This window comes from Spermophilus citellus, assembly GCF_964194105.1.
Source record: "Spermophilus citellus genome assembly, chromosome: 4".
NCBI lineage: Eukaryota > Metazoa > Chordata > Mammalia > Rodentia > Sciuridae > Spermophilus > Spermophilus citellus.
The window spans coordinates 65,128,908-65,273,086 of NC_138185.1; positions in this window are offsets into that span (position 1 = coordinate 65,128,908).

Genomic DNA, 144,179 nt, shown 5'->3' on the forward strand with positions numbered 1-144,179 from the left:
TGTGATGAAAAATCCATTGGTAACCTTATTGGTTTACCCCTGAATGTAATCTGCCTCTTTTCTCTTGTAGCTTTTAATATTTTCTCTTTGTTCTGTATATTGGATATCTTCATAACAATGTGTCTTGGCGTTGGTCTACTGTGATTTTGTATGCTCGGTGTCCTCTATGCATCTACAATTTGTATATCCGTTTCCTTTTTTATTTCTGGGAAGTTTTCTGTAATTATTTCATTTAGCAGGTTACTCATTCCCTTGGTTTGAATCTCTATCCCTTCCTCTATCCTGATGACTCTTAAATTTGTTTTTTTTTTTATGTTATCACATATCTCTTGGATGTTTCTCTCGTAATTTTTAACCAGCCTATCTGAGTTGGCTAGACTCTTTTCAAGATGATATATTTTGTCTTCATTATCTGACGTTCTGGCTTCTACTTCCTCCACTCTATTAGTGATACTCTCATTTGAGTTTTTAATTTGGTTTATAATTTCCTTCATTTCTAAGATTATTGTTTGATTCTTTTTTATAATCTCTATCTCCTGATAAAGATGCTTAACTTCTTCTTTTATCTGTTTATGTAATTCATTCTCAGTGTGTTCTTTCGCTGCTTGAATTTGCTGTCTCGTATCCTCTTTAAGGTTCCGTTCCATCTGTCTAAGGTGTTCCTTGAGTTCTTTATATGACCATTTTTCAGATGACTCTATATTCTCCTGAATATTTAGGCTGCCCTGCATTATTTGCACTCCTTTTCTTCCTTGCTTTTTCATGCTGCTCATGTTGCTTCTTGTTCTGTTTGACTGCTGAGTTACTGTTTACTCCTATAAATTTATTTGATGCTTGGGAGGAAAGGTATTAGAAGGGAAGAGAGGAAGTCACTAAAGAGAATGAGAGTAAGCAGGTAGAATTCAAGGAAGGGGGAATTAGAAAATTTAAAAGAAATGTAAAGACAGAAGAAAAGAAGGAATGAGAAAAAAATAGGAAATTAAAAAGAATCTAAGAAAAATAATAATAATAGAACTGAAAAATGAAATTAAAAATAGAATAGAATAAAAGAAAATAAAATGGATTAAAAAACATTTAAAAAGACAGCAAAAAAAAAGAAAAAAAAGAAAAAAAAATTTATAAATGCAGTCCTAGAGTTCGATTAACTGTTCTTCCAGTAGATGGAGCTATGCCCACCGGGCCAAGTTTCTCCTCTCATTAGGCGGGAGTCAATCACTGTGCAGCAGTTCTTCCTCCCGGACTGGGCGGGTCTCCACTCCTGCTGTTCGCCGTGTGGGTGGGGCCTTTCCCAGAGCCTGTCGGGGCTCGTTTGCAGCGCCGGGATGGCAGGTGGGGGGTGGTCGTTTGCAGCTCCGAACCGCCAGAGGCGGTTCACAGAGCCGGACCGGCGGGTCGCTCCCACACTTACTGCAATGCGTGGGCAGTGGTCGCTTGGCGGCGGCTGGTGGCGGTTCAGAGAGCCGAGCCGGCGGGGGCCCAGGCAGGCAGCGCCTGCTCCTGAGCTCGCTGCAACGTGTGGGCCGCGGCCGTCTGGTGGCGGCCAGCAGCGGTTCACAGATCCTGGCCGGCATGGGCCCAGGCTGGCAGCGCCCGTTCCTAAGGTTGCTGCTACGTGTGTGCAGCGGCCGGCGGCGGCTTACAGCACCGGGCCGGCGGGGGCCCAGGCAGGCAGCGCCTGCTCCCATGTTCACTGCAACATGTGGGCAGTGGCTGACCGGCAGCTGCCGGCGGCGGTTCACAGGGCCAGGCCGGCGTGGGCCCAGGCAGGCGGCACCCGTTCCTAAGTTCACTGCAACGTGTGGGCAGCAGCCATTTGGCGGCGGCCGGCGGGACTGTGCCCCTGCTCTGCGTTGCCGAGATTCAGTCATCTGGGACAAGCTGACACCTCCAATTAAACTTACTAGTTCCCGGCAGGTCTCCTTTCAGCTGAATTTTGCTAGAAGTTTCTCAGCAGGACACATGTAGGTGTATTGATGAGTCTCTCTGATCCCGTTACCGCGGAGGCATTGAAAGTTCTGCCTCCTCGCCGGCCGCCATGTTGGGTCCCCCCCATATATGTAATTTTGTATATCGATGAGGGTCTTCTTTCATCTTCCTTGCAATTCCCCTTCTCCTTCAATTCCCTCCCACCTCTCTTCCCTGTTCTGTTTTGAGTCACCCCCCCTTGTATCAAAGAAAACATTTGGCATTTGTTTTTTAGGGATTGGCTAACTTCACTTAGCATAATCTTGCTCTAATGCCATCCATTTCCCTGCAAATGCCATGATTTTGTTATTTTTTTAGTTCTCAGTAATATTCCATTGTATATAAATGCCACATTTTTTTTATCCATTCATCTATTGAAGGGCATCTAGGTTGGTTCCACAGTCTAGCTATTGTGAATTGTGCTGCTATGAACATTGATGTAGCTGTGTCTCTGTAGTGTGCTCTTTTTAGGTCTTTTGGGTATAATCCAAGAAGGGGAAGAGCTGGGTTAAATGGTGGTTCCATTCTCAGCTTTCCAAAGAATCTCCATACTGCTTTCCAAATTGGCTGCACCAGTTTGCAGTCCCACCAGCAATGTATAATTGTACCTTTTTCCCAACATCCTCTCCAGCACTTGTTATTGTTTGACTTCCTAATGGCTGCCATAGAAATAATTAAAATCAGAGCTGAAATCAATGAAATCGAAATAAAAGAAACAATTGAAAAAATTGATAAAACTAAAAGTTGGTTCTTTGAAAAAATAAATAAAATCGACAGACCCTTAGCCATGCTAACAAAGAGAAGAAGAGAGAGAACTCAAATTACTAGCATATGGGATGAAAAAGGCAATATCACAACAGACACTACAGAAATACAGGAGATGATTAGAAATTATTTTGAAACCTTATACTCCAATAAAATAGAAGATAGTGAAGGCATCCATGAATTTATTAAGTCATATGATCTGCCCAGATTGAGTCAGGAGGATATACACAACCTAAACAGACCAATATCAATTGAGGAAATAGAAGAAGCCATCAAATGACTACCAACCAAGAAAAGCTCAGGACCAGATGAGTATATATCAGAGTTTTATAAAAACCTTTATTTTTTTTCTGTTACATAAAGTCTTTTTTTTTTATTGGTTGTTCAAAACATTACAAAGCTCTTGACATATCATATTTCATACATTAGATTCAAGTGGGTTATGAACTCCCATTTTTACCCCAAATACAGATTGCAGAATCACATCGGTTACACATCCACATTTTTACATAATGCCATATTAGTAACTGTTGTATTCTACAAAACCTTTAAAGAAGAACTAATACCAATAATTTTCAAGCTATTTCAGGAAATAGAAAAAGAGGGAGTACTTCCAAATTCATTCTACGAGGCCAACATCACCCTGATTCCTAAACCAGACAAAGACACTTCAAAGAAAGAAAACTACAGACCAATATCCCTAATTCCCTAATGAATATAGATGCAAAAATCCTCAATAAAATTCTGGCAAATCGGATACAAAAACTTAATCCCATTATTTTACCTGTGAACATTCCTGCGTCAACATAGGAGTTTTTGGGAGTTACATCATATCCAAACCATAACAGCATCTTATTAATAAGAGGCTGAGGAGTATGAGTAAACCCATTTTGCATATGTGGGTTGTAAAATCAGGTCCAATAACTTAATTCAATATTATAACACAAAGACTTTTTTAAAAAAATGATAGGTAAATTTCTATAATGCCATGACATTGAAGAATATTCATTGAACCTGGAAAATATATCTACAAAAATCCTACAGAATCTGTAACTTCTTAGAGACAAGGTACCATTTCTATAATTATCACACTGTGGCAGAGTCATGGCCAGAAGAAATATAAAGACCATGCATAATGTTTGGAGAAAAGTTAGATATATCTCATATCATTCTAAAATGATAAAAACTCATGTAAAAATATCCATATAAACTAATCACATTCCTACATAACAATAACAAACAATAAAATATGTAATTGAGATTACCTCTGAAATAGCAAAACTAATCAGGCATCATCCTGTCATATATCACACAGAAATATAAATTATCTTTCACAGAAAATGTATAAAATTTAAAGCACCTTTAAAGTAGAACCAAGTAAATGTAGATCCATACCGTAATAAAGAGGAAGAATCAATATAATAAACTGTTAATTCTTGCACATTTATCCACAAGTTAAATGCAAATTCAATAAAAATGTTAAAGGAGATTTTCTAAGAATTTAAGGGCCTAATTTTAATTCATATGAAGAAATTAAAAACAAATAATTCCAATAAATTCTGGGAAAACTAGAGGAATGGGACTCTCCAATGCTATTTAGCAGCATTTCTGGCCTCTACATCTACACAAGTGAGGACCTAAATTTCCACTGTCTCCTGGGTGTAAAGTCAATCCCTATCAAAAAACACTCTGTTGAAGTAATTAAATGTTTTGATATAGGTCCAGACACCTAGACTCAGTAGAAGAGGAAGAAAGGAATGGACCTAATTTCACAGAACTGGCTATATGTAGAAGTGCAAGTATAAATTAATGGAGAAAAGTTCAATACAGGGACCTGCGACAATGAACTATTTCTAGAAAATGATAATGTAGGTCTCTATACACAAAAATAAATCTCTGATTAAGAAAGCAAACATGAAAACCTTATTGCAAAGCTCAAGCAAGCATTTTCATTTCTATGACTCCATCCTGAAAATCTTCACACATTCATTCAAAGAGATATTTAAGATAACATGAATTTGGTATAGGAGACATCTCAAGAATATAAAACCAAAGAAAGAAGCAAATGGCAAAGTATACTTACAGTAAGATATCATATATTTAGAATGTTAAAACATTCAAAACAGTAATATATATTGCTTATAGTTGCCAACATATGTATTAAATATTGGGAACACTGTGAAAGAAAATTTTTACATTTCTCGGAAGGGAGAGAAGGAACAGAGATGATGTGAGATTTTAATTACAGATGTGCCTATTTTTGCAATTAAAAAAAAGAATTCTGAAGCCAATTTGGCAAAAATTTTACATTTCTGAGACATTTCATCATCAGTTAAGAAAACATGTTCCTTTTCCTCTGTATTTTTATATTTGGAAATGTTCTCTTAATAAAAATGATAGACATTGTCTGTTGGTTACGCCTGTTCCATTGATTAAAGATTATTTTAATGCAAGGTCTCTCCTTGCTCCTAATCCCAATGCCTGCTTTACATCTGTATTTGCATTCTTTCCCTACAGAGGTTTCCCTGCAGAGGAGATGGCGCATTGCTGGTTTTACCAGCAGTGTTTCCACATTATCCAGCATGGAATGAAGAAAACTATAGATTTTCTCTTTCTTGCTTTGAATCACTTTTGCCCATGAGATTGTTATTACAACACAAATTCTCCAATTCTTTTCCTTTTTTTTTTTTTCTGGGATTGAACCCAGAGCCTTGCCCCTTCTCAGTGAGAGCTCCCCCCCACCTTGAGCCACATCCTCAGTCCTGTCTCTTTAGTTTTGCTTTGTAACTTTTAAGCAAAGATAAGGATGAATTAAAATTTAAGTTCCATATTTTAGATTACTAATAAATGTAACCCTATTTTTTCCTGTTTATTCATAAGTTTCTCTCTTCTTTTTTCCCTCAATCTTTTTCTTTTTCTCACCTCAATGCATTCATCTCTGCTCTCATTTACTTCAGTGTCCTTTCACCAGTGTGTTATCTTTTTCTTTCTAAGCCCAAATAATGTGCATTATTCTTATCTGAGTCTCTTCATACTTCTCTATTTTGAGAATGGATTTAGTTTAGCCAGTAGATCAATGATTGAATGTTCATAAAGCCACACTGGATCTTTATTTCTCCGTTCCAGGGGGATGAAATTAGCTCTTCTTTAATTGTGTCATCTATAAAGATACTTAAGAACTCTGTTTCATATTTTAGGAAATACAGAGTGAATATTTCAAAAACTATTTTTAAATAATTCAACTGAAAGCCTCCTACTTTTTTACTTTTTACTTTCTTGTGTTGAATTGAAAACAAGAGAAAACAAAATAAAAAATGCAGGGTGCTATTTATCTTTCTTTCTACACAGTCTGACTCAATACATTCTTAGTCATTAAGCAGATGCAGATCCAAGACTGGAGCTATGTCTCATTTTTTTTGTTGTTGTTGGTTATAATGGAACAACTTCTATATCTTATATCCTTTCAAGTCCTTGTCACTCCACTTCATAGCTTCTATTTCTTTATATTACTTACTCACTCAAATCTATACATTATAGATAATTCTGTATTATTTAAAAGCATGATTTATCTTGCTTTATCTCCACAGGATCAAGGTCAAGTTTCAGTTGGAATTCAAATAAAAGAAAGTCATGGTCAAAAAGCCAAAACACAACAGCACTTGTTGAGAATGTAGAGAAAACATAATACTTAAGATACTTATTGAGAATATGAATTAGTGTAGCTATTATGGAAAACAGAAAGGAAATTCCTTGAAATATTAAACAGGAAGCTATGCTTTGATCCTCATTGCTCCTGCTGACCATATGTCCAAAGGAAATAAAATTCCCACCTTGAAGAGATGTCTTCATTTTTACTCATAGCATTATTCACACTGTCCATTATAGATGGTGGGAGAAAGAAAATGTACAAACACACACACACATACAGATATGCACACACACTCACACACATGGAATATTATTCAGTCATAATGCTAATGAAGAAGAAAATCCTGACATTTGTAACAACATGGATGAAACTGAAGGATATTTTGCTAAAAAAAATACTGCATTTTCTCACTTTATATGAGGAATCTGAAGAAGTCCAACTCACAGAAAGGTAGAGTAGAATGATAAAAGCCATAAGTTAGGGAGTGTGGGAAATAGGAAGGTGGTCCAAGGAGACAGACATTCAGTGTCAAGAGAAGTAAATTCTAGAGACAAAATGCATGGTAACTCTAGTTAATACTATGGTATTTTGTGTTGGAAATAAAGAGTAGCTTTCAAGTGTTATCAGCATATACACACATACACAAATGGTAACTATGAGAGTTGATTGGAATTTTACCTAGCTTGATTGTGGTAATTATTGCACAATGCACACATCTATCAAATCATGTTGTATATCTTAAATATATATGCATTTCTAATTTGTCAGTCATATCTTACTAAAGCTAGGGGGCAGGGGGAGAAAGACAGTCATTGCCAAGGTCTCTGTTATAAGTACTTACAAATTCCCCAGGGCCTGAGTGCCTTCTTTCGCTGCAGCCGAAAAAAGCCATCAGGGCCCACACTGCAGCTCTAGAATGGGATTCTTGAAAAACTGAGCAGTATAATGGTGAACTTATTTATCACCATTACAGTCTCAATTCAGAATACCTGGAGAGGGCAGTAAAGGCAGTAGAATAGCCATGACTGTTTAGGAGAACCCACAGCCAACATTATAGTGTAAGGTCTGAAACGTTTGGGTGTGAGGATAAATCATCATTTGCTTTATTTCTCACCATGAAACACTAAACACATCTCTTGTGATGTGTTGGCGAGTCCTTATTTGTAGTCATATGATGTTACCATTTTCTATTACAAATTGCAAATTCAATTCTCAAATTCAATTATCCTGGAGACAGCCAACCAATAAACTTAGCAGTATTTGAAAAGAAAGACTAGTTGCACCCAGGTTTAAAAACCCACATGTAGATGCAAAACTATTAAATGTAAGTCTCAGCAAATAAAAATGGACAGTTTCCTGTTCTACACAGGGGTAGGGGTGGAGGAGAGGATTAGGGGTGGTGAGATACAGGAATGAACACATAGATTGATGTGGTCTCTGGAACAGCATCTCAAAATGATGTTTTATGAGGCACAAGCTTTGTATTTATTCAAAAGCTTATGAAAACCTTGGAAATTCCAAAAATATTTAAAGATTTTTTTTTATCTTTTTTTAACCTGGCATTTTCTATAACTTTCACAACAGAACACTTTTCTTCGGAATCCTTATTAATAGTTCAGTTCTCAATAGAGCTCACTTTGGAAAACAAGGATGCAGAGTACACAATTTTCAAGTTGTGTGAGATACACTATTGAAAGTAAGAACTGCATTTCATGATATCCTCTTCCTAAGGAAAGCTTCAGGTACTCACAAAAGATGTTTTGAGGCAGACCTATTTAGGATCTTGCTATGCAATGTGTGGTTCTTGAAACAGCACTGCTGAATCCCCCTGAAGCTTTTTAGGACATTGGTCCTAAATTTTCCTGTCCTGTCCCAGAGCTATTGAGAAATAATACTGCATCATTGACAAGATCTTCAAAATATATGGACTTTATGCATTTCTGCATGCAAATTGTAAAATGCAAACTAAACCTATTACATTTAGAGTTAGTAGTATTTATCTTTTAGAATTTGAGCATCATTTAACTGCAAAATGTAAAACATTATATTAAATATATCAGTGTTGAATAAATGACCAGTTTGTATATATTTGAGCTTTTTTATTATTTCTTTTTAGTTATATATAACATTAGGATTCATTTTGACATAATTATAAAAGCACAAAATACAATTTGCTCTAATTAATTCCCTAGTACTTCTGCTTTTTCTCTCCTCCTCTCCTAAACCTGTTATCTCCCCTCTACCAATCTTTCTGCTATTTATTTATATATTTTTTTTAAATTAGTGATTTGTGGATATATATGAAGGTGAGATTCGCTGTGATGTATTTATATACGTACCTAAGAAATTTAAGTCAGATTTATTCCACCTTTCTTCCCTTATTCTATCCCCCTCAATCTCTTTCCTCTACTCCACTAAACTTTCTTCTATTTGATGAAATCCCAGTTCTTTTCTTTTATTTTTTTCTCCCTTATTTTTGACAGGCTTCTACATATCAAAGAATATTTCAACTTTGACTATCTGGGTATGGTTTATTTCACTTATTGTGATGATATCCAGTTCCATCCATACACTGGTAAATGCCATAATTTTATTCTTCTTTATGACTGAGTAATACTATATTGTGTGTGTGTGTGTGTGTGTAATTTTCTTCATTCATTTATCAGTTGATGGGCACCTAGGTTGGTTTCAAATCTTGGCTACTGTGAATTGTGCCAGTATAAATACTTATGTGGCTACAGATAATCAACTTTAATTAGCATATACTAGCATCAGATATGGATTCAAATAGCTGAGTCAGCATATATTAGGGAAGTGACAAAAGACATGAATAAAACTGCAGTGAAGCCACAGCTCTCACAATGTTAGGACTTACAGAGGAGAAAGGCGTTTACTAGTATACACATGTACAATTGCTATAAAAGCATAAAATACTTTGCTCTACTGACACTATATACCAAATCCTTATGCCATTCACACTCTTAGCTAAGACAACTAAATGTCAAGTTTAGAAATATTGTAATAGTTTGAACGTATCTACGTTAACATTAATTCATTCATTGCTCAACTAAATCACTTTACAAATGCTTTCTTTTTATTAGCACTGTCTTCACATGAATAAATTATAAAGTTTTCAATTGAAGGGTACATAATCTAGTATATTAGATGACTATGGACAATTACCATGTTGAACATTTGCATGCTTCAAAGTTCTAATTAGAAATTATATAAATATGGAATATTCCATACACATGACAAATATTAGGTGTCAGAATATGTTAAGGATCTGAAAAAAATCCTTAACGTATCTGTATATTTTCACACCATTCAGAGTTACTGGGAATTATTATGGTGTGCAGTTTAGAGGGTAGGGTAGGACAGTTTTTTTTTTCCCAAAGTTGTTGTGTTAGTCCTTTTGAGTAACTGACTTTCTCATTGAGCCATTGTTCAATGTTTTTTCTGAACACTGGTTCTCTGAAGACAGTGGCTTATTAGTGGACGAGTATCTGACTATTTTCCCCAGCAGTACTTATCTACTGAGCTGATTCGTTCATACTTATAAGGTTGAGAACAAGAGACCTTGGAAAAAGGTTTATGAGTGATTCAAAGGTAAATCATTTGCATAATTTAAGAATAGAAAGATGTGCAAGCATTCAGACTAATGGAAGGTCTGAACCAAGAACTGTGTGTGTGTGTGTGTGTGTGTGTGTGTTGTTTCAAATCATTTGAAAGACTTGGTGTTTCAGGGAAGTTGTACATAGAGAGGTTAGGTTCATAGTTAGCCAGTGTCAGGACTAGGAATCAAACCTGGCTGTGACTGTAAAACTAGCACTCAGTCACTCTACTTCAGGACTTTTTAACTTCAGCACTGTTGGCATTTGGGGCTAGATAATTCTCTTGTGTGGGTCCTGCTATTCATTATAGGATATTTGGAAGTATTCGCAACATCTTCCTAATAACACATATGCCCTATACCTAGTTGTAATAACCCAAAATGGGTTCAGACGTGGTCAATTGTCCCCTGGGGTGGGAGATTATAATGGGGAACTACTGCTTTGACTGTAGTAGGTACCTCAGAATTTCAAAGTGGGCTATTATAGTAAGCCATTTCCTGACATGAACCATTGATAGAACCTCACTAATGTAGATGGCTAACAGATGGGTTTGTCTGTAGTCACTTCAACTTTTATGAGAAATAAAGTCCTTATTTTAGGAAACTGCTTTGCCCTACTTTTCAATCTAGTAAAGATAAATGATTCTTTTCTCCTGTCATCTCTTTGTCTCATGTGTAGAAAGGAATATGATCTAAGACAGGAGAAGATAGGTCTTCCTCCTCTGAGGTGAAGATAGAGGAGAATGAGATAAGCAGTCCATGGAAAGTTTACTGAAGGATCCCTTCAATGTATAGGAAACAAAAGTCAATGGCTTCCATAACCTAGGTTTCCAGAAACATCTCTTATTATCCTGAGACCTCTTAATTTATCTCCACTTTGATTCTGTAGGCTAATTCAAGTATTTTTGAAATAACTGATTTTCTACCTAAGCTGGTTAAGTTTTCTTTCTCTCATTCACAACCAAAGAATTCCAGGTAACAAAACTTAAGAAACAAGTATAAAAGCCATGAACATCGGAGGCACATTCTTTCCCATTCTCAAATGCCATTCCCAACCCCCACCCCCAAACACCTAGGTGCAAAAAATCTGTAGTCAGCCCTTAACTATTTTGAAAATAATCCTGAGTTACCAAGAATGTCTTACAGAAGTGCCCAGATTTTGATTAAAGAGTGACTCCACAGACTAGTGGTAACTAAAATCTGAGGACAGGGTTATTTAGTAAAATTCAATGTGCGATATCCATGTTAATTAAAAATATTTATAAGAAGAAAAAACAAGATAATATTTATTAAGTCTTTAAAGAACTGAGTGATAGCTGTAGCAAAATATACACATAATGTGATCTTAAACTTAAAGAAGAGAAAGTAGGCAATAATCCCAGTGAGAGATGAAAATGTAAACCAAGGTACTTGCTGTCGGGATAAAGCAGTAGGATGTAAATAAAGCATGATATTTAAGTATACTGGAAATAAATGGCACCGTGGGACACGGTGGATAACCTCTGCTGAAGATGATGTACAAGGAAGTGTTTATAAATAGAAGATGGCTATAATAGTCCATAGGGGGAATTTCACAAGGTTTGGGGGCTTGAAGATATATTATCACATTTATTTGAGGATTTGTTTTTCATAACTTCTGCATTGGAAAAATCTTTGATTCCAGAAAAACCAAAAAAGGACTCAGGACTCCAAGGAAAGGAGACAGGAAACACGTTGCATTTTCTTCTTGAATTAGAAATATGGAGAGTCTCAGTTTTCCTTTTAGGAGTTCCAGTTTAGTTGGTTAGAAATCAGAACAGTCAATGTGAGTAGGAATACAGATTAAATCTTGGGTGGGAGAAATGTCAGTATTATGTTTTCTTAGAATCAGACCATGACTTGAGAGGAGACAGAGGGAAAAAAAGGAAAAAGGAAGAGAAAAAGAAAGAAAACAGAAGGAGAAAAATGAGGAAAAAAGGAGAAGAAAGAATAGTAAGAAAAGGAAGCCCCTCTAATCTGTAATCCCAGTCCACAAAACTATACTGGAGCTTTCTCTTCTCAGAGCAAACATAATTCTCTTTGTCTCTAAACTCCACTTCTTTCTCCTTCATGCTCCACACTTTGACATTCTTTAGTTCATTCAATAATGAAGCCCTTTTATGGTACCTTTTTGCAAGACACCAAAAGTCAACTTAAACTTGAAGTCCAAAAGCAGGACCCTATGTTGGATATAAATGGTGATTTGAGTTGACTGGAGAGTTTTGAAAGAGAAGACAAGACATTCATTCCCCATCTAATAAAATCCATCCTGATTACCTGATTGCCTTTTGACCTCATTTTTTATGGATCTGGCTTTTTCCACCATTATGAGTCTCTGAGTAACAACATGAAGAGATATCTGGTCTTCCACACAGGTGGCACTAGGAAGAATTCAAAAGGATATTTTAGCAAATTATTTTCAAGGTCACCTGTAATAAGTGTAAACCTTCTATTTTTGCCCATTGAAACCTTTATTCCCAATTACAAAAAAGTAAAATAAAATAAAAAAGAAAGAAAGGGAAAAAAAGAAAGGAAATGTCATTTGCATAGGATAGCAATAAAGGATTATGATATCCGTGGCTCTGTATTATTTTATAATTCAAAACAAAAACAAAGCATATAAGAGTAGTTTCAAGGGAGCACAAAACGAAGTCTGAATTTAGGTGAAAGATTGAAGCATTTGTAGCAAAATGTTTAATTCTCTTTATCCTGAGCTAGGCCTGGTGATACCACTCTATTTCAAAAGTGAGAAGGGTTCTTCCCTCTACACGTAGGAAATGGACCACCTGAAGTAGTTGAGGGTAGTGGCAATGACATTCAGTGTGGAGTCAGAAGGAAGGAAAAACAGTCTATAATCTCAGTCTCCTTAAATGACTATTGTTTTGGTGATTCTAGGGGCCATTAATCTCCGAACTTCATATTTGAGCCTCAGATTTGTATAAGATTAATCATAGCTGTATATATCTCATTGAGTTAATATAAAGTTCAGGTGGAATTTTCAATTAAAGAAAAAAAAAAACACAAAAAATCCCAAGCAAAATGTGATTGCTTCAAACATCAGCTTGATTGCTCCACAGCAACATACAATTGCTTACCTAGTACTTTACCTTGGATAGAAATGACTCAAGGTGATTATTGCATAGGAACATAGCACAATGTTCTTTTATAATTTTCCTTTGAATCAAGAGTCTTAGAAGCAAAGTTTCAAGCAAACTTAACTCTACATCTTCACTAGGTCACAATATTTAGTCCAATTTCCCTGTAAGCCTTGGCATAGAAATAAAGAAGAAAAGCACACCCAATCAAATCTCCAGCCACACTATGCCAGTGATGTAAATATTTCTCTAGTTTAGGATATGCAGGATGCTATAAACAAAATTGAGTAATTTATAAGTACAAAATTTATTATTCACAGTTCTGGATATCAGGTGGTCTATGATTGAGGAGCCAGCTGATTTGGTATCTGGTGAGGACTCATTCCTCATATATGAAGATTCTTGCAGCTTATATGCTCTGTTAGGAGTCTTTCATAAGGGCCCTAATCCCATTTATGATGTTAGAGTCCTCATGGCCAAATGACCCCCAAAGGCCCTACCTCCTAATTTCATCTTGGGGACTGATTTTCAATGTATTTAATTACAGGGGACATAACCATTCTGACCTTAGCACTCTTCCCAGGTCCCTTGAAATTCATGTGTTTCTCAAATGCAAAATATAGTCTTTCTATCCCAGTAGCCCCAAAGTCTTGAATCATACTAGCACTACAAAATGTAAAGCCAAAAGGCTCATCGAAATCAGATGTGGGTGAGGCTGAATCACCTGTACTTTTAAAATGATTGCTGACATTTCTTTAAGCTATTTTTTTAGTTTCAGATAAGGTCAGAGAAAAACACAAAGAACCAAACAAAATCACAAATCACTCTGACAATTTTAGGCGATCTAGAGTAAACTTTGCTTATTATAATCTCATTATAATGCTAAATTCTCCACCCAGGACACACTCTGCTCTGTCATTTGTGAGCATGTGAAGCATGATTTCCAATGAGGCATACTCAGGAACATGCCTGCCTCTATGTCCAATGATGAGTCTTTCCATATGAATATGCATGTTTTCCTAATAAAAATCTTTTGATTTCTTTGTTTAGGGGAGACCCTACTTGGGGGTCATCTCCTATGCTAGTCTCCCTTGCTATAATCCATAAACCTCTCTTTACTTCTTTGTCTTCCAGTTGTATTTGCTGGTTGCATATTCACCAATGGGCAAATCAATTGTGTACAGTTATAGGATCATTTTGCCTCCAGTGTCCAAAAGTACATTCCTCATTTCTGTCTGACACCTTATTATAATATCCTTTTCCATCCATATTTATACCTACATTTGGCCCACAACCTCTTCAATAATCTTCAGCAAAGAAGACAGAGGCTTTCTCTACAGCTCTCCTCTTCTGAGCCCTCCCCAGAACTCCTCTGTTCACAGCATTGTGGGCTTTTTTCCAGCCTGTGCCTCCAAGCCTCTTCTCATGAAACATTTCCAAAGCTGTTTCCACATTTTTAGCTATTTGTTACAGAAGCATCACATGTGTCAGTACCAATTTCTTCTTTAATCCATTCAGCTGCTGTAACAAAAATACTTTAGAATGAGTAATTTATAAACATCAGAAATTTATCGCTCGCAGTTTTAGAGGCTGACCAAGTCAAACATCCAAGTGCTACCAGATTATGTGTCTTGTGATGGTTTGGTGTCTGCCGTAAAGGTGATTTCTTGTTGCCGAGTCCTTGTATGGGGGAAAGGTCAAAGATGCTCCCTCAAGTTACTGGTACTGGGCACTAATCCAAGTCACAATGGTAGAGCCTTCCAAAGAGCATCACCACGGGGCTGAGGCTTCAACATATAAAATTTGAGAGACATTTTCAGACTATTGCACTACCCAAGTTAACTCAAAACATAAACATGTTTTCCTTCCAAACTGAATTGTTGCAAGATACCACCTCCTCTCTCTTTGGAACTACTAATCATGGGATAAAATGAAATGACATGCAAGAAGCCAAAAGCCTTGGGTTTATATCATGTGCCAGATAAGAGTCAAAAGGAATAGAAGCATTTGTATATGGATATTCATCTTTAACTGTGCTCATACACAAATAACTTTTTTCAGTCTATGTGTGGGTATTTCTGCAAAAGCATATGCATGTATGTGACCATTTCTATGAAAGTGTGTTTATGGTATATGTTTGTTTTATTTTGTGTATGTATGCATTGGTTTATGTAGGTATAGATATGTGTATAGATTTTCATGTGTGTCTGTGGGTATTTGTTAAGGATGGAAGAGTGAAAGAGGAGAAAGTAGAAATAGAATAAAAATGTCTTTTATGGAAATTGCAACTGAAATTAATTGAAGAATAATACTATTTCCCAAAGAAGAAGCTGGCCTATAGTTGCCTCTCTAAGGAATGTAGGAAAAAATGTCACAGAAATTAACTTTAAAAACCAGTCAAGGGCTGGGGATGTGGCTCAAGCAGTAGCGCGCTCGCCTCGCATGCGTGCGGCCTGGGTTCTATCCTCAGCACCACATACCAACAAAGATGTTGTGTCCGCCGAGAACTAAAAAATAAATATTAAAAATTCTCTCTCTCACTCTCTCTCCTCTCTCACTCTCTCTTTAAAAAAAAAAAAACCAGTCAAATATAAAGGTTATTCAAACGCTGGATTTCATGTTGAATTTTTTTCCCAGATATGTTAGTATTATTAGTTGAGTTATGAGTCACAGTTGATTTACTGGGGAGTACTTATATCCCACAGAAAAGGAATAAGATACAAAGGTGAAGCCACAGAGACCCCAAAGGTCTTCTCAAGATGTTTGGTAGTTCATTCTTTCAGCTGTGATGTGCATGGAGTCATGGCCAAGGCAACATTCAAAATATTGAACAAAGCTTTCCATAACTATAATGAAATACCTGAGGCAATTAACTTATATAAAGAAAAAAAATTCATTTACCTCATGGTTCTGATATCCCAGTTCAAGACTATGTGGCCCCATTGCTTTATGCCTCTGGTAAAGTGACAGATGGCAATGGCAGATATGGCATGTCAGACTGAGCAAACTATTCACATCATGAGGGAAGAAGCATAAAGAGAAGACAAGAATAGGGTCCCAAATGCCCTTTAAGGGGACATTTTTGAAGCCCTAAAGACCTCCCACGAGGCTTCACTTATAAATATGCATAGTATCTCCCAATAGCATCAACCTAGGGAACAGGATTAATACCTGGCTTTTGGGTGGCATTCAGCATCCCAAATAGCACACAATCTTTCTTTCCAGTCTTCAGACCACCTCAGAATGAGATCTTAAGCTATTAGGAGGCAGGAAAAAGGAAGAAAGTCCAATCCTGAACCATTACTATTAATAATAGTAGCAAACCTCGATAAGGCACTTACTGTTGGCCAGTGCCATTTAAATAGAGTTTTAGAATCCCTGTTGTTTATTGTTGTTATTCATGAACATCCAATTCTATTTACGGCACTTTGCCATGTTAATTAAAGGTATGATCCCATTTAAACCAAATGTTGTAACAACCAAATGAGGTCCATAGAAATAGGTTCATTTTACTGGGGCAGGAACTCAAGTTTAAGCTCTATGCCAAGTCACAGAGGTGGAGCAATGGTTTGAACTCAAGTCCAATAGATTTCAAATTTCATTTATCTTGAGGGATTATCCTCCAATCTACTCTACCCCTACCTTGGTTTGATTTGGTAACTGAAAACTGTGTTAAACTTCTAAGCCCATTAAGAGGGAAACAAATTTAAAAAATTATTCACAAAATTCAGCATGTTTCTAACTATTTTAGTCTCCACATCCATATTGGATGGAGGTTTCCTAAATTTTCTCCCTAGATACCTTAACTACAGAACAATATCCTTCAGAACAGTTCCAACCAAATTAGGAAGCACATGCTCCCAAAATGAGGATGGTTCACTTTATCCCCTGGTTTCGTCTCCATGTCCATGGAATGGGACAACTATGCCATTCTCTTTTGATATAGCTAGAACCCAGAGATGCCTTGCATTTTTGAGCCTGAAAGTATGTTTTTTATGCCCTTTTCTGAGTATATTTACATCTATAACTGTGTTCCATGATGTGGTGAGACAGTGTAGCACTATGCTCTAAGGAGCATACTGTAACAGGGAAAGGCATGTTCTGAAGTTTCCAGTTTATATAAATGCTAACCTCCCTTTAACTTACCTTGTTCCTCCCAGCCCAGGTGTGTGGCTGTGGAGAAAGGAGATGTACCTTTCAATTGAAGGGTAAGAATTGCTCTGTCCCAGCATCCAGGGGGTAGCTAAGAAAGAAAATACATGGTCTCTCCTCTTATTTTCCTAACTGAAATTGCTTAGGGCATAGGGCTTGCGTCTTGGTTCAGAGATAACAACTATCTGGAGCCAGGTAAGCCTTCTTTCCTCTCACTGGCTGGACAATTGCATTGATAGTAATAGTTTTTCATCACCCTGGGTAAGATCTCAGAATCCTTCTTAACACAGTGTGTCAGAAAGCCACTGCTAATAGATGATTATCACTCTAAGAACCCTACCGGCCAACTGTGCCATAGATCATTGATCTGAGGAAAGAAGGTGAAAGAAATTTCACAGATACTTGGCATTCTTGAAATAAATTGATTTGGCCAACACATGACAAAAAAGCTGGAATTCTGGCAGCTCTAATGAAGTGGGGGGTAACTTTTAGTGTAGTCCAGACCAAGGCATAGATCTTGTGCAGCCTTATAGGATGAATTTCCTATTGAAGAAAAAGGTATTTATTTTAACTAAAATGAGATTATTACATTTATAAACTCTGAATTGAAAAGAGGAATCTTGTCCTTTGTCCCTTTACCATATAGGTACTATTATCAAGGCTATCTTTATTGTATATATGGATGCACCAAGCTTTGGGCCAGATGCCCTTAAATATTTGAACTATGACATTTGCATTTCTCTGACTCAATGATCATTTGTATATTCATTTGATTCCCTTTTCTCTACAAGGAGAGAATGAACTGGTTGTGTTAATTTGCACATTCTGTTTTACAAAACTAGGTTTTTTCACTTGTACACTGTAATAATCCATTGCTATTCTTATCCTCTTAATCTTAAAACTTAGTTTTGTGCAATCCTCGAAATGATTTCCCTAAAGTTTTTTTTTGTTTGTTTGTTTGTTTTGTTTTCTGACAATGGTAATCCAGTGTCTTCATAAACTTTCTGGAACAAGCTTTCTGGAGTAGCCTCCTGTCCCTTTTATTATAGTCTACGCTTAAATAGAATAGCTGAGTATTTAAGAGCAAATACTTTTGATCAGATATTCTTTTTTTATCAGATGAGTTTAATTGTTACACCTTCTTGGTTTTATGACCTTTGATGATCCTCAAAACTTCGCTCAGACTCAGTTTTGATGCTTGTGAAGTAGTGGTAGTAGTATGTATTAATAATGCCATAAGCTTGAAAAGATTTTATGAAATGATGAACAGATGTGCTTAGCAGTCCCATTAGTTAGCACTTAGTATATATTAGCTATTGTCATTATTCCTTCTTTTATAACTTCAATGACATTAAATTATTACATAGAGAACATAGTGACATGTGAATAGCATCATGTCCCTAATGATTTTATGCCCATGAGAACTAAACTCACTTTTGTGACTTAATCAACTATTGTTAGTTGCTATACCATCAACAGTTGAAGCTTCTTGATGGTGAGGAATCTATTTTACATATAATTACTTAAAAGGACATTTTAACTATGGTAACAATTTCAACTGACTTCATGTCATTTCAAAGTCACTCAGTGTCAGAAAGCCCACCTGATCTTGAAGAAAGTAGTTCCTCTAAAGACTTCTTGTGTCAGGTTGGTCTGGCACAATTAGGAACAATCATAGTTGGCTATCAATCATCCAAAGGCATTTATTAGGAACCTAAAGGGGAGTAATGCTATGCTAACTACTGTGCAAAGTGAAATACAGACACAGCCCAGCAGTACTTCGTTTCCTCCAGGGAAAAGAAGAAAGGATCCTTGCACTTCCTGAGAAATGGAATATTGTGGAAAGAACATCTCAAGCGTTCAGAGAACTATTTTCCCAGGTTTATCCTTCAGCAATTTTATTTTACATCTCTGAATATGTTTCCTCACTGTACAGTGGAATTATAAAATCTGCCTACCCCCCAGCATTCTTAATGCTTTGAAAAATTGTGCAGTGGGCCATGAATATTTATACATCACTTCTCAGCAAAATTTTATTTTAATTAAAAAGTGATCAGAACAGAGAGGACATGAGAAATAATAGCTAATCATAAGAATCAATTTGGGGGCTAGGGATTTAGCTTGGTGGTAAAGTGATTGCCTAGTATACTGTAGGCTCTGGGCTTGATACTCACATATATATATATATATATATATATATATATATATATATATATATATATATTTGTGTGTGTGTGTGTGTGTGTGTGTGTGTAATCTATTTTTTAATTTCTACCCTGTGCTAGATCAAAAACAGAATCTCAAGCAAGTTAGTAGGACACGGCAGAAATTATTCTATGTTGGTTAGTGATAAAAATGTAGTGAGTTAAGAACATAGAAATCATACTCCCAGGCAATTATTTCATAGTACCTTGGGGGGAACATAGGAGGTTTTCATGATGTTGGAGAGGTTTGTCAAGGGAATAAGAGGTCTCTAGAAGAGGTGCTACTTGGAGTACTCTGGCTATTCATTTTTCGTCATCTCTGAAGCTCTGGAGACTGGGCCAAGTGTACACTCCTCACCCAGGAAGCATCTGATGGGAGCAATAAGACAAAAATCACCCAATGTCATCCCATGACTCTTAGGATACAAGTTCTTATCTTATTTTAGAACTGGAAATTTAATCTAATGAACTAATTGCTCCCTGTGTCCCAACTTCATGAGCAAATATTTTCAATTTCCTAATGTGTTACGCTTCCTCCCAACACTAAGGTCTTCTTCAAATAAGGTTATTTCTGTCAGAGACTCTCTTTTTTACTGTTTTGTTAAATTTACCTACACTCCTCCTGTGACTTCACTTCTTCAGGAAAACATCCTCTGATAAATCATATCCCAGTTGTCAATTCTCAGGATCTCCTCATCAGTTCTTTTCCTATCCTTTATAATCAAAGTGTTTAAAATCATGAGATTTCTACATGATTGTTTAGACTGGCCACTCCATTGGTCTGCAAGCCCCTTGGCAACAGAAGCAATTTTACTTGATACCTAATAAAATGTCTGCAACTACTCAATAATAATTACTGAGTGCATAAATGAATAACTGAGTATATGAATTAAAAAGCTGCATGCTTTCAAATAAAGAAATTATAGATTTTATTATATTATTATACAGATTCAATGTAGAAAATTTAAAAACTACATTGATATGGCTGAGTCCCTGTAGTATGCTGTTTTTAAGTCCTTTATGAATAGACCTATGAGTGGGATAGCTGGGTCAAATGGTGGTTTCATTCCAAGGTTTCCAAGGAATCTCCATACTGCTTTCCAGATTGGCTGCACCACTTTGCTGTCCCACCACTGGTATATGAGTGTACCTTTTTCCCACATCCCTGCCAACGCTTATTGTTGTTTGTCTTCATAATAGCTGCCATTCTGACTGGAGTGAGATGACATCTTAGAGTAGTTTTGATTTGCATTTCTCTAATTGCTAGAGATGTTGAACATTTTTTCATGTTTGTTGATGGATTGTATATCCTCTTCTGAGAAGTATCTGTTCAGGTCCTTGGCCCATTTATTGATTGGGTTATTTGTTTTTTTTTTTTTTTGGTGTTAATGGTTTTGAGTGCTTTATATATCCTAGAGATTAGTGCTCTATCTGATGTCCTTGTGGTAAAGATTTGCTCTCATTTTGTAGGCTCTCTGTTCACCTCACTGATTGTTTCTTCTGCTGAGAAGAAGCTTTTTAGTTTGAATCTATCCCATTTATTGATTCTTGGTTTTAATTCTTGCATTATAGCAATCTTATTAAGAGAGTTGGAGCCTAATCTAACATGGTGGAGATTTGGGCCTACTTTTCCTTCCATTAGGCACAAGGTCTCTTGTTTAATTCCTAGGTTCTTGATACACTTTGAGTTGAGTTTTGTGCATGGTGAGAGATAGAAATTTAATTTCATTTTGTTACATGTGGATTTCCAGTTTTCCCAGCATCATTTGTTGAAGAGGCTATCTCTACTCCAATGTACATTCTTGGTGTTTTTGTCTAATATAAGATAACTGTAATTATGGGGGTTAGACTCTGTGTTCTCTATTCTGTATCATTGGTCTATAGGTCTATTTTGGTGCCAATACAATACTGTTTTTATTACTATTGCTCTGTAATATGGTTTAAGATTTGGAATAGTAATGCCACCACCTTCACTCTTCTTGCTAAGGATTGCTTTAGCTATTCTGGGTCTCTTATTTTTTCAGATGAATTTCAAGATTGCTTTTTCTATTTCTATAAGAAATGTCATTGAGATTGTAATTGTGATTGGATTGAATCTGTATAGTGCCTTTGGTAGAATGGTCATTTTGACAATATTAATTCTACCTATCCAAGAACAAGGTAGATATTTCCATCTTCTAAGGTCTTATTTACTTTCTTTCTTTAGAGTGTTGTGATTTTCATTGTAGCGGTCTTTCACCTTTTTCATTAAGTTTATTTCCAAGTATTTAATTTTTTTTCAGTCTATTGTAAATGGGACAGTTTTCCTAGTTTCTCTTTCTGAGGATTTGTCACTGATGTACAGAAATGCCTTTTATGGGTGTTTATTTTGTATCTAGCTACTTTGCTGAATTCATTTATTTGTTCTAGGAGATTTTTGGTGGAATGTTTTGGGTGTTCTAGGTATAGAGTAATATCTGCAAATATTGATAATTTGAGTTCTTCTTTTCTTATCCATACCCCTTTAATTTCTTTCATCTGTCTGATTGCTCTGGCTAGAGTTTCAAGAAATACGTCAAATAGAAGTGCCATATCAATGTTTATAGCCACACAATTCACAATAGCTATACTATGGAACCAACCCAGAAGCCCTTTAGTAGATGAATGGATAGGGAAACTTTGATATATATACACAATGGAACATTACTCAGCATTAAGAGAGTATAAAATCATGGCATTTGCAGGTAAATGGATGAAGTTGGAGAATATAATGCTAAGTGAAACAAGCCAATCCCCAAAAACCAAAGGTCAAATGTATTCTTTGATATGAGGATGCTGACTCATAAATGGTGATGAGGGGGGAGCATGGGAGGAATGGAGGAACTTTAGATAGGGCAAAGGGGAGGGAGAGGTAGGGAAGGGCTAAGGGAGTAGGAATGATGGTGGAATGAGTTAGACATCATTAGCCTAAGTACATGTATAAGACATGAATGGTGTGAAAATACTTTGTGTACAATCTTGAAAAAATGTGCTCTATATGTGTAATATGAAATGAATAGCATTCTGCCATCATGAATAACAAATTAGAATAAACAAATAATTTAATAAAAAAGAAAATTTAAGAACTACAGAAGAATAAATAGGGTAAGGTATTTTATTTGTATCACATAACAATCATTAACTATATTTTATTTACTTATCATTTATAAATGTATTAGTAAGTATATTATTTAAGATATTGTTATATTCTCCAGTAAAACATATGCTTTCATAACTAATGTATATGGATCTATATAAAAATGTATATGTTTAATTTTGGATTACTGAACATGTATTGTTTATAGGCCTACTTCTTTAACAAAAAAATGCATCATAAGCTGGGCATGATGGCACATGCCTATAATTCCAGTGACTTGGGAGGCTGAGGCAGGATGATTGAGTCCACCCTCAGAAACTTAGTGAGGTCCTATTTGTAAAGTCATTAAATGTTATTCACCAAAATTATTTTTAATAGCAAAGAGTAGTGTTGTGCTTTTTGTCAAGTATCCCAATTTATTTATTCAATAGTATATTGTTGACATTTAGATTATTTTACACATTTTATTATAAACATGCTGGAATAAACAACTGTGGGCTAAACATTGCATGCATTTTTCTTAGATAAGTTTCTAAATGTAGAATTACTAAGTCTAGTATTTTGATGCATATTGCCAAATTGTCCTTAAAAGGAGAGTGATTCCCAAGCTCTCTCTCACTCAAGATGTTTGTATTTTTCTTAGTGATTTATAAATAACTTTATATATTTTGTAAGATGCTGATTCTATTTGCAGCATATTACATTCTCTTAATTTGTTAATGCCTTTAATTTTGATTTATTATTTGTTGCATAGACACACTTTAACATATTGATATGTAATATACAATTCAATATTTAATATTAAAAGTTATATATTTTATTGTTCTCAAGGTATGTCATGTGTGTGTGTTTTACATCTTAATAAATATTTTACATTTGTGTTACTATAGTTTATGAAGTAAATTAGCTTTCAATTTCTCACAAAATGGATTTCCAATTGTTCCATCAAATATCACTTACAAAAAAATCCATTCTATTCTTGATATGCTACTCTTAACACTGTGCTTATCACACGCACTTGATTTTGATGATCTGCTATTCTAATGTCAGAAAACTACCTCTATTAATGTAATTTTGTAATGTGTTATAATATGTGGCTTGCACCTCATTATTATTCTTTGTAATTAAAGCTATTCTTTTCTTTTGCTATTGTGATAACATTTATTTTTATACATAAAAAGAATTCATCATTCTTGTCCATAGGGCTTGTCATTGCATTTTAGAGATTAAATATATTCCTTTATTCAAATCTTCCTTTATACATCTCCAAAAAGCTTTTCAATTTCCTTCTTAACCCTACACATTATTTGTCATGTTTCTTCCGAGGCATTCAATCCCTGTTCCTGCCTGCAATTATGAATGATATTTTTTCTAGTTATTGCACTTTGGTTATAAAAATAGAAACATTTTGGGTTTTATGAGTTTAATTAATTACTTAAATTAACTTCTAGATTTTATTTTATTTTAAATAAATTATTAATTTGGTTATTTTACTCATTTTTGATACAGGTCTTTAAATCCTATTTTTTTCTGATGTTATTTTCTTATTGTTTACTTATGAACTTTCAGGTCCATATTGCTTAAAAAGGGAGCAAATATGTTTCAATTTTCAAATGTAAAGGAAATGATTCATGCTTGACTATTAAATTTGATTCAGATCTTCTGATACATATTCTTTATTATGATTTCAATGAAGAATCTATTCTTGATTTAGTAACAATATTTAAAATAATAAATTATTATTAAAATTATTCACTAAATTATCAAGATTCTAAGATTCCCATCGGAGATCATAAGGTAGTATAATTGTAAGTTTAATGTTAACTTTTCTGATCACCTAGGCATGTTTACGAGTAACTCTATTTGTCAAATTTATAGTTTCTTACTAAACCTCTGTTTTGTTTGCCTTACATGTAGGTTAACACTTAGTAGAAATTTGCAAAGTCGGTCCTGAGCTGACTTTCAGGAAAACTAAGACAATACACTGAGACTCTGAGGATGGAGGTTGAACTTTTTCCTAGTGCAGGGATTAGTATTAACGGAATTAACTATACACAGAGAGAAAAAGGGACTTAAGTTTCAATGATGGCACGTGAGTTATTCAAGCACTAAAGTTACCTATTATTGTTAATCATAAATATCCAGAAGTCTTAAATGTCAGAGACAAGCACCATGCAGCAATGAGGAATTGAGACAATTAGACAACTTCTGGGACATGTCTATGAGCTACAGAGCCTGATCTTCTAGGATGAAAGTTTTAGAAACAAGTTCCGTCCCTAGATCAAGGTAATTCACACAGGACTCCTTAAAGGAAGAAGGTACTAAAGAAAAATTCCAACAAATCTTGTTTTACAGATCATAGGATCTCACTATGTTGCCCAAGCTGGTCTCAATCTCCTGGGCTCCAGTAATCCTCCCATTTCAGTTGAGTACTGGGACAATGGGCATGTGTCACTGGGCCTGGATCAAGTTTTACAGATCTTAATTGACTTTATTTACAACTCTTAAATAAGGCAGTAGACCAGACTAAAAATTGATTGCTTTTTCTTAATAAGAAAAATCTGTTACAGCAATATGGGAATTTCAGAGCAATGAACACAATGCAAACATAAACAGAGTGTACCTTATTTTTACATGAGTATCTATAATTATAAAGCACAGGTGTTTCCCCAAATTTCCTCAAATTGCAGTTTTCTTGCTATATTTAATATATGGTACAATTTTAGAACGTTGACTTGCTATTATCTGAAAATACACAGGTAAGTAAGCCAATCATTTAAAGCAATATTTTGGTCCCTTATTGAAAACTGAAAAGATATTAAAGTACCATTCTGTCTCTATCCTACACACACCTTATAACTAAACATGGGTTCACACTTTGGGGATTGCAAAGCCAATAAGCACAACCAGGATTTAAAAGAGTGAAAATATGTTTATTATTTGTAACTAGCAAGGAGATCACAGGGGATCAACAGCAATGTCTCCTGTAACAAAGAAGCAAGAGAAATTCACTGGAGAGACTTATTACAGGAGAGGCCCATTATCACTGGTACACATGTTTCTGCACAGATGCAGTTTGAGATCATGCTTCTTCATACATTGCATTTTAAAATATGGCAGGCAGGACCACCTCCTCTCCAGTGGAGAATTTAGCATCATAATGAGATTAGGAGGAACAAAATTCACTCTAGGTCACTCAGGACAAGGGCTGGGTGGCTTGAGGTAGTTTAAACCAGTTCCTTGTGGTCTTCTCCAGGGTGCCATACCTGAAACAAAAAGGTACTCAGAAGTGGTGTTTGCAGTCAGTGAGTAAAGCAGCAGCTGCTGCCCCACAAGCACAGGTGCTTGACCCTAAAATATCCTGCCTAGTTGCTAGCAATCTCTCTCTTCCCCTCTATCATCACCTACCAACAGAGAAAAATTCACTGAGGGATTTTTTTTTCTTCAGATTCATTAAAAAAAAAAAAAACTTCTTAACAGTGGAAAGCAATTTCTAACTTCCTTTTCCTGTGCTCTTCTCTACTGCACATATTCTCAAATATGGCTTGAGGAATAGCTGGAATTGAAATCTAGGAAGAGGCTTCTTTAAAGAAAGAGAACTTTTAGCATCTTACCTCCTTTACCCTCTAACCCAAATCCTATATTCTCCTAGAGTGACTCAATTCCATAATCAGATCCTAGTACGAAAACAGAAGTGGAGTTGAAGATACTGATTTTAGTAAATATTTTTTGAGGAAATGGTTGGTATAAGAAAGTAACCACTTATTTTATAGGGGGTGGCCAGAAGTGAGAGCTGCATGCTGATTGTTTTTTTCCCTGTGTATGATAGTTATTTTAAACAGTATTTAAAGGGCTATTTAAATCAGAGATTGTGTGTCACCTGGGGAGCATTCTAGAGAATGTATTCTGTGTACAGGAATGTCTTGAGTCAGTTTTCTACTGAAAAGGGGCTGCAAAAATTGTGAAGAGGAAATAACCCAGAAAATCCTACTAAAGCAGCTTTCCTCTGAAGTCTAATTCTCTCAGGATGATTATTTAAGAAGCAACTTCTATTTCTCTCAGGTTATAAACTTCTAAGTTGCAGGATTGAAATGGAAATGTGATTCGTTTAGAAAATATGCCTTCTTCCTGTGTTTCATAAATGGACATTAACATGCATTTCACCAGTCAGGCATAATATAACATTGACAGACACCATTATAAATATATTGAATCTTGCATCTCACACTTTTTCATTGAATATTATAAATTCTTAGTCATTCTCTGTGCTATTGATATCATTTAAAAACTAAGAATTATATAGTACTTTAATCAACTTGATTATAAAATATACCATTTATCTGATTCTTACTTAAGCTTTATCTATTTATTTAATATTATAAATTATCTTTCCAATACACCCTTGTAGATAAAACTTTCTTCACATCTCTTACTGTGTCCTTAGTATTACTTACCTGAGAACAAGCATCATTTTTCCGGAACACTTATTTATTTATGTGCTTATTTACTGTGTTTAGTTACTGAAATATCATATTTCAGTAATGTGCTTTCCAGAAAGATTTTATCAGTTTTCATTTTCATTAGCTTCAATGGAGAATGCTATTTTTTCTGTATTCCATACAATGCCATGGTCATTATTTTTCCAACTTTGCCCTTTGATGGACAGGAAGCTGCTTTTTTATTTAATTGATGTTTCATTAGAAATGCCTTTAAATGTTTCTCAGCTTTTGATGCCTATTTTATTAATACTGTGGTCATGATCTTTGTTTCTCTCCTGGACTTCTAACCTGCATAAACTGTTCTTTATGCAGTTGTGTTATTCTAAGTGTTCTTTATGCAGTTGTGTTATTCTAAGTGTTCTTTATGCAGTTGTGTTATTCTAAGTGTTCTTTATGCAGTTTGCCACTGATTTTGATTCCTTGTAAATAATGTGAGAATTGGAAAGACTAGAAGTCCATTTTCAGAATATAGTATTTAGCCTTAAATGTAAAGTTGAAATATAAAAAAGGCAGACAGACCAGAAACCGAGCAGAATGGAAAATTACACAATAGCACCACAGCCTATGGATGTGGCAGATTCAAAGTCCATGCACCTGAACTTCCCCTTGACAAACAAGATGGGGGAAGGAATCAGCCTCATCAACAAAGCTAGAAATTTCTCTGTTAAGAAATAATAACTTAGCCAGGAGGGGTGGCACAGGAGGCAGAGATGGGAGGATCCTTACAGCATCAGCAAAAGCTAGGCACTAAGCAACTCAGTGAGGCCCTGTCTCTAAATAAAATACAAAATAGGGCTGGGGATGTGGCTCAGTGGTTAAGTACCCCTGAGTTCAATCCCTGGCACCATCACCCCTCAAAGAGAAAAGAAACAGTAACTTAGATAAAAAAATAAGGTCTGTGTACATGTCAGAACACATGCATCACAAGAAGGCTTCCCTGCTATAGGACAAAAATGGGAGGTGAGAATAACTAAGGGTGTGTTTCTTTAAATAACCCAATAGGAGACAATAAAACCTAGGGAACATTGGGGAAGATTTTACACCTCATAGTACTGAGGCAATGAGGAACCAGGGAGTGACCTTGTACACTAGGGAATAAAATGCTAATTTGAGTAGATCTGGTGTGCTTGTGTGCCAGAATTTGTTAGGGAGAACACCCTTCTGCAGAAGAAAATTTTGCCTTGCCGAGGAACTTTTGAGTATGTGCCTGATTTCTTGTGGCCACCCGCTATTTCTAATAACCTGTGCAGAAATGTAGAAAATTTTGAAACTTTCAGAATTGTGCCACTTTTTTTGTGGGTTTGAAATGATTGTTCTTGCCTGATTTAACATTTTTCTTCTTAAATCTCTAAGACTGTAACAACTTCTATAGAACAAGTTTCTAGGTCCAGGAAAATGGAAATTGTCTTGAACAGAAAGAAGATCCATCTCCAATCCAAATCTTCAGACTTTTAAAGCCACTTGAGCTGAGTTATGTCAGGAGAAGCACAGAGTGCAAACAGGTCATCCATAAAGCTGTTTCCTGGAAACAGACAATTCCCCCATCTGCCACTTCCTCCTTTTTCTTTATATATTTTTTTCTTACAATTATGTTTTAAATTATAAAGTGAAATATTCTAGACAGACCAAATATATAAGGGTCCAATGAACACTCTTGTAACAAACAGGCAGCTTAAGAAATCATTATCACCAAAGATTGAAAGCCCTGTATACCTCATGTGGATCTCATTATTTTTAAATTTTATTTTATTTTTTTTAGTGTTTTTATTTGTGCACTATAATTATACAGAATAGTGCAATTCATTGTGACATACTCATATACGCACATTATATAATTTACTCCACAGTAGGTCCCTTTCCTCTCCCAACCTCCCTCTTCCTGTTTCCTCTCCTTACTCTTCTGGTCTTCCTTTTATTTATTTACACGAATGCTCTCCCCAACTAGAAAAAGTAGCAACCCTCAAAAAGGATTTATCATCACTAAGAATTTTGTTATAATAGATTACAGACAGATGCGAATGGAAGGAAGGAGGTTAAGGGGATAGTTTTATAAACCAGACCTATAGTGCCGACCCCCACATTCTTTTAAAAAAACAACTTACCCATGGCCCTGTATGGCTTAAGTCAGTAGGATATGCTACATTCCTCTGTCAACACTGTTATCTGCAGAGAAGTGTAGGTCCCAAAATGTTACTCCTGGCTGGTAAGAAGAACACAAGTTACCCTGAAAAGGGGAATTTTGTGACCATTACACAGATCAGATTCCAGAACTCAAGGAGACAAGGTAATTACAAAGAAAGTCACACAACAATAAAATCTATAATACTCAGTTGGCATAGGCCTAAGTGACCCAAAGTACCTTGGATTTTTAGCCTACCATTATAATAGTAAAAACTCACCTCCACCTCCATAGGCCCTGGGGTAAGATGGTACACAGGAGGATCTTGGGAGCCCAAAGCAATCCTGCTGTCCATCAAAAGTCAAGAGGTAGAGCCAAGTGGGACACTTGAAATTTCCCTCAGATCCCCAATAAAACTGGAGAGAAGGAGGGGACATTGTTCCTTCTGTTTCTGAGAAGGCCCACTCTGTCACTAGACAGTGTCCTCTCTTTTCCTTTTCCTAGTCTTTCTAATAAAAGCTGTCCTGCTACTCTGAGCAACATGATTGAAATATTTGGGGCATGATCACAAGAACCAAGGACCAAAGACATCTGCTGCTGCTTCTACTCTGTGGATGGCCTTGCTCTTCAGCACTTTCATTAGGTAGTTATATAATCCTATACAGTATGTTTGGTGATCTTTAACTTTTCAAATGTATTTCAAATTTCATTAAGAATTAAGCATGCATAGTAATAGACATTTAGCTTTTTTCCTTTACCTTTATTTTTCTAACTTAAAAAATGCTCTTATAATCATTGCTTTATATATATAAAGCAATGATTATATATATATTTTCCCTTCTGTACCTATGAGAGATTTTGTCTACCTCTGAATATGTCCATTTTTCAGTTAGTTGAAATCTGCTTTTCAAAGTGGTTCACAAATTTAAATTCCTATCCCTCATAAAAATTTGTTATTATCACACTTTTCATTAGTGACAGGTGATATTCTGATTGTGACAATTTGCACATTTTTATGGCTTAAAAAATTTTGCATTAATCATTGAGTTATTTTGTATGTATATTGAACTTCATATTTCCTTCTCCTTAAAATGCTTAATAATTTATCTCATCCAATTTTTACTGTGGTATTTATCTTTTCTTATTGATTTACAGGATTGTAAAATACAATCAGTATATTAATCTATGTATATGGATATCTATCATCTCTCAGAGCATGGCTGATCTATTTTTTTTAGCTACACAAAAATAGATATGATATATACAAAAGGTATAAAAAGTAACAAAACAAAAGCACTTATGCCAAATACCTATCATATCACTTGGTAACAAAATGTCATCAAATGCTTTTGTAACCCTTTAAGTACCCTTTTACATTTCTTGACATGGTTAATCTTGAATTTCTAAAAGTCAACTCTATTTATGTTTAAGTATAGGCATCAAAATGCACACATTTTAAGCCTCTCTTTTGACAAGTACATATAAATGGTCTCTAAATTTTATTGCTTGTCTAAAGACTTTTTAACTTTACAATGTTGCAAAAATGTACCTAAAAAGCCACTCTGTTTTTCACCCTCATTACAGTATTCATAAATTACATGAGATATTCTCTTTGCTATAAATTGATTTTGTGTTACATGACTTTTCCCAGTATTGTCAGGACAAGTGTTCTGAGCGTATAATGTATGCTATGATGTTTGGTAGGTTTAGTATGTTACTTGCATTTTCAACTTACGATATTCTCAACATATGATGGGTTTTCAAGATGTGACCCCATCATAAGTCAAGTAACTTCAGTGTAACCACAATCAAAATACAGGACACCTCCATACCCCTAAAATTTTTCTGTATGCTCTTTTGCAATTAGTTGTTTCTTTTCCCGCTGTCAACCACTAAGAAACATGTTCTAGAATTTCATATAAACTTACATTATATGTAATTCCTTGGTGTCTCCGTTTTTTTGTTTGCTTTGTTTTGTTTGTTTGTTTGTTTTTGAGCATCACAGTGGTTTTGAGATGTCTATAGTTAGATGCTTCTTAGTATTGTATATGAAAGTCATCATACTTGATCTACTGTTGATGGACAACTGATTTTTTATGTTAAAACTATTATTTATATGGATACTCTTAAGTTTTTAAGTACAAGTATGGATGTATATTTTGTGTGAGTATATATTTTTATTATATTTTTATTTTAGTCAGGACCTAGGAAAGAAAAGTATGGAAGTCTTAAATAATTCATACTCAGTAGGCAGGATTAGCATTTTGTTTGGTTTTAGCTATTGCAATTTTAATTTGCATTTCTTAAGGCTACTGATACTGAACATATGTCTTTGTGCCTATTGATATGTTTCTTTATTTTTCAAATTAGGTTATTTTCTAATAGTGCCATTTTTCCAAATGTATTGAGATACTGTTGTGGTTTGGGTATGAGGTGTCCCCCAACCAAAAATAACCAATAAATAAAAAACTTGTATGTAAGATAATGCAGGAGGTTCAGAGGTAAAACAGTAAGATTATGAGAGCTACCCTACCAGTGGATTAAATCATTTGATGGTTAATATTGTGAATGGATTAATGGGTGGTAACTATAGGAAGGTAGGCCATGGCTGGAGGAAATAGATCACTGGGGGCATGCACTTGAGAATTATATCATCCCTGGCTTCTTGTACTCAAACTCTCCCTGCTTTCTGGGTATTATAAACTGAGCAGCTATCCCTGCCACAGCCTTCAGAGACATGGAGTTAGCAGACCATGGACTGAATCTTTGAAACCTTGAGTTACATTTTTCATTTTATAAGAAGTTCTTTTTGTTGTTGTTCTAATTAGTTAGATATGACTGTAGAATGCATTTTGACACATCATACATAAATGGAATATAAATTCATATTCCTCTGGTTGTACCTGATGTGGAATTATACTGGTATGTACATAGGTTAATAATATCTGATTAATTCTACTATCCTTTCTACCCACATACCCCCTCCTATACCTTCACTACCTTTGCCTAATCCAAAGTACCTCTATTCTTTCCTAGCGCCACTCCCCTTATTGCCTTTTTTTTTGGGGGGGGGGAGTTGGTATTGGCTTATTTCACTTAGCATGGTATTCTCCAGCTCCATCCATTTACTGGTAAATGCCATAATTTCATTCTTCTTTAAAGCTTAGTAATATCCCATTGTGTATGTATAACACATTTTCTTTTTCCATTCATCTGTTGAAGGGCATCTACATTGGTTCCATAGTTTGGCTATTGTGAATTGAGCTGCTATAAATATTGATGTGGATGTGTCACTGTAGTATTCTGATTTTAAGTCCTTTGGGTATAACCAAGGAGTGGGATAGCTGGGTCAAATGGTGGTTCCATTCCAGGGTTTCTGAGGAATCTCCATACTGCGTTGCAGCAATTTTCTGTCCCACTAGCAATGTAAGAGTGTAGATTTTCCCCCATATCCTTTCCAAAACCAGTGTGGTTTTAGAACTAAAACAGACACATAGACCAATGGTACAAAATAGAAGACAGACAAACCCACATAAATATTGTTACCTCACACTAGACAAAGGTGCCAAAAACATCCATCAGAGAAAAGATAACCTCTTCAACAAATGGTGCTGGGAAAACTGGAAATCCATATGCAACAAAATGAAATTAAAATCCTATCTCTCACTCTGCACATAAGTCAACTCAAAGTGGATCAAAGACTTAGGCACTAGAACAGAGACCCTGCACCTAATAAAAGAAAAAGTGGCCCAAATCTGCACCATGTCAGCTTAGGAACTGACTTCCTTAACAAGACTCCTAAAGCACAAGAAGTAAAATCAACAATCAATAAGTGGGATGAATTCAAACTAAAAAGTTTATTCTCAGCAAAGGAAACATTCAATAATGTAACAAGAGAGCTTACAGAATGGGAGAAAATCTTTACCACATGCACCTCAGATACAGCATTAATCTCCAGGACATATAAAGAACTCAAAAAACTTAACAGCAGAAACAAATAACCTGATCAATAAATAGGCTAAGGAACTGAACAGACACTTCACAGAAGAAGAAATACAATTGATCAACAAATATATGAAAAAATGTTCAACATGTCTAGCAATTAGAGAAATGCAAATCAAAATTACTCTAATATTTACTCTTACTGCAGTCAGAATGGCAATTATCTGAGAGATTCTTAATGGTAATGTTAGTCATGGTGACTCAATGTTAATATAATTTACATGTAATAAACAACATTGATTAAAATGAATAATTTGGTGAGTTTTAACAGGTGAATACACTGACTAAAGTACAACCAAACAAATGTATAGAATACTACCAACTACCTCCTCTCCTGGCTGGTCATAGGCAACTGATGATCTATTTTCTCTCAAAATAAATTCATTTGCAATTTCTAGATTTTAAGGAAATGAAAATATCCAGTTTTTTATATCTGATTTCTTTAATAGAACATAACAATTCATCCATGTTGCATGTTTTAGTAGTAAACTAATTTTTTTTACCTTTATTAAAAATGGGTTCCTATTAGTTAAACATTATAGTAGGGTATATTTTGATATGTTTTTACAAACATGGAATATATCTTATTCTAATTAGGATCCCAGCCTTGAGGTTGTGCATGATGTGGAGATTCACTGTGGTGTATTTATATATGTACATAGGAACGTTAAGTCAGATTTATTCCACTTTTAAGCATAAAATATTATTCCATTGCTTCAATAGGCTGCATTTATATATTTTCTTATTGATAGGCATTTGGATCACATCTGGGTTTTGCTTATAGTGAAAAAACTGCTGTGAACATTCATGCACAAGTCTCTATGTGTGGGCATCTATTTTAATTCCTCTTGGATAAATATCTAGTAATAGAATGGCTCATTCATATGGTAGGTTAAGTTAAACATAACCAGAAACTGCCTAATGATTTCCTTATACTTGTATCATTTTGAACTCCTATCAGCAATATATGAGAATTTCAGTTGCTCTCTGTTTCACTAACATTTAGCATCATCAGCCTTTTTAATTTTAGCATGCTAATGTGAATGCAATGACATCGTATTATGGTTTTAATTTGCTTTCCCCTGATGACTAAGACTGCAAAGCAGATTTTCAGATGCTTATTTGCCATCTCTAAAACTTCTTTGGCAACATGTCTATTCAAGATTTTGCCCATTCATCTTCAGTTGCTTGTGTTCTCATTTTGCATTTGTGAGTTTTTTATTACAACTTTTTATCAGTTTTATACAGTTTGCCAATATTTTCTACCATTATATGATTTGTCTTTTCATTATTGAAATGGTTTCTTTCAAAGGGAAAAAACAATTTTAATGAAGTCCAATTTATCAACTTTTTATTTTACTATTCAAGTCATTGTTGTATATTAGTTGTAAATATTTCCCCCTGTTTATTACTAGAAGTTTTATAGTTTCAGCTTATACCTGTAGTCTCTTGAGTTCATTTTTGTGTATAATATGAGGAAGTACTGAGGTTCATTTTTTTTCCCATATGGATATCAATTTTTCTACCACCACTTGTTAAAAGTAATAATGTTTTTAAAACCCCATTTTTTCTATTGCCCAGGTACATTTTATGAAAAATCCATTGACCATACAAATATGTGTGTTATGATTTATATGTAGTAACCCCCATAAGAGGTCATAAGAAAAAACAGGAATGCTGAGAAGTGAATGATTATATTAGGCTGTGAACTGCAACTTCATCAAAGGACAAATCCATTTGATGGATTAATAATACGAATGGATTACTGGGTGTAACTATAGGCAGGTTTGGGTAGCTGGAAGAAGTAGGTCACTGGGGGTGCACTGTTGAGCATTATATCTTCTCCTTGGTTCCTCTCTCTTTATCTGCTTCCCAGCTTTCTTGAACTGGGCAGCTTTACTCTAATATACCCTTCTGCCCTGATGTTCTGCCTGACCTCAAGCCCAGAGCAATAGAGTTGATGAAGCATGAACTGAACCTTTAAAACTATGAGCTCAAAATAAACTTTTTCTCTTCTAATTGTTCTTGTCAGTTATTGTGGTCACAGTAATGAAAAGATAACACAATGTGGATCTGCATATGGACTCCCAGATTGTTTCACTGGGTACACACACACACACACACACACACACACACACACACACTTATCCTTTTGTCAATACCATAATTTCTTGATTACTTTATAATGTTTTGAAACCTTAAGTCCTCCAACTTTGCTCAATTTCAAAAATTGATTTTGCTGTTGTACGGCCTTTGTACATCCATAGATACTTTAGTATCAATTTGTCCATTTCTAAAGAAGAAGAAGGATGGGGAGGAGGAAGAGGAGAAGTGGGGGAGAGGAGGATGAAGAGAAAGAAGGAACCTGTTGCAATTCATAATGGGATTGCATTTATTGTATAGATTAATTTTGTAAAATATTTGATGATAATGAGTTTTGTAATAAATGAATACTGTAATTTCTCCATTTGTTTGCATTTTGTTTAATGTGTTCTAGAAATAATCGGTAATTTTCACTGTTCAAGACTTAAATCTCTTTTATTAAACTTATGTGTCTTATGTTTTGTTGATGACTTTATCAAGAATATTACTTATATTACAATTCCACTTATCATTACTTATATGAAAAATAACAATTGATTTTATACTTTGGCTTCATATCTTACCACCTTGATAAATACATGTGTTCATTCTAGTGATTTGTTTTATAGATGTTAGATTTTCTATAGTTATGATTTTATCTATGAAAGCAAGATAGTTTAACTTCTTTCCAATATGTATGCCTTTGATTTTTTTGGTTGACTTATTTCTTTAAATCTTCTTTGTACATTATTAAGCAGCAGTGGTAGGATTAGTTGGTTTTTCATTGAAAGCTTCTATCAGGCTAAGGAAGATTCCCTTTTATTTTTAGCTTATTAACAATTTTTGTCACTAATAAGTGTTGAGATTTGTCAAATGCTTTTCTGCATCTATTAATGTGATCACATGTCTTCTCCTTTATTCTGTGAGTATAGTGAAACACATTCCTCCTTTAATCTTTAACTTTGATCATATTTTGTACCATTATATGCTTTAGCATATGCTATGTATATTTCCGTGAGAATACTGTGAACCGTTACAGATTTATTGCTTTATACCAGTATTGTATCATATGTATGCTATTGAAATTTGTTTTTCCCAATCAATAATATGCTTATAAAATCTATACCATTCATTTATGTGATCATTATAGATTAAAATGAGCCAGTCTCCTTTCAGAGCACATTTGGTTTCTCACTACTCTTTGCTATTGCAAATTTCTTCACTACAAACATTCTTATGCATATTTCCTATGCATGTGTGAAAGCTTTCTGATTTTATATTCCAAGATTGGAATAGCTACATAAAATACTGTGCATGTGACAAAATTGGGGCCAAAGAGACAGAAAATAAATGTAAGGCCCCACAACAACAAGGAACCCAAAGATGCTTCTTCACCTTTAGAAAACAATGCCAACTTATTATCTAAAGTGGTTACACCAATTTATATTCACACAATTGAATAAAATCACTGGTTGTTCCTGTGCATACAGCTCTTTGATCTCTCCATCTGCATTCTCATTGTCAGTTTGGTGCATGTAAACTAGTATCCCTTTACCATTTTATTTATTGGTAAATGTGTTTGTCAGCTTTTTGTTGCTATGATGAGAGGACCTGATCTAAACAACTTAAAGGAGGAAGGATTTATTTTAAGTGAGAATTTCAGCCCATGGTCAGCTGGTTCCATTGCTTTGGACCTGAGATGAGGCAGAACATCATGGTAAAAGGATGTGATGCAGGAAAACGGTCATAGAGAAAGAGGGAAAGAGAGGGAGAGAGCCAAGCACACAACAAACATTTTTTCTAGGGCATTTCCTAGTGACTGGTCCTTCCCATCATGCCAAACACTTGCAGTTTTCACTGCCTCACACTCTGCTCTCAGTGAATTAATTCACTGATGAGGTCAGAGCCCTTAGGATCAGATCATTTTCCAAATCCCCCATCTCTGAACATTGCTGTACTGGGAACCAAGACTTCAACACATGATACTTAGTCTTTAAAACATGATAGTTTGGAGACCCTTCCATATCCAAAGCAAATTAGCAAACAAACATGCCATTTCCTTTATAATATTTGTTCCTGTTCTGGATTTTTTTTCTCTTCTTTGAAATAACTAATTGCATCCATTTGATGTAGACTTCAATAACATCAAATTTCATAGATTAATTTGGGGAGTATTATAATTTTATAATAATGAGTAAATCTATTAAAAAACCATTTACTTTTGCTTTCCTTAATGTTATTAAGTAAAGATTTATCAATTTCTCCATGTATCATTGTTGTTGGATTTATCTCAAGGTTATTCAGTTTTTAGTGTTTTGGCAATGCAAATATGTTAAAATTGTACTTGAAACTGTGCATCAAATGTATAACAATGCACTGTATTTTATATGATGGTTTTATGACCAAAACCTACTAGTACTTTTTTGATTAATTTTTGTAACTGTACCTATGGAATTCCATGCTTCTTTTACATAGATACTAGTGTTATCCTCAAATTGCCAGGTGTTTTGTCTCAATTTATGAAGGGTATTTATTTGTTTTGATTTTTTTCTTACTTTATTAGTTACAACTTCCAACAAAATATTAAGCAGAAACAAGTACACTTTCATTCCTGATTTGATTTTTAAAGCAGTGCTTTTCAGTTTTTATGTCAAAGTCTGAGGTTTGGGGAAGATAATCATTATTAGGTTAAGGGAGTTTCCTTTTATTTCATATATTACAGGTGTTACAATATTGTTAGTATAAATAGATACTAAATTTTAAACAAGTGTTTTCTTTCCCCCTTCTACTGATGAAATCATAAAGAATTTCTCTTTCAAGCTGTGAACATGGAAAACTATTAAAACAGTTTATAATTAAAACAACAATGAATTTGTTTCTGTACTCAACAATTATTTTTTAAGCAACTACTTAGAGTTAGGTATTTTTCTATTATCTGGAGATAAGCATATATTGATGAACAAAGTATGAATAGCGACTAAGCCTTTGTTTTATATGTATGAATATATGTACATATACACACACAGAAAACAAGTATAACTTGTTTATGTATATGTGTATATATATATATATATATATATATATATATATATATATATAAAAGCACATGACAATAAATGTTTTGAATACAAATAAAGAAATAAAGCAAGATAGAGGAGATTGTTTGGTGCTATTTTAAGACAATGCTTAAGAATATGTGTCAATGCCAACAGAAGAACAGGGGGATTGGTCAGGATTACTGGGAAGCAGTGAGCAACAGTGTAAATGATAGTACATAAAGTCAGACAGACAGCCGCATGCCTGATGATACAATTTCAGATAATGGGATGCTCTGTTACAGGATCAGAATTTTGGCTCTTTTTTTTTTTCTGGAGGAGATAAAACCCTGGGGACTTATGTATGTCTCAGGAGGAGAGAGGATAGTCAGTAGCACAAGAAAGAAAGGTTTGGATTCTGCACATGCACTTGACATTTGATAATAAATACTATTATGATGATTAATAATATTTGCTATTTGCCAGACACTTTTCAAAGAGTTCTAAACTAATTTAGTTCTTAAACTAATTAGTTCTAAACTAATTCACTAATTCAGAAAAGTCTCAAAGGTAGATAATATTACTGCCTTTATTTTATGTAGAGAAATTGAGATACAGTGGGAAAATAACCTGCACATGTTTAAAAAGGCCCATGGGTGGATTGAAAACTTGAAAATAGGAAGCAGACATGCCCCCATGTGCATTCCCACCTTCATGAAACACAAACAGGATTCATATTCAAGTAGAAATTCTGGTTGCTTCTCAAAGCCCTTGTGGGTCCCTCAGTCAAATCACTTTCTCCTTGTTATTGCCTGAATCATCTTTATGGTATTTGTCTTATATTGCATTAGTGTCCTCATTGTGTCAAGGTCTCTCTTCATGTTAGCCTTAATGTAAACTGCAGAATGGAAACACATTTCTTATAGCAAAGGGCGCCAAAGGTGGCTTCAAGGAAGTTTCCAAGTCTCACAGGTGTAATGGCAGAAAAGATTCTTTGGCAAATGGGAAATACACAGGAGAGGTTTACAGGCTGACCAAGGTCTCACAAGAGAGTGAACAAGAAATTTTAGCTGTCTAGAATTCTGGGGTATTTCTTAATCTCCACCCCTGGAGAGGATTTCCTTATCTACACCAGTGGAGAAGCAAGAGGACTGCATAATTTATTATTTTGTTACTGTTGTTGTTACATTTAAAAGGGGTGCCTAGCTAGGCATGGTGGTATATGTCTTTAATCCCAGCAATTCTGGAGGCTGAGGCAAGAGCATGACAAGTTCAAGGTCAGGCTCAAGAACACAGTGAGAACATCTCAAAATAAAAAATACACAGGGCTGGGGATTTGGCTTAGTGGTAAAACACCTAGTACCAAAATGAACAAATGAAAGGAAGGAAGGAAGGAAGGAAGGAAGGAAGGAAGGAAGGGAGTGAGGGAGGGAGGGAGGGAAGGAAAGAAATTAGTTATCTAGTTACTTTGACTTTGACAGTCACAGATTAAATACAAAAAGAAAAAAAATTAGAGTATCTGAATTCTTCTGTTTTCCCACCTTGTTTATAATGATCAGTCTCGATCCTTAAAAGATGGATTTAAATTTTTAGTGGTTGAATGGTATAAAAAGTTCATTTTGTCTTGTGTTTTTGGATATTGTTATTTTAATAAACCTCTGTGCATTGCTAATGTGATGGCACAGGAGACCATGCTATTATTCCTTACAGGCCTCTGTCAATCATGTGCTTCTGAAATTCCCTCAGTTTCAGAGCTGCTTACACATGCTTGGTCATTTCCATCTTTTCCTCAAGAGTGAAATCCTCCAGGTCCCTTAAGCATCTTTTGTTCATTTCAGATTTATACATGGTTATTTCTTTAAAAATTAGTTTTCAAAATGCTTAGTAAACCAGATTTTATATTCATGTGTATAAACACTTACATATTAACTTTACATGCTTATATTTATATTATAATATATTTATACTTTTACTCCATGATTATATACCATATCAAATATTTATGTGATTTTATGCATTGTAATATATGATGCAATCCTCAAAGTTTGAGGATTTTTTAAAATTATAACGAGCATACAATAGAGGCACATCCTTGAATCCTGGTGTATAATTATTGTTTGTGGTACTTGAAAAGATATGATTGGTGGCTGAAAAATCAAATCTAAATGGTCTGAAAAGACTAGGTCATTCAGAAGGTGGATCATGTAAAGCCAGGCATTATTGTTTCCGATAAACAACCTGCATATTTATGGAATGTGTTTTATGGGTAGAGAACTATGTTGGGTGTTGTGCCATAAGGCTGGTAGTGTGATGATAAATGTCCCTGCTCTGAAGGAGTTTACATTGAAGCTAGCAGGAAAAGGGATGTATACATGATGACAAACCAATGCGTTGTAGGACAAATTCCATAAAGATGATCTAGGCAATAATTAGGCAACTTTAGAGGAAGGAAAAATGACTGTTGACTGAGGGACCAACAAGGAATTTAAAAGGAAACTAGAATTCCTGCTTGAATATAAATGCTGTATATATGTTTTTCATAGGTAGAGATGGACAGAGGTGCATGCCTGTTTGGATCTGCCTTAATTCTTTGCTCTTATCCCATAATTCTACTTATGGTTTCCCCATATGTAATGGTGACTAACCATTCTCTGCATAATCATCAAGAATCTCAACCAAAATTTCAACCTCAGATTTACTTGTTCTAGGGACTTGGAATCAAGTCTTTACTGGAAAGTTCCTATGATCTGGGAATAAATCTAAAACTATCAACTTTGTTTTTTTTTCTCTATATTTTCCTTACACCAACTACACATTAGGTATTCATAAAATACTTGGTAAATACCAGAACAGATTTACACTGAACTAGAAATATTTAACATTCCACTCCTCAGCCTCCCCATAGAGTAGGTCTTGATCCTTAAAAGATAGAGTTTGACTTATTGTACTGAACACAGAACTGGATGTATTATCAGATTTATTTCCTACTGATCAGCCACTTTCTAGAACTAGAAACCCTTTCTAGTGACCAGCTCTAGTAGACAGATCCTGGCACTGGACTTCGCTTAGCTCTCATCTCCCTCATCTAGGGTATACTGTCATGCATGACTAGGTGACCATAACCGCATGACTAGTTGACCATAGCCACATGGCTATGGCTATGAGTATGATCGCTCCTTGAATATGATTGCCACAAAGAGAGAATAGAGGAGAAAAATACTTGAAGATACAAGAGAAGAAAATTACTCTGAACTGATAGACATCATTATGCCATTAATGTCTCTGAATATAATAATTACACTTTGCTACAATAAAGTTTTCCTGTTTCAGTTTTAATAGTTTTCCCCTGGATTTGAAATGGGTATGCTTTTTCTCACAAGGGTGCATTGACTCCCTTGTTTGGGGATTAGTTATCACCTAAGATTGTCTTGATCTGTCTTGGTAGCAGGCAATGGACTGACTTTATGATACTATCATCTACCATTTTGAAATTACTTTGAATTCTACTGAGAAATGAATGATGTTTAGAGATCCTCTTCTTCACCTGGACGAGTTGGCCAATTTTCTCAACTTCATTGTATTTTATTGTCTTTGAAGCTGTTTCTATCTGCTTCAATAAACTTCATAATGATCATGTGGGCTGATACCATTCCTTCCAGCTTTCCAATCCCACTGTACAACTTTTATTTTTTTATGTACTTATTCACATATCTCTTTTTACTGAAGTGTATATATGCAGAATATACTTGGATTATCTCTGCAAAGGATACAGTTGTGTAACCAGTTTTCCTACTGAAAAGCAGATACTTATGAGGTATTCCAGAAACTCATCTTCTACATCTCCTAAACACTACTCTCAAGGACCTGTGCTGTCCCAACATCTAGTACTGTTAATTTTGCCTGTTTTTTAATTTACCTAAGTAGGATCCCACAGCAATACACTTTTCCACCTGGCTTCTTTCATTCAACCTTGTGTTTGGAGATTCACTCATGTTGTACCATGTAGTCCTACTTTATTTTTTCTCATTGCTGCACAAAATTGCATCATGTGACTGTTACCTAATTTCTCTCTACTTTCTAGTGTTGTTAGCCATTTGGATAATGTGCAATCTGGGGTCATTATATATAGGGTTGTGAATATGAACATTCTATGACATGTTTTACTGTAAATATCTGCATGTGTTTACATTAGGCATATAACTAGAAGTAGAATTATTGGATTTAAGTTAATTTATTTTAAAATATCTGCTGTCCTTACAATGGGTTTTGGGATAGACATAATAAGAATACTTTGGAACAGTCTGCCATCTTTACTTGAGAGCATAATGCATGGTTTTGCCTGATAAGAACATTTTACTTTCAATACAAATGTTATTGTTTACACTTTTTAAACATTTACTTGAGAAAAATCTGAGCATATCATTATTAACAACATCACAATTTGTGAACACTGAAGATATCTTTTTATTCCCTTTTAAGACTCCAATGTATATTTTGCTTTAAGCACTAAGAAGTCTACATAGAGAAAATTTCCATTATTAAATTTATTTTTCTAGAATCTTGAACGTAACCATTTCTCTAAAGCTGTAATTGAAAGAAAAAAAAATGAAAAGAAAGAAAAAAATTCTATGGCCATTTTTTTTCATTCTTGGTGTTTGGATTCATATTTGCTCAATTATGCATCTCTGAATAAACCTAGTCCCTCATCCACTAACCTTCTGAACTTAAATGATTTGTGTGTGATCTAATCATATTTCCTGGTCCCAAGGCACTCAGCAGTCTTAACTGTGCATGCCTGTCTCTTATTTCCATACATTGTATCTCAGAGATAACCAAATGCATGGCCAACTTCCCTAATTAAAGTCACTGGGTCCCAGTGGCCTCCTGGCCATCTTCTCTCTTCCCAGCATCCTTTCAGTTTTGTGGAGCTTTTTCTTTTCCCCCATCTCTCTCCCTGAAGTATCCTTTCCTTCAATTGCCCCTGCCCCTTAGGAACCTGCTTCAACATTTGTTTATATATCAAAATAATTGAAGACTAAATTAATTCTCAGCTTCAATTTATCAAGCTTCTTTTCAATTCTTGTAGCTTTTTTCCTCCTTCGGACTCGGGACTTGGACAACTAGCAAGGGCTTTGAAAACAGAAAGAGCAGAATAGATATCGATTGATCAGTTGATAGACTGTGTCCTCTAGGCCTTGTCTGTGTTTTTTATGATTAACGGATTTGTTCAGTTATTTTTTCCTTCTCATGGGTTCCTAGTATCTGATTATTACATTACATAGAGAGAGCCATTAAGCTTGTTTCTAAAGCCCACACTCTTAAAACCTCTGCTTCTTTTATATAAGAGATTTAATGGAAAAACCAATATAAACTCCTGAACTGTGTGTTCCTTAATGACTGGAAAACATAATGCATATCTTTTTATATACTAAAAAAACTCAATATATTAGCCAAAACATAATAGAAGTTCCTCCCCCTCTATAATTTTATATGAAATATGTTTTCTTGTGTATAAAATGCTGCCAGCTTTGTATTTTACATAGCATTTCATATATATGTGTGTGTATATATATATATATGTGTGTGTGTGTGTGCGTGTATATATATATATATATATATATATATATATATATAATATGAAGTATAAAATGTATTATGTATTGTACTTGTACAAAATCAGACTAGATATTTATGTTAGGAATATATGCATGTAAATAATGTATAATCCTTAATGTATATATATATATATAGTATAAATATAATGTATATACACATAGATATACATATATAAATATATACAGAGCTGTATAGATGTATATATCTCCAGAGAAAGACAGGGAATTTCTACAATAGTTTAGGAACATATGGTTGAGAATTGTGGTACAAAGTTTCTTATAGCCCTTAATGATCCCCAGCTTCTTCTAATCATATTCTCTGTAATCCCTGCCCATAGCGTATGCCTTAACTTAGTGATTTACCTTTTCAGTAATAAAATATAGCAAAGGTGAAGGAATATCACTTTGGTGATTGGTTAGGAGAGATTGTAATTTCCATATTTTTTGTACATTCCATTTATTTTCTCCATTGCTGGTTGTGATAAAATGAGCTGTCACCTTGAGAGATCCCCAGGAGCAAGGAACTGAGGTTAGCCAATGGACATCAGCCAATTAATAATTGAGACCATCAATCCAAACAGCCCTGGAAGAACTGACTTCTGCCAGTAACCACGCTGAGTTCAAAATGGATCCTTCTGCAGTTGAAAGTTCAGATGAGACTGCATTCCTAGCCCACACCTTAATTGTAGCCACTTAAAGACCCTGAAATATAGGACCTAGGTAAGTTATGTCCAGAACCTGAAGTCACGGAAACCTCAAGATAATAAAAAAGAGAAGAAAACAGAATTTGTATATCAGATGTTCCATGATGGAGTACTAAGTCTAGTCACCACAAATTTGACCACCCTGTATAATCTGCGACTATGTAACAAAATAAAACAAGCAGAGTGGCTTAGAACCATACATAATTATATATGACAGTACAATGATCTTGACATATCATACATATGAATCAAATGGGGTATAATTTCTCATTATTCTGAGTGCACACGTTGCAGAATCACATTGGTCATACAGTCACGTATATATAGAGAGAGAGCAATACTAGTGTCTATTTTATTCTGTGGACCTTCCAATCTCCCCTTCCCTTCCCCTCCCCTCCCATCACTTCTCTGTACTCAATCTAATGTGACAACACATTTTCCCCCTCACATCATCATACCTGTATCCTGTATAACACTGAGGGTCTCCTTCCTTCTTCCGTGCAATTCCCCTTCTCCATCCTTTTCCCTCCCATCTCTCTTCTCTATTTAGTGGTAGTCTTCTTCTCATGCTCTTCCTCCCTACCCCATTTTGAGTTACCCCCCTTATATCAGAGAAGACATTCGGCCTTTGTTTTTTAGGGATTGGCTAACTTCACTTAGCATAATCTGCTCTAATGCCATCCATATCCCTGCAAATGCCATGATCTTGTTATTTTTTAGTGCTGAATAATATTCCATTGTGTATAAATTCATTTTTAATCCATTCACCCATTGAAGGGCATCTAGGTTGGTCCATAGTCTAGCTATTGTGAATTGTGCTGCTATAAACATTGATGTGGCTGTGTCCCTCTAGTATGCTGTTTTTAGGTCTTTGGGGTATAGTCCAAGAAGGGGAATAGCTGGGTCAAATGGTGGTTCCATTCCCAGCTTTCCAAGGAATCTCCATACTGCTTTCCAAATTGGCTGCACCAATTTGCAGCCCCACCAGCAATGTATGAGTGTACCTTTTTCCCTGCATCCTCGCCAGCACTTGTTGTTGTTTGACTTCATAATGGCTGCCATTCTTACTGGAGTGATGGTATCTTAGAGTAGTTTTAATTTGCATTTCACTGATTGCTAGAGATGGTGAGCATTTTTTCGTGTACTTGTTGATTGATTGTATATACCCTTCTGAGAAGTGTCTCTTCAGGTCCTTGGCCCATTTGTTGATTGGGTTATTTGTTTTTTGTTATTTAACTTTTTGAGTTCTTTGTATACCCTAGAGATTAGAGCTCTATCTGATGTGTGAGAGGTAAAAATTTGTTCCCAGTATGTAGGCTCCCTATTCACCTCACATATTATTTCTCTTGCTGAGAAAAAAACTTTTTAGTTTAAATTCATCCCATTTGTTGACACTTGGTTTTAACTCTTGTGCTATAGGTGTCTTATTAAGGAAATTGGGGCCTGCCCCCACGTAATGGAGATCAGGGCCAACTTTTTCTTCTATTAGACACAGAGTCTGTGGTTTGATTCCTAGCTCCTTAATCCATTTTGAGTTAACTTTTGTGCATGGTGAGACAAAGGGATTCAATTTCATTCTGTTTTATTCTTAACAATCATTCTGCAAGATAAGGTTTTAGTTGGTGCATAGGATATGGGATATATATGATATATATGACATAAATCTTAAATTTAGGGGAAAAATCTGTTCAGAGTCACACAAAGTGAATATTTCTTTTAAGTTTGGACTACAGCCAATGATGAATAGAATGAGAGGAAAAGAAATGGTTTCAGGGGTAAGAAATGAGAAAGGGAATTGAGCTTATAATGGGGCAGTTTTAGTGATCCTCTCGTATACTGGGAAATGAAACAATGCAAGAAAGAACTAAGACATGATCTATCTAAATGATACTGCAGCAAATGTAAATATTGGTCTAAACTAACTATTGTGTTGAGCAAAAATCAGTCAACATATAAGGTGCAAAAAGGATTAAAAAATAACTGCAAAAACTGACATTCTTTTTTTTTAAGCCACTTCAGGAAGTTTTTGGCAGGCATTTGAAACACATAGCACATTTTTTCCAGGAAAGCAATGTTTTACATTGGTACCACGTTTCTAGGCTAGCTAGAAATACATCTAATGATAATGCAGCTGTAATGCCATACATCTGTAATGAAAATAACAGAGAACCAGACTCCTAAAATGACACACATTAGATATAATGGCAAAATGAAACCACAATGAGATAGAAAAAATAAGTCGCTTAACTAAAGTATTTCCTCAAGAAATTCACTTTTAATGGGAAATTTGTAGGAATTCTGTACTTTGGTAAGCCCTTTAAAATTGATATCACCAGTTCTATAGTGTTATTTCTATTTTTGTTGCAAAACAACCTGTTTTTCCTTGATAGGAATATATCGCTAGCATGGGGCTTGCTCATAATAAGACGTGAAAGAGGAACACAGAGATGGAAGGGAAGTTCTATTTAGAGATAACAAGACCAGAAGTTGGAAGAAAAAAAAATACAAAGAAGGACATAAGTAAGAAAATAACTGAGCATGAAAAAGACATAAAATTTCCTTGCTGGTGGAAGAATCAGTTCAGTGAGATGCACAAGTAAATCCATCACGTGAGCAAACAGGAATGCTGACTCTACAAATCACCCCCGTGTATGTATGCTTAGTCACTTCCTGGGCTCAGAATGATCTTCTTAAAATTGAGATTATGATGCATGTTTCTATTTTAAATAACCCAATGTATACGGCAATTCCTTACAGCCCGACTGCTATGATAGTAGACTCTTAATGATGTTTGTTGAATCTGAAACTGAATCTATGTAGACTTTCAAAGGGGAAAAATGGAAATCATACACAGGAAAATCTTCCTAAGACAGATATCTTGGGCAAGGGAAGGAGGTAAAGTTTGATAATTTTAGTTGTCAACTTGACTGGGTTAAGGGGTACACAGCTAGCTGAAAAAGAACTTCTGAGAGAGAAATTGGCATTTGAAACAGTGGACTGGATCAGGAAGATGTGCCTTCAATATGGGTGGGCACATTCATTTGGACAAAGGTCCAGAGAGAACAAAAAGGAAATGAGAAGGTTAACTCACTCTCTGTCTCGCTCTGTAGCTTGCACACTTTCTCCTTCCCATGGTTATTATACTTTGGTTCTCCAGCCTTGGGCTGTGGAGCTTGACTCAGTCCTCCCTTCCACCCTGGGTTCTCAGGCCTCTGCCCTTGGCCTGAGAGTTATTCCTTTGGTTTCTCTGATTCTCCAGCTTGTAAATGGTTTATCAAAGGACTTCTTAGACTCTACAGTCACATGAGCCATTCTTAGACTCCATGATCATATGAGCCCATGCTCCTAATAATTTCCCCCTCATCTATCTATTGATCTATCAATCTATCATCTAACTTATGTATTCTTTTGCTTTTATCTTTGTGGAGAGCCCTATTATACCTAAGAAGGGAGAAAAAAAAAAGTTCAAACAGTTCAAACTAGAAAACAGCAGAGTCTGGCAAGATGCTGACCAAACCCATTTTTGTCTTCCTGTAAGTATGGATAAACTGTTTTATGAACACTTTGCATGCACAAGATACCATGTGAACACCTCTTTACAGTGGATACTGAATAGAAATTATTTGTCAATTGCATTTAAGTGACAGAAATTCCACAAAAACATGCCTTCTCAGCACAGCCCTAAACTATATATTGAAGGAAAGCCATCAAGTGATAGGATCTTGAGTCCCTGAATCATTCCATGGAGCAGAGGCCCACCTCCACATCATCTGCATTGAACTGGGGAATGAATGAAAGAGAAACCTCAACTGTGATAATCCACTAAGAATAAGCAATTGTCATAGCAAGTAGCATTATTTACATGTAGAGCATAAATGGGAGAAGAAAGACATTCTATTCATCCAATGGTTGAAAATATATATATATGAAATAAATGCCCATATTCAGATTATTACTTTGTAGTACTTTATGTCTCAAAATATTCCCCTTGGATTTCTCTCAGTGGTCAGTGTCTCCTGTTCAATTAAAAGAATTCTATTACAGCATAATTTTGTGAGCACAGTCATTGTTATATAAAAGGAGTTCCAAGTTTACTGTATAAACTTGAATTTATTGAGATAGATTCCCAAAGGAAGAAAGACCTCTCCACTGGAGAGAAGTTTATTTTGTAATCACATTTCAAAGAGTGTATTTTCTGAGATATTTACTTGGGAGCTCAAAATTCAAACTTGCAGTATTGGCTTAGCCACTTGTTTAAGGTAATAAAAGTGGCTTCCGTTGGAGATATAATATTCAGCATGCCCATTGTGTATATTTTTTCCAATTAATTGGACTTTAATTACTTTGCAGAGAATCTATAAAAGAGTCATCAAACTTTTCAGGATGAGCACAAGCTGGTACATATTCCATTTACTTTCCATAGAGCTATCTCCCCGTGAAACTTTAAAAAAAAAAAAATAGCCAATTTAATTTTCTTCTGTTGAGGTTTATAAAAGACACAACATAGGCTACTATCTCTAATTTTTAATAGAGATAGTTCTATTTAGAAGTATAAATGCTGAGAAAAAAATGGGCTCAGAAGTGCCCTTTTAAATCAAGGTAACCCTCCATATTAGACACTTACAGTGACATTGAGGGTGTTTGTACACAGATTTGTACACACACACACACACACACACATACTTACAACACTGCATCTCAATTCAGCCCAAGCAAGGTTAAAAATTCAAGAAGCCATAATAACAGAAAGCTAATTTCTTGTTCTTTTTTAATTTCATTTCCATATCAACTGTTTTTTTTTTCTGGGGCACTTTCTCATATTGGAGGGAGAAAGAAAAAGGATTGTGAATGTAAAAATGCTTAAGAAAATGTACTTGACCTCAATTACTGAATATGTGATTCAATGGGGTAAGGGTGGAGAGACAACATTAAATCATTAACTTGATGGACATTGTTTACAGGCAGCTGTTAAGAGGAACTTTTGTACCAATGATTCAAGAGCTAATGATGGGCATTTAGAAGTGAGGGAAGAAATGTTGAGCATGAGCCAGGGGTGTATCCTTTCATTTCCTCCATTACAATATTGGTGTTAAATAGGGAGGAGATACTTGCAAATCCCATCTTAAACATGTCCAATGTGGTCAATGGAAAAAAATTATTCTTGGCATTTGGAGCAGTAGAGCAAACCAGATGGGGAGCTAGAAGCTAAATAAAAAGTGAAACCTGAAATTAAAAACCTGTCAAAATCCATCAGTTCAGTATGGCTGATGTATATTCTTACCTAGAGGGAGCCGATTGCCCTGGAGGGCATCTCAAATCTCTTTCCAACCCTGCACTTTGATGCTATAAGATTCGGAGCTGGGAGATAATTGGCTGAATATTGCGCCTTTGATTTGGAATTTCTAATCTTCAACCCTGTCCTGGATGCTGTTGCTACACTGCTTATTTTCTAACCAGGACTACTTACACCTACTTCATAATACTGCTGGGTACTTTCCTGTAGCCTGAATTAGTTTAATGTTTCTGACAATGAATTTCCAAGTAATTGAAATGGCTTCACTCCATGATATGTCTCTCAGGGCACTCTGGGAAATTAAATGTTAATTTCTCAGCAGTTATTTGCTTACTTCATCCTCATTTTATTAAATAATCATAAAAAAAACCTTTCACATTTAAATATGCATGTTTTGTTATCTGAAAAGCCTGGCAAGTTGGAGAGACAGGATGAAACTAAGCCAGCTCCATGGTCTTTTTGCTCTAGCTCAGTGGATTTACCACTGGCATTTGACTGCACCCCAAGTATTGAGCTTGATGGAGATTACTTCTCTGTGCCCACTGAGGTCTTAGTTTATTTGCAACAGATATAACAGAAATTGCTTCTATCTAGAGGTATCTTAGATCTATTAGACATTAAAAATACTTAACCTATTTATAGCAAAGAAGTGAATTGATTTTTCTTTCTTTTTGGAATTTTCCACAAGATTTCTGAGGTCTTATTTTGGTAACAAACAAACAAACAAAAACCTGATAGGCAAGATCCCAAAGCCCACAGAGGTGATCTTGTGATAATGATTAGATATTTTATCTGGGTCCAGTTCATAAAACTGACATGGGGTGCTTCTCTTCTGAAATTGTTGTATGAGTTACTCACCTGCAGAATTTGGAATGAACAGCATCCTCTTCATTTGAAGAAGTTCACTCAATGAGGCACTACTTGATTTTTGAGAAACAATAAAAACTAGAGTTCTGCTGAATTCCCAGGTAAACAATCACAGAGCAGCTTGGGACAGCAGAGAGGTCATGGACTTTGGATATTTGACTATTTGAATTCAGGAAGCCATATCTTATTAGCCTTCTTCTGTATAATAATAGCCTCTGAACTTCAGAATCTACAAAGTAAAAAAAAATGTTTATAAGGTTGTTATGAACATGAAAATTATCTTTAATATACTCAAAATATAATATATAGTAAACAATAATAATGTTATTTTTGCTATTGATTTTATTTATTTATTTATTTATTTTGCAGCAAGGCGCTTGATTTGAGGCTGGCACCTATGATAGGAGCCATGATATAGGCCAGGGACATTGTTCAGAAAAACTTACATTTGATTACCTTTATTTAACCACACATGATAATTTCTTCTTTATCAAAAGCATAATGCATAGTTCTCATAATTTCATTATAAAGTCTGTGTTTATTATTAGCTAATGGAAAAGAGACAATTTGCATTCTTTTCCCAATTTTCCCTCTTTATTTCTATTGTGTGATCCTAGACAAGCAAGAACATATTTCCATTTCTTTGGAGAGGAAGGGCAAAGGGCTTTATCTGCAATATCTGAGCTGTATTTGTGTAATTATTTCCAAGAGATGAATAAGAGTGACTACAATATTGTCCCTTAAGTACTTGGCATTCCTTGGAAGAAAACATGATGTAATTGGACTTTAATAACTTGGATGAAAATGTATCCTAGGGCCATAAAATGTTTCTTTACAACATTAGGTCTAGGCAAGTTATTATGATTACCTCTTAAGAAGTGTTCAGATTAGTGGATGTGTGATTATAAAGTCCACTACAAAGATACAATAAGAAAAAGGATACAGAAAAGGTATAAAAAGTACAGAAAAGTACCTTAAAATTTCAATCATCTTCATTCCTGAACGTGCTAGACAGAGAAGTTCTTTTATCACTTATATGTCCAGGCTCAGTAGGGAAATTGCTGCAGAAAGAGGCCTGGCCTAAATGATTTCCAGGTCCCTACTTCCCCTAGAATGGGTTAGAAGCCTTTCTAAAGGAACTTGAATCTCTCATGGTATATTAAGAGCAATACGGGAGTCAGTCCACTGGGTCTAGAAGCTCAGCTCCCAGTGAGCTGTGAATCACACAGCATCCATTCAGCAAACACCAAGAACAGCCTGTGGTAGGTGTTATGGATGGAAAAATAAATGTAACAAGATCTTGAACTCAAGGCTGGGGTTGTGGCTCAGTGGTGGAGCAATTGCCTAGCATGTGCAAGGCCCTGCGTTCAATCCTCAGCACCACATAAAAATAAATAAAATAAAGATATTGTGTCCAATTGCCACTAAAAAAAAAAAATATTTTAAAAAAGGATTCTTGAACTCAGTTGAAAATAACCTGGTGGAGGAGACCAGATGATGTACCCAAATGTATTTATTATCTCTTAAATATTTTGGGACCAGTTTCCCACAGTTGATTATTCCTAGCCAATTGTATTAATCTCAGTCCCCAACTCTTCCCTTATTCTTATTGGTGGGTTCGGAAAGGAGTTATGGGGAGTTATTCTAAATTCTAAGCCAATTTAGAATACTAAAATGTTAGAAATGATTTTATAGAGGCTTCTTGTTGGAGGGTGCATAGATCCTTTAGGTTTTGTTCTTTAGAAAGCATCCCCCTACCCACAGGATAACCAGCCTCAGGATGATGCTAAAACTGTAATTGTAGAATAACAAGGGAGGAATACTCGGTCCTGAATAACATAAATAAGCAACTAATTGAGTTAAATTAAAGCCTTTTGCTCTGCCTCTGGACCTCATGTGATGTGAGAACCAATAAACGACTTATGGCTTAACCTAGCCTTAACTAAAATTTACTTACTTGTAACCAAAACTACCCTATCTAATCACTGGTTTAATTTCATGCTTTCCAAACTTTGAGATCAGGGGAGTAGCCTCAGAGTCTTATTTAAAACACAGACTCTCAGGTAATGCTTGTAGATACTGGTCCCGTGATGGGGCCTGTAGATGAGGGTTTTCGGTAAGTGCCCTGGGTAATTCTTAGGTTTGGGAAACTTTCAGGCCATTGTTTTGGTTGTTATTATATAGACAATAATTAAGTGCAGGCTTAGCAACTGACTCCATTAGAGGGACAGGGATGTGTCTCAGACAAGGGAGGGATGGAATGGTACATTCCAGGAGCACTTATCAAGTTAAACATAGACCAAAACTAGGAAATAAGAATTAGGTGACTCTAAGCCGCCAAAAGAGATGCTGCTGCTTTGCCTATGTTCTGTTATGCTAAAACTTTTTCTTTTTGCTCTGTTCTTAGATCAACCCTGAGATGATCAGCATTTTATGATAATTTTGGCAAAAACAAGAACAAGCAGGGTGAGGATAGCTATCCCTTTGTGACTCCTTGAACACAATACTTTATTTCGTCCTCCTGCAGACCTTATGAGGGTCATGTAATTATGATTCCCACCTTATAAAGAGGATATTGAAATTTAGAGAGTTTAATTTATTTTTTAGTGTCAAGAAGGCAATCAGTGGAAGAGATGTAATTTTAAAAGCACTGTCTTTGTCTAGGGTATAAACTTTGCTCCCAAATATCTTATTTCCTAACACATTATAACCAATACATACACATATGCATGTACACACACATATGCGAACATGCACACTTGTACAACACAAAATACCCTAAAACAAAAATGCATAGTAGCCCTGGCATTTTATTGCAGGTGCAAACACCCCTCCATATCTCAATGGCTCCTAGGATGGCACAGTGATTATGATATAAAGATAATTCTGAATAATTAAACAAAGTAGATTTCCATTGATTCCATTTTCATAAGGCTAAATGGAAGTGATACCTGTAATTTTCAAATGAATCTAAGCAAAATGATTAAAATTAAAAGAGTGAACAATGAACACAAATGAAACTATGGGTGTATGAAAAACTTGCTTATAATGAATTATAGCTAAATTTTTGCTAGAATTGATAACACTATTGCCACCATAAGTTTATGCATCTGTTTTATATTCCTGACATTTTTAGCATAATATACAAAGATTTGGAAATATTATGTTATATGTATGTATGTTTACAAGGTTAACCAACTGAATGAAAAGAAATAATGACCAGAACCTAACTTCATTCTTACAACTGAACCAAACTCAACTTTGGATGTCTAATTATTTAATGGTTTTAAGAACCAGGTTCCTGGATATTACTTTTATCTCCACAGTGATAATTTAAACTTATAAGCATTTTTATTGAACATTAATAATAAAAGTAGGTTATCTTCCTTCATCCTATTTGCAGCTTTGTACAAGCATATAGACTGCACTGCTAACAAAATCACCGATGTTCAACACATAAGTATAATGAAAGTCAGTTTTTCTATCATTGCAAATAACTAACAAAAGTATATATAGAGAAAAATGCTGTCACAGCAAAATGATTATTCCCGGTGATTTAGGGATATGAACTAAGTTGCATTGAGCACCTTTCTTTCTTTTATTTCTAAATAAATTTACATACGACATTACCTTGCTAACCCTATTAGCTAGGTTTACCAATTTACAATCTGCTCATGAATAAAAGCCACTTGTTCCCTGGGCAAGCCCTCTCAGTTCCTTCACTGGACAGTTTTTCTTGGCAATCAGTGTATTTGACTTTAGTCACTCTGCTTGCCCTCAGTCATGGCTCCTCATCCCCAAAACACACAGCCAGTAGTGAGAGTCATCCTCTGATTTGCTGCAGGATTGAGGAGTGACAGAGGATGCCATCCCAGGGTCTCATTTTTGAGACAACCAGCAAAACTTCAGAGGAGAGTGACATCGATTTGCTCTCAACTAAAGGCAAATATTTGCTGTTATAAAAAAAAAAAAGGATTTTTCATTTTCAGGCAAACATATTTGCCTACTTCTCCAGTTCCTTCTACAATACCTTGAGCTTTCTATAAGCCAAACAAACTCAACCTTCCTTATCTTCTTATGTGTCAGCTTTGAATATGGAAGGAAGCAACTTTCCAGATATTTTCTGATATTCCTGATATTTTGTCTCATTTATTTCTCAGGTCTTTTTAAACCAACATCTGTTGTGTCCTGATGTAACTGCCATTACAAAGTGGGACATCAGTCAGTGACAAGATGGGAGAAAGGAGATATAGTTATAGGAAAAAGGAGATATTTTTCTTACAGGAAATATACCTTTACATCAACTATACATTTACATAAATGTCTCCCCTACTGCTCTGAGATAATGTAGAACAGTCTCAAGTGCAAATAAATAGATTTTTATTATTTATTAAGATCTTTCCCCTTCAGGTTCTTTGCTAAAGTTCTACTTTTTTAATAGCTTACATTTTTATTGTGCTTACTTTAGCATGGTTTATGACATTGTTTTGATTTCCTTTGTGGTTGTTGTTGTTTTGATTTTTTTTTGTTTTGTTTTTGTCAGAGTTGAAGATGGAGATTGTCCCATATTTAATAATACAGATAGTCCCGCTAAGTCCAGGACAGTTCACTGATTAGTCAAATATGGACCAGTTGCATGGGCTGTTAGTGTAAGTCAGCTTTTCATTGCTGTGACAGAAAAAAAAGTGTAGGAATAACTTTGAGAAGGAAAAGTTTATTTTGGCTCACAGTTTCAGTGGTTCCGTTCATGCTCTGTTGACTCCATAGTTCTGGGCCCATGGATGGCAAGGCACAATGTGGTGGCAGAAGGTCATGGTGGAGGAAAGCTGATCTTCATGACTTCCAGAAAGCAGAGAGAACTTGAGTGCAGAAGCTGGGGATCATAATCCCTAAGGACAAGCCCCCAGTGACCTACATCCTCCAGCCATGCCCTACCTGCCCATGGTTACCATCCATTAATCCATGCAAATTATTAATCCATCAAGTGGATTAATCTGCTAATTAGGTTATAGCTTTCATAATCAAATTATTTCACCTCTGAATATTCTCACGTTGTCATACATATGCACTTATTTTCAAATCCTCATGGACTTTCAGGGGACACCTCATAACCAAACCATAAGGAGAGCTATGAGCCAGAGACTTTCCAGATAAAGTTGGCTTCTTCAGAAAAAAAAGTCACTTTTGTCAGTAGCTAAAGAAAGGGCTCTTCACCCATTTGACACCATCCTTTAGTTATCCCCTTAACACTTTATTCTCATTTAAAAATCCCATTGAAGAGATAATGATTAAGACTGTGCAATTGTAGAGTTCTGTGGACTCTGCATCTATCAACAATGCTTTATCCAACAAAAGAGAAAATATGGCTAATCTGGAATCTTAGCTTATTACAAAAAATGTGTCCATTTAAAGGGAATTACCATGCACCTTTGTAAGTTCTCCAGAAGCAGAACTTGAGATGAGGATTCACTAGCAAGTAATGTATTAAGGTGGTGTTCCCAAGAGATACTGGCAGAAGAGAGGAGGGAGCAAAACAAGGAAGGGAAGGGAGTTAATTTAAGGTACAATTTCAGGCAAAGTAAAATCTTCTGATCACCAGGGAACTTAAATGTACTTTGTACCTCGCACAATTTGTCAAAACTCAAAATACAGGAGCTGGGCATCCTTGATCTTATGAGTCAACCATGGAGGGAGTGCAAACTCCCAGGTATGGAGACAACGTTGGCTATCATAGCCAGAGGACATGCATCTGAAGATAATTGCAGACACAGGGCACTAGAAGGCAAGTCTGCAGAAGCTGAAGATAAACCTGTAGATATGATAAAGGAAATTGACTTTTTTATCATGTGTATGTATCAGAATGTTTGCACATATTTTCTATGTTGTTCACTGAGGGTCAAAATGTATTATGAATATATTATCCAGTAGAAATAGAATATGAGCCAAATATATAATTAAAAATTTCTAGTAGTCATCTTAAGAATAAAAATAGATGAGATCTATTTCAATCGTATTTTATTTTATACAATGTGTCCAGAAATGCAATTAATAAACAAATTTAATGAAATCTTTTGCATTCTGTTTTTGTTCTTTTTTTTTCAAGATCCAATGTATACGTTGTGCTTGTTGTACATCTCAGGCTGGATTAGTCTCATTTCAATAGTTCAATAAGCCATGTGTGGCCTGAGGCTAGTTACTGTATTGGATACCTTAGATCCAGCTGGTTTTTTGATCTTTGAAACTTTTAACAAGTTGTACATTCAAAAGAAATCATGTGTTCTGCTTAAAATAAAATATCTGTATACTATGTACTGTAAGTGGAACTGTAGAATTCTTGAACCATCTTCCCTTCGAAAAATTGTTTTCCCGTCTCCATTCCCAAGGGTTCCTACCTTTGTAAAATGTGATTATTTTCAAATTGTCATGGACTTGACCTACAATGAGCCAATCACATTTTAGGATTGAGTAATTTTTCAATGGTTTTTCAGATCCTGATTCCAGCAACCTCTAAAGCTTGGCTTAATTTCTACCTCTGGCTTTTATGAAATATGGCTGTAAAGGTAAAGCAATTTGCAATGGAAAGAATCTTTTAACTGGTAATGAAAATTGATACTCCAAGTACAAATGAACCTATGAATCTGACTGAGACAAGGCAAAGGACCATGAATCTTGCCCATGCTGGACAGGGAAGCCAACAGACCAAGAAATGACATTAATGTTCACTGTCTTGAGACCTATACTAATAGAACCCATTGATCAGAATTTAGGTAACATGGTTACAAAATGTAAGGATGTCACATCATGGACTATAATCCTACTTTGGAAACTCCAGTTTGGTGCAGCAAGGAAAGGGAACAGGATTGAAGCTATAATGAAATGAAAAAAAAATCTGTGTGTGTATTCTTTTTTGCCACACTAGAGTTCGTTCTTAACATAGCAGACAAAATGATCTTTCGGCCTTCTTTATATTGCCCAAACTGACACACTGGTTGTGAAAATGTTAGGTTCAATCAGAACTGGACATCTAAAAGGAGAAGGAGGCATTCAGGTGCAGTGAAAACATGCCCACAAATCCCTTCAGGATACCTTTAAAACTTACTACTGAGTTTGTAAAAGTTCCCATTGAGAAAGCATACATTGAAACTGCAGGGCCGCCTCTATTGTACCTCTCTTTTTTGGTGTTTCCTAGTGACATTACAAAAAATATAAAAGTAAACCATAGAGGTTATGTCAGCAAACACAGAGGAATGGGCAGTTTCATCCTCCCATCCTCCCAACATGAACATAGAAAAATTATCAGAATCAATTTCATCAAAATTCTGGAAAGAAATAAGAGAATGATGGTATCCAAGTGAATGCTGAATGAAATAGAAGACCACTTAAAAATGGAAAAAAATTCAGGTTCCATTTTCACTCCTCCTTGTTGTATCCCTCCTTAGCCTGGCCCCTCCAGCTTGGCATGCACAGCTTGGTCTTGACGACTGCAAAGCAGCCCACCTTCCTCACACCGGAGATCCTTACTCTGGAGAGACAGTAGACCTTATTTTCAAAGGACTCTGTTTGTTCTAATCTGTCTTAATGTTGCTTAAAGGGCTGACCCAAGTTGTTTGTATTTGTTTTTTTTTTTCAAATCTAGAATTTATACTGTTAAAGAAAATAAAGCAGGCAGTCCTTGAAAACATTGTAAAGCAAAAGAACATTCCAGTCATCAGAGGCAAAAGATTATGGTTCAGGCTTATAAGGGAGGACCCAGAATCTGGAAGGAAAATTAAAATAGAAAAAAATATATATATATTATATATAATTCTAATATATATATATATATATACATACATACACACATACTGAGAGCCATAGCCCAGTAGAAATGATGCATGGCATTTTTGCCAGAATGGAGTGGTTGAGAGGTGACTGGTTGAGAGGTGAAGCCAGCAAGCCATTGAGATGATAATGGTTATGTTAAGCTGTATATTCAATTGTATATTAGACCTCTGCTGTCCTCCTCTTCCTGCTACTTTGGAGTTCTCTGGGGGATTCCTGGAGAGTTCCCATTGATTGGGGAAGTTCAGGAGGAGGGATTTCCTGGTGTGGTGTGTGTGTTGGGGGGGGGAGGTCATATGCGTGGCATTCCCAGGAGTTCAGAAATAAAGTTTGTTCCTGCTTCAGTGGCTCATGATTTGTGCCCAGCCAGACTGCAGCATATATATATATATATATATATATATATATATATATGTATTTTTTAATGAAGCAAATCAAAAATACCAATGTATTCTGGGAATTTTAGAGTCACACATAAGTACAGGACATCCTTTGTGCTCATCAAAGTTCCAAGAAATGCTTAAGATTTGATTGGTGGCTAGTCTCTAGACTTAGAGCAAGCAGGAAGTGAAGATTTGAGTTGGGTTGTAAATGTTCTGGTTAAACATTGAAGGAACACCCCCAATTCATATTAAATTTGATAAGATTAGGATATTATTATTGTTTCCTTCCTTTTTTGCTCTTTTATTCATTTTTTCCCTTTTTTTGGCATTCAGCTAAGTATCTGCCTGAACACAAGCAAAAGGAATCAATACTTCAGATATCACACAAGAGAAAAAAAATGTGCACATATTGATTAAAGAGAGGCATTTGAAACCTCCAAACAAAAAGAAATGGTAAATACATAAATAAATGGAAATGTTAATTAGTCTGATTGGATAATTACACATTATATACTTTTCTTAAATTGCCATAATTTATCCTGTAAATACAAAGAATTACTATGAGTCAATTTAAAAGAAGAAATAAAACAAAAATTAGATACTTATAAAATAAATTCAGCAAAATCACTAAATGCACAGTTTCATCCTATAGAAAACAACTACAACAAACCCAGAGGAGAGGGAAGAATCTGACTTCCAGAGTTGCCACATGATAATATTTAAAATCTTCACTTCTCAACATAAAATGGAAAGGATGCAAAGAGGAAAGAAAGTGTGGAATATTAACAGATAATATTTATAGAAACTCTTCCTGAGAAATAATATATATTGTCTTACTAGACAAAGACTTTAAATAAAGTCTTAAATAGGCTCAGAGAGCAAAAGGAAAGTATAAATAAAGCAAAAGGAAACCGTAAAATTATATGTAACTGAGTTTTAAAGAAAATATTAAGATACTATCTCACTCCACTAAGAATGACAGCCATGATGAAGACAAACAACCACAAATGCTGGTGATGATGTGGAGAAAAGGTACACTCATACATTGCTGGTGGGACTGCAAATTGGTGCAGCCAATTTGGAAAGCAGTATGGAGATTCCTTGGAAAGCTGGGAATGGAGCCACCAGTTGACCCAGCTATTCCTCTTCTCAGACTATACCCAAAGGACCTAAAAATAGCATACTACAGGGACACAGCCACATCAATGTTTATAGCAGCACAACTCACAATAGCTAGACTGTGGAGCCAACCTAGATGCCCTTCAATGGATGAATGGATAAAAAAAATGTGGCATATATGCACAATAGAATATTACTCAGAACTAAAAAATAATAAGATCATGGCATTTGCAGGGATATGGATGGCATTAGAGCAGATTATGCTAAGTGAAGTTAGCCAATCCAAATAAATAAATAAATAAATAAATGCCAAATGTCTTCTCTGATATAAGGGGGGTGACTCAAAATGAGGAAGAGAGGAAGAGCATGGGAATATTACCTCTACATAGGGAAGCGGGATGGGAGGGAAAGTGAGGGAGAAAGGTAATTGTATGGATGGTGAAAGGAGACCCTCATTGTTATACAAAATACATGTATGAAGATGTGAGGGAAAAAAAGAAGAATAGCGTTACCTTAGACTAGGTAGAGAGAAGTGATGGGAGGGGAGGAGAGGGATTGGGGGGATAGGAAGGATAGTAGAAAGAAACAGACATTATTATTACTGTGTGTATATATTTGAATGCATGACAAATGTGATTCTGCAACCTGTATACTCAGGAAAATGAGATATTATACCCCATCTGATTCAAATGTATGATATGTCAAGGTCATTGTACTGTCATGTGTAACTAATTAAAACAAATTTAAAAAAAGGAAAATATTAATCAAGAGAAGAAATTACTAAAAAAGAAAGCAAAGAGAAATTTTGAGACTGAAAGTGTTATAACTGAAAATAATAACTCCCTAAAAGGTATTGAAAATAGATTTGAGCAAGCAGAAAAAAAAATTAGAAAAGATTAAGACAGGACAATTGAAATTTTGGGTCTGGGGAACAGAAGGAGAAACAGAATGAAATCAGTCTAATAGAGCTTAGGGACTTGTGGAGGAACACTAGGCTTATTATCATCCACATAATGAGAAGATGAGACTCAGAAATAGGAAAAGAAAGAATATTTAAATAATAACTCTCAATTCGAACATTTCATAAAAGAAATATGCTTACACATTCAAGGATCTCAATGAATTATAAAGATAAAAAAATCAATAAAAATTATCACCAAGTCATGTTGTAATAAAGTTCATGAAATCCAAGGGCAAAAGAGACTCTTTAAAAGCAGCAAGAGAGAAACAACTCATTGTGTACAACAGATTACAATAAGACAGATTTTTTTTCCTAGACACCAGAGAACCCAGGAGTAGGAGGAAATTTTTTTTTATGGTGATAGATCAAAAAGACACTGAAGAATTCTATATGTGGCAAAACTACGTTTAAAAAATAAAGAAAAAATTAATGCATTTCCAGAAAATAAAAGTGGAGGAAGTTCACTGATATGAGATCTGTCCTGTAAAAAATGCTACTAGAATTCCTTTAGTTAAAATTAAAGGACGTTGAACATTAACTCAAAGTCTCGAAACAAATTATAAAACCTGGTGACAATAACTACACAGGTAAATGTAAAAATTAGATTTATTGTACATTAAATGTCTAGTAGTTCTTTGCATTTCTTTTATGGCTTAAAAAGAAGTGTATAAAACAATATAAATGTATGTTAATGGACACAGCATGTACAAATATACAATTTTTCACAAAAGCAACAAAAATTGAGAGAGTAGAGTGGGATGTATAGGTGCAGAGCTTGTGTATTGCATAAAACTAAGTGTGTATGAATATAAAATAAATTATCATCAATTTGGAATACTAATTATAATCCCAATGTTAATTACTAAGACAATATCTTTAAAAATACACACAAAATGAAATGATAAGGTAATCAAAGTGGTATCTTATAAAATGAAATAAAAGTAGAGAAGATGCAAGAGGGAGAAAGAATAAGCATGTAGATATTGAGCAGCAGGTAGTATATGACTGTGATCCGAGAGAGAAAGGAAATAAAGTACGTGGTCCATATCATCACTCCAGTTTTTTGCGTAGGGTCAATCTCTTGACTACTATAACAACAGGAGGAATCCTATCAGAGCCTGGAGGTTTTATTGATAAAAGGAAGCAGAGAAAATATCTTGAAAAAATATGGTATGATTAGAATTTGTGAAGGTAGAAAACCAGAGTGAAGGAACTACCCAGAGCAAGAGCCACAGAAATCTGCAGGGTTCCTCCTGAAACTTTTGGCTCCCTACTAATCTCTGTAAGCACAGATTAATATTTCATGCAGCCAAAAAGTAATAATTGCCTGAAAGTATAAGCCAAATACTTCCCAGATTTTTCACAAGGCTAGGAGGCATTCAAGTTCTAATGGTCAAAGTGAGAGACATTGGTGATCTCTGGGAGCTTTCAAGAGTGATTCTAGCAAATTGCTGACTGTAAGTAAGCTCGGTGGTAGAGCCTAGAGCCTGTGGGTAGCATGTGATCAGCCCTAGGTGGTTCAATCAATCCTCAGAGAACACCCACACACACAGACACAAACACAAACACACACCAGACAATTGCACCATGCTTTAAAGATAGACAATGAAATCCAAACACTCAACTATGTAACAGTTATAATGTTGGCACCCAATGAAAGTTACTACATGAGTGAAGAGATCCCAAAATGGGAGCCACTACCAGAAGAACGGATCATAGAAACAGACTTAAATATAATTGATAATCAAAACAACAGTTAAGTCATTTAAAATGTTATTATAAATATGTTCAAAATTAAAAGGAAATGATGAGAAAAGAAATTTAATATATATATATATATATATATATATATATATATATATATATATATATAAATTCCAGAACTTAAAAATAGAGTGTCTGAATTGAAAACTTCACTGGATGGGATTAGCAAGAGATTAAATAATGAGGAGAAACAGGAGTCTCGGAAAAAGTATAAGGAAAATAAAAATATTTGGGAAAATTGTAGAAAAACCTCAAATTTGTGAAAACTTTGTATCCATTATTTTAAGAATCTTGACAAATCTCAAGGAAGGAAAAATCAAAGAATGCTACCCCAAAGAATAATATCATTTTAATTTATTAAATCAATGATAAAGTGAAAATTCCAAAAAGAAGATAGAGGGGAAAAAAGACATATTTTTTTTACAAGGAAACAAAAATCAAAATGAACATTTTGTCAGAAAAAAAGTGAGCCAGATAAAGGATCAGCATCTTACAAGTGTTGAAAGGAAAGAAAAAAAAATGGTGAAGACAAAATTCTAAAGACTGAAAACATTCTTCGGAAATGGAGATAAAATGATGACTTTTTTGACAAACAAAAGCTGAGAGCAGGCATTGCCAGAAGGTCTGTACTGAAGGAAATGTTTAAAGAGGCTCTTCACATGGGAGAAAAAGTTATGCTGCATAAAAACTGGATGTATAGAAAAGAGTGGAGACCTATAAATGACCTGTATGTGGGTAAATAGGAAAGTCGATTTTTTATTTTAAAATTTATTTAAATAATGTTTTAATATTTGAAGTAAATAATAGCTATGTGCTGTGAGGTTTATGCATATGTAATAATCTATGAAGTGCATAACAGCACAATGGAAAGCTGATGCACATAGGAGCCCACTGTTGTAAGTTTCATACAATATATAAGAAGAGGTATAACATTATTGGGAGGTGGAATGTAATAACATAAAGACAAATATTGTAAATGATAAAGTAGCCACAATAAAATTAAGTCTATAACTAAGTAAATCCTATAAGCTAAGAGTGGAAATTAGTTAGAATATCAAACTACACTCAGTTAATCCAAAATGTTCAGTAAAAGAAGAGAAAAGGAATAAATTATAAACAGGACAATGAGAAAGGCAGAGCTGGATAATAAATTTAATTCTTGCTATATCATATTTACATTAAATAGAAATAGTTTAAATACTTCAATCAAAATGCTAAGATTGTCAGACTGAATAAAAATGACATAATTACAGTGCTAACTACAAGAAACCAACTATTACTGTGTAGAATGGGTTAAGAAATAGATACATAGATAAAAGTATACACACACACACACATGCACACACAGAGCTAGGGCTAGAGTACATTGGGGAACAGTAATTCTTTTTTTTTTAATTGGTACATAATAATTGTACAGAACAGTGAACGACATAATATAATTTCATAAATTTCACTCTCTAGTAGCTCAAGTTTTCTCCCCTCCTTCTTCTGTTTTTGACCTACTTCTTTTACCCTAATGGTATTCTTTCTGTTTTTGTGAAGTCCTTTTTATCTTTTGTTTGTTTCATTTTATCTCTAGCTTCTAAAAATGAGGGAAAATACACAATACTGGTCTTTCTGAGTCTGGCTTATCTCTCTTTACATGATATTCTCCATAATAATTCATTTTCCTGCAAATGACATAATTTCATTCTTTATGGTTTTATAAACTTCATTGAGCATACTTACCATATTTCCTTTAACCAATCATTAGTTGATGGACACCCAGTCTGATTCTACAACATGGCTACTGTAAATTATACTGCGATAAACATGGGTATGTATGTATCACTAAAGTATGCTGACTTTTACGGTAAATACTGAGCAGTAGGATAACTGGGTCATTTGGCATTTCAATTTTTAGTTTATTGAGAAAAATTCATACTGATGTTCATAATGGCTGTACTAATCTACTTTTTTTTTATCAAGAGTATATATAGAGAGAGCTTCTTTTCGCCTTTATCCTCCCCGTTATTTATTGTTATTTGTATTCTTGATGATTGCTGTTCTGACTAGAGTTAGATAGAATCTCAGTGTAATTTTGATTTGCATTTCCCTAATGGCTAAAAAGGTTGAACACTTTTTAATATAATTGCAGGCTATTTGTACTTCTGCTTCCTTGCATCTTATCTGATCATAATGGAATGAAATTAGAAATCAACAGTAAAAAATCAAAAAAGTACAGAAGTTATGCAAACATGGAAATTAGCAATACATGATTTAATGATGAGTGGGACTTCAAAGAAGCTGTCCATCATGGCACACACCCAGGGGCTCAGGAGGTTGAGGCAGGATCACAAGTTTGAGGCTGGATCACAAGTTTGAGGCTAGTCTCAGCAACTTATCAAGACCCTAAGCAATTTAGTGAGAACTTGCCTCAAAAAAAAAAAAATTAAAAGTAGCTGGTGATGTAACTCAGTTGTTAAGCACCCTTAGGTTTAACCCCCAGTAATTACCCCACAAAAATAAGAAAAAGACTTTTAAAAATTCATAGAATCAAAAGAAAATAAAAACACATCTGTTGTGAATGAAACAGTGGTTAAGTGACTTAACCACTAAGCCACATGGCCAACCACTTTTATTCAAATCTTTGGAATATGTCAAAGGCAGCTCTAAGGGGGAAATTTTTTGCTATGAGTGTCTGCTTTAAAAAATCAAAAAGAATTTATCGAACCAACATTATCAAAATGGCAATATTACCAAAGGTTCTCTATAGGTTCAACGCAAAGCCAATCAAAATACCAATGGCATTTCTTGTAGAAATAGATAAAGCAATCATGAAATTCATATGGAAAAATAAAAGACCCAGAATAGCAAAAGCAATTCTAAGCAGGAAGTGTGAATCAGGCGGTATAGCAATACCAGATTTCAAACTGTACTACAGAGCAATAGTAACGAAACAGCATGGTACCAAAACAGGCGGGTGGACCAATGGTACAGAATAGAAGACACAGAAACCAATCCACAAAATTAGAACTATCTTATACTCGATAAAGGGGCTAAAAGCATGCAATGGAGGAAGGATAGCATCTTCAACAAATGGTGCTGGGAAAACTGGAAATCCATATGCAAAAAAATGAAACTGAATCACTTTCTCTCATCATGCACAAAAGTTAACTCAAAATGGATCAAGGAGCTTGATATCAAATCAGAGACTCTGCGTCTGATAGAAGAAAAAGTTGGCTCCGATCTACATATTGTGGGATTGGGCTCCAAATTCCTTAATAGGACACACATAGCACAAGAATTAAAAACAAGAATCAACAAATGGGACTTACTCAAACTAAAAAGTTTTTTCTCAGCAAGAGAAACAATAAGAGAGGTAAATAGGGATCCTACATCCTGGGAACAAATCTTTACTCCTCACACTTCAGATAGAGCCCTAATATCCAGAGTATACAAAGAACTCAAAAAATTAAGCAATAAGAAAACAAATAACCCAATCAACAAATGGGCCAAGGACCTGAACAGACACTTCTCAGAGGAGGACATACAATCAATCAACAAGTACATGAAAAAATGCTCACCATCTCTAGCAGTCAGAGAAATGCAAATCAAAACCACCCTAAGATACCATCTCACTCCAGTAAGATTGGCAGCCACTATGAAGTCAAACAACAACAAGTGCTGGCGAGGATGTGGGGAAAAGGGTACACTTGTACATTGCTGGTGGGACTGCAAATTGGTGCGGCCAATTTGGAAAGCAGTATGGAGATTCCTGGGAAAGCTGGGAATGGAACCACCAGTTGACCCTGCTATTGCCCTTCTCGGACTATTCCCTGAAGTCCTTAAAAGAGCCTACTATAGGTATACTGCTACATCGATGTTCATAGCAGCACAATTCATAATAGCTAGACTGTGGAACCAACTTAGATGCCCTTTAATAGATGAATGGATTAAAAAACGTGGCATTTATACACAATGGAGTATTACTCAGCACTAAAAAATGACAGAATCATGGAATTTGCAGGGAAATGGATAGCATTAGAGCAGATTAAGCTAAGTGAAGCTAGCCAATCCCTAAAAAACAAATGCCAAATGTCTTCTTTGATATAAGGAGAGAAACTATAAACGGAGCAGGGAGGAAGAGCATGAGAAAAAGACTAACATTAAACAGGGACAAGAGCTGGGAGGGAACGGGAGAGAGAAGGGAAATTGCATGGAAACAGAAGGTGACCCTCATTGTTATACAAAATTACATATAAGAGGATGTGAGGGGAAAGGGAAAAAAATCAAGGGAGAGAAATGATGGGGTAGAGAGAGAAGATGGGAGGGGAGGGGAGGGGGGATAGTAGAGGATAGGAAAGATAGCAGAATACAACAGTCACTATATGGCAATATGTAAAAACGTGGATGTGTAATCGATGTGATTCTGCAATCTGTATACGGGGTAAAAATGGGAGTTCACAACCCACTTGAATCAAATGTATGAAATATGATATGTCAAGAGCTTTGTCATGTTTTGAACAACCAATTAAAAAAACCCCAAAAACAAACAAAAAAATCAAAAAGATCTCAAATAAACAACCTATTAATGCACCCCCAAGATCTTAGAAAAACAGGAACAAACCAATCTCAAAATTAGTAAAAGGAAACAAAAGAGTTCAGAGCTGAAATTAATAAAATGTAGAATAAATGAGCAGTACAAAGAATTAATGCAACAAAGAGTTGGTTCTTTGGAAAGGTAAGCAAGATTAACAAACCTAAACTAACAAAAACAAAGAAAGATGACTTGCAATTTAATAAAATGAGAGGTTAAAAAGGGAAATAGGACTCTTCAAAAGTGAAGTTGAAAAAATTTTCCGTGCAAATGAACAACAAAAACATTGAATTCTTACTATAAACATAGAAACACATGTGCACACACAAAATGAATTAAAGAGCTAATGGAAAATATTAATTTTAAAATTCGAAAAAAAAATATAAAATGACATCCTTGTAAGCCTGTGATAGTCCCAAGATTTCTTAGGTATCAATATAAAAGAATTTAAATAAAATTGATAAATTGGACCATATCAAAATTAAAACATTTTATTTTTAAAAGATGCCAATTAGAGGATCCAAGATAAGGGCCAGAAGGAGGCAGCATTCTGTGTCGCTCTGTGACCTGGGTCTCAACTAGTGAGAATATTGCTTCTCTGAGTGATAGCTGCTCACATAGAAATCACCAGCGCCATGCCCCTGGGCAGGCTCCAGGCCTCAGCGTTAGAGCGGGACTCCTGGCTTCCGACACCCAACCCAGTTTCCAACTCCCCTCATCCCTAGCAGCCAATAACCCAGAACAGTAACTGCCCAACACAAAACAGCTCTCAGTGGGACGAGTGTGTACTGCCACCAGGGAGTAGCTCACAGGAGCCCCAGTCAGAGAAGTCCCTAGAAGGAGACGGTGCAATAATTTGGAGACTAACAGAGATCAGAAACTGGGAATCTTCAGGCAAGATAGAGAGATAGAACTAGGTGCTCAAGTCACAAGAGAGACCCAAAAAGAGACCCTTGAGGTGCAGTCTCCCTTCAGGGACTGGCGGGTACCACACCTGACTTCCAAGGGCCCTACACCAGGACCAGCCTTCTTACCCTGGTTACCTTCACCAACCTGAGGGCAGAGATAACAGCTAACAACAGACAACCCCACCTATTGAATGAGAAGGGAAGCAGGAAAAATACTGATCTCCAACCAAAACAGTTAACAATCCTGGTTTCTTCCTTTGAGATTATTTTTTTTATCTTTTTCTTCTTCCCCTCTATTCTCCTGCCCTCACATCCCCAACATACATGAAACCAAGTACTTTGCATGAATTAGGATTTTGAGGACTGGGACATCTGAATAGTATATTATACTTCTGTTGTATATGACTTTTTCCCCCTTCTTTTTCCTTTCAATTTTTAACATTTTATCATCCTTTATTTTTCTTAATACACATGTGTGTTTGTTTTATGTACTCTACTGTCTTCCCACATACTTGTCTACTCAAAATTACTTCCTGTTTATTCTCCTGCTACTAACCCTCTTCATTAGATTTCTCTTTCACACTTCCTACTAACACTATATCCTCACATCCTACTTCCTCAGCATATCATCCTACGCCTCACCCCTAGTTCATTTTCCACCATTGGAAACTATAAACCCTCTACAAACCTACTGGTTATATTATACATAATAATCGAATCCAATATTTATGTATATTATGACCAAACTGTAAACATTTTAATAGCAATGAATGGTTTGTAGGTGGTATATTGATTATATTGGGGTCTGTTAACACTGTCCTTCTCCAAGGAGAGGTATTGGAACCCTAGAGGAGCACTATAAGCCTATAGGTAAAAATGTTAATGCCTCAGACTCACAGCACGAGAAGGGAAGACGCACAAGTAATATGAAAAGACAAGGGAAGAAAGTTCCCCAAATAAATCAAGATATCACATTATTAGAATTCATGGCCAGCACAGTAAAACAAATGACAGATAAGGAGTTCAGGATATACATGACTAAAATGTTCTGTGAATTAAAGAATGATATATGAGAGCAAATACAGGCAGAAAAAGATTATTTTGACAAAGAGATACATAAACAAATACAGGAAGCAAAAGATTACTTCAATATGGAAATAGGGATTCTAAAAAAAAAAAAACAGATAGAAATTCTTGAAATGAAAGAAACAATAAACCAAATTAAAAGTTCAATTGGGAGCATAACCAACAGAGTAGACCACTTGGAAGACAAGACTTCAGACAATGAAGACAAAATATATAATCTTAAAAAGAATATAGACCACACAATGAAAATGGTAAGAAACCATGAGCAGAACATTCAAGAAATATGGGATAGCATGAAAAGACCAAATTTAAGAGTTATTGGGACCGAGGAAGGCATAGAGCTCCAAACCATAGGAATGAACAATCTATTCAATGAAATAATATCAGAAAACTTTCCAAACATAAAAAATGAATTGGAAAAGCAAATTCAAGAAGCCTACAGGACACCAAATGTACAAAATCACAACAGATCCACACCAAGGCACATTATAATGAAAATGACCAACATACACAATAAGGAGAGAATATTAAAAGCCACAATAGAAGGGAATCAAATTACATATAGGGGGAAACCAATTAGGATAACTGCAGATTTTTCAACCCAGATCCTGAAAGCTAGAAGACTCTGGAACAACATATATCAAGCTCTGAAAGAAAATGGATGTCAACCAAGAATCTTGTATCCAGCAACATAAAGCTTTAGATTTGATGATGAAATAAAAACCTTCCATGATATACAAAAGTTAAAAGAATTTATAGCTAGAAAACCGGCACTACAAAACATCCTTGGAAAAATATTCCATGAAGAAGAAACAAAAAAACAGCAATGAAAATCAGCAGATTTTCACAAAAATGGCAGGGAATATAAATCATACTTCAATTATAACCCTGAATGTTAATGGGATCAACTCACCAATCAAAAGACATAGACTAGCAGATTGTATTTTAAAAAAAGACCCAACAATATGCTGCCTCCAGGAGACTCATCTGATAGGAAAAGATAGCCACAGATGGAAGGTAAAGGGTTGGGAAAAATCATTCCACTCACATGGACTGCATAAGCAAGCAGGGGTTTCTATCCTTGTATCAAATAAAGCAAACTTCAAGCTAAAGTTAATCTAAATAGATAAAGAAGAACATTTCATACTGATCAAGGGAAACATATACCAATAGGACATAATGATTATAAATACATATGCCCCAAACAATGAAGCATCTATGTTCATCAAACAACTTTTTCTCAAATTGAAGAGTTAAATTGACCACAACACAATAATCTTGGGTGACTTTAACACACCTCTCTCACCACTGGATAGATCTTCCAAACAAAATCTGAAAAAAAGAAACTATAGAACTCAATGATACAATCAATAACGTAGACTTAACTGACATATATAGAATATTTCATCCTTCAAGGAGTGAATACACTTTCTTCTCAGCAGCACATGGATCCTTTTCTAAAATAGACCATATAGTATGCCACAAAACAACTCTTAGCAAATACAAAAATGTAGATATACTACCTGCATTTTATCAGGTAATAATGGAATAAAATTAGAAATCAATGAAAAAATAAAAAATAAAAATTACTTCAACACCTGGAGAGTTAAAAATATGCTACTGAACACTGAATGGACAATGGTTGCAAAAGACATCAATAAGGAGATTAAAAAAATTCTTAGAGGTAAATTAAAACACTGACACAATATATTGAAATCTGTAGGACACTATGAAGGCAGTACTAAGAGGAAAGTTCATTGAATGGATTTCATTCCTTCAAAGAAGAAAAAGTCAACAAATAAATGACCTAACATTACATCTCAAAGCCCTAGAAAAAGAAGAACAAATCAACACCAAAAGCAGTAGAAGTCAGGAAATAATTAAATTTAGAGCTGAAATCAATGAAATTGTAACAAAAGAAACAATTGAAAAAAATTGACAAAACAAAAAGTTGGTTCTTTGGAAAAATAAAGAAAATTGACAGACCGTTATGTATGCTAATGAAGAGTAAAAGAGAGAAAACTCAAATTACTAAACATATATGATGAAAAAAGGTAATATCACAACAGACACTGCAGAAATACAGAGAAATTATTTTGAAAACTTGTATCCAACAAAGTAGAAAATATTGAAGGCATCAAAAAATGTCTTAAGTCATATGATTTGCCCAGATTGAATCAGGATGATAAACACAATTTAAACAGAACAATATCAAGCAATAAAATAAACGACACCATTGGAAGCTTACCAACCAAGGAAAGCCCAGGACTGGGTGGATACACAGCCAAGTTCTACAAGACATTTAAAGAAGAACTAATACCAATACTCTTCTGTGTATTTCAGAAAATAGAAAAATATGGAGCACTTCCAAACTCATTCTATGAGGACAATATCACCCTGATGCCCAAACCAGGCAAAGACACATCAAAGAAAGAAAACTTCAGACCAATATCTCTAATGAACATAAATGCAAAAACTCTCAATAAAATTCTGGCAAATTGAATACAACAACATATGAAAAAGATAATGCACCACAATCATCTGGGATTCATCCTAGGGATGCAAGGTTTGTTCAACTATATGGAAGTCAATAAATATAATTCATCACATCAGTAGATGAGATAAGAATCATATGATCAACTCAATAGATGCAGAAAAAGCATTTGTCAAAATAGAGTACTCCTTCATGTTCAAAACACAAGAAAAGTTAGGTATAACTGGAACATCATAAAGGCTATCTATGCTAAGCCTCAGGCCAACATAATTCTAAATGGAGAAGAATTGAAGGCATTCTCTCTAAAAACTGGAACAAGACAGGGATGTCCTCTTTAACCACTTCTATTTAATATAGTTCTTGAAACACTGGCCAGAGCAATTAGAGAGACAAAAAAAAAATTAAGGGATACACATAGGGAAAGAAAAACTCAAATTAGCACTATTTGCTGACAATATGATTCTGTACCTAGAAGACCCAAAAATTTCCACCAGAAAACTTCTAGAACTAGTAATGAATTAGCAAAGTAGCGGGATATGAAATCAACACTCACAAATCAAAGGAATGTCTGTATATCAGTAACAAATCCTCTGAATGGTAAATGAGGAAAATTTACCCATTTACAATAGCCTCAACAAAGATAAAATACTTGGGAATCAACTGAAAGAAGGAAGTGAAAGATTTATACATTGAAAACTACAGAACTCTAAAGAAAGAAATCAAAGAAGACCTTAGAAGATGGGAAGATCTACCTTGCTCTTGGATAGACAGAATTAATATTATCAAAATGACCATACTACCAAAAGTACTATACAGATTTAATGAAATTCCGATCAAAATCCCAATGGCATTACTCATATAAATAGAAAAGGCTGTCATTAAATTCATCTGGAAAAATAAGAGACCCAGAATAGCTAATGCAAGAAGAGCGGAGCAGGTGCCATCACTCCACCAGACCTTAATCTATCCTACAGAGCAATAGTAACAAAAACTGCATGGTATTGGCACGAAAATAAACTTGTAGACCAATGGTATAGAATATAGGACACAGAGGCAAACACACAAAATTACAATTATCTTGTATTAGACAAAGGTGCAGAAAACATGCATTAGAGAAAAGATAGCCTCTTCAAAAAACGGTGCTGGGAAAACTGGAAATACATATGCAACAAAATGAAATTAAACCCCTATCTCTCACCATGCACAAAAATCAATTCAAAGTGGATCAAGGACCTAGGAATTAAATAAAAAACCCTGCACTTAATTGAAGAAGAAGTAGGCCCTAACCTTCATCATGTCGGATTAGACCCCAACTTCCTTAATAAGATGCCTATAGCATAAGAATTAAAATCAAGAATCAGTGAGGTGATAGAAAGCCTACATCTTGGGGAACAAATTTTTACCCCTCACACATCAGATAGATCACTAATTTCTAGGATATATAAAGCACTCAAAAAACAAACAAACAAAACAAAACAAATAACACAATCAATAAATGGGCCAAGGACCTGAAAAGATACTCCTCAGAAGAGGATATACAATCAGTCAACAAATATATGAAAAAAATGCTCAGCATCTCTAGCAATTAGAGAAATGCAAATCAAAATTACTTTAAGATTTCATCTCACTCCAGTCAGAATAGCAGCTAATAAGAATACAATCAACACTAAGTGTTGGCGAGGATGTGGTGGAAAAGGCACACTCATTTATTGCTGGTGGGACTGCAAATTGGTGCAGCCAATTTGGAAAGCAGTATGGAGAATCCTTGGAAAACTTGGAATGGAACCACCATTTGACCCAGCTATCCCTCTCCTCGGTCTATACCCAAAGGACTTAAAAACAGCATATTAAAGTGACATAGCTACATCAATGTTTATAGCAGCACAATTCACAATAGCTAAATTGCGGAACCAACCTAGATGCCCGTCAGTAGATGAAAATGAAAATGTAGTATATATACACAATGGAATATTACTCAGCAATAAAAAAACTAAAATAATGGCATTTGCAGGTAAATGGATGGAGTTGAAGAAGATAATGCTAAGTGAAGTTAGCCAATTCCAATAAAAACAAGTGCCAAATGTTTTCTCTGATATGAGGAGGCTGATTCATAGTGAGGTTGGGAGGGGGAACAGGAAAGATTAGAATAACTCTAGATAGGGCAAAGGGGTGGGAAGGGAAGAGAGGGAACATGGGTGTAGAAATGAGGGTGGAATGAAATGGACATCATTATCCTAAGCACATGTATGAAGACACAATTGGTGTGAATATACTTCATGTACAACTAGAGATATGAAAAATTGTGCTTTATATTTGTAATATGAATTGTAGTGGATTCTGCTGTCCACTGCGAATATAATAAATAGAATATAAATAATATAACAAGTTATAATAAAAAATTTAACATAACAAATCAGAATAAAAACTTTAATAAAAAGATTCCAATTAGAGAAATAAAACCTTAAAATAGAAAAATATGTGTAATGTCTATATTTAGTAAAAGATTTGTATTTAGAACATGTATAATGTGCACACACACAAACAGGCAAACTGACCATTCAATGTCCTGAAAATTTTTAAAGGATAAAAATATAACATATACTTTATTAAAGAATAATCTAAAATATAAAAGTGTATATGTAAATATACGTACATATATACAAATATATTAATTATAGTTTTAATCTTGAAGGGCTTCCAAAGATACATTTGTTAAAGGCATGGTCATCAGCCTGTGGCACTATTGGGAGGTTTTGGAACCTTTGGGAACTGGAGCCTAATGGGAGGAAGCTAGGTTGTTGGGGGTTGTGCCCTTAAAGAGGTATTATGCCCCTGGTCCTTCCTGTTTCTCTTTTTGCCTCAAAACTGCCATGAATTGAACAGCCTCCTCTACCATATTTTTGAAAACAACAATGCCATGCAACCATGAACTGAAAACAATGAATCCATAGCCAAAATAAAACTTTCCTCCTTTTAAGTTGATTATCTCAACTATTTTGTCACAGAAATCTGACTAACACAAATGTGGTCAGCATCATTAATTATTATAGACTTGCAAAATAACACTTCAATGGTTAACCACAGCACACTCATTAGAATGGCTAGAATTAAAATAACTTACTGTAACAATTATTGACAAAGATCTGGAGCAACTGTAACTCTCAAACATTGCTGGTGGGAATGTTAAGTGGTGCAACACTCAACATGCAACTGAGCAATTCTTCCACTTCTAGATATTTACCCAAGAGAAATGAAAACATAAGATAACAGGCTTTTACATGAATATTCATAGCAACTGTATTCATAATAGGCAAAAAATGGAAACAACTCAACAAATGTACATCAACAGGTGCATAATTAAACAAGCTGTGGCATATTTGTATAATCAGAAGCTGCTTGACAATAAAAAAGAATTAACTATCAAATACATGGAACAACATGGATGAATCTCAAATGATTAGGCTTTCAAAGAAGTCAAATAGCACAATGCTCATTCTGTATAGTACAATTTATTGCAAAGTTCTGTGACAGGCAATGCTAATGTGTGAAGGTATTATCAAAGTCTACCTGTGTTTATGAATTGTTGTCAGGGGAGGGCACTAGAAGATGGCATGAGGGAGGTTTTTGGGAAAGAGTAATGAGGGTTATTCTTCATATTAATTGTGTTGGTATTTAGCTCTGTGTATACATTTACCAACATCATCAAATTGTATACGTAAAATTTTATTGTTATGTAAAATATATTTTAGTGAAGTTGATTTAAAAATATGAGATTATATTTCACTAAATTTGGAAAAGAACTAGTTTTCCTTTTCTCCAGTTAAATAAGACCAGCTTACATGGACTCCTAAGATCTGAGGTTAAGAAGGCAAAATTTTAAGCTGCAATTAAAAAAAAATTGAAGACTGATTCATTAACATATCTATAGAACCTCCAAATTATAGTGTGGATTTTGTAGCCCATGTGACAGAAGGTTGCCTAAGGCAAGATAATTATTTGTCTCTGAATGAGTCATTAGAACATATTGGATCATGCTACAAGTCATAATGGACCTAGGAAACTGATCAGAGAGAAAATAGGCCATTTTTTTTTCTTTTACAGAGAAGAAATAAGATCTGGAAGAGAACTTTAGCAATCCACAGATACACTGCTACACTGGTGGCCCTGGGGCATCCCCTGTGTTTTAGTCAGCTTTTTCATCACTGTGAGAAGAACAACATAGAGGAACTAACGATTACTTTATTTGGGTCTCACATTTCTTTTTTTTTATTGTTGGTTGTTCTAAACATTACATAGTTCTTGACATATCATATTACACACTTTGATTCAAGTGGGTTATGAACTCCCATTTTTACCCCGTATACAGATTGCAGAATCACATCGGTTACACATCCATTGATTTACATATTGCCATACTAGTGTCTGTTGTATTCTGCTGCCTTTCCTATCCTCTACTATCCCCCCTCCCCTCCCCTCCCCTCCCCTCTTCTCTCTCTACCCCCTCCACTATAATTCATTTCTCCCCCTTGTATTATTTTTCCCTTTCCCCTCACCTCCTCTTGTATGTAATTTTGTATAACCCTGAGGGTCTCCTTCCATTTCCATGCAATTTCCCTTCTCTCTCCCTTTCCCTCCCACCTCTCATCTCTGTTTAATGTTAATCTTCTTCCCATGCTCTTCATCCCTACTCTGTTATTAGTTATTCTCCTTATATCAAAGAAGACATTTGGCAATTGTTTTTTAGGGATTGGCTGACTTCACTTAGCATAATCTGCTCTAATGCCATCCATTTCCCTTCAAATTCTATGATTTTGTCATTTTTTAATGCAGAGTAATACTCCATTGTGTATAAATGCCACATTTTTTTTTTATCCATTCGTCTATTGAAGGACATCTAGGTTGGTTCCGCAGTCTTGCTATTGTGAATTGTGCTGCAATGAAACTGAATCCCTTTCTCTCGCCGTGGGTCTCACATTTCAAAGCTCTTAGTCCACAGATTGGCCAACTCCATTGCTCTGGGCCTGAGGTGAGGCTGAACATCATGGAGGAGGAAAGCAACTCAGGACATGGCAACAAGGAATCTGAGAGAGCTCTGATCACCAGGGACAGGATATAAACCGTAAAGGCACACCCCCAGTGATCTACCTCCCCCAGCAATACCCACCTTCCTGACAGCTTTCACCCAGTTCATCCATTCAAGTGGATTAATGCACTTACTAGGATGAGGCTCTGATAACCCTACCATTTCCCCCTCTAAACTTTTTCACATTGTCTCATACATGAGCTTTTGGGGGACTCCTCATATCTGAAACATAACACTCTCTGTATGCTCCTATTCACTAACTGTAGCATAGCAGAAGTAATTCTAACCACTTTCTATAGAGTTAATGGCTCTTGACCTTATTTTCAGTTATCTCCTATCAGAAGACAGATATAATACAACAGACATGAGTATGTCAATAAGTAAATCAATGGAAGTGTAACTGATGTGACTCTGCAATCTGTATACGGGGTAAAAATGGGAGTTCATAACCCACTTGAATCAAAGTGTGAAATATGATATATCAAGAACTATGTAATGTTTTGAACAACCAATAAAAAAAAAAGAATAGAAAAAAAAGAAGACAGATATAAATGTATGGCCATTCTGAAATGGCCATTCTGTGAGGAAGCTCAACTTATTTATGATTAAAGATAGGGGATGTAGAGAGTGGCATGAGGGCATGAGAGCTGGACATGTCAGTGAAACCATTTCATAAGCCCGGACACTAGCTAAACAGCTGAGCAAATGATCCAGACTAAAGCTGTGTTTAAACAGAACAACTAAGCCATGCAAATTCCTGACACACATGGTTATGAGAAGATAAAAATGTTGTAAATTGTGGTGTTCTGGAGTTCTTTGTCATGTAGTAATCTAAAACAGAAATTGTTAACTGTTAACCACCATAACAGATATCTGATATATGTGACATTGACATTGGGCTTTAATGAAGAATAGTTGCCTGAGTGTTAATGAGCAATAAGTCAATAACCAGATAGTAGAAAGGCATAAAGAAATTGTAAACAGAGATGGAGGAAAAGGTGATCTGTGTTCTGTAGCAGCAGAATATATGGCAACATTGTCACTTTTTTTTCTCTTATTTCCTTAGGGTAGAAAATAAACTCAATCAATTGGTGCAATTGCCTTTTTCTAACTGTGTTGGACATGGTTGAAGGAGAGAGATGAATGAAATGCTTAGTTTTCATATATAATCTGAAGAAAAAATAATTTAAATATGAACTTGCTAGTTTGGAAGACTTAAACACTTTATCATGGTCAGCTTCTCCACCAAACAATATTGACAAAGTAAGAAAAGACCCGAGGGTGGGGATCATATCCAAGTCCTTGGAGGCAAAAGATGCTCAAGAGGAAAAAAAGAGCACAACTAAGGTTTCAGAAGAATTTAATGTGGTCCCTTGAAGACCCAGGTAGGCAAAAGGATTTCTAAGATTCTTAAATTCATCCTATCAATCACAGCATCTTAAAATTGACAATTATTTGTCTTGAAGAGATTGGAGGGTTCAGTTTTTTCTGATGAAGTAAAATCCTCACAAAGATTTTAGATATAATTACATGGATGGAAGCACTAGCATTTTGGACCAAAAGAGACAGGGACAGTTCAAAATGATAAGAGGCTTCAGGCGTCTGGTGTGTGAAAAAGACTGAGAAGATCACATGGGTACAAACATAGACCATCTCATATTTAAAAGAAAGAATGAGGCAGGGAGCTGAATCAGCAGCCTGGAGGGCAGAGAAAACACACACACACACACACACACACACACACACACACACATATACACTTTCCATGAAGTAGAAATGAGTCCAATTCAGAAATACAGCAGCTACATTGACCTATATTTTCTACTTTTTAGATAGGGGAAATGATGATATGTGCCTAGGTAGATTTCAGAATTTTTACAAACTAATGGCTAACACATACCTTTTTTTTCTTATTTTACTTCACTTTTGTATGTTTATGTCCACTGCAGTAATTGTATTTCTATGTCTATTTTTGTGTCATACCCATGGATTTGTGGGATATGTTTAAAAAATCTTCAGATAAAGAATATATATCTTCACTAAGTTGATCCCAAAGAAAAACACATAAGGAGCTTCATATATATATATATATATATATATATATATATATATATATATATACACACACACACACACACACACACACACACACACACACACACATACACACACACACACACACACACACCTGTGACTTATTTAGAGGACAACATTCTAGCTCTCATACCTAAGCATAAAGTTAAAGTGGGGTCATACTTTTTGGATCTTGTGTGATGGGGAATGGATATTTTGCATGTTGAAGGAATCTGAATCTTTATGAATCAGAGAGGATTGTGGTACTCTGTTACTTAGGTGGTATCCAGAGAATCCTACCTACCTCTGATATCCATACCCTTGTTCTTTTTGCTTTAACAGAACTTAAAATAAGGTAAGGCAAAGTAAACACATAGAACACAGAATTTACAATTAAATTCATTCAGAGTTGTGTCCAAAATAATTTACTTGCCTTGCTGTAACCCTGAGCCTTTTCTGGACTCTAGTATCAGCTTGTGACTCACTTTAATAAATAGAATGTGTACACTCTGCCAGTGCTTTTGTGCCCTTGAGAGTTTTGAGTCTCCACACAAGAAGTCAGCCATGCTACAGTTGAGAGCACATGGAGAGCCAACGTGGGCACTTCACATGGGATGGGAGAGACTCTGAGGTCACACGGGCAGAGAAAGATGTCTAGCCATGCCAGCAGCCCAGCTGAGCCCAGCTCCCAACAGACCTGCCAACTGAATGCAGTCACAGGAATGATGGCTGGCAAGACCAGCTGAGCCCTGCCTACAAATTAGAATCATGGGCAAATAAAATGGTTGTTGTTTTAAGCCACTAAGTTTTAATATATTTGTTAGGCAGCGATAGATAACCAGAACAGAAACAATCCCCGTCTGTGTTGGCTGCTCTGATGGCTTAAGCAGCTGATGTAAATCATCACAGGGAATGACAGAGAAAAGAATAACACAGGAGCTAGCAGCTGGAAAACTGGAAACATCCATGGGTTTTCTTACAGATTCCCAGAGGTGGGTGGGCTGGGGGCTTGGATACTGAAGGATGGCTGGGGGTCAAAGAAACAATGAAAGTATTGACTTGTCACTGAGTCACTCTTTTGCATCAACTGAGTTTATCATGGGATCTACTCATCTATTAGAGTTATATACATGTATGTTGGTGTTATTAACGTATCACAAAAGAAAAATAAAATGACAGGGCAGGGGTCGGACTGATTCATCTGGCAGAGAGCATTTAAAGTACTAGGGCTTCTGCAAACAGACTCATCAGCAGAGAGGCACAAACCCACAAGAGATTGTGCACAATAAGCAAGGACCCAATTTCTCTATATAAAATGTCTCAGCACATTTATATGGATACAGTGCATAAGACACTAGGACCCCTGAGCCAACATAAGCATAACCTAGGCAGCCTGCAATATCCAGCCTTTGGGGACTCACTTCTCTCCTGCTGTGATTATATGCCTGTTTCTAGAAGCACGGTGCAAATTATAGGACCTAGGGAGTCTAAAACAGTAAGTGAATGTAAATGAATTTGGCCTCCCAGGAAATAAAAATACAGGCTCATTATTTTGTTTTTCAATCCAGAAAGGAACACTCTTTGAAATGGCAGTTTCTGGCAAGAATAAAATAATAGTAATAATAATGATAGCTCTGCCCAAGTCAATTTTCTACAAGTGGCAAAATCTGATAGGAGCTGGCAAAGTAAGGGAACATCAGCCTATCTTAAGCACAGAAACCTCCAGGGAACTTGTCATGAATCTATCACCACTAGGCCTTTTACCAACAGCATTTATTCAGCTCCTCACACTGTGAGGAGGCAGGGGCACAACTGTACCCCTGTTATAGGCACAAAATGTATTGCTAAAGGGTAGGTATTATAAAAAAGTGATATAAAAATGTTCCATTTTAAACATTTTCAAATTGGCCAATTTCCTTGATCTTTAAAAATATTTGCAACATACTGTGGTGAAAGAAACATTTTGCTATATTTAAAATGCATAGACCAGATTCATCTTGGAGATGGCTATGCTATTAGAATATTTTATGGATGCCATTTCTGCAGGCTAAGGGTACTTAGAGAAGTTAGCAAATGGTTCCAGCAATGTTTTCTGGATTTGCTCAGCTATGTAGGTTGCTTTCCTGGGCTCCTTGCTGTAGAAGGTTCCAGTTTACAGGAGACCCTTCTGAGAAGAGGTCTCTTATGAGGTCTCTGCTCTTTTAAATCTCTGCTCAAGGGTCACTTCTCCAATTAGCCCATTCTGACCATCCTTGTTGAATCTGAAACTTCTTCTTTAACTTTTTCCATTACCTACAACCTTTATTCTGCTTGAATTAAAAAAAAAAGAATTATTTTTGATTAACTGCTAATGGAATGAAAGCTCAACAAGGTCAAATGTCTGTGTCTTTTATTTCACAAATATATCCCAGTGTCCAGCAGCGTCTGCAACTCAGTAAACATATATGAAATAAAACAAACAAATAAATAAATAAATGCATCTTTAATAAAACTTTTTATTTATTGTGATGTAGAAATCTCATCTTCTCACTAAAAGTGACTATTCTAGTTTCCAGGACTAATATAATAAAATACGGTTCAGTGCAAATCTAGTTCATGTTGGATGAGACCCAAGAAGGTTTGCTTTCATATGTAATGCTAATGAATGGTACAACCAATAATAACAACCTTGTAATGTATGAATTTCTTGATTTTTAACATAATAATTTTCTCCAAGTATGTCCAGGCTATTGATTTACAAAACCTGCATCTGCATTCTAGCATTGAACTAATGCAACTCATCACACATCTGTCAGTGATGAATTTATCAAGAGCCTACTGTGCATCTGTTATGATTTGCATAAAAAGTGTCTCTGCAAAGCTCTTGTGTTAATGCAAAGGACAAAATGATTTGATTACTAAAGCTGTAATCTAATCAGTAGATGAAGCCATTTGAATGGATTAATGGGCAGTAACTGTAAGCAGGTGGGGCAGGACAGTCAGAAGAGAGTCACTGTGGGCATGCCTTGGGGACCACATATTTTGTTCCTGACTTCTTGAGGTCTCTCTCTGCTTTCTAGCTTCCATGATCTGAGCAGCTTTCCTCCACTATGCCTGTCCACCATGATGTTCTGCTTCACCTCCAGCACAGAGCTGGAGAATAAGCAGAACCTCTGAACCATGAAACCCAAATAAATTTTTTCTCCTTTACTTGTTTTTGTCAGGTATTTTGGCCACAGCAATGAAAGGCTGACTAAGACAGTATCATGCATTGAGTTTAGTGTGTGAATGCAGAAATGAAATAAGTGTCATTATGAGTGCTCAAAAAGCTCACCATCTGGTGCAAGATCAAGATGTGCAAATATATAAAATGATAGAACACAACATGTGCTGCAAAGGAGGCAGAAGAAGAAATGCTAAAGGGGCAAAGAGAAAGAAGCAACATACTCTGTTTGTTACAGAAGCAGTGATAAATGAGCTGTTTTTGGAGGATGAGCACAAACTTTCCAGGTAGACTGAATGATGAAGGTTGGAGGCCAGAATAAAAAGCATTTGAGGCAGAGTAGACCCTACAGGAAAGGTAATGGGCTGATGAAGGGATATTGGGTATTTGGAGTGGAACACTATCTTCCACAGAATAGGAATATCTTCATGAAGCTCATTTCTTCATCAAGAAGTAAGAGTCTTTCCTGGATTTTTTTTCTCTTTTTTTTTATTGGTTGTTCACCACATTACAAAGCTCTTGACATATCATATTTCATACATTAGATTCAAGTGGATTATGAACTCCCAATTTTTACCCCAAATGCAGATTGCAGAATCACGTCGGTTACACATCCACAATTTTACATAATGCCCTATTAGTAATTGTTGTATTCTGATACCTTTCCTATCCTCTACTATCCCCCATCCCCTTCCCTCCCATCTTCTCTCTCTACCCCATCTACTGTAATTCATTTCTCTCCTTGTTTATTTTCCCATTCCCCTCACAACCTCTTATATGTAATTTTGTATAGCAATGAGGGTCTCCCTTCATTTCCATGCAATTTCCCTTTTCTCTCCCTTTCCCTCCCATCTCATGTCTCTGTTTAATGTTAGTCTCTTTCTCATGCTCTTCCTCCCTGCTCTGTTTATAGTTGCTCTCATTATATCAAAGAAGACATTTGGTATTTGTTTTTTAGGGATTGGCTGGCTTCACTAAGCATAATCTGCTCTAGTGCCATCCATTTCCCTGCAAATTCCATGATTCTGTCATTTTTTAGTGCTGAGTAATACTCCATTGTGTATAAATGCCACATTTTTTATCCATTCATCTATTGAAGGGCATCTGGGTTGGTTCCACAGACTAGCTATTGTGAATTGTGCTGCTATGAATATCGATGTGGCAGTATCCCTGTAGTACGCTCTTTTAAGGTCTTCAGGGAATAGTCCGAGAAGGGCAATAGCTGGGTCAAATGGTGGTTCCATTCCCAGCTTTCCCAGGAATCTCCAAACTGCTTTCCAAATTGGCCACACCAATTTGCAGTCCCACCAGCAATGTACAAGTGTACCCTTTTCTCCACATCCTCGCCAGCACTTGTTGTTGTTTGACTTCATAGTGGCTGCCAATCTTACTGGAGTGAGATGGTATCTTAGGGTGGTTTTGATTTGCATTTCTCTGACTGCTAGAGATGGTGAGCCTTTTTTCATGTACTTGTTGATTGATTGTATATCCTCCTCTGAGAAGTGTCTGTTCAGGTCCTTGGCCCATTTGTTGATTGGGTTATTTGTTATCTTATTGTCTAAAACAACTTACCCAATTATAAAGCATCAGTACCAGAGGTACATGCTTAAATGTGATTATGACATTTCCCATATGTCATTTAATGGTTTTGCCCAGAGGCTCCATGATCTCAATTTGATAGATGCCCTGATCAAGCATTATACTAAGGCATCTACAAAATAGCAGTTATTGACATGATCTAGAAAAACTCATTGGCAAGCCTCTTATTAATAAATATATCATTTAGAGCTGGGGCTGTAGCTCAGTGGCAGAGCATTTGCCTAGCATGTGTGAGGCACTGGGTTCGATCCTCAGCACCACATAAAAATAAACAAATAAAATAAAGGCATTCTGTCCATCTACAACTACAAAAAACATTTTAAAAAATAAATATATAGTTTAAATAGAACCACATACATATTTAAGGAAAGTAAGGTTTGATATGTTTTTGTTCAACGAGAAGGCTAAGAGTGGTGGTGTTATATTAATGAAAATGGAATGAAAAGGAATTTACCTGTAATAGCTGTTATCAGTAAGGCCCAGCAGGGCTCTCTGATTTGACCTGGATGCTTATTTCCCACTGCACCTTCATTGCATGCCTTGGACATGTCCAGAAGTTTGCACTGATTCTTCCCTCTTCCAGGAATATTTTTCCTACATGCATCACTCCTTTTCGAGCTTTAAATTCTTGTTCCACTCTTATCTCAACGAGGCTTAACTCTACTTAAACTAGAAATTCTTTCCCTCTGTCATGGCAACCTATGGCATCTTCCTGTTAGCTTTGTCAATCCCAATTGCTCTTTCTCTTCTCTACTGTTTTCCATAGCAGTGATTTTCAAATTATTTTTTGTGGAGTTGCTTTGGGGCCTGCCAAAGGGGAAACAATGGGGGAGATTGAACCTATAGGGCCAAGTTATCCAGCATGTATTTTAATTTAGCTCCTTGTATATAGATTTACCTTTGTTGACTCAATGGAAACACCATTTAAAGTTTTCTGGGACTTCAGAAAGTTAAAAAATGATTGTAGGAAAAGAAAATGCACAGGGCTAAATTCAGGAAAAAATTAGATTCCACTACTATATCTTTTTAAAAAATATTTAAATTAGTGCATTTATCCTATAATTTTTTTGGTTGGGGGGGATGCTAGGGATTGAACCCAAGGCTTTGTTCATGCAAGGCAAGCACTCTACCAACTGAGCTACATGCCCAGCCCAAGTCCGACATCTTTTATAGACCAATGAATGTCATGCTGCTACTTGGTACCTATAAGATGGTGAACAAAATAATGGTCTGTGGGACCTATTCAAATGGAGTTTTACTGTAACTTTGAATAGTTAAGCATATTCCCTCCAGACACAGAATGAAGAAATAGCTAAAATGAAATTGGTAATTACTGTGAGATAGAGACAAGAGCAAGAACTGACTTCGGGTGTGAAGAGATGCATTCATAAATCAAGAATTTGAAAAATGTTCATTCACAAAGTGACCAAGTAACTAACAATAAATGCAATATAGTAGTGGGAAATAGAGTGAAGATAGCTTGCATGCCAAGAGGTGAGTGGAAAGGACAGTCATGGTGACTTGTAACAAATCTAAGATATTATGTGGATTCTTAGAATCCGCAAGAGAGGCTTTGGTATCTAACTTTCCAGAAATTAATGCAATAAGGGCTGAAGTAACATTCTGTGGCCAAAGTCATGTTTTCAGACTCATCCTACACACATACCCTCCTACATAGCAAAGCTTGAGGAAATATGGACCACTTTGTAATTGTGCTTTTAATATCATAAGCAGCTTTTCTTTAGAATGGATGATTTCAAAGGAAATCAGATATCTTTGCCACACCCACAGGAGTCCTGATAACAGCTGTTAGGGACATTCTATCCAAATCCTGAACACACCATGGTAAACATGAGCCTGCTCTTACTGAGAGATCAAAAGAGAAATCAATAGAGAATAGTTTGAAAGAGTAGAGACAGTCTCTGTATTTGTGACATATTGGAAAAATTTGTACTATTCTCTGCTAAGCTTCATTTCTACCTATGTTTATTTACATATTTGTAAGGAATAAGACAGAATCCTTGTCAGAAGTAATTCATCCTTATGACATCACATAACTAACCCTAGCCCAAATGATTTGATGTTTGAAAAATTGATTGAATTGTGGATGACTTTTGCATTAAGAAGAGCAGAAGATGATTTTCTTTTAAATATTTGCTACCTTATTGAATATTATTGAGGGCTGAGCCTCCAAATGCAGAAAATAATGTAAAATGCTAAATTTTCTCTGGGAATTTCTTGATATTAATATCACAAGTTGGATATATGGCTCTTTAGATTACATCACATTAGAAATAATTATGAGGACCGGGGATATGACACTGCCTGTTAAACATAATGACAGGAGCTAAGTAAGAATTGATGATAGCAAAGGAAAAGATAGAAATGTCACCCAAAAATGAGACTGAAGTACCTCAATAATAAAAAATAAATTCCCTATAGGTTGTTTACAAAATATATATCTACATTGAAATTGAAGTGAAATAAATGGAAAAAAGAACCCTCCCTAGCTCTAGGATCTAAGACAGAGTCCAATTACACTCTCAAACATTGATGCCAATGAAAATTTAAAAATATATGTGAAAACTTCAGGGAGTTAGAAATAAATCTGTTTGGGGAAGTATAATCTTTTTTTAAATTTTATTTCTTTTATTGGTTGTTCACAACATTACAAAGCTCTTGATATATCATATTTCATACATTAGATTGAAGTGGGTTATGAACCCCCAATTTTACCCCAAATGCAGATTGCAGAATCACGTCGGTTACACATCCACAATTTTACATAATGCCCTATTAGTAATTGTTGTATTCTGCTACCTTTCCTATCCCCTACTATCCCCCCTCCCCTCCCCTCCCATCTTCTCTCTCTACCCCATCTACTGTAATTCATTTCTCTCCTTGTTTATTTTCCCATTCCCCTCAAAACCTCTTATATGTAATTTTTTATAGCAATGAGGGTCTCCCTTCATTTCCATGCAATATTCCTTTTCTCTCCCTTTCCCTCCCATCTCATGTCTCTGTTTAATGTTAATCTTTTCTTCCTGCTCTTCCTCCCGGCTCTGTTCATAGTTGCTCTCATTATATCAAAGAAGACATTTGGTATTTGTTTTTTAGGGATTGGCTGGCTTCACTAAGCATAATCTGCTCTAGTGCCATCCATTTCCCTGCAAATTCTATGATTTTGTCATTTTTTATTGCTGCATAGTACTCCATTGTGTATAGATGCCACATTTTTTTATCCATTCATCTATTGAAGGGCATCTGGGTTGGTTCCACAGTCTAGCTATTGTGAATTGTGCTGCTATGAACATCAATGTGGCAGTATCCCTGTAGCATGCTCTTTTAAGGTCTTCAGGGAATAGTCCAAGAAGGGCAATAGCAGGGTCAAATGGTGGTTCCATTCCCAGCTTTCCCAGGAATCTCCAAACTGCTTTCCAAATTGGCCACACCAATTTGCAGTCCCACCAGCAATGTACAAGTGTACCCTTTTCTCCACATCCTCGCCAGCACTTGTTGTTGTTTGACTTCATAGTGGCTGCCAATCTTACTGGAGTGAGATGGTATCTTAGGGTGGTTTTGATTTGCATTTCTCTGACTGCTAGAGATGGTGAGCATTTTTTCATGTACTTGTTGATTGATTGTATATCCTCCTCTGAGAAGTGTCTGTTCAGGTCCTTGGCCCATTTGTTGATTGGGTTATTTGTTATCTTATTGTCTAATTTTTTGAGTTCTTTGTATACTCTGGATATTAGGGCTCTATCTGAAGTGTGAGGAGTAAAAATTTGTTCCCAGGATGTAGGCTCCCTATTTACTTCTCTTATTGTTTCTCTTGCATACGGGATGAAAAAGGCAATATCACAACAGATGCTACAGAAATACAGAAGACAATTAGAAATTATTTTGAAAACCTATATTCCAATAAAATAGAAGATAGTGAAGACATCGATAAATTTCTTAAGTCATATGATTTGCCCAGACTGAGTCAGGAGGATACACACAATTTGAACAGACCAATATCAATGGATGAAATTGAAGAAGCCATCAAAAGACTACCAACCAAGAAAAGCCCAGGACCAGATGGGTATACAGCGGAGTTTTACAAAACCTTTAAAGAAGAATTAATACCAATACTTTTCAAGTTATTTCAGGAAATAGAAAAAGAGGGAGCTCTTCCAAATTCATTCTATGAGGCCAACATCACTCTGATTCCGAAACCAGACAAAGACACCTCAAAGAAAGAAAACTACAGACCTATATCTCTAATGAACCTAGATGCAAAAATCCTCAATAAAATTCTGGCGAATCGGATACAAAGGCATATCAAAAAAATTGTGCACCATGATCAAGTAGGATTCATCCCTGGGATGCAAGGATGGTTCAATATACGGAAATCAATAAATGTTATTCACCACATCAATAGACTTAAAGATAAGAACCATATGATCATCTCCATCGATGCAGAGAAAGCATTCGACAAAGTACAGCATCCCTTTATGTTCAAAACATTAGAAAAACTAGGGATAACAGGAACTTACCTTGACATTGTAAAAGCTATCTATGCTAAGCCTCAGGCTAGTGTCATTCTGTCATTCTGAATGGACAAAAGTTAAAGGCATTCCCTCTAAAATCTGGAACAAGACAGGGATGCCCTCTATCACCACTTCTATTCAATATAGTTCTCGAAACACTGGCCAGAGCAATTAGACAGACGAAAGAAATTAAAGGCATAAAATTAGGAAAAGAAGAACTTAAATTATCACATGATTCTATACCTAGAACACCCAAAAGGGTCTACAAAGAAACTATTAGAACTAATAAATGAATTCAGCAAAGTGGCAGGATATAAAATCAACACGCATAAATCAAAGGCATTTCTGTATATCAGCGACAAAACTTCTGAAACGGAAATGAGGAAAAACACTCCATTCACAATATCCTCAAAAAAAAAATAAAATACTTGGGAATCAACCTAACAAAAGAGGTGAAAGACTTATACAATGAAAACTACAGAACCCTAAAGAGAGAAGTAGAAGAAGATGTTAGAAGATGGAAAAATATACCCTGTTCATGGATAGGCAGAACTAACATCATCAAAATGGCGATATTACCAAAAGTTCTCTATAGGTTTAATGCAATGCCAATCAAAATCCCAATGGCATTTCTTATAGAAATAGATAAAGCAATCATGAAATTCATATGGAAAAATAAAAGACCCAGAATAGCAAAAGCAATTCTAAGCAGGAAGTGTGAATCAGGCGGTATAGCAATACCAGATTTCAAACTATATTACAGAGCAATGGTGACAAAAACAGCATGGTACTGGTACCAAAACAGGTGGTGGACCAATGGTATAGAATAGAGGACACAGAGACTAATCCACAAAGTTACAACTATCTTATTTTTGATAAAGGGGCTAAAAGCATGCAATGGAGGAAGGGTAGCATCTTCAACAAATGGTGTTGGGAAAACTGGAAATCCATATGCAACAAAATGAAACTGAATCCCTTTCTCTCGCCATGCACAAAAGTTAACTCAAAATGGATCAAGGAGCTTGATATCAAATCAGAGACTCAGAAGAAAAAGTTGGCTCCGATCTACATATTGTGGGGTCGGGCTCCAAATTCCTTAATAGGACACCCATAGCACAAGAGTTAATAACAAGAATCAACAAATGGGACTTCCTTAAGGGGAAGTATAATCTTATGTTGTGAAAACTTTAATTATTAAAGTAGAACAATGAAAATAAAATCTTCAAATAATAACTCCTACCCCAAAAGAAACTTAACAAAAATATGATAAATTGCAAAGATAACATTGAAATTCATGTTCAAGAAACTGAAAACTAGACACACAAATGTAGAAATTAGGTTTTTCTTACTACACTATAAAAATAAACAAACTATCTGTAACGATGATCAAATAAAAAATCAGGAAATTTAAATATATAAAAATTCACATTGCAACAATGGGGCACCAGGATGGGAAATACTTTATAAAGAATACTGCTACTAATTGTATGAGTAACATTAGAAAATCTACATACAATGGGTTATATCTAGGATTTGTTTCAACATAGAAGAATTTATTTAATACACTTATAAATGGGAGAATTTGAAAAGTGTATTAAAACCATCCCTAAAACTCTGGGTCCAGAGAGCTCCAGATTCTGTAAAATCATTAAGAAACAGATAATGTTCAGGATTCCTAAATATTTCTGTGTCGTGGAAAGCAATTTATTTCTTCTCTATTAAATTTATAAATCAAGTAAAATTCTTATAATGAATCATGAATATAGCTCTAGAAAATTCAAAGGCTATTTTTTAAGAACAGAAATGCAAAATGCATTAATAATACATTAGTAATCTTAAGTATCATGTTAAAATAATAACAAACAATTAAATAAAGCTTATAAAAGGATGTGAATCTAGTCTAACAGATGGATATATATTAACATAATTTATCACTTTAATAAGCAAAGAAGAAAAAATACTAATAGATGTTAAAAATAACTTGAATAAATTTTATATCAATTCTCTACATTTAATAACATTTAATAAAGTAAGGCTTGGGCAAAATGCAAATTGAAATACATTAACTTTATCTGATGAAGATTTCAAAACCATCAACTTATATAAACATTATTAAATTCTAAAAAAATTGTATTATATATGTGTTATACAATATAAATTAATATGCTTTGGGTTGTTCACATCATATATATATATATATATATATATATATATATATATATATATTCTCAAACATAATATTATTTATTTATTTCATTTCCTGGTATTGACAATAAATAAACTTTTAAAAACATTAATGGTGATGATATAATTATAATAGGAAATATTTTAAAAATAATTATTCATATATTATGCCATATTTTATCTATGTTTTGGAAAAACCTTCATTTATTTTTTTAAATATTTTTGTTCTACTTTGTCACATTTTATCAATTTTTATCTTTACATCTATGTATCTCCTATTGGGTCTATTTCTAAACTGAACTCTAAGTAATACAAGGACAAAATAAATAAACTTGAAACAACAAATATCCTTAATTTTATGAACTCTGCTTTTGAAAATTAAATATTTTTTTCTTAATAAATAAATAAACTAAAGAAATAAATATATCCATATTTTTTAATACCCAGATTGAACATAGGGGCACTTAACCACTAAGCCACAATCCCAACCCCTTTTTGTTAAACTTATTTTTAATTTTAAGGGTCTCGTTAAGTTGTCTAGGGCCCTGCTAAGTTTCTGAGGCTAGTCTTGAACTTTTGATCTTTCTGCCTCAGCCACCTGAATGCTGGGATTACAATTTGTGTGGATATACTCAGGTTCAAAATGGAATTTTTTTTCTTAAATTTGCATAATCCAGCAAGTATCAAATCAAATGAATGAAAGAAGCCATAGATATAGAATAAAAGGAGAAAGAGGAGAGTGTTTTCAAAGTGTCAGAGAGCCATAAAATAAATAAACTGAAATCAACATTTTTTTTTTTCTGCAAAGAAAGAGATCAAAAAAAGATGAAGGTGTTAGCCTTCTCTTCAGCACCACTCAATGTCAGAAAATTATCAAATAATTCTTGAGGGAAAATAATTTCAAATTATTTTCTATATGTATAAATAATATAAGTTGGATGTGAATGCAAATGTAAAATATGTTCAAATGTGTATGAGTGTAAAAAAACATAACTTCTCAAATACTTATTCTGGAAAAACATATCTTGATGTAATGCTTCATCAATAGAAAAATAATCTTAATTAAGATCTTCTGTAATAAAATGTATTTATCTTTTTATTTATTTATTTATTTATTTTTAAAATTACATTTTTAAGTGGTACATAAAACTTAAAAAAAGTGTACATGTTAATGAGGTAATGTGATGTTTTGATCCATGTATAAGTTGTATAATGTTTAAATAAGTTTACACATATCTTCCTCCTGAAAGGCTTTGGCAAAATCTTTCAAAATCCCTTCTAGCTTTATTTCAAAGGTGACCTAAAGAGGTTAAATATCCAAATGCTGCAATGACCATAGCACATTGTAACTATTCACCACCATCACAAGACAGAAAGAAAAATATATCTTCAGGGGAAAAACCATCTGTGAACTCTGTAAATCATGTACAAAGAAACTTCGATGTAGTATGGTTTTGAAAAATTGATGGAGTTCTCTGTCAATTTATTCAGTCTTGCCTTGATCAAAAAATTACTGAATAAACATAATTTCAGGTACAAATTATACATTAACAAAAATGATTAATTTTTTTATACTGAGCAGCCTAGCATTTCCAGGAAAAACTCTGCTTCTTCATATATTTCTGGATTTTACATATTGGCACTTTATTGAGGGCTTTGACATCTATGTTCAGAAAGGATAACACTTTCACATTTTCTCTTGTTAGAATGCTTTTGTCCAGTTTGGGTATCACAGGAATACCAGCATAAAGGTGCAAATTAGGAAGTTTTTTCACCTTTTCTGTTTTCTGGAAGAATTTGTATTCAGTTGTTTATATTTCTTACTTAAATATTTACCAGAGTGAACTAATTAAGCTATCAGGGGTAGGAATTTTTATTGTTGACATTTTTCATTTTCAAATTTAATTTATTTAATAGACATAGTCTATGTAGATTATATTTTCTTCCTGAGTTATATAGGAAGTTTATATATATATATATATATATATATATATATATATATATATATCAGGTTTATTTCATCTAAGTATCAAATTTATGAGCACATACCAAGTTATGCTATTCCTAATATCCATTTAATGCATGTAGTGCCTGCAGTGATGCTAATTCCATTCCTGATAATTGTAATCAGTGCCTTTTCTGCTTTTATCTTCATGAGTATGGCTTGGAGTACCATCAAACTTATTGATTCATTGAAAAAGTTGGTCATAGTTTATATTCTTTTTGCTCTATTTTCTATTTCATTTATGTTCTTTCTTATTTTCATATTTCTTATATCTTTGGTTTTAATTTGCTCTTCTTTTTCTAGTTTTTTTTTTTAGGTGGGAGCTTAGATCATTTGCTTCAAGACTTTAATTCTTTTAATATACCTTAAACTGTAAATGCTCAGCACTGTGCTATCAGCATCTCCTACTTTTTAAATATGTTGCATTGCCATTGTTACCCAATAAAAATATTTGCTAATATCCCTGAGTGATTTTTATTTTGACCCAGGAAGCATTTAGTTATGAATTGTTTAATTTCCAAATATTTGAGGATAGCCTAGATAATTATGTTTTAGTTTAGGAAAAGCAACATTATGACTCAACAGCATATTTTATTTTATGTCAATTAATTTCAGTTTCAAACAATGTAAATAAATATATTTGCAAACATACTTACAAATAAATTAATTTTGATTTTTCATGTAGGTTACATTTTACATTGATTAAAGTTCCATGTGCATCTGAAACAAATGAGAAAAAATGCTATTCTCAGATAAAAGGTGTCTGGATAAAGAATCTTCTACCTGTTTCCCTTCCTTCAGATTTAATTAATTTCCACTCATGCCCAAAGAACACAAGGTTAGAATTTAAGATCTTCATTCCACAGGAGACATAGGTTAGAGAGTATGTGTGGGTGTCTTCCTTTTTTACAGTCCTGATTGCTTCAGGAAAAGGTGCAAATTTCAGAATGGAAAGGATTTGTTGTCGTTTTTTACAAGGGCAAGGATGCTGCTCTTTTGAGCTTTCTATATTCTGAGCTGAAGCTGGAAAAAAAACCGCATCCTATTTCCATTGATAATAACTTCACCAACTTTTACGGGTGCCAGTATCAAAAATATTCTTAAATGAGAAAATATAAGGGAGTAAATCTATTTGGTGTTGACAGTTGGAAAGTAGGAGCTGAATTTGTTGAACTTCATGGCACTTAAAAAACATACACAGAAAGGGAATCACAAAATGTGATGAATCTAATATTGAATTAAAAGTACATTGAAAAAACAATAACCCTCTGACTTTGTGATCTGTCATGATCAGATTTTAGAAATAATCAAGATATTGTAAGATTATTTGAGAAATAAAACACATAGGTCTACAATTTTATTAAACCTTACAAAGTTAGGAGATACATAAATACTTAGCAAGTGTGAAAAATACCAATAAATGATGAGTATAAAAAACACCATAATTTTATCCTTGGTGAAGAGTGGAGGTGATAAAAGAAAAGAGTCGGCATGATAACAAAATGCAGAGAAGGAAATGAGGTTTTAGATATGTGTTTTATTTTTTTTTCCTTAAACTTCATGTTCATTAACTTGGTGATGATTGCAAAATGTTAGTTTTATCATTTTATGTAGCATGGCATATTTCTATAGTACTTCGAAGTATGAAGGAAGTAATTGTTAAAAATATTAAGGAGCTCAGTGAAGCCAAACTACCAGCAATCTTGTGTTTTTTTATGAGAGAAATTAAAATTTTATAGTTCAGAGCACTTCAAGGGATGGCCCCTGATAAACACCCTGTTGTTTCATATAGAGACCACTGGGAGACTAAGAGAGCCAATCGCCAACTGTATCTGACAAAAGCCTAAAAATCAGCCTCCATATGGGCTCAATCACTGTCTGGTGCTCTACTACTAATAATCTGGCTACAAAGAGAAACCTACAGGAAGCGTAATCTGAAATAAGAGACTGTCATCCTCGGATGCTCTATCCAGAGGATAAAGTACTTTGTGCATACTTAGCATCTGCCACTTTTTTAAAAATAATCAGAAGCTCCAAGTAAAAGCACCAAGAGAAGAAATAGAGAACCTAAATATCTACACAAATGATGCAAATATTGAAGACATCAGGTACAGACTTAAAGTAACATTTAATATGCTTTAAAATAGATGACATAGCTCATTGTTAGAGGACTTGCCTAGGATGTACAAGGCCCTGGGTTCAATTCCAGTACTGCAAACAACAAACAAACAAACAAACAAATACTAGATCATAGGTTAAAAGAACTCACTAGAAAACACATATTTTATTTAGCAAGTGTATGTATGTGTGTGTGTGTGTATTCTGAAAATTTCAATATCATATCTGAAATTAAGAATTTTATAGTCTTTCTTTTCCTATATTCTTTTTGTTTTCTTTATTTTTATCTTTTTGTCTTATTAAAGCAGTTTATTATTTACTCCTTTTCTTCTTGTCTTCCACATTTATTATTTTGCTTCTCTTCCTGTAGGTGACCAAAACCAGAGGATCCTGATAGAGGGTACCATCAGAACTATGCTCAGGACAGGTAGGGCTTGTGGCATTAATAAGGCATACAAGACCTGGGAAGCAAATAAGGCTGGTGAGACTTTGCGGGGTTGAGATTGAAGAGGTGACTAGTGTCTAGGAATGCATTTATAAATTTATAGGCAAAAAATTACTAATGACAACAAACTAAGATAATGTTACTTTTGGGGAGGGCAATGGTGGCTAGGCTTGCCTAAAGGATGCTTCTAGCATGCCCGTTTCTGTTACTCCATCTAGATAGTGTGTTATGTGATTGTTTCCTTTTGTGTGCCTGTTCATAAAAGTTCAGTAAGCTGTACACTCAAGATTTGTAATTTTTAATAGGCAAGTTATACTGCAATAAATATTTACATGAAATATAATTCTGACCTGAACATTTACAAATAAATTATAATTATCAAAAAACGAAGACTGAGAGAGAGAGTTACATATTTGGCAATGTGGGTATAGGTCCAGGAATGTAAACTAGGAAGATATATAATCGAAGTACCAACAGCTCTACAAATGAAATGTAAAGTTTGAGTCAGGAATTGATGGAGATGAAGCTAGAAAAGTTAAGCACATTGGGGGACTTAAATATAATATTAAGAATCTTGACTTATAATCTGTAGACAATGCAAAGCATGGAAGGATGATGAGGAGAGGAAGGTGGAGGGAGGAGACCACAGACAGTGTGGTGACATGCTAACAAGCAAATGACTAAAGCAAAAATTCTAGAATTGGAGAAGCTTTCATATTAAAGGCTGGGTGACAAGTATAAATTCCATTTAAATTTAGAACTGCACTTAGACACATGTAACAACTTTTTAAATTTTTATATATGTTTTTAGTTGTTGATAAATATTTATTTTACTCATTTATTTATATGCATTGTTGAGAATTGAACCCAGAGCCTCACAAATGATAGGAAAGCGCTTTATCACTGAGCCACAACCCCAGTTCCATACTTAGTAATTTTAACATCAAAATGTAATTGCTTTCAATCTTGGAAATTAAAAAAAAACATAATATAACTTGTAAAATCTTGGTGTTATAGATGGGGAGAAGTAGGTGAGAAAGTATATTACTTTTTTTATTTGATACCAATTGAAATTGATAGATTAATACAGATTATTATACATATTGCAAGCCAGTTGTAGTTGTAAAGGAGTTTATAGAGGCAAAAATATAAGAAATAAAGTCTATAGATATTGTAGACAAAGCTAAAACCCATATCTTTTACACAAAGCAAAAGTGAACACAAGCCAAAAATATGACTGATATTCTAAGAAACATTAAGAACAAATGGAATAACATAAATGACAGAATTCAGAACAAAAATATTTGTTACAGCAACAAATGTCAGTGGGATAAACTAACCTATTAAAAGAAAAAGACTCAGATGATATCAAAAAATAAAACCTAACTACATGCCATATATATGAAGTATATCTGAAATTGACTCAGAAGTTTTTAAGGTGGAAAGATAGACTAAAATTGTACCAGGAAAATAACAAATCAGAGTTCAAAACATTAATAGAACACAAAGTTAAATCCAAGACAAATACTAAATGGCAAAAAAGAGCTTTGTAATAATAAAAGGCAGAGACACAGAGAACATCAAGTGCTCTTGAGACTCATGTACCAAAGAGGAGAATATTAAAATGTATAACCAAGAATTTTCAGGCAATGAGAGCAGAAAAAATAGAAACATGACAAGTACCACAGTTAATTTCTCTCTTATCCCATCACCAGCCTGGTGAATACATTTAAAATGTGATATAAAAAATTTTAAGTGCAATGAAAAGGTAAAGGTATACTAAACCTGCCCCTACTCTATACCTGGAGGGTAACTTCTTTTCAAATGCCTCTGGAACATTTATAAATATTGACCACATATTAAACAACAAGAAATCCTTGGTAAATTTTTAAATAAAAACTATATGAACCACATTCTCTAAATAATTTATATGGAAACTATTAACTATCCTTAAAATAGAAATAAAAAATTTAAGAGCCTTGTATCTAAAAGCTTGAAGAATCTATTGTGTAAAAAGGAATAAAAACTAGTATTTACCTTATATTATATATATTATGAAATAACTATTTATCAGGAAATCAATAAACTTACCTAAAACTAAACTCTCCCTTCAAAATTATTTAAGTTATCAAACAATAAAGAAATAAATTATGAATGTGATGAAGGAAAACAAAAAATATGACAATAGGAAGAATTTAAATAAAAACACTAAAAATCGGAAAAACTAGAAATTACAATAAAAAATAATATTTGCAATTATAAAAATTACTTGGTGTTGTCTTGGGTTTAACTTTGTGTGATACTAATATTGTGAACCCCGATTTATATTTTGCTTGTGTTTTTTATATGATTTTAGTTTATTCACTTTCAAAACTACTGAGTCAATTTCAGAATGCATTTAAAATTTCTTCAGAAGCAAGAAGACAAAGAAGAAGAAAGCACAAATACCCCAAACTAGAAGTGAAAATCAAGAAACCCAAACTGGAAGTAGAAACCACCAGGACAGAAAAGCCTGAGGTGATTTTGCCCCATGTCACTGGGATTAGGAAGAGCCCCAGCCTTCTGGTTTGCCCTTGGTTGCGCTGCTCAACCCCATGTCTGAAGAAGTGCATTGTATTTCCTGTAGTTACTCAACCCAGGAGACCTAATACTGAGTCTTCTCCACACTGCTGAAATAAACCCCAGGGTTCTTATTCCAAGAACCATAAACTACCAAGGAAACAAGGCCAAGACAAGAAATAAGTTATTACTGCCATTCCTGTTTGTCTCCCCAGCTTTAGGAGTCCAGTTCTCTTCAGTAGTTTATTCCTAGAATTTTCTTCCTCTTACCTCTTAGATACATTGTATTCTGATGCAATGTCCTTAAACATGAGGGATTCCCAAACCTGCTTCATTCTCTGGCAACTTCAAACAAGGATTGTAACGGGCTGTAAATTCTCCACCTTTTAGGAAGTATTCATCACCATCTTGCTCTAATTAAAAGCTGTCATGTGCTAATGCTCACTTTTCTGTTGCCATCTTGATCTTTACTATCAACTGACACTTAGAATAAACACAATTTCCTCAACCACACATTTCAGGGAGAATCTCAAGAAATAGAAATTTGTAAATCAATACCTGGAGAATTCTCTCAGTTTGGCTCCAAGCATGTAAACGCTGTAAACATCCATTCTCTTGACTAACATGGTTGGAACACTAGGGAACTATTTCTCTAAGTTTCTTGTCCTATATCTTTTAATACTATTAAGTTTGTGAGCTATACCAGTGCAAATAGCAGAAATGGACACTGTCTCAAAAATCTAAGGACTATTTGAGGGGTACAAATTTAAAAACAGAAAAGATGAGTTACTTTTTCAATAATGGTTTATTAAAAAAGAAATTTATTTTACTATTCATTTATTTTTTGAAAAATGTATCATTATGACAAAATAAAGGTTGCAAAACAGATTTAATTCATTCTACTATCCTTCTTACCACCATAGTACTCCACTTCCTTCACTTCCCTCTACTTAATCCAAAATAGCTCTATCCTTCCCTACCACCCCCACTTTATTGTGAATTAACATCTACCTATCAGAGGAAACATTCGGCCTTTGGCTTTTTGCTTATTTTGTTTAGCATAATATTTTCCAACTAAGCATATTTGTGTTTATATTCTCTAACTGTATACACACACAAATGTACATATAAATATATATATTTATATCCCTGTATAAATGTGAACCTAAATTTCTAAAAAAAAATTGTTTTTGCTTGCCTCTCTCTTCTTCCCTGCCTTTGACTTTATCCTTCCCATAAAGTTACACACATACCAACTTTGTTTATATACTTTCATACCTTTGTTCATGTCATTTTATACAAACAGGAACACAAATATATACATATAGACTCATTCATATAAATAAATCTATATGCACAAAGGGTTACAAGTTTTTAACATGATTTATTTGTACAATGTACCAAATTTTCTCTCAGTTGCTTTTTCACCCTCAACAAAATACCTGGTTGGAAGATTCTCCACAATAACTAGTGTAGCCCTGAAGCATTTTATTTTTGGCTATAGACTATAGTTTGAATATCACACAATATATTCTGTCTATAATTGGAATTCACATTGTTTTCTCACTTCGTTAGCATAAGATTTTCATCATCATAAATTATCTGCCTATACCTGTTGTATATCTGTGTATATACTACAAATAAAGGTAATATCTGTACACAAATAAAATGTTTACATATCTTGCAGTAAAATTTCTGGGAAACAAATCCTGAAAGCTTGAAAGTTCCTTCTGGAGTCTTCTTGGAGGAATGCTTCCAGGAACATCTGTGAGGGGTGAGAGGATCAGGACTAGGCAGAAGAAGACTCTGAATTACAATGCCTCCAAGTTTGGGTGAGTCTAGATTTGCATAGTGGCTCAAAGTTGTCAACTAAGACAGGGTAGTTAAACCTTTGGATTCCAAATTGGATTCTGCCTCCCAAAAGGGGTCACAGCCTTGGATGAGTCAGCTAGCTTCCTTTTATGTATGGCAATTCCTGGGAAGCAACTTAGGCTGAGAGTCATTGCAGAACTTTGTCCCTAAGTAACTCAGCTAAGCTGGAAATACCTTTCCAGGAATTCCCTTCCCTGAACTGTTTTCTATTACTGTTGGCCACACAAGAAAAGTGTATGAGATTTGAAGGGCAGAAGTAAAGGTGTGGATGTATTGTTATGCCTGAAGATCAGTAGAAAAAGCAAGCTTGTGCTTGCTTCTGCTATCCTACTACCTCACTTGATTGATTAGTGCATGGACCCACAAACTCCACCCACTCCCACTCCATCTACTGCTTTGCTTTCTCTAAATCCTATGTAATTGAGTATGCAGGTCTGTGAGGACTGGAACCAGCTTTTCCCAAAGGTTCTTCATGGCATTGAGGTGGCAGGTGGTAAGACACCCGAATTCCTGTTTTATTCACTAAAGTTCATTGTTCCAGTTCCCACACATCTTTCCTTTTCGTCCAAATTCAACTTTGCTTTCTGTTTGCTGATATGACTGACCTATAATGACTTCAGGCCCACATCAGATGTAGAGCAACAGACATCTTCACTATATGCCACCATTGTGTCAAGACTTGACCCTTATTCTATGTCACTCATAGCACACCTGTCTCTCTGATTAAACGAACTGATAAAATATTCTTAAGATCTGGGGAATTAGTGACTCAGTCCTGATTGAAGATATGGTTGGTGCTGTATGGTGTCTTCTTTATTGCTTTATTGCAATGAAACTGATTTCCAGGATTAAGATGACTGGATTGAAGCATACATGTATTTAAAAATCAAATAGTTGCAGCCAGATGGCTTCCCCTGAAAGTGGTGAGATTCCACATCTTCATAATTAATATAAGAGCCTTTTACTTTTCTCCCACACAATACTTAATACTGCTACACCTCTTAAGTTTTATGAGTCTGATACTACTTATGGAAAGATATCTTCTTATAATTTAAGTTTGAACTAGTGAATTTGAATCTCTCATATTTGTTGATTATTTGAATATATTCTTTCAGTGGTTGTTTGTACCTTTTGCACAACTTTTGTTTAATTAATAAGTAAATTTTTTAATTTAATTAATAAAGATTAATTATTATAAATAAAGATTAATAAGTGAAATTTTTCCTGTGAGTTATAGATTCCCTTGGAGATTATAGACACTAACCTTTATCTGTTATTCACATGAAAAAAAATTATTAAGAACCTATTTTCATTATCTATTTGACTTTGTTGGTGTAATCTATTTATAATCAATATTGTATTATGTACTTAAGGATGTTTATTTCATTGGAAATTCCTTTAGGAAATGGTATAACATAGAAATCCAAATAGGCTTTCTCCTGAGAGGGTGATAGTGATCTTTTCATCTCTGTGACCATAATGCACAACAAGAACAATTTAGAAGAGCTACTAGTTATTTTGGTTCATGGGTGCAGAGGATTGATCAGTCAATGGTTGGCTGAATGCATTGCTCTGGGACTGGGGTTAGGCAGAAGATCATGGTAGAAGGACACTGCAGAGGAACAGAGGGAAGCTGCTCAGCTCTGGGCAGCCAGGAAGGATAGGAGGGAGGGAAGGAGGTGTCAAGGGTGAAGAAGAAGAGGAAGAAGAAGGAAGAGGAGGAGGAGGAAGAGGAAGAGGTGGAGGAGGAGGAGGAAGAAGTGGAGGAGGAGGAGGAGGAGGAGGTGGAGGAGGAGGAGGAGAAGGAGGAGGAGGAGGAGGAGGAGGAGGAGGAAAGTAAGAAGGAGGAGAAGAAAAAGAAGAAAAGAGAAGGATAAAAATGCCAAAGAGAAGATAAATCCTTCCAGAGCATGGCCCCAGTGATCTATTTCCTCCAACTAGGTCCCGCCTTCCAGTAGTCCATTTTAGATATTGGTGGATTAATCCATTAATCTATCAAATGAATTAATCCACTGATGAAGCCAGAGGCCTCATGATTCAATCATTGCCTAAAAGTCACATCTCTGAATCATATTGCATTGGGGACCATGCTTTATTAATGAAATCTGGGGGACATCTCAAATCCAAACCATAACAGATATATAATACATTGCTAGTGCTATTTATTAAACAATCCAACATTTTCCTCTGATTTGAAAAATATATTTTTAATATATTTGGATTCACTTATATGTATACACATATATGAATATATTTAACTTCACCAATAAAATGAAATAAATTAGATATTGTAAATATATAATAATTATAAATAGTGAAATACAAATACATTTGTAAACTTTAATATTGGTTCATACATGAAATCAAAGATTAATAAGTGAAATACAAGAAGTTTTACCATTAAAAATCAAGAAAAAACAATTGTACTTAAAATTACTTGGAAAATATGAATCAATGTGATAAAAGTTAAAGTGTTAGGTATCAAAATGGGAGCAAATTTATTATTTTATGCACATGATGTGATTGTATAGTTGGAAAGATAATCAACTGTAAAACTATTTTAATGGTTAGAGAAATTTATAGGTTGGTTGAAAATTAATATATAAAAATCAATAGTTTTCTAGATACAAACAATAAAGTTAGAAAATCTAATGCAAGAAAGATCCTATTAACAGTGGCAACAAAAGAGATAAACTATCTAGGAATAAACTGAAGAAATGTTGATTGTTAGAAGAAAATGACAAAACTCTACTGAGAGGCATAAAAAACAATTCAAAATGGGGAAAGGTGTATTTTTCTTGTATACAAATATTCAATAGTATGAAGAGTTTAATTATTTTGACATTTATAAATTCATTGTAAAGTATGGATATCTCAAGAGGGTGGAGAGATTCTGAGGTCCTTTAATAAGGAGAAGGGAAGGAGAAGATTTGGCAAAGAGTTATAATATTATAATTTGTTTCCACTGTGTTGTTGTTTACATGTAGTAAGAAATAACAAACATTGTTTTCTTATTATATGTATTTTTAATCCACACTTTCTTCTGAGGAGTATGAATGGTAGGCTAGTTCTTTAAAAAATCTTAGTAAATTTGGTTCAGAGTCAGTCCTGTAGAAGGACAGTGATTCTTGAAGCCTCTGTCCTTAAACTTGTAGCAACCCTATAATAAAGGCCAATTAAGAATCAACATGAATAGCTGGGGTTGTGGCTCAATGGTGCAGCACTTGCCTAACACATATGAGACACTGGGTTCGATCCTTAGCAACATGTAAAAACAAATAAATAAAATAAAGGTATTGTTTTCATCTACCAAAAATATTTTAAAAAAGAGAATAAACATGAAAATACTTAATAAGCTTATAAATGATAATTTCAAGCAAGGCACTCAGTTCACTTTGATGATAATCTGTTAATACATCCAATATATTTTATTGTCATGTCTTAGGGTTCAGGAAAAAAATGACCCCTGAGCCAAATCTGTCCTGCCACCTGTTTTTATAAATAAAGTTTTATTGGAACATAGCCACACCCATTTATTTACATAATGCTCCTGACTGCTTTCATGCTGCAATGGAGAAGTTATGCAGCTGCAACAGATACTGTAAGGCCTGCAAGCTGGAAACACTCAGTATATGACCCTTTAGTCATGAAAAGATTGCCAAGACTTGTTCTTGATCATAAAATCTTGAGGCCAAGCTTATTTCTTTCTCATCTCAGCATACTTGGCATTTTGTTATAGATGGTATTTAAAACCAATTATTTTTGTGTGTGTGTGGGGGGGGGGATAATAAACTAACAAAAAATATATTCTGTTAAATGTTTGTTATTATAGTTTATTTACTAATATTTGTCTGTGTGCCTGTTTTTGATGGACCATGGGATATGTGGAAGATCTGAGAAGGACAGCAAAAAATTATAGGTCAGAAATGGATAAAGCATTGGGATATAAAGAAAAGATTAAAAGCTAATTAAGAGAAAGGATAATAATAGACAAAATGTGTATTCATGAGGCTATGATAAATTTAGTGGGTACACAAGTGGCAACAAAGTAAAGGTCTATATTTCATTTTTTGATTCTTCTAATAGTTTCCACTCCCCTTTGCACTCAAAATTAAGCCTCGTGATTTTTTACTTCCATGTGGGAACTTCTCACTTGACTTCTTTGCCAACTGCATCACTGCTCTAGTGGGAACTCCCACTGTACACTTCCTGGGCACCACATTAGCCTCCTAATTGGACTCTGTTTTAGTCAGCTGTATCACTGCTGTAACTAAATGGCATGACAAGAACAAATTTAGAGGAGGAAAATTTTATTGGGGGCTCACTGTTTCAGAGGTTTCACTCCATAGACCCAAGATGAGGTAGAACATCATGGTGGAATGTTGTGGAGAAGTTCTAGCAACAGTTCAGGCTTTGGGTGTCACTGGATGAGGAAATCAGGTCTTCTACTCTGCAGCTCTTTCATTTTCTCTTCGTCCTCAGGTGGATCTTGTCCTCTAACTGGCCTCTCTTCTAGTATACAATGGATTTCAGCAGCAACCCAAACTTGACCTTTCCTTGTTTACTGACAAGGCAGGGCCGGGAACCACCTCCTTCACCAACTAAGGGTCAAAAGCCACAACACTGAGACAATGGAACCTATCTGAGGCAGTCATATTGGTTATGAGGGATGAGTGTGCACTACATGACTTACCAGTTTTAATTTTGTAAAAAATGCTTAAAAAAGAATTGGTGAAAAAAATTTAAATAGCTAATGTGGAGCAGTGATTATAAATTATGGATATATCAGATGCTCCTGGAAGTTTTGTTAAAGCAGATTGCTGAGTTCCTCTTCGAGTTTCCTATCTTTAGTGTCTCAGATATGACCTGGGTTTCCGCATTTCTAGAAAATCCCCAGATGATGCTGTTGTTGCAGGTTTTGAACTTTGATTCAAAATGGTATGGAGAAAGATTTAACCAAAATTCTCTCCTAAGCCACGGGGCATCTAAGAAACATGTAACGTTCCATTTAATACAAAGAGAACACAGAATATTAAGTATAAGGCTGTTAAATCATTTAACTTTATGGACAGGGAACCCTGAGTTCTGGGGTGGTTCAATGATGGGTGACTTATATGGATCCTTTGAGAGTTATATTGGATCTTTAATTCTTATTGGTGAGTAATTTTTGTTACTGAGGTTTCCTCAAGATCTTGGGTCTAAGAAAAGAAGAAAATGATTTATTCATGGTTTCAGAGGTTTCACTCCATAGATGGCAGACTTGGTTGCTTTGGGCCCAAGATGAGGCAGAACATCATGGTAGAATGGTGTGGAGGAGGAGAACAGCTTAGCACATGGCCACCAGGAAGCAGAGAAGAGTAGAAAAACAAACAAACTGCAAAGTATCCACTGAAATGATTTCAGCTTATGTTGGCCCTGAGCTCTTAGAGAGCTGAGTCACAGGGTATATTCAGGAATTAACCATGAGAAACCAAAAATGTTTCTTCATTTGCTTCTCCCAATCTTCTGCTCTCATTTTAACCTGATTACCAAGTTGCCCATGCTTCCTCTGAGATCACAAAAGTGACATCTTTTTATATCTCTTTCATTGAATGGTACCCTTTGACTGGCTGTCTTTAGTCAGCTCAGGCTGCTATAACAGAATACTGTAGAGTGGGTGCTTTAGATACAGTAGAAATTGATTTCTCACAGTTCTGGAGGCTGTGAATTCCAAGACTAAGGTGATATTTTAATTCAGTTCATGGTGAGGGCTTACTTTCAGGCCTGTGAAAAGCTCCTTCTTGCCGAGTCCTCACATGGCCTTTCCTCAGTTCATGCTTTCTGGTGTCTCATGTTGTAAGGCACTAATTCCATCAAGGAGCCTCACCCTCATGACCTCCAAACCTGCTTACTTCCAAAAGGTGCCACCTCCAAATACCAACACATTGGGGTTAGGGCTTCAGCATATGAACTTGAGGAAGAAATAAACATGCATTTGACCTTTGGTTTAATTACACAACAATGATCCCCACCCCCCCACCCCCCTGCCACATTAGACTAGTATAAGAGAAAAAAGGAAGAAAAAATAAAGAAAGGAAAAAGAAAAGAAAAGAAAAGAAAATATCAACCTGAGAGTGATAATTCTACCTGAGCAAAAGAAGATAGGTTTAGCAGTCTGGATTTGCCCAGTTAAGAAGGGTCCATGATGGTGAATGGTAATTTGTGGGCTGATTTCAGTAGTAAGTGGAAAAGCATTCCTAAACCCCTTCCGCAACTAACAGCAAATGATCTTCTCACTTCCTTTCCCAGAAAGAGAAGGGAAGTAAAAGACAAGGCAAGCATGCCGCCCAGGAAGCAAGACAGAGAAAGGCTCTCTCCCCAGGCTGTCAGTCAGGCTGCTGCTTTTGACACAGGAACCAGGAATTGTGAATTGCAGACTCCCTGCCTTGCAGCCATAGCTGCCCCCCATGGACCTTTCTCTTGTTGCTTTCTGATTGTTTCAGTTTCCTGTTAGACATCCTGAAGTTCAGAAGCTCTTGTTGTGAAAGCAGAGAGAACAAGCTGTTGACTAAACCCCTGCACACCATGTCAGCAGAGAAGCAATGCCTTTTACCAAACAGTATGCATCCCAAAGCATTTTTTGATGCACAATCCTGCTTGAATCACTTGGTAGAATAATAACAACACACAGATGATGTTGCGTGTGTGCAAAAGCAAATCAATGTGCATCACCTGATTTGGATTATGGAACAACAGTGGGCTTAGAATTATAATGGCCCTCAGCTTTACACACAAAAGCCTTTGAAGTCTGTAATACTTCCTGTAGGACACTTGGGTGTTGAGGGTTGTAAGGGCATGGGATTCCACCTACATATTAAAGGTATGGTTTAAGAGAGGAAGGGTGACCATTGTCCAACACACACACACACACACACACACACACACACACACACACACACAATTTGCAGCCAGAAAAATATTGCCAAAATGGAAATTTGAGCATGTCACACAGATGAATAAGACAACACAGGCCTGGATGTGGTAAAAATGCAACTCAGGCTCATGTCAAGCTGTCTGATACTGGGAAAATCCCACCCATCTCCAGGGCTTTGTTTTAAGATGAAGCTGTGGGAGAACACATTTCCAGAACACTGAACATGTAAAGTAGTTCAGGTGCTGTATGAGAAACTTTGTGTTATTTATTTTTTGCAGTATTGGGTATTGCACCCAGGGCCTTTCACATATAGGTCAATACTCTACTATTGAGCTACACCCTCAGCCCCCTTTTTTATTTTTTATTTTGAAACAAGGTCTTGCTAAGCTGTCCAAGTTGGACTTGAACTTGTGTTCCTCCTTCCTCGGGCTCCTAATAGCTGGGATTACAGATGTGCACAACTGAGCTCAGCTACAAGCTTTTAAAATATATTATCTGATTTAATCCTTGCAGAATACCTGCATAGCTACCCTCATTTTACAGATAAGGAATCCTAGCTTGGGAAAATAAATAACTTCCTTACTGTAACATTGTCAAGAGTGGAGAATTGGTATATAAAAAATATCTGATGACTCTGGCTATTCATACATATATTCACTCATTTACAAATTTTTATTCTATGTTCACTTTGTCCAGTATGCTCCTTGAGGCATAAGACTCTGCCCTTCCTTATGTAATCTATAATTTTTTGGGAGGTTTATTCATCAAGCATGTAAAACTACACCTATAAAATAACAACCCTAGTAAGGATTATGCACAGTATTAGAAAATAAAACGGGAGATCTCGTTTTGGAGTCATGGAGAGGAAGTGATATTTGAAACAAAATCTAATGACAATCCAGAAGTTAGCCAGGTCAAAGGGTGGTGATAAACATGCCACTTAGAAGAAATGGCATGACCAAAGGCCTTGGACTTAAAGAGACCATAGAAGTTAAAGGAAGACAAATTACGATTATCTTCCAGTTTATAAAAAAATTGATGATAGGGATGGTGGCACTCACATGTAATCCCAGCTAATTGGGAGTCTGAGACAGAAGGATCACAACTTTAAAGTCAGTCTGGGCTCAACATAAAAGTTAAAAAGGATTGGGGATGAAGCCCAGTGGTAGAATATCCCTTAAATCACTAGTACTGGGGAAGGGGCAGGGGATAAATAAAAAAAAAAAAAGAATTTGATGGTTATCCTATGAGCAAATTATGAGGATTGAGCTATGATGATGTCATAAACAAATTTTCATATTGAAATACATAGGTAGCTGCAAAGCACGGTAGATTAGAAGGACACCAAAGAGTGTATTTTAATATACCAAACAAAGATGGTGATAGTTTGGACTAGGTTAGTGGTGATGCATATGGGAATGAAGAAATTTTGGTGTGAAAAATCAAGGCCCAGAAATGGACTCCATGTGTGGATAAGGAAGAGTAGATCTTAGAGCCCCAACTATGACTTTTGCCCAGGTGATGAAAGTGTTGCCATTCACTGAAAGGGAAGGTTGTGGAAAGAGGAGGTTGCTTGTTTGTTTATTGTTTTAAATGGGAGTTGTGTTAAAGGGTTAAAAACTATTATCATGATAATCTTCCCACCCTGGCTTCCACATATCTTTACAATGTGACTTTGTTGCTTCTCCCATCAAGAAGTGGCATCTCTTCCCCATTCACTGGATCGGTATCCATCTCAGAACTTACTTTGACTAATGTGTTGAAATTGGAATTCTAATATTTTGAGACCCAACCTTAAAATTCCTTACTCATTCTGCTTTCTCTCCCTTGCAGTGTTTGAAAGTGGTTCTAACTTACTTGTGAATAAAAGGACACATATGGGAAAAATAATTCCTGAGAACCTAAAAGTCTGATAGCAAAACTATCAGACTTGTACATGAAAGAATGGACTTTTCAGACTCCTGGCCCTCCAAATGAGCAACCTCCGGGTGAACAGGAAGAGAAACACCTCAACCAACCCATACATCTGGGAGAAATAAGAAATTGCTGTTTTAGCTTCTAACTTTTTGGTATTGTTATGTCCTAATGATTATGATGGAAGGGTTGGATTTTAAGGAAAGAGCAGGCAGTTTGTTTATCCCTGTAGATATTATGTGAAGTCAGGGATACAGATGGTAGTGTACTTTACCAACTCTAGACTGTCATTGGAAACCCAGCACTGCTAATTACTAATATGTGCACTTGGACAGGATTAAGTTTTGTCCAAACTTGATTCCTTATGTTTACAGTATCAATGAAATGGATTAAATATTTAGGAGCTTAGAGCAATAATTACTAACTCTTCTAAGAGATAGAACAAGAAAAGAACCAAACATAAGATCAAATCTTGACAGACATCATAACTTAATTTCTGCGTAGCGTAGTAGGGGCTAAGCATGCAAATGGGAATGGAAAGAAGGAGCAGAAGTCCTGAACCATCACAGAAACCAAGACAAAAGAGTTAAGAAGGAATAGGAAAGGGTGGCTGAGTCAAGCTCTGCTCAACTGATCATTGTCTGCTGGATTGAGCAATGTAGACTAGAAATAACTTTTTGAATGAAGGTTAGTAAGAGAAACTAGATTGGAGTGGGGTAAGGAGAAAGTAGGTTAGGTAAATGAGGACAGTGAACATAGCAATTGTTTTAGGAGTGTTTCCTATGAGCAAGAGGAGAATGATCCCTAAGATTAAGGGGGATTCTGTGGTCTTGGGAAGTTTTCTGTATTTTCTCCTCCTCTTTCTTTTTCTTAATGTAAGGAACTGCAGTTTTCTATTGCTGTATAGCAAATGATCACAAATACAACCATTTGAAACAACCTCCGTTTATTTTCTCAGCTCTGTAGGTCAGAAAGGTGGGTGGTGGGTTCAGATGAGTCTCTTCTGCTCATGGTCCTAATTAGTCTAAAATCAAGAGGTCAGCCTGGAAGTTTGAGGAAAGAATACCTTAAGAAATCTCTGTCAAGCTGTTGGCAGAATTCATTTCCTTGTGATTGTAGAACCGTGGTTCCTATGAGCATATCTCAGTAGTTTTATGGGGGGGGGGGGGTCAATGTTATTGGTCACTTTATAACTTCTTTAAGACATGTCTGCTCAGATCCTTAGCTTATTTTTTAATTGGGTCATTTGAGTTTTTTATTATTTAATTGTAAAATCTGCAATGTGTATTCTACATGCAAGCCACTTATAATTTTCAAATATTTTCTCTTATTCTCTTTCTTGATGTATGTCCTTGAAGGGCAGAATTTTTTGTTTGTTTGTTTGTTTGTTTTGATACTAGGTATTTAACTTAGGGGTAGTTTACCACGGAGTAACATCCCCAGGCCATTTTAATTTTTTATTTTGAGACAGGGTCTCACTTAGTTGCTTAGGACCTCACTAAATTGTTGAGGCTGGCTTTGAGCATGGGTCCTCCTACCTCAGCCACCATGTATGGCCAAGAAGTTTTTAATGTAGATTAAACCAAAAATAGTTTAATTTTAAAAGTTTATTGTTTATGATTTTGGATTTATATCTCAGAAAACATTGCTTGATTAAAAATCATGAAAATTAACTCCTACATTTTCTTCTAAGAGTTTGGTAGTTTTAGCTTTTATATTTAGAACTTCAATACATTTGAATTAAATTTTGTGTGTGGCATGAGGTAAGGGTCCAATTTTATTCTTTTATTTGTGAATATTAATTTTCTTAGCACCATTTATTTAAAAGAACTCTGTTTCCCCTCATTTACTTACCTTGGCATCTTTGTTGAAAACTAATTGACCATAAATATAATGGTTTATTTCTGCATTTTCATTTCTGTTTTTAAGTCTCTCATTGGGCCAGTGTGACTACTATACAGGGTGATTATCTTATCTTTGCAATAAGTTTTGAAACTGAGAATTGGAATCTTCCCTTTTTATTGTTTTTTAATAATTGATTTGCCTATTTTGAGATTTCCATGAGAATTTTATGATCTGCTTTGTCAATTCTAACAACAAAATAACACCACTTAGATATAAATAGGAACTGAATTGTATTGAATCTGTAGATTGATGTGTGTATTGTTACCATTTTAACAACATGAATCTCATTCCATGGCAAGGAATATCTCATCGTTTATTTAGGTCTCCTTGTCAAAAAATCTTGAGGTTTTCACTGTAGAATTCTCATTTTTTTTGTTTAAATTTATTCCCAAATATTTATTTTGCACTTTAACTTCAGTGGAATTTAAAAAAAGAGTAGCATTAATTTAACTTTTAGATTATTTATTGAGGATGTATAGAAATTATTTATTTATTCTAAAGACATTTATTTTTAAGATTATTTCATTATGTTACTTAGGCTGGTCTCCAACTCCTAAGCTCAAGTGTTCCTCCTACCTCAGCCTCCTGAGTAGCTGGTACTACAAAAGCATGTCACCCTATCCAGATCAGAAATAGTATTTGTTTTATTTGTGGTGCTGGAGATTGAGCCTAGAGACACTCTACCACTGAGCTACTTCCTCAGATCTTTTTATTTTTATTTTTTCAATTTTGAAGCAGGGTTTCACCAAGTTGCTGAGACTATCCTTGAACTTGTGATCCTCCTGTCACAACCTCCTGAGCAGTTGGGACCACAAACATGCACCATCACACCCAGCTAGAAATACTGAATTTTGATAGCTTATCCTGTAAATTTTCTGAACTCATTTATTACTTCTAATAGTGTTTTTGTGGGTTTTGGGTATTTTATGCATGCAAGATTATGTAAACTGTAAATAGTGATGACTTTTCTTCTTTCTTTGCAACCAGAATGTCCTTTATTTCTATTTTAATTTTGTATATTATTATTTTTTATAATAATTACTTTTCTTATTAACATTAATGATAGTTAATTATTAATTAAATTAATGACCTTAATGTTATTAATATTATCCTTATTATAATATTAAATTATATTTTGTTTCTTATTTTAATAAGAGTAGTAAGAGGGGATAGACATCTTTGCTTTGTCCCGATCTCAGAGGGAAAGCATCCAGCTTCTCTCTGTGATGTATAATGATCTCTTCAATTCCTAGATTAATTGTTTTTTAATCATGAAAAGGTATTGGACTTTGTGAAATAATTTTCTTCCATGTATTAAAATGATCATGTAGTTTTCTTCTTTTTTATTAACACGCCATTGATTTTCATATCTTAAACCAGTCTTGTAATCCAAGGATAAATCCCTTTTGGCCAAAGTGCATTATTCTTCTAATATGTTTCTGGATTCATATTGCTAGTATTTTGTTGAAGATTTGGGGTCCATATTCCTCAGGTTTACCAATCTGTTATTTGTGTCTGGATTTGTATTAGGGTAAGATTGGTCTCATAATGAATTGGGAACAAGGCTCTTGTTAGCCAGGCATTTCTTATCAGCAAAAAAAGTCCACAAGCTCTAATTTTCCTTTCCTGGGATAGAAATTTATGACATTTATTTTGAAGATTATCTCACATATGTGGCCCTTGTTTGTCATAATTCTAGTTCAGGATAATCTGTTTATTAATGTTCTGGGACTATAGTTTTTGCTGTGGATTTTTCTGACCTCCTAAAATATTCATCATCATCCCCAAGGTATTACATGGACCGCACTGTAGACCCTCTGGGAAGGTCAGACATGGAAAGAGATTTTTCTGAATTCTTTGAACCCATGCTAACCCAGCTGATCCAGACCAAACATTGAGGGAACACTAAAGAATGGCATCTGTCTTGTCATGACTTGGAATGATCAGATGTAACTGGAGTGTTGTTGAAAGGTACAGAAACATATAGAAACAGGAAAAAATGGGAGGAACCAGGCTATACCTTTCCATTTGAGGAGCTAGAGATTATTGGTCAGTGCTGCAGAAACTTATTGGACCCAACTCCAAGGTGAAGTTTGGTTAGAATGAAGTTAAATCAGGGGTAGTATAGTTTAGCCTCAAGCAGTTTTCTGCAATGTTGAGTAAAATCAATTCCATGCTACAGAAGAACCACACAGGTATATGTGCACAAACAGGGCTCCCATCTGGCTAGACTACAGCATCTGAGATGAATGATTCAGGTTTTGGTCCATCAGCCCACACTCAAATGAGAGGATTAAGAATCTTGAATATTCACTTAAAAATGGATTTCTGTTTTGCCTTTTTCCATTTAAGAGTTTCATGAGAAACACCCTCGCCTATCTTTAGGTTATAGAAAACAACCTTTGTTAACCACCTGATCAGTTGTGTCTCTTTAGAGCCAAAGATTAAAACACACACACACAAACACATACATACACAAACACACAAATCCCTCTCCTTGTTTCTCATTATAGTTGGTATTGTTTCTCTCTGGGTAATGCAGCTGTGGGGAAAGAAATAAACACCATTTTACTTCAACTTTCCTTTGTCTGTTATATCTAATAGTTTTGGGGTACAACTTGCTGTTACAAGAGCAATCTTTTTAGTCACTCAATTAGAACTTGTAAAGTTCAAAACTAACAATCATCCTCATTTCTGTTGTTATTTTTAAGAAATAATAAGGGAAAAAAATACAAGATTCTTATTTCTGAATTCACATTGTTAAAACCATCTACATTTTTATCTTTCTATATTTATTTGAATAATAAAGTTACCAAGTTAGGGTTTCTGTGAATGCCATATGTACAGCCAAAAACCAAATCAAATTCCTCAGGGGATCCTTCTGAATTTCCTGAGAATTTGAATTACTCAGTTTCAAGGAATAAGAATTAGAAATATAGGCTACATAGCCTGTTCATTATTCACATGAAGGATACACAATGGCTAAATATAAAATGGCTGGGAGAATTTTTAAATCCCCTATTAATAAGAGAGAAAACATAGACGTTTGAACAACTCAGGCTTAATTAAAACCCTGGAAAAGAGTTGTTGTTTAAAAGTAGGTAAAGGAAAATGAAATACAAATTAACTATAAAAAGTAATATGTCTGAATGGCATTTGTGGACTTTCCAATTTATGAAATCATTTCCACTTCAATTTAAGGAGAGTGATAGCTAAGAAGGACACGTGGGTGAGAGGAGGAAAAAAATGTTATGTTTCCAGGTAATCTTCACAAATAATTACACTATTTCCCACCAGGAATTCAAAGTAGGGCAGAACCAGAAAAATATAGTTAAGCGATGTGAAATTTTTGAGGTGCTTCCAAGATTGTAATTCTTTAAAGGAACACAAGAATTTAAAATCCTGTAAACATGCCACTATTGGATAGGAGAAGTGTAAGCCTAATCATGGGGTCAGAGTTGCTAATTTTTTGGGGGGGGAGGGTAAGTCTTCTCTGCTTCTCTCATTACGTTGACAGTGATCTGAAGACAGCTCCCATGCCCTCTCTAGACTACACTGCCATAGGCCTCCTGGACTGTGTCATCACTGAGCTGCAGACATAGGGGCAGTGGGCTGGCAAGGCTAGTGAGCCTCTGGGTAGCACTGTGGTGCAGTTACTCGAGCAAGCTCTGCCACTGTCACTGGTTTGGAACCTGGCTCTCCTCCTTGCTCACTGTGCAGCTTTAAGGAATTCCCTCAAGTTCTTTGCCCTCCATTTCCTCTCTATGGTACATGCCTAATGGCAATATCTAACTTATAAGACTAGGCTGAGCACAATGCATGGAACATATGGTTGCTCTCTGAATATTAGCAGTCATTATTATGGTTATTGGGATGATGCTAGTAAATGTGCAGTGCTTTCCAGAGAGAGATGACTGACCTTTGTTTGGCTCATTGTGAACGGCACTGTTACTCAAGGCTTGATTTTGTTTTGTTTTCCTTATTCATCTCTAGGAGTGGTAATATACAACGATGATGGCATTTTGGTTCTATCTACTATATCTTATGTGAATTAAGGCCACAGACAGCAGCTTGCTGAATGAATTCCAGACCCCATAGAGAAGGCATTGGGGTTAGCAAGGGTTGAAAAAACTTCTAAGGCCCCAATCAAGTGGGGCCAGAAAGAGCCCCCATCCCATCAGGGGAAGCAGGAAGATGAGTCCCATGGGCTGGGCTACTATGGGGACAGAAGAGCTGGATCAGTGTGAACAACTGCAGCTTACTGGCTCTCAGGTGGACTCTCTCTAACCCTCAGGTGGGCTAGATATTAGGATATTCATGGTCCTGTCTAGGTATGTCTGTTGAATTCTTCCCAGTAGATTCTTTTTTGTCATGCCACCCAGACCTACCAGAGCCGGCAGAACTATGGAGGAGCATCTCACCTAAAGGAAGATATCTGCAGTCTGACCATTGTCCCAGGGGGTCCAGAAATATCTCTATAAACAATTATCCTGTCAGGTCTGAGATGTGACAGCTGACCAATAAGTGAAAAACCACGGGTGTAAAATTGAATACAGTAAAAAAAAATCATAGGAGCCATAAATCTGCTGTGTAGGGACAGGTTGCTGCATGATGACTCTACAACAATGAGAAACAGTGACAGAGTGATCAGTGAACATTAACAGGATGTTCTGTAGATTGTGCCCTGATAGCTTGAAGAAGAATAGCAGACATTAACAAGGTTTACACATAAATTAGGAAAATTCAAAATAAACTGGAAAATACAAGATATACCCTGAGCTCTGTAAAACTTAATTCTCCAGAATGTTTTTTCTTTGGTGTTTCTCTGTAGCCAAAATTTACCTATTATTAAAAGTAGTGACTAATGAAATAAATGCATGATTTTAAATGTCTCATTTTTTTTTTCTAAGTATGTTTCAGAAAGCTGAATTTTAAAAGATAAAATACAGATCTAATGGGGTGTCAACTAAGAGATTGTTAGAATTGGAAAGAAAGAGAAAATGAAAATGTTAAGAATCTCCTCTTACAGGTAATGTGTTAAAGGACTGACCTACTTATACTTAAATATCCTCAATATTCATAAGAGATAACATCAATATCTCTGCTTATTTATGAGGATACTGAAAAATTTGCTTATTTATTCTACTTTCTATAACTGTTTAACAAATCATCTGAAACTTACTAGCTTAACACAGAAATAAATACAGAAACACTTCAATATGATCTCTCATGGCTTTGTGAATTGACTGGGTTCAGATGAATGGTTCTTTCACTGATTTTCCTACCCATAGCTGTGGCTGAAGTCAACTGAAAGCTCTGTTGAATTGGGTATTCACAATGACATTTATCTATCTATCTATCTATCTATCTATCTATCTATCTACCTACCTACCTACCTATCTATCGTTCCTGAACTGAGATGGCCTAATCAAGGGCTTTGAAGCTCTCTCCCTTTCTCCTTCTCCTGTCCACCTGTTGAGCCTGGGCTTCCTCATGGCAGTATAAGAGTAGTTAGATTCTTTATATGGTGTCTAATATCCTGTGCAGTGGGATGTCAATCATCCAATAGACTGGCTTCAAAGTTTCTGATTCCTTTCTCTCAGAAATTTTAGAATGTAACTTCTCCTGGTAAAGCAGCTTACCGAGCCCAGCCCAGATAATAGAGAGAAAAATTAATTAGACCCCATCTGTCATCAGGAAGAATATCAGAGGACTTATGGCCCTCTTTTGAAAAGCCACACCATGGTAGCACAGTGCATATGAGATTTCAATGTTGTTATACTATTCCATGGTTCATGTTATCACATTTCCAATAAGTGAACTCCAGAGAGCATCTTATTTTGCCGATAAAGTAGCTGAGTTTCAACATAGGTAAAATCATATAATATAACTTACAATATTAGCTAGAAATTTTCCTATATATAAGACTGTCCAGTATGGATTTGTTCAAAAATAAGAATCTGTTTCTAAGAAGAAGGTGTAAATTCAAATAATGTAAAGCAACTCAACACAATGAACCATAAAAAATCCTACAGGGCATCTGCAGAGCAGGTTGTAAATGCAGGGATTTGTAAGGTCCTAAAACCTAATGACTGTGCCAGGACAAAAAGCCACATTCTGCTCTTTCTGCATAATCACCAGGTGGCTGAGACTCAGAACAGATGGGTAAGTCCCAGAGAGTGGCTCATGTCATACGTCTGGGATGTTAACGTGTCGAATTGGAAAGTCCGTGTTCTTGTAGAACCAGAAAGTGCTAAGTAAATCTTATGTACTTCTTTCTGCCCCAAGAGCTGTGGAAAAAAAATCTCCACTAATCTTTGAACATTTAAGAGGAAATCCAACAGCAATGAAAGTCTTGTGACCAAAAAGAGAAGTCATAAGGGAGAAATCCAAAGGCTTTCCATGTTTAATGTAGATAACAGGTCATACATAAGCAGGTTAGAAAGCACTAGGAAAAGTGAACAAGAAAGATAGCCCAGAGAATGGGGAGAAGAATGCTATTGGCTTATTTTCAATGGTGATAATAAGGAATTAGACTAGAAATCATAGTAGGAAAAAAATCCCTACAAAACCGTTTTATATTAAAAATAATGAGAACAGAACTAAATTAGTTAGCTAATCATCACAGGCATTTCACATCAGCCCAAAAGCAACCAGGAACCATTAGCAGTACACCCTGCAGTTCTCATCAAGCAGGGGATTAATGGGAATAAACCTGGAACTGGCTCTGCAGAAATGAATTCACCCATCTTCAAAAGGTAATGATCATCATGCACATCCCCTTGTGATCTGCACTATGTGGTGAGGTTCTCCCCCCCCAGGGACCTTGAGCAGCAGGGAACATCTTCATCTTTACCAATTTCAGGTTGCTTCCCAGAGTGCTGGAGGTACAAGTCGAATAGCTTCACACAGATCAATTCATCTCATTAGTGACAAAACAAAATCTCAGGGTCTTTGGTCCCTCTTCTGTCACAGGCCTTGTGACCTACAGACAGTTGGCTCTGTCCTCATCAAGATTAGTAGTTGGGAGAATAAGGTTTTTTTCACACCTTTGTCTACCTGTCAAGACTTAAGCTTCATTCATTTGATCATTTATCCATTAGAGCAATTACTATTATCTGATTTAGACCATACACTGTATTAGGTAATGAGAAAGGAAGCACATAACCACATCATTTAATAATCAGATGAAAAAAAAATCCCTAAAGCCAGAGTGCAGTATGATGTATTATGACATGAAATTGTATCCAAAAAAACAAAAAACAAAAAATTGGACAGACATAAATGAAACAAAGCATCATGAAAGCTTGGTCTGAGCACTGAAGAAAACAGATATACATGATCTTCTACTCTGGGTAGTTCTCCTTGACAGAGGTCAAACAGCACAAATAAAAGATAGAAAATTAAAAGTTGTCAATATTTTGTATGTCTGAAGGATAGAATCCATGTGTTAAACTGGCAGGTGAATTCAAGCTAATAATTTGTACTTCAAGTTGTGTCCATGGACCAGCACTTTTTGCCTCTGGCTGCTCTTTTAAAAAACAGAATCTTGGACAATACCCCAGATCTGCTGAATTTGAATCTGCATTTTGACCATGTCCTGAGTGACTTGCAGGAGTTTGAGAAGCACCAGTTTAGGCCATGCACACAGTAGCTGACAGACTAGTTGGAAAAATATGAAAATAAAAAATAAAACTCTCAGGCTTTGACAGACACAAGCCTGCCAGGAAGCAAGAGGATATGTGATTGCCTTGCTCTGAATTCTCCTTATTTCCATGTCCCTGACGACACAGATATGCCTAACAGTTTATCTTAGCAGGATTGCCATGGTTTTAGATGAGTTTGGCCAACTATTTTGCTCATTGGGTAAGGTGGCTAGTGAGTTATTGTTTTGCTAGTTTTTTGTCTGATAATTTTTTAAACTTAAGACTCTTCTCAGACTATGAAAGGATTTTCTGCCTCAAGTTAGAGTTATTATAGTAGGACCCAGAAAATAGAGAAGTCAATTCTAGGCTTTTGAGTTCCCTGATGGATTTTGAAGGGATATGCTTAGGGATTTGGAGAATGTAAGCTTTTATCTTAAAAGTTCTAAGCTACAAAGAATAGGGAGGATAAACCTCAGTTATCTATGGTGGATTGGGAAAAAGGAATAGAGAGCTGAGCAAATTTGCTCCCAGATTATTAAAAAGTCCATAGGCTGTGTGTAGAAGAGGGAGTCAGGAGAGCAAAGGGAGAACTGAGTTGAATTTGAGTCCTGGATAAGGTGCCCCATATCCTGGATTCTAGCTCAAGTCTCAGCCTCTAGTATGTTTGAGAGAGAAAGGCTGGGCTTTATGCTAAGAGTTGCTTCATATTTCTATGATCTTCCAACAGGAAGGGAGAGTTCTTGGTATGGTTGAGTACACAGGGGCTGTAGGATGCTATCCAGAAAAAGATGATGAAAATGTGGGAGATGTATTAGTTAGAGTTCTTCAGGGAAAAGTAATAATAGGAGATATATAGATTTTCTATAATGGTGGGTTGACTCATATGATTATGGAGATTAACAAGTCCCATATCTGTTATCTGCAAACTTAATGCCTGGGAAAATCCAATCTAAACCCAAAGGCCTGAGAACTAGGGGAGCTGATAGTGCCAATCTCAATCAAAATTCACATGTCTGAGAACCAGGGAATCTGATGTTCAAGGGCAGGAGAAGATGGATACATTAGCTCAAGTAGAGAGCAAATTTGCCCTTTCTCTGCTTTACATTATATTCTCTCAGAGTGGATGATGCCTGTCAACCTTGGTCAAGGTGGATCTTGTTTTTTTTATTTTTTAAATTGTTTTTTAAATAATATGATGTATTTTTATTTTTTAAAATTTATTATAATTTTTTACATATGATGTTAGAATGTAATTCATTCCCTATTACACATATAGAGCACAATTTTTCAAGACACTGATTGTATGTAGTTAGGGTAATGATGTCTAACTCATTCCACCATCATCCCTTGCCCACTCCTTTCCCCTCCTTTCCCTTTGCTCTATCTAAATTCTTCCATTCCTCCCATGCTCCTTGCTCCAATCACCATTATAAGTCAACATCTTCATATCAAAGAAAATATTCGGCCTTTGGTTTTGGGGGGTTGGCTTGCTTCACTTAGCATTATATTCTCCAACTTCATCCATTTACCTGCAAATGCCATGATTTTATACTCTTTTAATGCTGAGTAATGTTCCATTGTGTATATGTACAAAGTTTCCCTATCCATTCATCTATTGAAGGGCATCTGTGTTGGTACTATAATTTAGCTATTGTGAATTGTGCTGCTATAAACATTGATATGGCTGTGTCCCTGTAGTATGCTGTTTTTAAGTCCTTTAGGTATAAACTGAGGAGTGGGATAGCTGGCTCAAATGGTGGTTCCATTCCCAGATTTCCAAGTAATCTCCATATTACTTTCCAGTTTGGCTGCACCAATTTGCAGTCCAGCAATATATGAGCGTGCCTTTTTCTCCACATCCTCCAACACTTATTCTTGTTTGTATTCTTAATATGTGCCATTCTGACTGGAGTGAGATGAAATCTTAGAATAGTTTTGATTTGCATTTTTCTAATTGCTAGAGATTTTGAGCATTTTTTTCTTATGTTTGTTAATTGATTGTATGTCATCTTCTGAGAAGTGTCTGTTCAGGTCCTTGGCCCATTTATTTATTGTGCTATTTTATTTTAATTATTTATTTATTTTTGGTGTTAAGGTTTTTGAGTGATTTATATATCCTAGAGATTAGTGCTCTATCTGACATGCTTGTGGTAAATATTTGTTCACTTTGTGTAGGCTCTCTATTCACCTCATTTATTGTTCTTTTTGCTGAGAAGAAGCATTTCAGTTTGAATCCATCCCATTTATTGATTCTTGGTTTTAATTCTTGTTCTACAGGTGTCTCATTAAGAAAGTTGGGGCCTAATTCAAAATGGTGGAGATTTGGGCCTACTTTTTCTTTCATTAGGTGAAAGGTCTCTTGTTTGATTCCTAGGTCCTTAATCTACTTTGAGTTGAGTTCCATGCATGATGAGAGATAGAGGTTTAATTTCATTTTGTTACACGTAGATTTCCAGTATTCCCAGCACCATTTGTTAAAGAAGCTATCTTTTCTCCAATGTGTGTTTTTGGTGCCTTTGTATAATATAAGATAACTGAAGTTATGTGGGTTAGACTCTGGCCTCTATTCTGCACCATTGTCCTACACCATGCTGTTTTTGTTACTATTGCTCCGTAGTATAGTTTAAGGTCTTGAATAGTAATGCCACCAGCTTTACTCTTCTTGCTAAGGATCACTTTGGCTATTCTGAGTCTCTTATTTTTCCAGATGAATTTTATTACTGCTTTTTCTATTTCTATAAGAAATGCCATTGGAGACTACAATAGAATAAAATTAGAAATCAATGATAAAATAAAAAATAAAAGTTACTCCAACACATCAAGACTAAATAATACACTATTGAATGAACAATGGGTTGCAAAAGATATCAAGGAGGAGATTAAAAAAATTTTGGAGGTAAATGAGAACACCAAAACAACATATTGAAATCTCTGGGATGCTATGAAGGCAGGGCTAAGAGGAAAGTTTATTGCATGGAGTTCATTCCTTCAAAGAAGAAAACATCAAGAAATAAATGACCTAACTTTACATCTCAAAGCCCTAGAAAGAGAAGAACAAATTAACCCCAAAAGCAGTAGGAGACAGGAAAAAATTAAAATCAGAGCTGAAATCAATGAAATTGAAACAAAAGAAACAATTGAAAAACTTGACAAAACAAAAAGTTGATTCTTTGAAAAAATAAATTAAATTAATAAACCATTAGCCATGCTAATGAAGAGAAGGAGAGAGAAAACTCAAATTACTAACATCTGTGATGGAAATATTACTACAGAAATAAAAGATAGTTAGAAATTATTTTGAAAATTTGTCCTCCAATAAAATAGAAAATATCAAAGGCATCAACAAATTTCTAGAAGCAGATATACACAATTTAAATGGATCAATTTCAAGCAAGGAAATAGAGGATGCCATCAGAAGCCTACCAACCAAGAAAAGCCCAGGACTGGATGGATACACAATTGAGTTCTACAAGACCTTTAAAGAAGAACTAACACCAATACTTCTCAAACTATTTCATGAAATAGAAAAAGAGGGAACACTTCCAAACATATTCTATGAGGCCAATATCACCCTGATTCCAAAACCAGACAAAGACACATCAAAGAAAGAAAGCTTCACACCAATATCTCTAATGAATATAAATGCAAAAATTCTCAATAATATTCTGGCAAATCAAATACAAAACCATATCAAAAAGATAGTGCATGAAGATCAAGTAAGGTTCATCCCAGGAATGCAAGGTTGGTTCAACATATGGAAATCAAAAAATGTAATTCATCACATCAATAGATTCAAAGATAAAAATTATATGAGCATCTCAATAGACTCTGAGAAAGCATTTGATAAAATACAGCATCCCCTCATGTTCAAAATGCTGGAAGAACTAAGGATAGGAATATAACTCAGCATTGTAAAGGCTATTCATGGTAAGACCCAGGCCAACACCATTCTAAATGGAGGAAATTGAAAAGCATTCCCTCTAAAATATGGAACAAAACAGGGATGCCCTCTGTCACCACTTCTATTTAACACAGTTCTTGAAACTCTAGCCAGAGCAATCAGACAGACAAAAGAAATTAAACAGATACAGATAGGAAAAGAAGAACTCAAATTATCACTATTTGCATATGATATGATTCTATACCTAAAAGACCCAAAACATTCTATCAAAATCTCTTAGAATTAAAGGTGGATCTTCTTTACTCAGTCCATCAAATCAGATACTAATATCCTCCAGAAACATACCCTCAAAGACATACCTAGAAATAATATTTTGCCAGCTAGCTGGGCATCTAACCCTTTACCTAGTTAAATTGACACATGAAACTAACCATCTCAGATGAGGAAATCAGGGAAGATGAAGAGGGCTTGCTGGTTTATTTCAGAGTGTGAACAATGCTCTGCCTGTTCTGTTGGATAGGATATCTGTTCTACTCCCATCTTCAGCAAAACATGGCATCTGATGGCCTCTCCTCCACAGTAAGGAAACCATGAACCAGCTGCCTAGGACAGATTTAAATCTATTCAGATTAAATATTTGCACCTGTCAAAATTGGAACTGAAAACATATATTAAATTCCACTTTAGGAAAAATGAATGTTCTTTACCCCTCTCTTATGTGATGTGATTCATACCTGTTTCAGACATATGTGACTACAAGTCCCAGGCCTGCTGTGCACATCTTGTGGGATCTGTCCCCTAGCTGAGCACATACATGTGATGATGGGCAGGAACTTGCAAAAATGAATCCCTTGTCTAGGAAAGCCAATGGCACTTACTGCCCATCTGTTACCCCACCCCCACGCTAAAGAAAGAATATAGAAAAGAAAAAAAGAGTGGTAATGTTGTAAATATTTAATTCTCTTCACTTTATAAAATTCCCTCATCATGTAAGATATATTTCAACATTTATTAATATCAAATGCTAGAGGACACACCCTAAAACTGATCAATAACACTGAAGTGGGGTTCCTCTGGAAGAATTGAGTTGGTATTCAGAATAAAATAAAACTGGGGTCAGACTAAGTCTTTCTCAAAATCTTTAGAAAATGAATTTTCCCCCATTTTCAATGTTGTTCCTCCAGGAATATCAAGATGGAGTGTTAGCATCTGGTATGTTACTAAATGGATGACAATGGACTGCAATGGACTGCTAGACTGATTTGTATTTGAGTGCTGATTTCATTCTTCTTACTTGCTGTGTGACCTTGAGCCAGTGACCTGTTTTTTTTTTTTTTTAAATTATTTTATTGTTGGTTGTTCATAACATTACATAGTTCTTAACATACCATATTTCACAGATTGATTCAAGTGGGTTATGAACTCCCATTTTTACCCCGTATACAGATTGCTGTGTCACATCAGTTACATTTCCATTGATTTACAAATTGCCTTTCTAGTGACTGATGTATTCTGCTGTCTATCCCATTCTCCACTGTCCCCTCACCCCTCCCCTCCCCTCCCCTCCCCTACTCTCTCTCCATCCCCTCTACTATAAATCGTTTCTTCCACTTATATAATTTTCCTCCTACTCCTCCTTTCCTCTTATATGTAATTGTGTATAACCCTGAGGCTCACCTTCCAGTTCCATGCAATTTCCCTTAACTCTCACTTTCCCTCCCGCCTATCATCCCTGTTTAATGTTAATCTTCCTCAAGCTCTTCGTCTCTACCCTGTCCTTGGTTACTCCCCTTATATCAAAGAAGACATTTGACATTTGTTTTTTAAGGATTGGCTAGCTTCACTTAGCATAATCTGCTCTAATGCCATCCATTTCCCTCCAAATTCTATGATTTTGTCATTTCTTATTGCAGAGTAATACTCCATTGTGTATAAATGCCACATTTTTTTAATCCATTCATCTATTAAAGGGCTTCTAGGTTGGTTCCACAGTCTTGCTATCGTGAATTGTGCTGCTATGAACATCGATATAGCAGTGTCCCTGTAGCATGCTCTTGTTAGGTCTTTAGGGAATAGACCGAGGAGGGGAATAGCTGGGTCAAATGGTGGTTCCATTCCCAACTTTCCAAGAAATCTCCATACTGCTTTCCAAATTGGCTGCACCATTTTGCAGTCCCACCAACAATGAACAAGTGTACCCATTTCCCCACATCCTCGCCAGCACTTGTTGTTGTTGGATTTTTTAATGGCTGCCAATCTTACTGGAGTGAGATGGTATCTTAGGGTGGTTTTGATTTGCATTTCTCTGACTGCTAGCGATGTTGAGCATTTTTTCATGTACTTGTTGATTGATTGTATGTCCTCCTCTGAGAAGTGTCTGTTCAGGTCCTTGGCCCATTTGTTGATTGGGTTATTTGTTATCTTATTATCTAATTTTTTGAGTTCTTTGTATACTCTGGATATTAGGGCTCTATCTGAAGTGTGTGGGGTAAAGATTTGTTCCCAGGATGTAGGCTCCCTGTTTATCTCTCTTATTGTTTCTTTTGTTGAGAGAAAACTTCTTAGTTTGAGTAAGTCCCATTTGTTGATTCTGGTTGTTAACTCTTGCGCTATGGGTGTCCTATTGAGGAATTTGGGGCCTGACCCCACAGTATGTAGATCATAGCCGACTTTTTCTTCTATCAGACGCCGTGTCTCTGATTTAATATCGAGCTCCTTGATCCATTTTGAGTTAACTTTTGTGCATGGCGAGAGAAAGGGATTCAGTTTCATTTTGATGCAAATGGATTTCCAGTTTTCCCAGCACCATTTGTTGAAGATGCTATCCTTCCTCCATTGCATGCTTTTAGCCCCTTTATCAAATATAAGATAGTTGTAGTTTTGCGGATTGGTTACTGTGTCTTCTATTCTGTACCATTGGTCCGCTCGCCTGTTTTGGTACCAGTACCATGCTGTTTTTGTTACTATTGCTCTGTAGTATAGTTTGAAGTCTGGTATCGCTATACCGCCTGATTCACACTTCCTGCTTAGCATTGTTTTTGCTATTCTGGGTCTTTTATTATTCCATATGAATTTCCTGATTGTTTTATCTATTTCTACAAGAAATGCTGTTGGGATTTTGATTGGGATAGCATTGAACTTATAGAGAACTTTTGGTAATATCGCCATTTTGATGATGTTAGTTCTGCCTATCCATGAGCAGGGTATATTTTTCCATCTTCTGAGGTCTTCTTCTATGTCTCTTTTTAGGGTTCTGTAGTTTTCATTGTATAGGTCTTTCACCTCTTTTGTTAGATTGATTCCCAGGTATTTTATTTTTGGGGGGGATATTGTGAATGGAGTAGTTGTCCTCATTTCTGTTTCAGAGGATTTGTCGCTGATATACAGGAATGCATTTGATTTATGCGTGTTGATTTTATATCCCGCCACTTTGCTGAATTCATTTATTAACTCTAATAGTTTCTTTGTAGACCCTTTTGGGTCTGTTAGGTATAGAATCATATCGTCTGCAAATAGTGATAATTTAAGTTCTTCTTTTCCTATTTTTATGCCTTTAATTTCTTTTGTCTGTCTAATTGCTCTGGCCAGTGTTTCGAGGACTATGTTGAACAGAAGTGGTGAGAGAGGGCATCCCTGTCTTGTACCAGATCTTAGAGGGAATGCCTTCAATTTTTCTCCATTTAGGATGATGCTGGCCTGTGGCTTATCATAGATTGCTTTAACAATGTTGAGGAATGATCCTGTTATCCCTAATTTTTCTAGAGTTTTGAACATAAAGGGATGCTGTACTTTGTCGAATGCCTTTTCTGCATCTATTGAGATGATCATATGGTTCTTATTTTTAAGTCTATTGATGTGGTGAATAACATTTATTGATTTCCGTATATTGAACCAGCCTTGAATCCCAGGGATGAATCCTACTTGATCATGGTGTATAATTTTTTTGATATGTTTTTGAATCCGATTCGCCAGAATTTTATTGAGGATTTTTGCATCTAGGTTCATTAGAGATATTGGTCTGTAGTTTTCTTTCTTTGAAGTGTCTTTGTCTGGTTTAGGAATCAGGGTGATGTTGGCCTCGTAGAATGTATTTGGAAGTTCTTCCTCTTTTTCTATTTCCTGAAATAACTTGAAAAGTATTGGTGTTAGTTCCTCTTTAAAGGTTTTGTAAAATTCTGCTGTATACCCATCCGGTCCTGGGCTTTTCTTAGTTGGTAGTCTTTTGATGGTTTCTTCTATTTTCTCTATTGCTATTGGTCTGTTTAGGTTGTCTATATCTTCCTGACTCAATCTGGGCAGATCATATGACTTAAGAAATTTATCGATGCCTTCACTATCTTCTATTTTATTGGAGTATAAGGATTCAAAGTAATTTCTGATTATCTTCTGTATTTCTGAAGTGTCTGTTGTGATATTGCCTTTTTCATCCCGTATGCTAGTAATTTGGGTTCTCTCTCTTCTTCTCTTCGTTAGCATGGCTAAGGGTCTGTCAATTTTATTTATTTTTTCAAAGAACCAACTTTTGATTTTGTCAATTTTTTCAATTGTTTCTTTTGTTTCAATTTCATTAATTTCAGCTCTGATTTTAATTATTTCTTGCCTTCTACTTCTTTTGCTGTTATTTTGCTCTTCTTTTTCTAGGATTTTGAGATGAAGTATGAGATCATTTATTTGTTGGTTTTTTCTTTTTTTAAGGAATGAACTCCAAGCAATGAATTTTCCTCTTAAAACTGCTTTCAATGTGTCCCATAGATTCCGATATGTTGTGTCAGTGTTTTCATTTATCTCTAAGAATTTTTTAATTTCCTCCTTGATGTCTTCTATGACCCATTGGTCATTCAGTAACCTATTGTTCATTCTCCACTTGGTGCATGATTTTTCCTTCCTTCTTTTATCGTTGATTTTCAGTTTCATTCCATTATGATCAGATAGGATGCATGGTATTATTTCTACTCCTTTATATTGTCTAAGAGTTGCCCTGTGACATAATATATGATCTATTTTTGTGAAGGATCCATGTGCTGCTGAGAAAAATGTGTAACTACTTGATGTTGGGTGGTATATTCTATATATGTCAATTAAGTCTAGGTTGTTAATTGTGTTGTTGAGTTCTATAGTTTCCTTATTTAACTTTTGTTTGGAAGATCTGTCCAGTGGTGAGAGAGGTGTGTTGAAGTCTCCCATGATTATTGTATGGTGGTCTATTAGACTCTTGTACTTGAGAAGAGTTTGCTTGATGAACGTAGGTGCACCATTGTTTGGGGCATATATATTTATGATTGTTATGTCTTGTTGGTGTATGGTTCCCTTGAGCAGTATGCAGTGTCCCTCTTTATCCTTTTTGATTAATTTTGGCTTGAAATCTATTTTGTTTGATATGAGTATGGACACTCCTGCTTGTTTCCGCAGTCCATATGAGTGGAATGATTTTTCCCAGCCTTTCACCTTCAGTCTATGTATATCTTTTCCTATCAAATGCGTCTCCTGTAGGCAACATATTGTTGGATCTTGTTTTGTGATCCATTCGACTAGCCTGTGTCTCTTAATTGGTGAGTTTAAGCCATTAACATTTAGGGTTATTATTGAGATTAGGTTTGTTCCTCCAGTCATATTTGTTTATTTATGTTACTAAACCTGATTAGTTTTCCTCTTTGGTTACTTTCCCCCCTTTACTGTCCTATCTCCCACTGATGGTTTTCAATGTTATTTTCAGTTTCCTCTTCCTGTAATGTTTTGCCAAGGATTTTTTGAAGAGATGGTTTTCTAGCTGCGAATTCTTTTAACTTTTGTTTATCGTGAAAGGTTTTAATTTCATCTTCCATCCTGAAGCTTAATTTCGCCGGATACACGATTCTTGGTTGGAGCCCATTTTCTTTCAGTGTTTGAAATATGTTATTCCAGGATCTTCTAGCTTTCAGAGTCTGTGTTGAGAGATCAGCTGTTATTCTGATTGGTTTGCCCCTAAATGTAATCTGCTTTCTTTCTCTTGTAGCTTTTAAAATTCTCTCCTTATTCTGTATGTTGGGCATCTTCATTATAATGTGTCTAGGTGTGGATCTCTTATGATTTTGCACTTTTGGCGTCCTGTAGGCTTCTAGGATATGGGATTCTGTTTCATTCTTCAAGTCTGGGAAGTTTTCTCGTATTATTTCATTGAATAGATTGTTCATTCCTCTGGTTTGGAGCTCTGTGCCCTCCTGTATCCCAATGACTCTTAAGTTTGGCCTTTTAATGTTATCCCATATCTCTTGGATGTTCTGCTCATGGTTTCTTAGCAGTCTTGCTGAACTGTCTATGTTCTTCTCAAGTTGAAATACTTTGTCTTCATTGTCTGATGTTCTATCTTCTAAGTGATCTATTCTGCTGGTAGTATTGTCAATTGAGGTTTTAAGTTGGTTTATTGCTTCCTGCATTTCTAGGATTTCTATTTGTTTGTTCTGGTTTCTCTTCAGATCGTATAAATCTTTCGCCTTTTTTTTTTTTTTTTTCTGGACTTTTTTGGACCTGTAAAATGTAATTGTTGTGTGATGTAACATTTTGAATTGACTGGCGTCAAATAGATTTTCAGTAAATATAAGACATATAGCTATTATATAATGACAGTTGAAATTTTTATGCCTCTACAATCCAATTCAGGACACAGAAGAATAACCAATCACCCCCTTCTATAATCACCCCTTTTTCTCTCCTTCCATGTTTGTTATTGAATAATTTAAACTGCCTATAAGAAAGAGTACTCAGTTTTCCCACACTGCTACTCATTCATTCATTCATTCATTCATTCCATTCAATGGCTATTTATTGAATATCTGCTTACTTCCTAAAATTTGTTGTGACTAAAATTGTACCGAGATAGACCATAAACAAAAAAAAAATAACTAAATAAATCATGGAATATATTAGAATATGATAATTGCTATAGAAACACATAAATAGAATAGATGGTAAGAGGTCCGGACTGGAGGGCATAGAGCCTGCAATTTAAAACGGGATGATCAAATAGATTTTAGTGAGAGAATATAAAGGACATTGCCATGTGGATATTTGAAGGAAGTGTCTCACAGAGAGATGAGTGACCACTACAAATTCTTCAGACAGAACAAGGGTACCTGGCATGTCTAAGGATCAGCAAGGAGTGCTAGGAAAGGGTGAGTGTGGAGAAGAAGTCAGATGGGGGGCACAGAGAGACGATGCCATAGCCTGACTGATCCCCAGGATCAGGGATTATCTTGACCTGGGCTTTCCTCTTGCTAGGTGGGGAAGTGGAATCCTCTGGTGAGAACTGCTCCTCCACTCTGCCTGTGCCAGGAGCCTACAGAGGAAAGGCCTCATCTGGGATATGATAGAGCCTTTTACTCCCTGACCTTCAATGGTATCTGATAGAGCCACACCTCAGGCATGGGAAGCATGAGTCTTATATTCTCTGACCTTTGCTCTGAATTCTTCCATACTGAGGTCAGCATCTGTAGGGACCCCTATTTAGGACACAATCAACTGGGACTACTTCAAAGGAAAGTCCAGGAATGAGGAAGATGAAATTAAGAAGTGAAGCCTTGTTTAGTGTGCCAATTGGTAAATAAGATTCAAAAAATGAGCAGTGAACTCACCAGCTAAAGTTCTGTGAGACCGACTTAATTCCCAAGCCTCATCCTATTATATAAAATAAGAATTTAGGGCAGGCAGTCATTAAGATATTTATTTCCCAGACCCCAGAGTCTCTCTACCCAGGCACACACAGTGTCACATGACTTGAGACCTATCTTTTTCAAAGGAGTCTTTTCATGTTCTGAGCTAAGTAGGGCAACGGCCATTGGCTGAATTGTTTCAACCCCAAAATTCATACATTGAAGTCCTAACCCTCCAGAATCTCAGTATGTAACTGTATTCTGTGGCCTTTCAAGAAGTGATTAACTTAAGATGAGGTCATTAGGATAGGTCCTCATTCAATCTGATTGGTGTCCATAAGAGAAGAGGATTGATGCACAGATAGTTACAAAGGAAAGATGATGTGAAGATGTGAGTTAAAAGATTGTCATCTACACGCCAAGAGGAGAACCTTCACAGAAAGCCAACCCTGTTGACATCTTGATCTCATATTTCCAGCCCCCAGAATTGTGTGACTATAAATTTTGGTAGCTTAATCTACCGATCTGAGTCACTTTATTATGATTGCCCTAGTAAGTGAATACATTCCCTGCATAATTCTAATTAACAAAACTCTGCCCAGGATATTGAGCATGACCTTGGAGCAGGTAGAGACATGGAGGAGAGGGGAAGGCACAGGACAGGAGTAATCTGTTCTCTAAGGCATCAAAGCTAGTGCCTGGCTCTGTTCTTGATTCACAATTTTTTTAAACTGTATGTGAAAATGCACTCTTGCTGGTTTCACTCCTGATTCATTGAGCCAAAGGGATCTGTCCATGCCTCATGACCTAACAATCCTATGAGGGTATCCACACTCCTGATCCCATCAGAGTGCAGCTGCCTTGTGGACCAATGCTCCCTTCCTGCCCTGCATTTGCACCTGATTCTGGGCTTGTCTCAGTTTCCTGTGTCCAGTTTGACTTGCACCTGTGGATATCCTCCTTTTGGTTTCCTGTCAAGGAAACCTGATATGCTTCTGTTTAGGGCCACATAGGGTGGATCTCTATATAAATTATATTTTTCTGTGATTATCAGAGATGTTCAAGGTGGCTTTATATCAGAACCCTCTGTGTGTGAAGCAAAACCATAACATTTCATCCATATAGCCACTTAATTATTCATTTCCCATGATTTCTATATATAAATGCTTTAAATTTATAATCATGGAATAGATACAATTTTATACTTTGGTTTTCTCAAATTATAGTGACTTTTTCCTTTATCTGTGTAATTTTAGTTGTTACTTGTAGTGGCTTCATATTGTCTTAGTATGTTTTGAGGTTGCTATAATGAAAAACCATGAACTGGGAAATTTATGAGGAACAACAGAAATTTATATTTTAAAGTTCTGGAGACTGGAAAGTCCAAAGTCAAGTCCTATATTTGGTGAGGGCTTTCTCACCTGTTATCTCATGGTAGAAAGCAGAAAGTCATGAGTGCGTAAGAGAGAAAGAGAGCTCCTTATTTTATTATGAATATATTCCCTTGATAACTCACTCACTCTTGCACTAACAGCAGCAATTCATTCACACAACAGAGCCCTAGGGATCTGATTACATCATAAAGGTCCCACCTCTCAACACTGATACACTGGGGATTCAGTTTCCCATACATGAACTTTGGGAGACATATTTAAACCTTTGCGATAACATTACATCTAATCTGATGTTTCTTGTTCAATATCTTGTTAGACACTCAGACGGTTGTAAAATTCTTTATTTTTTGAATAATGCTGAAATGGTCATCTTTCTAAAAATTATAATTTTCCATTCTTGAATGCAATTTTCTTAAGTAAATTTCCCAGGAGGAAAATGGTTAAATAAAAAAAAATCTGACACTTAAAAAAAAAAAAATCTAAAAGCGCATCAAATTTTCAACAGACATTGCCAATGTATACTGCTTACAGTAATGTATTCATGTTCCAGTTTCATTTCAGCTTTATCAGAAATTGGTGTTATCCTTATTTTTATTTTATGATTTTAGCAGAAGTGAAAAATGATCTTATTTTTGTTTTGATCATAATTACTTGACAAAAATTCTGAACTTTCTCAAATCTGTGAATTCATATTATTAAGAGATAAATAAAGTTGTGGCAGGGAGAAGTGAATATTCAATACTCACTCTCTGCCAGACAATTTACTAGGTATTTTAAACTGGCTACAATTTAATCTTCACAATGACCTCTGAATACTTCACAGCTGAGCCATTAAGACTTTTGTTGGCTATGGAACTCACCCAGAGTTCCATAACAAGTCCAGTAGGTAAAAGTGAATTAAACTCAGAGCTGTCCCCAGTGCTGAACTGACTGGTACTGTTAGTAGATGAATTTATAGACCTCTGTCATGTACGTAGGTTCACACTAGGACAGAAGCTAAGTCTAATGCATGGGAAGTTAAAATAGAGCATGTAGGCTCAGAGCTCACAAGTTCTGATGCAATAAGTCTGGCTGTGGCCTGAAGTCTGCATTTTTATCTAACAGCCTAAGACTTCTCATTTTATCATGTGAGATTTGCATTTGTCAGTTGTCACTAATTTTCTACTCTTAGCTCTGGGAATTTCTTGGAGAGCTTATATAAAAACAAACAAAAAAACCCCTATAGTTATCCTACTCCTTAGTATTTATCTAGAAGAACTAATAACAGCATACTTCAGTGCTATATTAATACCAATGTTTATAGCAGCATAATCCACAATGGCCAATTTATGAAACCAGCTTTAGTGTCCATCAGTAGAAGAATGGATAAAGAAAATGTGGTATATATATATATATATACACGATGGAGTTCTACTAAACCATAAAGAAGAATGAAATATGTCCCTTTCTGGTAAATGGATGAAACTGGAGAATATCATGCTAAGTGAAATAAGCCAGGCTCATAAAGTCAGGGGTTGAATATTTTCTCTCATATGCAGAAGCTAGAGAAAAATGGAATAAAACAGAATGGAGATCAACAGACTAGAAATTGGGAATCAAATAAGAGGAAAGGGGAGATAAAGGGGAAGAACTGGTGAATATGAAGATGACCAAAGTACACTAGGTGCATATATGAATGTACCACAATGTATTCCAATTTTATGTATAACAATAATGCACCAGCTAAAAAAAATTAAATATGTAAACAGAAGGAAGACCACAGAGTACAGGGAGGGGATTAGAGGAGGGAGTGGGGAAGGGAATGGATTAGTTCTGAAGATTAAAATGGAGAAAACTATTTTATATGCATTTATGAATATGTCAAAATGAACCACAATCATATTAACTGTCATACACCAAAAATGACAAAAACATCAAACAACAAACAAAAAAATAAAAAGTGCAGATCTCAGAACCACACTTCAATCTACTGAATAGAGTCTCTAATGTGAGGCTCAAAAATCTGATTAATAACAGGTCCTCCAGGGGATGATTAGAAATTCACACAAGGCTCCTCCGTGGTGGTGGGTCTCACTGCTGCTGTGTTTTGGATCTATGCCAGAGGATCCTGTATTAAGTAAATGTCTTTAGATATGTAAAAGAAATTTCTAGAATCCAGTGTACTCAATAACTGAGCCTGCTTTCTTTCTATAGATTCTCCCAGAAGATCACTTTGTGAACTTTGAAGACCTTTAAAAACCTATAATCTGTTGTATTTATGAGACACATTCTTATATCTCAGTTCTTATATGTGTTGATACTGTATTTCTTCCTTGCTGCCAAAAATGCATGACATCTAGTCTCATGACAAGGCATGGTTCTGAAATTCTCCCCCTTTTCATCTCCCCAGTAATTGTTATATTCACACTTTGGATGAAGAGCAGAAGATAAGGGTTTAATTTGGATTAATAGGATAATTACTACGTGACAAATGATTGCCAAATAATGTGAAGAATTGCTTTGTGATGGAATTTGTAGTTTGACAAAGGTTTGCTTTCAGGTGTGTAGACGGAATGCTGAACCTCAGAAATATTTCCCAGGCTTCTGATGAAATTTATATTTAAACATATAATGCAACCTTGCCATTTTCCTGGGTATTTCTAAGAGTCAAGTTTAAATTCTCCTGTGGAATCCCTTTGCTATTCCTCAAGCTTTGCTGAAGCAGCTGTGTTGTCACCTTGACTTTGTTGATACCCCCAAATGCAGCCTCCTAAAAATGAGGTGACGCGGTCTCTAATCTGCAGTCTCTTGCCCTGCAGATTGTGCCTGTGTTTACAGGGTGTCTGACACGCACTACTGTGGTTGTTTACATGTTTCTCATTCCTGCTAAACTGTGAGCTCCGTCAGCTGCAAGGGCTGTGCATTAATTCTTTGGCTGATCATAATGGCAAAATATGTTGAACTCTAACAAGTTTTTTTTTTGTGGGGGGGTGGTGTTGTCAGGATGCTTCAGGTACTGGGCTGATATCTATTAGGAACATTTCTGAGAAAAGAAAAATGAGACCAAGAAAGCAAGGAATTTACCAAAGATATAATGAATAATAAGTGGCAAAAGTGGGATCCAGACTTGGCATAAAACAATTCCTGTGTTTGTGTCACTACCAGGTAACCTATAATAGGTACACAATATAAAGAAGGTAATAAGTATAACAAGTAATGGGATTGTTAGAGTTGTTGGGGGGGCACTCTTTGCTGGATAACTGTGCTCAGCTCTACATAGATATTATCAACTCCTAGAATCTCACTACTGTACATCTGTGTGGGATCTGCCTGTGAAGATGGTGGCCACTCCTGAGATGAATCTGGGAGGGTATGACTCTGTCCTTACAATTCTGGCTGACATTTTAGTAAAAGGAAACTTTTAGCTATCTGAATTACTCTCTTTTTCTGTTCTCTCCTGTCTTTCTCACTTCTTTAGCCCACCTGCATCTTATGAGGGATCCCTTTTCCCATTTACATTCAACATTCCCTCTCAGAGTCTCTACCACCTGAATATCCTCAATACTTGTGAAAAATGCTCTGGGTGCCTCTCACATGCTTTGCACTAAATACTGCTGTCCTTCAACAGCCGCTCTCTATCTCTATCTCTAGTGTCATTTGCACTTCTCAACTCTTGTCCGGCCACTGTGAAAAGCAGTGACGGTTTCTAGATCACAGACTCTTCATCTCCTACTATTATATAACCTTGGGCAAGTTGCTTAGACATTTGAGGTCAGTTTTATTATCCCTGGAAATGGGATAATAATAACCATACCTGCTTCATTAGGGTGGAGAAAAGTTAAATGAGTTAATATATGTATTGAATTTAATTGTCCTTGCCTTGTAACAAGAGCTGTAAGAGTTACCCTGCCCATTGACCTACTCCAATGTCTTCTTCAAGGACCTCAATTGCTCAAAAGACAGTGTCCTTTGTAGACTGAGATTATTCCCTGCTCCTCTTCTTACTCACTCTTCAGCATTATCTTCTTTCTACGTTTTCCCTACCTTTTCCACCTCTTCTGTTTCTTTCTTGCTTGCCTATTATCCTTGAGACTGCACAAGGCTGTGTTGATAGGTATGCACGTTTATATTATATATATAGTCATCAGACCAGTGGAAATATCAAAGTTCAATTTCATGGCTAGTTTTTAACAAAATGGATTGGTGTAGAACCTGAATAAATAGAATTAATCACATGTAAGGAATGTTTCAAAAGCATTATAGCTTCACACAAATTCATTTCTTTATAGTCGTGTGTGTGTGTGTGTGTGTGTGTGTGTGTGTGTGTGTGTGAGAGAGAGAGAGAGAGAGAGAGAGAGAGAGAGAGAGAGAGTTATGTCTGCTTATACTCCAAAAAGAGGCCAGGTCTCCTGAGTCCTCAGTGATTTCTAGTGAAAAGAAAACTCAACTTCTCTTAGCTTCCTCTGTTCTATCTGAACAGCAGGGATAGGTGTGTCCACCATATTGGTGTTTGGGAGAATGCTTTATGTAATAGAATTTGAGGTAGAATATTAAGAAGATTTGATAGTATCTTTCTCCTCTGTATTATTTATTAATGTCTTAGAATTACTAATTATCCCATAAAGTTCTTATCTCTTCGTGTACATGGTAATGTGTGTGTGTATGTGAGTGTGTGTGTGAACGCATGCACACACACTCTTCTATATTTCTTATCTATAAGATTATATGCCTTTAATCTAGAAAAAAATATACATAATTTTACAAGATCGGTGGCTACCGAAAGGCATGGGGAAGACATTCAAAAACAAAATACATGGTATTAGTGTCCAGTGTTGTGCAACAATTGAAGACTCAGGTTTGGGATGGTGATGCTACAGATGATAATATTTCAAAGAAAATGAGAAAGAAAAATAACACAGAAGCCTTTTCTTTGATCTGCTTTGTTAATTATGGAATGACTGGGTCATTTAAATACTAGGAAAAAGTTAAATTGGGAAGACGAGAAAATATTGCAATATCGGATAGGGCTTTTTATGCAAGTCCTTCTGAAATTTTTGCCTCCTATGGGGAATAAAAGCCCATGGATTGGTATCCTAAGGCCAGAAATTCTCCTAGAATCTTTTCATCTAAACTAGTTCATGCCTTTTCTATATTACTCAAGGAGCTGTGATTGTATTATTGGGAAGATTCTAAGGCTGATAAAAAAAAAGAAATTATGTGTAAGTTAAATTTGTTCATTTAAGCATCTGTGTAACCCACTGAAGGTTGTGGGTCAGTCCTGTCACCTGATTCTAGAACTGGAGTATATAACCCAGACCTAAACTATAGTACATTCACCCTGCTTAGATAAATTCTGAATCAGAGTTCATGAGATACAATTAAATTTTTGCTGAGATCTTTCTTAGGGAAACTGATACTTATTATTTCCATCTGACTTGAATCAGGAGCAATGTCAAGAGCCGCTGCCACTTTCAACCTCAGAAGAACTTGTTTGAAAAGCACACCCACCCTGAGAAAGCAGATCTAAAGAGAGGCAAGAGAGACACTGGATTCCATCTGTGGGGGTATAGCATTCCCTTATAGGACGTTATAGGAGAAGGGAGCAACTAAACTAACTGGGGATAACTAGTCTACTAGTTGATATTCTTCTTGTTTTTTTTTTTTTTTTTTTTTTTTGGTAGCATATGGAATTGAATCCAGGAGCATTTTGACTCTGAGCTGTATCCCTAGCTCATTTTTTAAGTTTTATTTTTGCTCAGGCTGGCCTCAAACTTGTGATTCCCCTACCTCGCCCTCCTGAGTAGCTGGGATTGTAGGTGTATGCCACAACACCAGGCTGCTCTGCTATTACTCTCAGGATAATCACCTAGCCAACCTACAATCAATGAGAACCAGTGACATTTATGCTGAGATGCATGAAATGGATACTCGTAATCCTTACTGCTGATTTGAACATGTAGTTTGGTAGCTGTAGCATCCATTTTTCAAGATCTAGGGATGAAAACCCGAAACAAAGCAAGTATGTGATTAGTATAATTTCTCTCACTTTCCCTTTCATGTGTGCTGTTCCTCTGATCTTATGCTACCTGTAGATTGTGCACCTTCTAGAGAGTTGTGAAGGTAGGTCATGGGAATTTAGAATACTGACTCTAGGACCAGACATTCTGAGTTCATAGCTTTTCAATACCTCTTGTTAGCTGCATGTATATAGCTATACAAACACATATGTACATACACACCCATGTACATGTAGACCCATATACATACACATGAAAGGTATGTATACATGCATGTACACATTTGTATAATGTATATATGTGTTTATTTATGTGTATATATATATATATATTTACTTAATTATCCCACTTTAATCTGTAAAATACATTAATTATCTTAATTGCTTCATAAGCTTGCTTTGAAGATTTATTGAAATTATCATTTATCTGAACAGGTACATGAGTAATATTCAATAAATAATTAATAATATATATTCCAGAGTATCAGAGACAGAAATTTCTGTTGCTGTAAAAGTAGTCTCAAGCCCAGATCACAGCTGTATATGGGGTTACTGAGGGTGGAATGAAGGGCCTGGAGGAAATCTTGTAATGCTCTTATCTCTATGTGTAATAGAGACTTGATGGGACCTAAGACCATGAGCAGGGAGATGACCCTTCATGGATGAGGCAGATAGCCCCTTAAAGATATTTTCAATTGGGAAATAGCAGCAACCAGTAGACAATATGTGGTCTCAATGAATGAAGAATATGGTGGGCATTTCAGTATGATCAATGAGATTTTGTTCTTTTAAACTGGAATAATTCAGAAGATAGAGGGAACCTTAATTGTAGAGACAACAAAGTTTGGAGGGAGGCAGTTAACAGAGAGAGTTCTTACAGTCCTTCCCTTCCCAAACAGCTTCTCAGAATGAGCAATTCCTTGTACATGAGGGAGAAAATAGGAAGATTTTTAAAAAGGCAGAGAACAAAGATTAAATAAGATAAAATCAGGGAGTATACTAACACTTATTTAGTGCTTAATATATAGCATACATCCATGCCAGACACTGCCTGTGATTAATCTTACCTATTTTTAGAGTAGCTAGGTACTACTGGTCTGGTTTTTAGAGAACTTACATAGATTAACTGACCTGTCAGAACTGATGAGTGAATTCTGTCATTTATGGAGCATGACTAGGCATTTTTCACCTCTAACTTATTCAGAGCTTCCAAAGCACTGCACACAGGTAGCCTCAGAAATGTCAGGCAGTGCTGCAACTTGAATACATGTCCTCTCTAAAAGTCATGTTGAAAGTCCCCACTGTGCTGGTATTTAGAGGAGGGGCCTATTGGATAGTCATTAAGTCTTGAGGGCCCTGATCTCAAGAGTAGCTTTCTTATGAAAGACCTAGAGCGAACTAGCTTAGGTTTGCTTGTTTGTTTGTTTGTTGTCCTTCTGTTCTTTCTGCTGTGTGAGGACATAGCACTAGTCCCCTATGGAGGATGCAGCAATGAGGTACTATCTTAGAAGCTGAGACAGAAACCAAAACTACTAGCACCTTGATCTTAGACTTTCCAACCTCTAGGACTATAAGAAATTTCTTTTAAATCATCCAGCCTGTGTTGTTTTTGTTGCAAAAGTACCAAATGAACAAAGATAGTCTTCCAAAATCTCAGAATAAGGAAGATCTGAAATGTGGTTTGAAACTTATTATAAAGTCATCCCTCCTTATCCATGGTTTTGCTTTGCACTATTTCAGTTACCTGTTATCAGTTATCAGTCAAAAAATATTAAATGGAAAATACCAGAAATAAACAGTGCATAAATTTTAAATTGTGAGTTACATATAAAATCTTATTCTGTCCAACTCTGCCCCACACAGTATATGAATCATGCCTTTTTCCAGTGTGTCCCTGCCAGAGGTAATACCCAGCCATTAGCCATTTAGTAGACATCTTGATAGCAGATCACCAGTTGAGGCATCATAGTATGTAACTAATTCTTAGGTAGAATGCCTATGTTATTCACCTCATTCCATTTCATCATCTAGGCATTCCATTTCATCATTTCACCTTTTAACGAAGGGAAGACACAGAATAGTCACTCTTCAGTATCCTAGGAGATGGTTCCAGGACCTACCCCTACAAATATCACAATCTATAGATGCTCAAATCCCTTTATAAAACAGTGTATTACGTGCATACAATTTATTCACATCTTCCTGAATACTTTAAACATTCTCTATATCATTCATTACACCTAATGCAATGGAAATGTTATGTAAATAGTTGTCATAATGTATTGTTTAGTGAATAATGACAAGAAAAATCTGTACATTTTATGTATAGAATCAAGCTTTTAAAAATATTTTCACTCTGAAGTTGATTGATTCTATGGATGCAGAATTGGGAGTATCAACGGCTGATGATACAATATAATACTGAGAGAGAAAGATCACATTCACAGAATATTTATCACAGTATATTTTTACAATGGTTCTATTTCATTATTGTTGTTCATCTCTTACTGTACCTGAATTATAAATCAAATTTTATCAGAAGTGCATATCTATTAAATACACATTATATATATACACATGCATATATATGTGTATGTGTGTGTGCGTGTGAGTGTGTGTGTGTGTGTGTGTATAGAGTTTGTTAATATTCATTGTTTCAAGCATCCACTGGGAGTCTTGGAACATACCTCTGATGAAATGTATGTTTTTCTTTTCAAATAACATTGACTAACATTTTGATTACTAGAATTCTATATGATTGTGATTATTTAAGGTCCTGAATCTAGCTGACCATGAAACTCTGTTTCAGGTCACACCTAGTAAGAATGTGATCAAATCTCTAGAGATGAGGAAAATTTGTTGTCAGATCCTGGGCTATTTGATTTATTTTATATGATATGTAGTATTGATCCAGTTTCTAAACTTTATATCTTCCTGATCATACTCATGCATCCATTTAAAACATCTTGAAAGCAATGTTTTTTGGTAAGCACAAAGATGTAGATATTCCTGCAATGTATTACTGAGTCATTTATCCATGTTTACTGTATTATTGAAACATGGGGATTAACAAGTTTATGGAAAAAACTGTTTGCATATACAGAGGGATAACACATTGATGAAATTCATATAGACACATCATACAGAGCCACCCCTTATATTTTTCAGAGATTCAACTGCACTTGCAGCTGGTCCTGCTTCTCACCTCATCCCCTTGCCAAACAAGTGGAGTTGGACAAGAGCCATTGTTGTGCTTGACAATCCCTCACCCATCTGACATTCATTCCATCATTGTCTCAGTTTTTCATCCACTCATTCATGCACTCACCAAATAGATACCAAGTGCCTATTGTGCCACAAAAACTGTTTGCAGAAAGTTCCACCCTGATCGAGAAGAAAGAGCTGATACAAATTACAAATGACACAGTAGGATGATGAAAACATTTATTGACATCAATAAACTCTGCACTTTCATTCAGATGCTCATTCATTCCAATTTTACAAATACAGAGAAATGCAGAGAATATCTCAGATGTTTCTGATTGTGTTAGTATGCAAAGGACCAACTCAAAATTTGAAATACTGAAGAGAAATTTACAGCTGTCTGTCTAAAACATTTAGTTATCTTATATCTTCCTTTCCTTTTTACTTATACTTCAAAAACTTGGAAAAAAGAAAAATACACAGGAAGTAAAAATGAAAACTATTATTTCAATGCATTGATATAAGCACTTTTAACATTTTTGTTTTTAGCTTTTGCATCTTTTTGTGCAAAAATTATTTATAAATAAATGAGATGCAGAAATCTATATATATTTTCTGCCACAAAAGCATATTATGCACAGTATTTTGTAGCCAAATATTTATTAATAATTATGAGTGTTTTTAATGTAGCAAATGTTCTTTGATAATATTATTTTGGCAACATTAACATGACACATTTTACTTAGTCATTCCTATTTTTAAGTAACAGTTTCTGAATTTTTTGATATTGTAAATTTATTGATAGTGTAAATTTTTTATATTGTACACATGTTTCAGTCAGCTATTATTAAAGTGATGCTGGGCAACAAACTACCATTTAACCCAGTGGCTTAGAATAATACTCTTTGCATCCATGATCTACTGGTTGATCCTGACAGCTCCATATGTCTGCAATTCAGAGTCTCCCTCATGTGACTTTCATCTTCCTTGACCATGTGACTATCTGGGACATGCTATTTCCATAGCAATAGCAAGGGAAATGCCACTTTGCAATCACATTTCAAATCATTGTTAACATTACATCTACTTATAAACACAGTTGTTTTAAAAAAAAATCTCATAGACAATCTCAAAATACACTCCAGCTTTGTAAAGTGGAACTCCAAGAGAGTAAAAAACATGGATACTAATAGGGGAGAGGGATTTGGGACAAGCTTGCTCTTTATCACAGTTATAATGAACAATATTAACTATTTCATATATAATATATGTATCTTTTTAATGCTGTTTCTTCAGAATAATTTCCTGAAAGTGGACCTGAACAAACTGTTCCCACTGGCCTATGTACATCTAATCCTCACGGATTTCCTGCTCTAATGTATAGAAATATGCTGTACATTTAAGCATCAAGGCTTGCTGATGCTCTCTTCTGTCTCCCTGAGTCTTTTTTTTAAGAGAGAGAGAATTTTTATAATATTTATTTTTTAGTTTTCAGTGGACACAACATCTTTATTTTTATTTTTATTTTTTATGTGGTTCTAAGGATCGAACCCAGCTCCCTGCGCATGCCAGGCGAGCGCGCTACCACTTGAGCCACATCCTCAGCCCTCCCTGAGTCTTTTTTGCTTGTTGAGTTGCATCTCAGCTTTCACCTTTCCTCTGCCTCTCCTGGTTAATGACCTCACTTTATTTCTTTATTGAACATCATCACTATTAATTGGGACACATGTTGAACTTGCCTTTCAGTACCAAGCAGAGTGGTCTTTGGGGAAAGATGTTGCCAGCATACTTTCCCAGCCTTGCAGAACTGGTAGAACTTTCTACTTCCCAGCTTAAATTGAGCTGGAAGAAGGGAATCAATCTTATACCAGTGGCTTCATTTCTCTCCATGAAGATCTGGCTTCCTTGCTAATTTTATCTACTATTTTATTAAACACAATATCTCCATCTTCAAAGAATATGAGTAGATTATTTTAAATCCTTTAAAGAGTAAGCTAGTTAAAATCTTACAGTCTCCAGAAAGGAAGTAATGGATGAATGATACACAATTTTTTTTCTTTGCAAGTCTTTAGAGTACTAGATCAATGGTCTTCAAACTTTAGTGTACATGATAATTTCCTGGGGGGTCTTTAAAAAGATAGGTTAAATATATCCTTCCAACCTTAATGTCAAAATTATGATTTAGTTACATAAGATGATGTTCAGAAATTGTCAAATTTTTAACGAGTGGTTTTAGAGCAGTAAAATTCATATTATATCTTAAGAAACCTTTCTAAGTAGAATTGCTGTTGTTTTTAGTCTGGCTTCACATTTAGAAATATATGAGAAGATTTTTTTAAAAAAATATTATAATGCCTGAATGCCTGAGTCCTTCTACAAAGCTTTTTATTCCATTGGTCTTGAATTGGTTTCAAATAATAGTATCATACAAAAACCCTCCCATGGGGTTTTTACTATGTAAACAGTTGAAGATTATTTCTCCAAGATCTCAACATTTTGCTGAGAGTTAATTAGCCACATGTGAGCGTGCAGACGTGAGTGTGTGTGTGTGTGCGCGCACACACACACACACACACACACACACATACACACCATGGACATTCTTTTCTGTATCCTCCTTGAAAAGGAAGAGGAGAAATACTTGTATTTTCTTAGCTCCAAGTACACTAGTTTTATGGGAGAATTTCTCCAATGAAGAATTTGTTATATTAAAATTATCCCTTGGGATTTTTGGTTTTGTCTCTGACATGCATAAAGTTAAGAAGTCATCACTACCATTTTTTTCAGGAGAGGAAACCTGGAAAATTATAAACAATGACCTTTCTTGGATTTTTCAAAGAACAGAGGTTGAAGGGAAAATTACTACCCTGAAAGCTATAGAGCCAAGATGCCCCTGGATAGCTGCAGCCACTGAGATCTGCTAACTTAAAGCGTACACTTCTGGAGACGTGTACTGGTAGGAATACAATGGACAAAAGTCAAGAGAACAAATCTGAGGCTGCTTTCATTAGACCTGTTTCAAATTTGATCTGTTTCTTGTGTTTGGGATCTTGGATTTCAGGAGGGTTCACCACCATTTTCAAGACTGATAACAGGGCTCACTGTGTTTAAACTGTTTGCACAAACCATGTTTCTAGACTGAACACCTGCTTTCTTTGGGGAAGCTGGAATAGATATATGTGCTAGGCAGAGCATGACCTCAATAAAAACTTCAGACACTGAGTCTCTACTGAGCATCTTTGGTAAGTACAATGCAATAATCTTTGTCACAACTTATTGTTTTAAGAAGTAAGAGCATGCTGTGTCCTCCTCTAGGAGAGAATTATGGGGAGCTTGACTATTGTTTTCCATCAGACTTTATCCCATACATTGTAACATTTTACTGTAAAAAATAATAACAGTGAATATGATGATATGCTGAGTCCTGTGAGTCCTCCCACTAAGTCACTGAACCCAGGGGTGGTCTTGGAGATGCACAACAGAAACACTTAAACAACAGATTTGATGAACTGCAGGAGGCTGAGTGGAGACAAGTGTGAGAGGAAGAAAGTCTTAAAGACTGTTGTCTTGGGGGAGCTTTACACTTTCATGGACTTCATCTACAGGAACCCCATCTAGTTCTCACAATAAAATTTTAAGAAATATCCTCTAATTATTTTTTAGGAGAAAGGGGAAGAGTAAGCATTTTGAAATGTACTTAGAACATTCTATCTATCAGAATTCCACTCTCCAGGGGGAAGTTCACCAGAGACTTCCACCAGGAAGAAAAGTTTTCCACCTAGTTTGCTTTATCTCAGGCCAGAAAATATTCAACAGAGGTTAGAACTTCAAGGGAATAGAAAGGGAAAAAAATCTGCAACTGAAAAATGAATTCTGGTACTAGGGGAAGTTAAGACAGAATGAAAATAAGGGTGCTATAAGAACTTGAAACCTCTGGTACCAACAGCTACAACCAACATTTAACAGACCAGCTCCTAGATTATCTTACACTTCTATTTATCTCAGTTTCTATTACCTTATGAAATGTGACTGTTATTAACAAAAAATTACAAGATATGATTAAAGCCAAGAACAAACATAGCCTAAGAATTATCACATACTTC